The following is a 144,179-nucleotide window of genomic DNA, read 5'->3' on the forward strand; positions in this document are numbered from 1 at the left end:
GAGGAGAGAGGTATAGAGGAGAAGAAAGAAAAAAAAAAACACCCCCCCAGAGGGGGAAGAGTTAGACAGGCTCAGAGGGGAAAGTCCGACCCAGAGCTAAAGAAACGGAATGTAAAGTGAGATAGAGAAAGGGAGAGAAGAAAAAAGGACAATAAAAAAGGGTGCATCAAAAGTTTTAGTCTCAGTTCTGTATACCCTGCACACAGATCTCAGTCCACTCTCATGCCAGGGCCCCCCTGCACTCTGCTGCTTACTCTTCTGGCCCGGCCTGGGGATGTGCGGATGCGTCCATCCCTGCATCCCCCTCCGTCGGGTATCTTCTGCCAACCGGTTGCCCTATGTTCCGTTCGTTGAGGGGGCAGTTCATCCAATTTAGAATTCGGATCCGTGGGAGGCCCAGTACTTCTGTGAAGGCCGGAACATCCTCTGGAGTGCGGATGATCGCTTCAGCGTTCCCCCTTCGGGCCAGGAGGGCGAAGGGGAACAGCCTCCGGTATCTAATTCTCTCCTGCTGCAGTACTTGCGTGACCGGGCGGAGTGCTCTCCTGGATTGCAACGTTAGATGCGAGAGGTCGTTATAGAGCTCCACCATCTGGCCTTCAAATCGCCAGGCCCGCTCCGCCCGCGCCCTCAGCATGATGTCGGCCTTGAGTTGGTAATCTTGTACCCGGCAGATGATGTCTCTCGGCGGGGCGTCTGGCGGCGGGCGCGGGCGTACTGCACGGTGGGCTCTGTCCATCGCTATTCTGGCATCTGGTGGGCGCCCCAGGAGCATATTGAAAAGGCGGGTAAGCAGTGCCTGCAGATTTTCTTGTTCTGGGTGTTCCCGTATGCCCCTCATCCATATGTTCTGTCGTCTGCTCCTATTGTCTAAATCCTCGATGTGTAGCCGCATGTCATTTATTAGCGTTGCTTGTTGCTGGGAGGTGGGTGAATTTGCGCCTGTTGCGCGGGAATCTCTCTCCTCCAGGGTGCTAACTCTCTCCTCCAGAGTCACCATCTTAGCCCGGACCGTTGCAATTTCGGTTTGCAACGCGCCCTTCACCTCCTCCACCATTTTCTGCAGATCTTCCTTCTTAGGTAAGGAGGCAAAGAGCGCGTACCAGTCTGGGGTCGGAGGCCCCGACCTCTCCCCTGGGTCCGGTGTGGATCCCGCTTCCGATATAGAAGATCCTGGCGAGGCCGGCGCCATGTTAGAGTCCTCGAGGCGGGCCGCCAGGACGGCTGGTGTTTGGAGGTACGCCCTGATCGATCCCGGTAGGGTCTCTCCCTGGGTTCTAGGGGTTGAGGGTGTCATCTGGGTGCGTCTTGTGCGACCCATGGAAGCCATAAACTTGGGTTTGTAGTGGATATAGGGCGGCAAGGGACGGAGCCACAGAATTAGGCAGCCATCTCAGTCCAGCGTCAGACCACCCCCCTTCTTTTATTTTTTATGTACACCCCCTAACAAGCAAATAAGAGGGGTGAGTTACGTATACTTATTTCTTAATAGATCTATATAGCGCTACACTCAAACTAGAGGCCTGGAAGGTGGAAGCACCAACCAGACCCCGAGTTAGTTGTTTTTCCAAGCATAATTTTATGTTTGGTTACTTACGATAAAAAAGACTGTATTTACGTTTAGCTTATGTAGCGAAGTCACCTCACATTGTAGGCACAATAATGCACTGTTATTTGCTTCTCACGACACAACAGCCTACACAAGTACAGCGCAAGCAGCACACATATCACACACGCCTGTTACCTTTATAGTATTAATCATAATACCATATTACTATTGTGGCAGCATAACTAATGTACCTAACCTAGCACTGTTAAGCGTTGATTATTTCACCTTGTTCTAACGACTTCATTGCGTAGCCAAGCTTGTTATTGTTATAACTATATAAAAATGTGCAACTCATCACTGTATAACTTGAATACATCTCTGAACACGCTGTTGTGGCGTATGTCGATGCTATGTAACAACATGCACAACAAAAATAAAGAATAAAAAAAAAAAAAAAAAAAGGACAAGTCTGTTAAAAGAACACTATAGTCACCCAGACCACTTCATCTCAATGAAGTGGCCTGGGTGCAGTGTCCTTAGGAAGGAGTAGGGATAGGGACACTATAGCATTAGGAATACAGATTAGTGTAGTGTTTTTTTTTTTTTTTTATAAAGGGCAATGAAATTCTACCAGAAAAAAAAAGAAGAGAAATGCTGCTAGAGAAGGGAGATAGTGATAGGGAGAAATGGGCACACGAAGAGAGGGGATATCCCTGGGGAAAGGTGAAATAAATGAGAAAAGGAAGGGACATGGGGGGGAAGAAATTAGCTTTTGTTAATTTTGATATTTCAGCTATTTAGTAGAGACCTAATTTGGCAAACCCACATAAGGAAACCAAGTTAGAGGGCCATTTACTAAACTGCTAAAAGATCAGAATTGAGAAATTGGCTCCTTTCCTGTGTGTTATTATTACCACTATCATCATTAAATAATCTATTCCATTTTAGCAACAAATATAATGCTGTCCTGCATCCATACACAGCCATGGCAAGTGGCCCTCATGTGACCCCTACTTTAGTGAATAACCCTGTGTGAACGTAATTATGGGGCTGTATGTCTGATAAGCTCTTGTTAATATCATTATTGCGAGAGGGCTAAATAAAAACCACTATCTGAATGTATTATATAGCAATTTGTTGTAAGTCGACAACATATTTCCAAACTTGAATAAGCCAATAAGCTTTAATAAGCCAATATCCCCCTTCCCTGCCAAAGGTAAGAAGGGAGGGGGTATAAAGAATATTTTTTTAATTAAAAAAAACGAAAAAAACCCACTTGTTTTACTTTGCCCCCTCCTTCAACTACACACACACACAGCCCCCCATATACACGCTGCCCCATCACACAAACTGCACCCACATCCTCCCATGCACACACTTTCCCCACTGTACCCCCATACACACACTTCTCCCCATACACACTGTACCCCACACACACACTGCACCCCCCCACACACACACACACTTCTCCCCATACAAACACTGCACCCCCACACACTTCCCCCCCACACACTACACCCCCATACAAACACTGCACCCCCATACACACAGTGCGCACCCACACAAACACTGCACCCTCATACACACACTTCTCCAACTGCACTCCCATACAAACACTGCCCCCACTACACCGTCATACACACACTGGCCCCATACACACACAGTGCTCCCACTGCACTCCCATGCACACACTACACCCCTCACACAAACCCACACTGCCCCTCCTACACACAGTGCTCCCATTGCACACCCATACACACACTGTCCCACATGCACTGCCTCCCATGCACACACACACTGTGCACCCCTCACACACACTGCCTCCCATACCCACCCTGCATCCTTCACACACTCAGTGCCTCCCATACACACACACACACACACACATATTACTAGAGGCCCTATCCCCTACTACAGCCCCTATCCTGGCAGACCCCAGGTAAATTGTCAAACTGTTCTTAAACAGTTTGACTATTTACTCGGGGGGGGGGGGGGGGGGCACAGCACTCCTGGCACCATAACCACTGCAGAGCGCTGTAGTGGTTATTGTGCCTGGATTGTTTCTTTAAACAATCTATGAGTGCCCCTCCTGAGATAAGGCTCTGGATCCGCCGGTGCTTTCTGGTTGGTACTTGACCACGATTTGCCTTCACTATATTCATGTAACTCTTCTCCAACATTTCTCTTACTTGTTATTAAAGCTGTTTAGACCAAAACACATGCCCCCCATATTGTGTTTCTTGAGAAAGTGAGTGGTTTTCTCTCAAATTGGTGCAGATAGCCCTGAAGAAGGACAATGGAGGATACTGTAAAGGACAGTTTCATGTAAGTATATTTACTATTTATATAATAAAAACAAAACAAAAGGAAAAGGGAATATTGGGGATGTTGTCTCTCAGCCCAGGAGGTAACCAAGGACTGATGGACAACCGCACCAAGGTCACCTGTAACTATGCTCCCCTTAACAGGGAATGACCCTAACAAGACAAACTCAATAATACACAAACCAGGAGCTCCTAACAGTTAAGGAGACCTAAAGTGGGGCTAATTTAAGGTAAGGGAGTTCTAATTTTTATTGGAAATAAAGTAATAGTATAAAATATACTCGCATAAAATTAATGAAATAGATGTTAGGAAAAGCAGGGATCAAGGAGGCAGGCTATGGTACCAAAAACATATGACAGATAATGAAAAAGAAGGGGGAGGGGAATTAACTCTTACTCAGTCATAACAAGAACCCCAGATCGAACAACAAATAACTGTAATTTGGAATTCCACAAATCACAATAGAGCAGATAAGCCCCATAAACAAGACGGGGGATATAGCTTGTTCTAACTTTCACACAGATACTTATGGACTACATTTTATTTTTATATATATATATATATATTGTATTTTCATATAAAAGTGAACAGTGACAAAAGATACAAAAGACCATTAAATCATTTTAATAAAAATAAAAAAAACAACAACTATAAAACAAGGTTTTTATTTTAATCAGGCTGAGGGTGTGTAATTTGGTACCCGATCCTGTTCTCCTCTTTTCTGACAATGTGCTTGAATGATCTAATGTGTTTTTTTCGTAGAAGAAACAGATGGTACAGTACTGAATGAGCTTCTTGCATTAAATGCTGTACTAGTTGTTTGACATGAAATTGCTAGTTTATGCAGTGCAAATGAGCAGGTGGAACATATAGCCCTGGGGACTTCTGCCAAACAGGGATAGGATACTTGTTTTAGTTCCTGGAGGAGAAGATCTGAGCAGGAAGGACTGTATCCTAAACTAAACAATGAAAATAGCTAAAGAATTCGTCAAAGCAGCCTGTCAGCCATGAATCTGGGTTTACAAAGCAGAGGATTGAGTTGACATTAACCATGCAGATTGGGATCAAGCACAAGTAACTGGCTTAAGAGGTATAAGGCTATAAAAAGAGTTAGTGTTCAACAAAAGGGAGAGGAGAGAATTGTTTAACCTTTAGTGTGCTCTCACCTTTCTACTATTCAAATCTGATTAACAGTTAAGGTCTCTCAACAATGTATCTTGATTAAGTATTATTACTTAGGGGCACAAAAAAAAAAAACAGTTAATGAATGTAGGGGATTTTTGAAAGCAAGTGATAGGATGCAGAAAATGTACAGAGGATGGATAGCTTTGCTTTGGATGTCTGCTGATGAGGAGTCAATCAAGAATGATACAAGGAACCACATTTGCCAGGTCTACATTAAGGCTTGATCAATGTTCCTCTCTTACCTACACTTTGTGGATGTCGAGATGCCTGATGGTGCCCTTTGGATGGACATTGCCTAGTGGTTCCAGGATCCAGCACACCTATTTCTGGTGAGTAGCTAATACATAGTCTGCATTCATATCAGCCCATTAACACAGTCTTCCCATTGTAATGCCCAGCCTGGCTTAGAACATTCCCCATGTGTCTGGCATTCCATGCACTAGGTCAAGGGCAGTCTCTAGCTATGCGGTTTTGTAGGAGGTTAAACCCTGACCTGTGGCACCTTGCTGATTTTTTTTTTATATCTTCTTGATCCCTACTGGTGAGCCCCTTCTACTGCTGCCTTCATGGTTTACCAATAGGTTTTGTAATTTAATTGCTTATATATTATTGAAGACCAATTATTTTTTACAATATTTTTGTTACAATATTTTATCACTTTTACTTTTATTACAATGTTTTATTATTGATACAAAAAATAAAATTAGTAAAGATGTTATTGAAAACATGTGTTATATCTAAAACACATCTTGATGATACGAATAAAATGTGTAATTAAAGCATTGTTTTCCTGCAGTGTTTTACCCAGAATCTGCATCCACTTCAGTTTGGTGACTTAAACTGGTGCTGCGAAGTTACCAGTGTATCACAAACCTCATCTTCTCATCATGGCTCTGCAGATCCTGGCCACTGTACTAGAAAAGGTCACAGCTAATGGTACAGATGAAACGCATATACATCAAGGCACACAGGAGCACTGGATGTGTAACAGCTCAAATGGAGAAATGGGGATATCCTTCATTACTAATGCACGCAACAATACCAGCAGCCTGGTAGGATTGCAGGTCAACATGACCATCACCAGTGGATCTCCCGCTGGTGAAAGAGGATCTGTGGGTCTGGACATTATATTCCTGGAGATCTTAATCATAATAATGTGCATAGGAGCTGTAGCAGGTGAGTAATGTAACTTAATTTTAATGCTTTTAAACCATATGCACTGGGGCTAGGCATGTCATGTATTAAACTTACAGCTGTTTTCCTACCATAAAAAAACAAAGATTAGAGTTTTAAGGGTTAAAACGTATGTAGGGGTTTAGAAAAATACCTCTCTTTGTCTCAATAGAGTTTTTTTGTTTTGTTTTGTTTTTTACCTGAAGCTATATGAAGCAAGGTAAATTGTAAGTGTACACCTAAGAGCTTTCTGTGAATTGGCAGGTGAGCTTACACTGAAGTGGCCATTGGAGTGATATTAAAAACCTCCAGCTATTTAAACGTGCATAGGGCTGTGGGATAGTGCGCAAGTAACTATTTTCTTTGTTTTTTATATTATATATTGGAACTGGTGTGTACTATAGTCATTGCTGCCACCCAGGAGTAGTTAAGTATGAGCGCAGGACTTATTTTTATATATTTGTAGCTGTTTTCCTTCTGCTAGCTGTCTAAGAAACTGGAAGCAAAGTCAGAGAGGCAGTGTGGGTAGGAAGGGTAGAAGGAAAAAAAACGTATCTCTTATTTGTACAGATTATTAGCAGTATATGCAAAACAAATCTTGTAATATGTACTACATTTTCTTTTGACAAAATATGAGTTCCGAAGGGGCCCTTTAAAATAAAGCTATACTACTGTGCAGCAAATTACATCAGGTTTGCTTGATTTTAATCTCATTTATTATTATTTTTTACTAATAAAGAATACCGGTATTTGTATTTATAGATCTTAAACATCTCTACTTTATAAAGGGTAGACATCATAATAGGAGAACTTTTGAATATAGTATTAATATACAACTATGCAAATATACTTATGATTTATGTACATCTGGTAACATTAAAGGTGACCTCTATATAAAGGCAGATCATTGATGGGCAGTATGTCATCTGGGTTCCTGATCACTCATTTCTATAGTTAGAGTCTTACACTATCTCTTCATCAGTGGCGTACACATGACCCATGGGGCCCCGGTGCGAAAATTGATCCGTGGGCCCCCCCCCCTCGCGCTTACTCTGTGCGGGCTGGGGCAGCAACACATGGCGGCGGGCACACACACTCTCACGAACGAATGCATACACACTAGCTAACAGACACACACATTTACTGACAGAGACACACTCAGCGGCAGACATACATACACACTCACTTACAAAACATACACTCTCACTGACAAACACACACTCACTAACAGACATCAAACAGACTCACTAACACACAAACACACTCAGTAACAGACACACACAGTAACACACTCACTGACACTCACTAGCAGACACACACTCTAACACACACACACACACACACACACACACACACACACACACTAACACTCACACACACACACACACACACTAACACTCACACACACACACACACACACACACACACACACACTAACGCTCACACACACACTAACGCTCACACACACACTAACACTAACACTCACACACACACTAACACTCACACACACACACACACTAACACACACACTAACACACACACACACACACTCACTCACACACACTAACACACACTTACACATGTTTTTTTTTTTTATTTAATCCCCCCCAGCCTCCCTACCTTTTGGAGTGCTGAGGGTATTCCCTGGGGTCCAGTGGTGCTGCTGGGCTCCTAGGCGGCCGGTCAGGCTGGCCGGTGCGCGAGGGAGCACTCTCCCCTGAGTGCTTCCTCTTCAGCTCCCTCGCGCGCCGCGTAGGGATGCCGGCGCCGGAAGATGACGTCATCTTCCGGCTCCGGTATCAGTGCGGTGCGCGAGGGAGCTGAAGAGGAAGCACTCAGGGGAGAGTGCTCCCTCGCACACCGGCCAGCCTGACCGGCCGCCGGGTGTAAGCAGGGCCAGCCTCGGGGGGCCCTGAGGTGGCCGGCTCCTGGGGCCCCCAGGAGAAGAGGCTGGCCCAGTGGGTACATACAGGGTCGCAGGGGCGGCCGGGCCCCCTGGTGGGCCGGGCCCGGTCGCAGCCGCGACCCCTGCGACCCTGGTATGTACGCCACTGGCAGGGGTCGCGGCTGGTATGTACGCCACTGGTATGTACGCCACTGACACTCTAACACACACACACTAACACACGCACACACACACTAACGCTCACACACACACACTAACGCTCACACACACACTAACACACACACTAACACTCACACACACACTAACACTCACACACACGCTAACACACACACACACACACACACTCACTCACACACACTAACACACACTTACACATGTTTTTTTTATTTTATTTAATCCCCCCCAGCCTCCCTACCTTTTGGAGTGCTGAGGGTATTCCCTGGGGTCCAGTGGTGCTGCTGGGCTCCTAGGCGGCCGGTCAGGCTGGCCGGTGCGCGAGGGAGCACTCTCCCCTGAGTGCTTCCTCTTCAGCTCCCTCGCGCGCCGCGTAGGGATGCCGGCGCCGGAAGATGACGTCATCTTCCGGCTCCGGTATCAGTGCGGTGCGCGAGGGAGCTGAAGAGGAAGCACTCAGGGGAGAGTGCTCCCTCGCACACCGGCCAGCCTGACCGGCCGCCGGGTGTAAGCAGGGCCAGCCTTGGGGGGCCCTGAGGTGGCCGGCTCCTGGGGCCCCCAGGAGAAGAGGCTGGCCCAGTGGGTACATACAGGGTCGCAGGGGCGGCCGGGCCCCCTGGTGGGCCGGGCCCGGTCGCAGCCGCGACCCCTGCGACCCTGGTATGTACGCCACTGGCAGGGGTCGCGGCTGGTATGTACGCCACTGGCAGTGGCGTACATACCAGGGTCGCCGGGGTCACGGCTGCGACCGGGCCCGGCCCACCAGGGGGCCCGGCCACCCCTGCGACCCTGTATGTACCCACTGGGCCAGCCTCTTCTCCTGGGGGCCCCAGGAGCCGGCCACCTCAGGGCCCCCCGAGGCTGGCCCTGCTTACACCCGGCGGCTGGTCAGGCTGGCCGGTGCGCGAGGGAGCACTCTCCCCTGAGTGCTTCCTCTTCAGCTCCCTCGCGCACCGCACTGATACCGGAGCCGGAAGATGACGTCATCTTCCGGCGCCGGCATCCCTACGCGGCGCGCGAGGGAGCTGAAGAGGAAGCACTCAGGGGAGAGTGCTCCCTCGCGCACCGGCCAGCCTGACCGGCCGCCTAGGAGCCCAGCAGCACCACTGGACCCCAGGGAATCCCCTCAGCACTCCAAAAGGTAGGGAGGCTGGGGGGGATTAAATAAAAAAAAAACATGTGTGTGTTAGTGTGTGTGAGTGAGTGTGTGTGTGTTAGTGTGTGTGTGAGTGTTAGTGTGTGTGTGTGAAACATAGAAACATAGAATGTGACGGCAGATAAGAACCATTCGGCCCATCTAGTCTGCCCAGTTTTCTAAATACTTTCATTAGTCCCTGGCATTATCTTATAGTTAGGATAGCCTTATGCCTATCCCACGCATGCTTAAACTCCTTTACTGTGTTAACCTCTACCACTTCAGCTGGAAGGCTATTCCATGTATCCACTACCCTCTCAGTAAAGTAATACTTCCTGATATTATTTTTAAACCTTTGCCCCTCTAATTTAAGACTATGTCCTCTGGTTGTGGTAGTTTTTCTTCTTTTACATATAGTCTCCTCCTTTACTGTGTTGATTCCCTTTATGTATTTAAATGTTTCTATCATATCCCCCCTGTCTCGTCTTTCCTTCAAGCTATACATGTTAAGATCCTTTAACCTTTCCTGGTAAGTTTTATCCTGCAATCCATGAACCAGTTTAGTAGCCCTTCTTTGAACTCTCTCTAAGGTATCAATATCCTTCTGAAGATAGGGTCTCCAGCAGGGGTCAAGTCCTGGGTAAAAAAGTGCAGGAACTCACCCAAGATCCACTCCCCGCCCCCTTCCCCCCCACCCCAAAATAATGATACGCTTGTATGCAGGGGCTGAGTAAGGGCACGGGGCTGAGTAAGGGCACGGGGCTGAGGAGGGGGACAGGAGCTGAGGAAGAGGGACAGGAGCTTAGGGGGGGGAGGCATGGGCTGAGGAAGGGGACATGGGCTGAGGTAAGGGATAGGGGCTGAGGAAAGGGACAGGAACTGAGGAAAGGGACAGGAACTGAGGAAAGGGACAGGAACTGAGGAAAGGGACAGGAACTGAGGAAAGGGACAGGAACTGACTAAAGGGACAGGAACTGAGGGGCTGAGGAAGGGGGCAGGGGCTGACGAAGGGGGCAGGGGCTGACGAAGTGGGACAGGGGCTGACGAAGTGGGACAGGGGCTGACGAAGTGGGACAGGGGCTGACGAAGGGGGACAGGGGCAGACGAAGGGGGACAGGGGCAGACGAAGGGGGACAGTGGCAGACGAAGGGGGACAGGGGCTGACGAAGGGGGACAGGGGCTGACGAAGGGGGACAGGGGCTGAGGAAGGGGGACAGGGGCTGAGGAAGGGGGACGGGGCTGAGGAAGGGGGACAGGGGCTGAGGAAGGGGGACAGGGACTGCGGAAAGGGACAGGGACTGCGGAAAGGGACAGGGGCTGAGGAAGAGGGGCAGGGGCTGAGGAAGAGGGGCAGGGGCTGAGGAAGAGGGGCATGGACTGAGGAAGGGGGACAGGGGCTGATGCTCGTATGCAGGGGCTGAGTAAGAGCACTGGGCTGAGTAAGGTGGACAGGGGCTGAGGAGGGGGACAGGGACTGAGGAGGGAGACAGGGACTGAGGAGGGAGACAGGGACTGAGGAGGGAGACAGGGACTGAGGAGGGAGGGGACTGGAGGGGGACAGGGACTGAGGAGGGAGACAGGGACTGAGGAGGGAGGGGACTGAGGAAAGGGACAGGGACTGAGGAAAGGGACAGGGACTGAGGAAAGGGACAGGGACTGAGGAAGGGGGACAGGGCCTGAGGAAGGGGGACAGGGCCTGAGGAAGGGGGACAGGGCCTGAGGAAGGGGGACAGGGACTGAGGAGGGGGACAGGGACTGAGGAGGGGGGCAGGAACTGAGGAAAGGGAACAGGGCCTTAAATAAGGGGACAGGGACTCAGGAAAGGGACAGGCCTGCGGATGGGGGCAGGGACTGAGGAGGGGGACAGGGACTGAGTAAGGGGATAGGGCTTGAGGAGGGGGGCAGGGACTGGGGAAAGGGACTAAGGAGGGAGACAGGGACTGAGGAGGGAGACAGGGGCTGGGAAAAGGGACTAAGGAGGGGGGCAGGAACTGAGGAGGGGGACAGGGCCTTAAATAGGGGGACAGGGACTGAGGAGAGGGACAGGGACTGAGTAAGGGGATAGGGCTTGAGGAGGGGGGCAGGGACTGGGGAAAGGGACTAAGGAGGGAGACAGGGACTGAGGAGGGGGGACAGGGTCTTAAATAGGGGGACAGGGACTGAGGAGGGGGGCAGAAACTGAGGAGGGGGGACAGGGACTGAGGAGGGGGACAGGGACTGAGGAGGGGGACAGGGACTGAGGAAGGGGGACAGGGCCTTAAATAGGGGGACAGGGACTCAGGAAAGGGACAGGCCTGAGGAGGGGGACAGGGACTGAGGAGGGATAGGGCTTGAGGAGGGGGACAGGGACTGAGTAAGGGGATAGGGCTTGAGGAGGGGGACAGGGACTGGGGAAAGGGACTAAGGAGGGGGGCAGGGACTGAGGAGGGGGGACAGGGCCTTAAATAGGGGGGCAGGGCCTGAGGAAAGGGATAAAAAACAAACAAAAAAAAAACTAAAGTACCTTCCCCCCTCCCTGAGGCTTACCTTGGGCCAGGAGGGGTGGGACTGTATCTGGAACCTGCAGCCTGCAGTCAGTGGAGTAAGCCGGCCTCTCCTGATGATGTCAGGAGGAGGGGGTGTGGCTTCCTCTGCTCCCCAGCGGTCCTGTGAGAAGAGCAGAGAAAGTCACGCCCCCTCCTACTGACATCATCAGGAGAGGCCGGACGACTCCATTGGCTGCAGGGGGAGAGGTGAGTTTAAAAATCCGAGTCCCCAGTCAGAGGCAGGGGATTCGGATTTGTGCTCCCCCTGCTCTGGCAGCCGCTTGTGCCAGCCCTGGGTCCTGCAGGACTAGTAATGGGAACGGCGTTCCTGCTGTGGGAAAAGTGCAGGAACGCCGTTCCCACGCGTTCCTGCAGGACTCGAGCCCTGGTCTCCAGTACTGTGTACAGTACTCCAAGTGAGGTCTCACCAGTGTTCTGTACAATGGCATGAGCACTTCCCTCTTTCTACTGCTAATACCTCTCCCTATACAACCAAGCATTCTGCTAGCATTTCCTGCTGCTCTATTACATTGTCTGCCTACCTTTAAGTCATCAGAAATAATCACCCCTAAATCCCTTTCCTCAGATGTTGAGGTTAGGACTCTATCAAATATTCTGTACTCTGCCCTTGGGTTTTTACTTCCAAGATGCATTATCTTGCACTTATCCACATTAAATGTCAGTTGCCACAACTCTGACCATTTTTCTAGTTTACCTAAATCATTTTCCATTTGGCACTATGATCCCTCTCCATTCATTTACAATAAAAGCTGTAAAAAAAGGTTTTACTTACCTGCAATACAGCGCTGTCTACACGTCACAGAGGCCTTGCAAGGCCCAATCACAGGCTTCTCATAAGGATGCCTATAACTGGACCTATTGCCAGCTCAGAGTGCATGTACCCGCTGTGGGCCAGAGAGGGAAGGGAGTGGGGTGGTGGAGGGCAGGAAGGAGTGAGCGGACAGAGGGTGGGTTTGGAAAAAAAACAACTGGCTGCACAGGAGGAGGTTCAGTGTGGGAGGTAGAGGAAAGCTATCTTCCCCTAACATTTATTGCCAGTGTACAGTGCATGCTGATGACAGATATAAAATATGAACCATATTAGCCCAACGGTTGGATGTGCTGGAGGGATAAGCCTGCGTTATCATTTTAGCCTTATACATCATCCTTAGTCTCTTCCTTACAATGTAAACAGTTCACACACGCCTATGTTGTTCACAATTATTCCTTTCTGCATATGTTTTTTCTCTATCCTTTTCTCTTAATCCAGAGGAGGTCCTGAATTCCTGCAGACCCTAGTCTTCTACCTGGGCCTGCATTATTAACCCCTTCCCGACCACCGACGTATCAGGTATGTCTGACAAAAAAATGGTCCTTAAGGACCGCGGATGTGCCTGATACGTCCGTGGAAAATTTAAGCACTGCCGCTCTGATGGTATTGCAATACCATCGTGCAATACCTTTCCTTACTGCCGGGCACCCGAGTGATCGCTCCCCCCTGTACGATCACTTCCGGGTTGCTCCACGTGGTGCCCGGCAGTAAAGCAGAGCATGGGAAGCCATCGGGCAGGCTTCCGATGCTCTGCCTGTGCTGAGTGCCTTGAGGGGTTGATGTACTCAGTGAAGATTTAAAAAAATAAAAACCAATAAAAACATGAAATATACCCCCCAAAATACATGTATTAACACCCCTAAGCCATGTGGTTTCAAAGTTGGAGCTGCCTTTCTAAAGGCAGTGCATCATGGGCACTTCTGGGGGTGTCCCTAGCCTGCCTCATCATAGAGGCAGGCTAGGGTCATCCAATCAGAGCTTTCCCCTATAACACTTTTATTCTAACTATGATCCCCATTTGTCTGATCAGATCAATATTAGTAAATATTGACTCTGATCAGTGTGGTTCTCCCTCCCTCTCTTCACTTGTGTTTTAGTGAAAGAGGGAGAGACATCTGTGTTTTAGGTAGAGAGATTTAGGTAGTTTTAGGGTGGGACTTGTAAAATTGTGAGACCCAAAGACTCTTTTCAAAGCCATTAACCCCTATTTTGCCAGTGATCCCTATACAGGGAGTGCAGAATTATTAGGCAAGTTGTATTTTTGAGGATTAATTTTATTATTGAACAACAACCATGTTCTCAATGAACCCAAAAAACTCATTAATATCAAAGCTGAATATTTTTGGAAGTAGTTTTTAGTTTGTTTTTAGTTATAGCTATTTTAGGGGGATATCTGTGTGTGCAGGTGACTATTACTGTGCATAATTATTAGACAACTTAACAAAAAACAAATATATACCCATTTCAATTATTTATTTTTACCAGTGAAACCAATATAACATCTCAACATTCACAAATATACATTTCTGACATTCAAAAACAAAACAAAAACAAATCAGTGACCAATATAGCCACCTTTCTTTGCAAGGACACTCAAAAGCCTGCCATCCATGGATTCTGTCAGTGTTTTGATCTGTTCACCATCAACATTGCGTGCAGAAGCAACCACAGCCTCCCAGACACTGTTCAGAGAGGTGTACTGTTTTCCCTCCTTGTAAATTTCACATTTGATGATAGACCACAGGTTCTCAATGGGGTTCAGATCAGGTGAACAAGGAGGCCATGTCATTCGATTTTCTTCTTTTATACCCTTTTTTACCAGCCACGCTGGGGAGTACTTGGACACGTGTGGTGGAGCATTGTCCTGCATGAAAATTATGTTTTTCTTGAAGGATGCAGACTTCTTCCTGTACCACTGCTTGAAGAAGGTGTCTTCCAGAAACTGGCAGTAGGACTGGGAGTTGAGCTTGACTCCATCCTCAACCCGAAAAGGCCCCACAAGCTCATCTTTGATGATACCAGCCCAAACCAGTACTCCACCTCCACCTTGCTGGCGTCTGAGTTGGACTGGAGCTCTCTGCCCTTTACCAATCCAGCCACGGGCCCATCCATCTGGCCCATCAAGACTCACTCTCATTTCATCAGTCCATAAAACCTTAGAAAAATCAGTCTTGAGATATTTCTTGGCCCAGTCTTGACGTTTCAGCTTGTGTGTCTTGTTCAGTGGTGGTCGTCTTTCAGCCTTTCTTACCTTGGCCATGTCTCTGAGTATTGCACACCTTGTGCTTTTGGGCACTCCAGTGATGTTGCAGCTCTGAAATATGGCCAAACTGGTGGCAAGTGGCATCTTGGCAGCTGCACGCTTGACTTTTCTCAGTTCATGGGCAGTTATTTTGCGCCTTGGTTTTTCCACACGCTTCTTGCGACCCTGTTGACTATTTTGAATGAAACGCTTGATTGTTCGATGATCACGCTTCAGAAGCTTTGCAATTTTAAGAGTGCTGCATCCCTCTGCAAGATATCTCACTATTTTTGACTTTTCTGAGCCTGTCAAGTCCTTCTTTTGACCCATTTTGCCAAAGGAAAGGAAGTTGCCTAATAATTATGCACACCTGATATAGGGTGTTGATGTCATTAGACCACACCCCTTCTCATTACAGAGATGCGCATCACCTAATATGCTTAATTGGTAGTAGGCTTTCGAGCCTATACAGCTTGGAGTAAGACAACATGCATAAAGAGGATGATGTGGTCAAAATACTCATTTGCCTAATAATTCTGCACTCCCTGTAATCACTGGCTCTTGCACAGCAGCACTTTTTTGCTGTCTGTGCATTTTTTTAGGGGTTTATTATTTTACTGATTTTACAGTTTATGGAGGTGTTTCTGGGTGATGATGTATTGGGGAAAATTGTTGTCCAAACTAATTTATATGCCCATCAGTTCCGTACTTCTAAGCCTGAGTCTTTTTTGGTAAAGCATTAATAGGCCCCCATCAATGTGCCAGAATTTAGAAAATTCTGGGCATTGATCATGCTGATGGGTGGGCATCATAAAGAAGCCCTCCATCCGCTCCTACTAGAGCAGTAGCCCCATCTGCTCTACCCCCATTTATTCCTAGTGTATGTCGAGGAAGAGGGATGAAATTATTCTAAATTTCATGCACTTTAGCGACAACAGCCTGTGCCCCCTTGGGGAGCATCCCCAGTTTGACAGGCTGTATAAAATCCGCTACCCACTTTGCTGCCAGGTTTGCAGAGGCTTATACACCTGGAAGGAATATATGCGTAGATGAATCCCTGATGTAGTATAAGGGAAGGCTGGGATTCAAGCAGTATATTCCTTCCAAGCACTCCAGGTATGATGTAAAGGTGTATAAGCTCTGTGATAGCGAGACTGGGTATTCTCAGGCCTTCCGGGTGTACGAGGAAAGGATAGCCCCCTTGCCCAGAACATATGGGAACCAGTGGCAAGATTATCTGGGACCTGATATTAACCCTGATGAACAAAGTGTACCACTTGTATACAGACAATTTTTATACAAGTGTCCATTTGTGCAAGCTATTGTATTGTTTTGATAAAGTAGCTTGTGGCACAAGAAAAAAAAAAAACGTGCAGGTTTCCAAGGACAACTTACACGCACCCCGCGAAGGGGGGACACCTCAGCTCTGCGCCAAGAGGAGCTGTTGGAAGTTAGGTACAGAGACAAGAAGGCTGTGTACCAGGGCTCAAGTCCTTCAGGAACGCATGGGCACGGCGTTCCTGCACTTTTTCCAAAGCAGGAACGCCGTTCCCGCTAGTGATCCTGCAGGACTCGAGCCCTGCTACCTGTACACAGGGGCCATCACACGCTGTGTTCCCTCTCCAGCACTAACTCTTGCGAGACCTGCGGCTGTCAGAGCATTGCCACGGGTTACCATGGCAACGCTCCGCACAAGAGAGTTTCGCGAGAGTTAGAGCTGGAGAGGCAACACAGAGTGTGCTGGCCCTTGTGTGCAGCGGCTACCTCCCTTCACCGGACCACCAGGCGATCTTCCCCCTCCCTGACAAGGTAAGAAGCAGGGATGGGGGAATAAAATAAAAAAATATAAACAGATAAAGTTACAAAAAAAATGCTTATCCCACCCATCATCCAGCACACACATCATCCAGCACACACAAACACACACACACACACACACACACATCATCCAGCACACACACACACATCATCCAGCACACACACACACACACACACACATCATCCAGCACACACACACACACACACACACACACACACACACACACACACACACACACACACATCATCCAGCACACACACACACACCATCCAGCACACACACACACACACACACACACACACACACACACTTAATCCAGTACACACACACACACTTAATCCAGTACACACACACACTTAATCCAGTACACACACACACTCCCACTTAATCCAGCACACACACATCATCCAGCACACACACACACACACATCATCCAGCACACTCACACACTTCATCCAGCACACACACACATACATCATCCAGCACACACACATACATCATCCAGCACACACACACACACACACACATCATCCAGCACACACACACACACACACACACACACATCATCCAGCACACACACACACACACACTTAATCCAGCACACACACATCATCCAGCACACACACACACACATCATCCAGCACACACATCATCCACACACTTAATCCAGTACACACACACTTAATCCAGCACACACACACACTCACACTTAATCCAGCACACACACACATCATCCAGCACACACACACACACACACACACACCATCCAGCACACACACACACACACACACACACACACACACACACATCATTCAGCACACACACACACACACACATCATCCAGCACAGACACACACACATCATCCAGCACACACACACATCATCCAGCACACACACACACACTTAATCCAGCACACACATCATCCAGCACACACACGCATCATCCAGCACACACACACATCATCCAGCACACACACACACACACACTTAATCCAGCACGCACACACACACACACACATCATCCAGCACACACACACATCATCCAGCACAGACACACACACACACTTAATCCAGCACACACACACACACACACACACATCATCCAGCACACACACACACACACACACACCATCCAGCACACACACACACACACACACACTTCATCCAGCACACACACACATACTTAATCCAGTACACACACACACACTTAATCCAGTACACACACACTTAATCCAGCACACACACACTTAATCCAGCACACACACACACACACACATCATCCAGCACACACACATCATCCAGCACACTCACACACATCATCCAGCACACACACACACTTCATCCAGCACACACACACACACACTTCATCCAGCACACACACACACATCATCCAGCACACACACACACTTAATCCAGCACACACACACATCATCCAGCACACACACACACATCATCCAGCACACACATCATCCAACACACACACACACACATCATCCAGCACACACACACACACACACACACACTTAATCCAGCACACACACACACACACATCATCCAGCACACACACACACACATCATCCAGCACACACACACACACACACACACACACACACACACACTTCATCCAGCACACACACATACTTAATCCAGTACACACACACACTTAATCCAGTACACACACACTTAATCCAGCACACACACACTTAATCCAGCACACACACACACATCATCCAGCACACACACATCATCCAGCACACTCACACACATCATCCAGCACACACACACACTTCATCCAGCACACACACACACACTTCATCCAGCACACACACACACATCATCCAGCACACACACACACTTAATCCAGCACACACACACATCATCCAGCACACACACACACATCATCCAGCACACACATCATCCAACACACACACACACACACACACTCACACATCATCCAACACACACACATACATCATCCAACACACACACACACATCATCCAACACACACACATCATCCAACACACACACACACAAATAATCCAGCACACACACACACAATTCAACACACACACATCATCCAACACACACACACATCATCCAACACACACACACACACACCATCCAGCACACACACATCATCCAGCACACACACACACACACATCATCCAGCGCACACACATCATCCAGCGCACACACATCATCCAGCACACACACACACACACATCATCCAGCACACACACACACACACACACACACACACACACACACACTTCATCCAGCACACACACATACTTAATCCAGTACACACACACACTTAATCCAGTACACACACACTTAATCCAGCACACACACACTTAATCCAGCACACACACACACATCATCCAGCACACACACATCATCCAGCACACTCACACACATCATCCAGCACACACACACACTTCATCCAGCACACACACACACACACTTCATCCAGCACACACACACACATCATCCAGCACACACACACACTTAATCCAGCACACACACACATCATCCAGCACACACACACACATCATCCAGCACACACATCATCCAACACACACACACACACACTCACACATCATCCAACACACACACATACATCATCCAACACACACACACACATCATCCAACACACACACATCATCCAACACACACACACACAAATAATCCAGCACACACACACACAATTCAACACACACACATCATCCAACACACACACACATCATCCAACACACACACACACACACCATCCAGCACACACACATCATCCAGCACACACACACACACACATCATCCAGCGCACACACATCATCCAGCGCACACACATCATCCAGCACACACACACACTTCATCCAGTACACACACACACACTTAATCCAGTACACACACACTTAATCCAGCACACACACACTTAATCCAGCACACACACACATCATCCAGCACACACACACATCATCCAGCACACTCACACACTTCATCCAGCACACACACACACTTCATCCAGCACACACACATACATAATCCAGCACACACACACACTTCATCCAGCACACACACATACATAATCCAGCACACACACACACACTTCATCCAGCACACACACATCATCCAGCACACACACACACACTTCATCCAGCACACACACATCATCCAGCACACACACACACATCATCCAACACACACACACTCACACATCATCCAACACACACACACAAATAATCCAGCACACACACACACAATTCAACACACCCACATCATCCAACACACACACACATCATCCAGCACACACACATCATCCAGCACACACACACACACATCATCCAGCGCACACACACATCATCCAGCGCACACACATCATCCAGCGCACACACACACTTCATCCAGCACACACACACTTAATCCAGTACACACACACTTAATCCAGTACACACACACTTAATCCAGCACACACACACATCATCCAGCACACACACACACACACACACACACACATCATCCAGCACACTCACACACTTCATCCAGCACACACACACACTTCATCCAGCACACACACATACATAATCCAGCACACACACACACACACTTCATCCAGCACACACACTGCATTCATTATACACAATCTGCACTTACTACAAACACACTACATTCATTATACACACTCTGCACTCATTACAAACACACTACATTCACTATACACACTCTGCATTCATTATACACATTGCACTCACTACAAACACACTACATTCACTACACACACTGCATTCATTATACACACTCTGCTCTCACTACAAACACACTAAATTCACTATACACACTGCACTCACTACACACACTACATTCACTATACACACTGCATTCACTACACACACACTACATACACTGCATTCATTATACACACTGCATTCATTAAACACACTCTGCATTTACTACAAACAAACTGCATTCACTATACACACTCTGCACTCACTACAAACACACTGCATTCATTATACACACTCTGCACTCACTACAAACACACTGCATTCATTATACACACTCTGCACTCACTACAAACAAACAGCATTCATTATACACACATTGCACTTACTACACAATACATTCACCAAACACACTGCACTCACTACACACACTACATTCATTATACACATTCTGCACTCACTACAAACACACTACATTTATTATACACACTGCACTCACTACAAACACTTCATTATACACACTCTGCACTCACCACAAACACACTACATTGAGTATACACAATCTGCACTCACTACAAACAAACTGCATTCATTATACACACTCTACACTTACTACAAACACACTACATTCATTATACACACTCTACACGTACTAGAAACACACTACATTCATTATACACACACTGCACTCACAACAAACACACTACATTTATTATACACACTCTGCACTCACTACAAACACACTAAATTTATTATACACACTGCACTCACTACAAACACACTACATTCATTATACACACTGCACTCACTACAAACACACTACATTCATTATTCATACTCTGCATTCACTACAAACACACTACATTCATTATACACACCCTGTACTGCATGTATAGGAGTGTAATTTTTTTTTAAGGGGGGGGGGGAAGGGGGGGGCAGGAATCTTGGGTGAGTTCCCACACTTTTTTCCCCAGGACTTGACCCCTGATGTGTACCTTCTTACCACCATCCACACTGAGAGGACTGTGGAGGTCTCTGTACGTTGCAGAGCTGAGAGCACAAGGAAGCCAGTCTGCATCAAGTCCTATAACCGGCATATGGGTGGGGTTGATCTGGCAGATCAGCTGCTGCAGCCCTACCTAATTATACGCAAGAAAAAGGCTTGGTACAAAAAGGTTGCAATCTACTTAATGCAGATTGCAACCCACAGCGCTTTTTTGTTGTGCAAAAATGCAAACCCCGGAATGCAACTGACTTTTTTACAGTTTTAGCTTCAGATCATTTTGGGGATTTTGTACCGTGATGCACCTGCTCTCTGGGCGGTGATGGGAGAGAGCAGAGTTGGGGCTACACATTTTATTTTTAAAATCCCCCCTACTGCGGCAAAGCAGAATCCCCCCAAAAGACGCAGAGTCTGTTTTAAGAGGGGACAGAGAAAATATACCGTATATCACTGTCCTGATTGCCTTGGTCAGCCTGGACTCTGCATTGGGAACTGCTTCAAACGGTACCACACACTGGTCCATTTAAAAAAAAAAAAAAATATGTAACATTTGTCGTTCATTTTTTTTTTTGTGTGTGTTATGTTTACCCTATGGGTGTACTCAGGAGGCCTTGCAGAAAACAACCTGGAGTGCTTTCTTGCAATAACCAACAACAAGCTCTCCTAAATTACACTCAAAAAAAGAAATGTGTGTGTAAAAATGAAAAATTACCACCACACACTTTCTCCAATTTTTTGGTCTAAAACAGTTTCATCAAAGGCATCAAAGCACTCCATATACAATACCTTGGGGTCTCTATGTTTCAAATATATACACTTGCATGGCAATAAATAAAACTGGGGTACATGATAAGCCCCAAACTAAAGATAGGCCAATCAGAAGAAATACTCTCAATTTCAACTCAAAGTGTTTTCTTGCAGTAACCAACAACAGGCTCCCCTAAATCACACACGAATGTGTGTGTAAAAATGAAAATTGAAAAATTACCACCACACATTTTCTCCAATTTTTTGACTAAAATGATTGCATCAGAGGCATCAAAACACTCCATATACAATACCATGGGGTGTCAACTTTTCAAATATATGCACGCTCATGGCAAGAAAATAAATTGGGATATCTAAAAAGGCTCCCAAAAAGAAGATAGGCAAAGAAGACATGTCAAATTTGAAAAACACAGAAGTTTGGCATCCCCCCTCCCCAAACAACCCAAACCAAACAAACCTATGCATATATGGTATCACTGTACCCAGGAGATGTTGCACAAATATTGGGGTGTTCTTTGGCAGTAACACCTAACAGGATAAAAGACTCCATGCCTAAAGTAGAATGTAAAATTAGAATGTAAAAAAAGTAGTGTGTGGAAAATAACACAAAAAAAGGACTACCCAAAGGCTTGACAAAGACTGGTGGTAGAATTAGTGCATGAAAGTGTTAAAATACCACCATTTGAAAGACCCTAGGGTGTCTACTTTTCAAAAAACATATGGTTTGATGGGCGTAAATTACATTAGCCGGCTTCAAAAATGTCCCAAATGGGACATGGGTGCATGATGACCAGCTGTGAAAATTCCAAGTTGGCAAACTGGAATGCGCACCCTCCAAATAAGGTATTTTAGTCCCCAGAGAACCCTACACACCTGGGTGGTATCACTGTACTCAGGAGATGTTGCTGAACACATGATTTATTTATTTTTGGCAGTAACCCTTAACCACTGGACTGTTTTTGCCATGTTGTACGTTAAGGACCAGGGCTGTTTTAACACTTTTGTGGTGTTTGTGTTTAGCTGTAATTTTCTTCTCTCTCATTTACTGTTCCAATACAATTTATATATTGGTTTTTTTTAGGACAAGAATGGCTTTCTTTACATACCATTATTTGTATCATGTCATAAAATTTACTTTAAAAAAAAATATATGGTGAAAAATTTAAAAAACAACATGTTTTTTGACTTTTACTTTAAAAATATTTTATTTATCTACAAAAGCTAATGAAAAAACTGCTAAATAGATTCAGAATTGTGTCTTGAGTTTAAAAACACCCAGTTTTACATGCTTTTTTTTGCAAGTTATAGGGCTATACGTCCAAGTAGGAAATTGCTGATTCAAAATATATATTTTTAAAATGTATCAATAGTGACATTGAAACGCTGTTATCTGACATAAATATCTGAATCACATCCCACATGTACATATTTTTTTTAAAGTAGACAACCCAGACAATTGAATATTGGGTATGTCCAGTCTTTTTTAGTATCCACTTAGTTACAAACACTGGTCAAAGTTAGCATTTATATTTGTTTGTGTTAAAAATGCAAAACTCAATTATGAATACTAACTTTGGCCAGTGTTTGTGACTAAGTGGCTACTAAAAAAGACTGAACATATCCCATTTGCAATACCTTGGGTTGTCTTCTTTTGCAAAAAGGTATGCCATCATGGGGGTAATTCTCATTCCTAGGCTACCATACGCTCTAAAAAGGCAACATAACCAACCAGACAAATTTCAATATAAAAAAAAAAGGAAAATCAAGCCTTGTATTGAACCTTGTAACTTTCCAAAACACTATAAAACCTGTACATGGGGGGTATTGTTATTCTCAGGAGACTTTTCTGAACACAAATATTAGTGTTTCAAAACAGTAAAGCGTATCACAACAATTATATCATCAGTGAAAGTGCTGTTTGTGTGTGAAAAAAAAGGAAGCTATACATAGCTGCAACTAGATTTCTTAGAACGCAGGTTCTGAAAAACCCTCGAGTGACAGCAAAAGACCTGCCGCAAGACTTAGTGGCAACAGGCACGGAGGTTTCAGTGAACACAGTAAGGTGTGTACTAAATGCAGAAGGTTTCCATGCCAGAACTCCAAGACGTACAACACTGCAGGCAAATAAGCACAAGAAAATTCAGCTGCAATATGCTCAAAATCATATAAATAAGCCACAGGAGTTTAGTGATTATGTTCTGTGCAGCAATGAAAGAAAAATGTAACTTTTCAGCCTAATGGATCAATTGAATGTTAGGGATGTGCATGGACAAAAAATTCAGTTCATTTTGGAAATTCGTAAAAAAAGTAAAAAAATGTGTCTGCTTCGGCAATTCGGTTCAATGGCATTCCGTTCTGCACTTCTGATCTACCGAACTTCGGACATTCATAAGCATCCGAATGTGCGAATTGTATGAAACTAATTGTACATGTCTAGTAAGTGGTTGTGGTGGCAGTCCGGGAACTGGGAGCCCTATAGATGTGTAAGTAGTTGTGGTGGCATTCCTGGCACTGGGATCCCTATAGACTTTAACATTGGCAAAAGGGGCAGCTGCCCCAGGTCCAGTTACTCCTCGGGGGCCCAAGGCAACAATTGTTTTTTACTCCGCCGATGCAGCTGGGCCCTGCACTCTAAGGAGTCCCACCAGGTAGTCCATGCACTTAAGGTCACCCGTGGGCTTGTATCAGCAGGGGCCTGGTTGGGTGTCTACAACATTTCTACCATGCTGTGTATTCCAGGAAAGTTTTCAGTTTTAGTTGCATTGTTGTATCAAGAGTAAGAGTTCAAGAGTTGAAATATATTTCCCTCAAACTCTGCAGAAAAACGAACTTGAGATTCTTTGTTAAACCATGTACATATCCAAGCTATTCAAAATTAATGTTGTGTCTGTTTTTGTCTAAAAAGACTCCACGTTGGTGGGCTTGCCTGGCTCCAGACATGAAGGATCAGTTTGTAGATAGTGGAGATAATCGTTGCTAACTTTTTATGAGGCAGAAGAGGGGTTGGGAGTATACAATATTCAGCTATAGGAGGAGCTGGGGGAAGCTAAAGAGTTTTAAGAGAAGAAATCATTTCTACCCAGAAGGAATTACGTGTGCAAAAACAATGGTATAAATCTGCACGGGAATGGTTACATTTAAAATAGTTAGCTATATCTTTATGAGCCATTGCTCATGAAGATAGTTAGGGGAATAATAATAGTATCTTTAATGAGAGAAGGAAGATATTTTAACCACTAATTTATTCCTGTCTCTAATTTTTGGGACTTGACAAAGATTCACTTTGATGTTGCCAGGTCATTCATTGGTCAATGTCAAAAAGACACAGGAAAACTATGATATTCATTTTTATACCTACAGTTTTTCTACTTGTTGTGAGTAAATTTAAAATCGAGTAAAGGGAGGAAACTGAAAGTTATGAATCTGTGGGGGAGTGTATCATAGAGTCTAGGGGATTGTGCCAGTAAAGATGCTGGAACTGTATAGGCATAGTGTCACAGGTTTGGGGTGAATGGGCTCGGTATGCAGAGATTTTATACAGACACAGTCACTGAATTAAAAGGTTTTATTTTGATAACAAATAAATATAATGCAAAAGTCCCAATGCAAGTATAAATGGTAAATAAAGCAATTCCTTAACCTCTTAACCCCTTAAGACCACAGGGCGTTCTATGCCGTCCTTATGTAGTTAACCGGTCGCCGGCGTGGGAGCCCAGGGAGTCCCCCTCCTTCCTCTTCGGCCCCTCTGGGGCATTGCCAGCAGGGGGAGTGCCGGTAATGCTGTCTGAAAAAAAAGAAATGTATAAAAAAATATATATATACACATATACACATAAATACACAAACATGTCTAAGTGTATTTTAATATATATATATATATATATATGTAATTATATATCTATATTCATATCAAAGTATACGTACAATGATATTGACTATATTTATATATAATATAAAATAAAAAAACTATGTAAAAACGTTAAAAAATAAAATTAAAAAAATAATAAATCATATATACTTGTGTAATTTCGTTCTGTATTTTTAAAAAATATATATATTGATATCAAAATACATGTAGAACAAAATAATATATATATCTATATACATAAGTATATACGTATATATCACTATATATATACCTATATATAAATAAAAATAATTAAAAAAAATTATATACATATACATATATATACACACGTATTTATATAATAATTCTACGTATATATTTATGTAATCATTTTACATAATTAGGTAATTTTATTAATTACAATTTGCAGGACCTGCCTGACAACCCAGGCTGAAAGTTCAGGGAATTTAATTTGCAAGCACTATATTTAGCCCTGTAACTTTCCAAGACACCATAAAACCTGTACATGGGGGATACTGTTTTATTCGGAAGACTTTGCTGAACACAAATATTAGTGTTTCAAAACAGTAAAATGTATTACAACGACGATATCGTCAGTGGAAGTGATATTTTTTGAATTTTTTACACACAAATGGAACTTACACTGACGATATAATTGTTGTGATACGTTTTACTGAAACACTAATATTTGTGTTCTCCCGAGTATAACAGTACCCCTAATGCACAGGTTTTATAATGTTCTCAAAAGTTACAGAGTCAAATATAAGGCTTGCGTTTCAGTTTTTTCACATTGAAATTTGCCAGGTTGGTTATTTTGCCTTTGAGACCGTACGTTAGCCCAGGAATGGAAATTACCCCCATGATGGCATACCATTTGTAATAGTAGACAACCCAAGGTATTGCAAATTGGGTATGTTCAGTCTTTTTTAGTAGCCAATTAGTCACAAACACTGGCGTTCAAATTAGTTTTTTGCATTTTCAAATATTAACACTAACTTTGGCCAGTAACTAAGTGACTACTAAAAAAAGACTGGACATACCCGATTTGCAATACCTTGGGTTGTCTACTTTTGCAAATGGTATGCCAACACGGGGGTAATTCTCATTTCTGGGCTACCATATGGTGTTAAAGGCAACATAATCAATCTGGCGAATTTCAATATGAAAAAACTGAAAAAAGTAACACGCTATATTTGACCCTGTAACTTCCCAAAACATCATAAAACCTGTACATAGGGGGTATTGTTTTACACGTGAGACATCGCTGAATACAAATATGTGTATTTTATTGCAGTAAAAGCAAACAGTATTTTGACATTCACAGTTAAAATGTCACGTAGAACTAAAAAAATCTTATTTTTTTTGTCTTATCTTAAAATCTTATTTTCTCCCATTTTTTTTATATTTTATTCATATTAAATTATGTTCCATACCTAAATATTTGATGTTAAATGAAAGCCCTGTTTCCCCTGAATAAAATTATATATAATAAGTGTGGGTGCATTTAATATGAAAGAGGTGAATTACGGTTGGACAGACATATAGCGCAAATGCCTGGTTTTGTTTACGTTTTGTTTTGATCACAACTTGGACATTTGGCTGCATTGAACATAATCAGTATCAGATTTACAGTTTGTTAAGAAATGTGAATTCAAAGTTTAATTGGTATTAAAAAAACTGGTATATTAATATTAAACTTGCAAATCATATATAAATATAAGACCCAACATTTATTTTCCAAAACAAAAACAAATAATTACAGTTTAGATTGTTAAGGAACATATTCATATATATTGACATAAAATAATTTTATAAAAAAATGGCAGAGTTCGAAGTCATTATTATCCATCTTAATCCATTTCCTTTAAGTCCGTCCCATTTTTCTAATCATATCCTCGCCTCTCCAATCTAGCACTACTTTTTGAATCCCAATGAATTCCGTACCCCTAGGGTCGTGATTATGTTTAATTTTGTGCGTCCTACATAAAACAGGCCACAGGGACATTTAATCAAGTATATCACTCTTGTTGAGAGGCATGTAATAACCTGTTTAATGTGAAAAATTTCTTTTTGTGTACAGTTTTTAACCAGACGTTTATGATTCCCGGTGTTTGGGTATATCTCCATATACAATACGAGGCTTATCTGGTAGTATTTAACTAAAATGTCATCATTCCTTAAAATCTGCCAATATTTATTAAAAAAAAAATTAAGATCAGAACTTTGAAAGTTAAAATCACAAATAAAAGCTAACTGATTGTCATTTCCAGTGTCTGTATTTATTTTATATTGTAATAGTGTCTCTCTTTCCCTGGTAGTGACCTCCTGGTTTGCTTGTTGTATTAAACTGTCCTTAAACCCTTTCTCTTTTTTGGATTGTTCTTGGAATTTAGTTTTGTCTGTACAGTTTGTTTTGATATGTAAAAGCTTTGCCTTTGGGGCTTTTGTGAGCTATGGTGAATAGTGGCAACTGCTTTCTTGAATATAACTATTCACATCTACTTTCTTAAAGAATGTACTTGTTTTGAGTAGACCTTCCTCAACATAGATATTAAGATCTAAAAAGTTGACCTGAGTTTTGCTGAAATCGCAAGTAAGAATGATTCCCCAGTCATTAAGATTTAAATATGCTAAAAATGAAACTAGGGAGTTCTCATCTCCCTTCCAAATAAAAAATATGTCGTCTATGTAGCGGCAATATGTGACCAGGTTCGCATCCCACCTATGTTCCTTCAAAATAAACTCATGTTCCCACAAGGACATGAATAGGTTTGCGTAACTGGGTGCGCCTTCGAACACATGTGCGTAGCCAGAGACCAACCCCTGAAGGGAATCACGCTCCTCTACTCCATGCTGCTCACGACCACACCACACGCACCACCGCGGTACATGTCTCGCTGGGAACAAGCTACGGACCATACAATAACGGACCAACAATAGGAAAAGATACACATATGAGCACACCAGGGTACAATCAGCTCGAAAATACAGGAACTTAATTACAAAATTCTGGTCAACTGGTACAGGACCCCAGCCAGATTACACCGCATGAATAGCGAACTCCCTGACACCTGCTGGAGATGCGGAGCCGAGGAGGGAACGGACATCCACATCTGGTGGTCGTGCCCCAAAATTAGGCAGTACTGGAAGCAAATTCATTCAAAAATCAAGAACATAGCAGACCCGGAGCTGCCATTCCAACCCCTACCAATTCTACTCCACCACACCACACTTCCCATCGCTGCCTACAAACGTTCACTTACGAAACACTTACTTAATGCAGCGAAATCCCTCATCCCAACTAAATGGCGCTCGGCGGAGCCACCGACTGTGGAGCAATGGATGGAACGGGTAGAGGACATATATAGCATGGAATCCCTCACTGCATCACTGCACAGCACAGGAGACAAATGCGCTATCACCTGGTTCCCCTGGTGCACCTTTATGGCCCAAAGACAGACCGCAGCGGATGGAGGCAGACACCGCCCAGAAGAAGAGAACTAGGGAGGCATTGGACCCCAACCCTCGCGGGATGGTGATGGTTGGACAGGATCTAAACAATAACAGAGGCTACAAAAGTCTTACATCCCCCCCCACACACTTTTCTCCACCCCCCCTTTTTTTTTCTTCTTTTCTCTCTCATCTTGCCCCCCCTCTACACCCTTATTCCCACCCCCTTCCCCACTCTATCCACTCCCTCGCCCCTCCAGTCGGGGGGCAGTACACCCTGCGGGGACGGGGTGGGAGCCCGGGAGGGGGGGAGAGCCCATGGTCCCAACAGGCGCACACACAGTGAGCACAATGAGAATGGGGCACAACAGAGGGGGGCACCCGGGTGAGAAGACCCATGACAACAGACCCCTAGACCGGGAACCAAGGCGAGTACTTGTGCCGCCACCAGAGGACACGAACCCAGAATGACACACAAAGTCATGACTGACAGCTAGGACAGAAAGACGCAATCAGCTAGGTAGCCTGACCAGACCAGATATATACACAGTCAACTGCACATCGAGCCATGAGACTGATTCCCTATGCTTCCCCACTCACCACTTACTCATACCCGATGGCTACCTACGCCCGCAACATATAACAACACTCAAGTAACCTACGGCCCATGAAAACTACTTTACCAAAACTGCCGAAGTAGCGAAGACCTATCCCACACCACTAATACCTACACCATATGGAACCACCCTTAAAGGATAGCACAATTACACTCACTCACCTATACTGTTTACGATGTTAACTGAGGTTCATATTAGTAGAAGTGGAGCTACACATGTTAATATACCCAACCACTTATCAAGAGGTACCCGATATCTGACTTAACAGAACACCTACATGTATATTATTGATATGCAAGTTTTGGACTGTATACGCTTTATGGCTCAATTAAACAATACAAATTGATTGACAAAAAAAAAAGTCTCAGGGCTTCTTTATGGCAGTCATCTGTATTTAGTAGAACTATACATCCCCCCTTATCAGCCGTTTGATAATGAGGTTCTCATCTTCCTTTAGTTCTTTCAGTGCCTCTCTTTCTTTCTTAGTGAGGTTGTGTACGTATCTTCTTGAGAGTTTTATCTTTTCCAAGTCATGCATTACCATACATTCAAGCGTGACCATTTCTTGTTGCATGATTTGGGGAAAAATTGAGAATCCACCCTCAAGGTGGTATGTATAAATGTATGAATGAGTTGACAGTTGGAGTATTGGTTCTTTCTAATGGCTGCCTTCATAATAATTTCTTTAAGCACAGTTTCCTCTTAAATTTGTTGAAATCTATATAGGTACTGAATGCATCCAATATTTTGGTGGGAGTGAATTTCAGGCCTTTCTGTAGGAGGTTATTTTGGGGTATAGTTTAAGCTTTTCTTAAAAGGTTAAAGATTCCTAATTCTTTCTTTTTTAGTATCTTTCTGTATAATATTGCATATTCTATGTTTCTATTGATTATGTATGGATGTCTGGATTTACATAAGTAACAGATGGTAACTTATCAATAAGTCACAAGGCTTTCTTTGTCTGACAAGTCTGGAATGTGGATTGTTTTTTTTGTCCTTATATGGCTAGGGTTATTTTCTGACATCATTATGGTAATTTCTATATAGGATATTAAACAAAGGACCATAAGGTCTTGCTGTTTCTTGCTGCACGAGGTTGTTCTTCTTGTCCGGTTGTCTAACTATGTAGACTAACTCTCCCTTCAGGAGTCCAGCAATTAACTGTAGCATCCTTTGTTGTTTTATTATGTGTCAGTAACTGTAAGAATAAACCTGAAGAAACTGTAAGTCAGATTGCGTATTAGTATTTTTGGTTAATATAGACATATATTAACATGGCAAGCCTTTTACCCAAGAAGAAATATATATATATATAAAATATACAGATCAGTGCACTCGCTTGTTAACTAAACAGTGATTTCAAATCCTACAAAGTACTATTTAAAAACACCTCACCTAGGTAAAAAATAATGGGGGTTTGGTTACATTATATGATCATACATTGCATAAGCCTGCCAACTGCATCAAAGTACCCCATTCTTGGCAGGTCCTACTCTAGCAGCCTAATGCTTGCTCTTATGAGATTAATCCACTTACTTGGGAAATGCTTCCTTACTGGGACTCTCTGCAAGTCAAGGCTAAATAGGATCCTGGAATGAGACACCTGTGGCAGGGAGGGGTGCAAAACCCAGGGGTTGGCCTAGACCCCTACAATTATAAACAAGGTCAGGAGGGCTGCACTCACCTAAACATGCATTTATTCATGGATTTATTACAGGGTGCTACTGAGACCAAAATACAAAATATACAGATCAGTGCACTCGCTTGTTAACTAAAATTTGTGGTCGGTTAATATCGTGAGCGTGAAATATCTTGTGATTGGAATTAAGTCGGTGTGGTGTGCCGGAACCGACGTAGGTGTAGGCCTGTAAAAATGGGGCCTCTGGAAAGACTGTATAGGTAAGAGGGTGAGGTGGTTGGGGTGAACAGCGCAAGCCTTGTCAAGGTAGGAAGGGGGGAGTAGCGCTTTTATAGGAATGCTAACTTCTCCCACAAATACAGGCCTTCGGCCTTTCACTTGTAGTCGGTTAATATCGTGACCGTGAAATATCTTGTGATTGGAATTTCAGTCGGTGTGGTGTGCCGGAACCGACATAGGGGTTGGCCTGTAAAAAGGGGACAAACAAAATGCACGCAAACACACTTATAGCAACATGATTACAATATAAGATATGCTTGCCTTACCTCTTCCCCTGTTGCAGAATGTATCTGTATGAAATAGCTGATTCCAAGTGAACTTAATTTATCATGTGTGCTGGCGTCCTGCTACTGGATGTGATTGATGCGGTCCTTATTCTGAACGGATGTCTTAATTAAGAGGCAGGGTCCCAACCTGATTTAATGCATAGAGTTACTTGTAGAATCAACTTTTAAGAAGTTAGGGGATTGTCTAGTGTACGTGACTTATTTCTGTTAGAATGTTGGAGTGACATGAGGTAGTGGCCGTACCCTTTGAAGTCTTCTTGGTGAGACATAATACCTGTCTGATTAGCTTTAATCGAGAAGTTCCTAGGACTCCGGAAGCCAAAGAAGGTTTAATACAAGCAGGTATATGACCCAGTTGTGTAATTCAAATGCTGTCTAATGAGACTGACGACACCCGGAATTCCATCGCGGGGGTGTGTTATTCGTGGGGTGATAAATCGATTACGTATACCTTGAAACCCTTGTTGAGTAAGCATTTAAGGAAAAAGGAGTATAGTTTTAAAATGGCTGTCGGAAGGTGGTGCTGTATGTCTGAAAGGGAAGAGTTTGATATTGTCTGAAATAATGAAGGGGGCAAAATGCGGCAAATTAGACCCTAATTTGAATTGTACGCTTGTGGACGTTGTATTCCACTGAGAACCCTCAAAGAATGTCCACGGTGCTATTGTGTGTAATGTAGTGTAAGCGGACATGGCTATTCGTGACAACTCGTTGCCGTGTGCCAATAGCCAGGTTAGACCGGATTATAACGTTGAAATGTGGAGTTTGGGTTGGTGTTTGGCAGTTGGGTGAGGAACGAAGAATTCTTAACTAACGACGGGGCAAAAGCGGTTGTGGCCAATTTGGATTAGCCTGGAATGCATTCCTGATAGAGGAAGAGCTGAAAGTGTCAGTGTTGCGGTCACCGGCCCGCCGAGCCTCACGGCCGTGCCCGACCGGCACGGCCGCGCCGACAACACGAGCTTACCTGCTCGTCGGCGAGCCGGGAACCGCTCCTTCCATTCTTCCGGGCATCACGCCCGAATCAAACATGGCGCCGACCACGTGGTCGCGCCTAAGAGTAGCTCCGCCCCCGAGAATTATACCAACGTGTGCATGACGTCACAACGTCAACGCACACGTACGTTTTGGGGTCAGAGGTCGCCCTCTGACCAATCACAGCCTAGAGAGGGGTATTTAAACCCCTAGCTTTTCCCAGTACTTTGCCCTGTCGTGGTTTCAGTTTCCTGGTTTCCTGAGAGTGCTATTTTCGTGTTTCTGATTTCCTGGTATCCTGATCCTTGGCGTTTCCCTGGTTATTCTGATCTCTGGTTTCCCTGACTTGGCTTGTTTAATCGGTATTGAGTATTTTCTGGCTTCCTTGACCTCGGCTTTCCCTTTGACCATTCTCTGTCTCTAGCGTATTAGTCCGGCCATTCTAAGGTCCGGTTTACGCTCTATCCTGTTATTTTCCTTTTCTTACTTATGTATATGTTTACATAGTTTCTGCGTGCGGGACCACATTACTAGCCGTGACATTACGACAGGGCCATGGATCCTGCAGAACTATGCAAACATATGATCGCCTGCGAAAATAGGGTGGAGGATATGGACCACAGGTTAGACCAATTTGCCCAGGCATTTCAGACCTTGCTCCAGAGGACTGCCTATTTAGAGGTCCCTACTGTACCACCGGTGGTTCCGCCACCTGTAGTGGTTCCCGTACCACATAAACCACCGTCCATAACCCTGTCACCGCCCCCTCGTTATGGAGGTGATTCTAAGGAATTCAGAGGTTTTTTAAACCAAATTGAATACCACTTTGAGGCCTCCCCAGGTTCATTCCCAACAGATAGATCAAAAATAGGCTATCTGATGAACCAATTAACTGGAAAAGCCTTGACCTGGGCTAACCCCTTATGGGAAAGTGGTGACGCAGTAGCCCGTGATTACAGTGCCTTTCTTACAGCTTTTAAGGCTACGTTTGAACCTAAAGGCAGGGAGAAGAACGCTGCCAAAGCCCTTATGAGAATCAAGCAAGGCAGTCGTTCTGTAGCCGATTATGCCATAGAGTTCAGGACATTGGCGTCTGAGGTTGATTGGACCAATAGTGGTCTGGTGGCTGCTTTCTCTGAAGGTCTAGCTGAGAGTATACAAGATGAGACCGCAGCTAGAGACCTTCCGGTTAATCTTAATGAGTTTATTGCCTACATGATAGACATTGATAACCGGCTCAGAGAGAGAGAAAAAAAAACAAACAACGTAACAGACGTTCTAATTTGTCCATAGCTCCTCGTTTCTCTAACCCAGTGGTGAGTAGCCAAACGCCTCTTCCAGAACCTGAACCCATGCAATTGGGTAGCGCTAAACTCACTGAGGCAGAGAGACAACACAGACGTAACGAGGGGCTATGTATGTATTGTGGCAAGAAGGGACATCTAAGATCGTCATGCCCGGTTCGGCCGGAAAACTTGCACACCTAAGGCACGTACGGGGACCGACCTTAGGTGTGATGTATATGTCCCCTAAATTGACTAAGAACCGTTTCCTTGTCAAAGTAACATTGTCTTTTAACCCCTTCCCGACCGCGGACGTATCAGGTACGTCTGGCAGAAAACAGTCCATAATGACCTTGGACGTACCTGGTACGTCTGCACCTATTTTGAGCTCTGGAAGCTCTGATAGTATAGCAGTGATGTACTGCATGTGATGAGTGCCTTGAGGGGTCCTGGCACTCCGTGCATATAAAATAATATATATAAAAAAATAAATATAAAATAAAGAAAATGATCAATATTAACTCCCCCCCCCCTTTTTTTTTCGAAAGGCAGTGAATCATGGGGCTTCTGGGGGCGTCCCTAGCATGCCGCATCATAAGGGGCAGGCTGGAGTCATACAATCACAGCTTGCCCCATTAGCAATTTCATCCCAAGTGTGTTCCCCATTTCTCTGATTAGTGTGGATCTGCCTCCCTCTCTTCACTTGTGTTTTAGTGTGAGAGAGAGAGAGAGAGATCTGTGGTTTAGCTAGAGAGATTTAGGTATTTATAGGTAGGGATTTGTAAAATCTTGAGACCCAAAGGCTCTTTTCAGAGCCATTAACCCCTGTCTTGCCAGTGATCACTATAATCACTGGCTCTTGCACAGCAGATCTTTTCTGCTGTTTGTGCCTTTTTTTTAGGGGTTCATTTTTTTGTGATCTTTTTTGAGACCCAAAAGCTCTTTTCAGAACGATTAACCCCTGCCCTGCCAGTGATCACTATACAGATCACAGGCTCTTGCACAGCATCACTTATTTTGCTGTCTGTTCATTTTTTCAGGGGTTATTTTTTTTTTTTTTTTGTGACAGGTCACTAAGTAAAGCAATTGTGATCATGGCACACGGGTCACGGAAGACAACCCGCGCTGAGCAGTCATATGCCACCCTTGCGCTAGAGTCTGACGCGTCTATGTCAGACTCTGACCCTGATTTTGACCCTGCCAGGTGCTCAGATACATCATCACTCGATACAGTGTCTACTGCTAGTGATGTATCTGGTGATGTTGTATCTGTGCCTGCTAGTCCCCCTGCCAGAAGGAGACGTGCTGCTCCAGCTGGCAGAACTGCTGAGGAGTGGGTAGTGCCTCATAACCAGAGGCCAGACATCCCATCCTTTACTGCAAATCCTGGCATTAATTTGGATGTCACAGGATTTAGCCCTCAGCAGTTTATGGAGGTGTTTCTGGGCGATGATGTATTGGGGAACATTGTCGCCCAAACTAATTTATATGCCCATCAATTCCGAGCTAAAAAACCGGACTCTTTTTTGGCAAAGCAGCAATGGGCCCCCATCGATGTGCCAGAATTTAAAAGATTCTGGGCATTGACTATGCTGATGGGCATCATAAAGAAGCCCTCCATCCGCTCCTACTGGAGCAGTAGCCCCATCTGCTCTACCCCCATTTACTCCCAATGTATGTCGAGGAAGAGGTATGAAATGATTCTGCATTTCATGCACTTCAGCGACAACAGCCTGTGTCCCCCTAGGGAGCATCCCCAGTTTGACAGGCTGTATAAAATCCGCCCCCTGATTACCCACTTTGCTGCCAGGTTTGCAGAGGCTTATACACCTGGAAGGAATATATGCGTGGATGAATCCCTGATGAAGTATAAGGGAAGGCTGGGATTCAAGCAGTATGTTCCTTCCAAGCGCTCTAGGTATGGTGTAAAGATGTATAAGCTCTGTGATAGCGAGACTGGGTATACTCAGGCCTTCCGGGTGTACGAGGGAAAGGATAGCCACCTTGACCCTCCAGGTTGCCCAGAACATATGGGAACCAGTGGCAAGATTGTCTGGGACCTGATATTCCCCCTGATGAACAAAGGGTACCACTTGTATACTGACAATTTTTATACAAGTGTCCCTTTGTTCAAGCTACTGTACTGTTTTGATACAGTAGCTTGCGGCACAATTAAAAAGAACAGCACAGGTTTCCCAGGACAACTTGCACGCACCCGGCTACGGAGGGGGGAGACCTCAGCTCTGCGCCAAGAGGAGCTGTTGGCAGTTAAGTACAGAGACAAGAAGGATGTGTACCTTCTTACCACCATCCACACTGAGGGGACTGTGGAGGTCCCTGTACGTGGCAGAGCTGAGAGAACGAGGAAGCCAGTGTGCATCAAGGCCTATAACCGTCATATGGGTGGGGTTGATCTGGCAGATCAGCTGCTGCAGCCCTACCTAGTTATACGAAAGACAAGGGCCTGGTACAAAAAGGTTGCAATCTACCTAATGCAGATTGCAACCCACAACGCTTTCTTGTTGTTCAAAAAAGCAAACCCCGGGACGCAACTGAGATTTTGACAGTTTCAGCTCCAGATCATTTCGGGGATTTTGTACCGTGATGCACCTGCTCCCCGGGCGGTGATGGGAGAGAGTAGAGTTGGGGCTACACATTTTATTTTTAAAATCCCCCCTACTGCGGCAAAACAGAGTCCCCAAAAAAGATGCAGGGTCTGTTCTAAGAGGGGGCAGAGAAAAGACAGTGTATATTACTGTCCTGATTGCCCTGGGCAGCCTGGACTCTGCATTGGAGACTGTTTCAAACGATACCACACGCTGGCCCATTTTTAATTTATTTTTTGCCGTTCAGTTATTTTTTTTTGGTGTCTTTTTCTTTGGGGGGGGTTGTTACATTTACCCCGTGCATGGGGGGCATGGGTGTCCTTAGGAGGCCTCGCAGAAAACAACCCTGTAAGGGGTCCGCGGGCGGTTAGTAGGGGAGGCTGCTCGCAACTCGCAGCACTCACCCTCAGTCCATCGCCGCCCGCGGTCTCCCCTCCTCCTACCTGTCGGCGAGCGGCGTCTCCTCTCCGCCGCTCGCATCCGTCACGCCTCCCAGCGGCAGCATGTATAACGCTGCACGCTGAAAGGTCGTTGATTTATGCAAACGCCGGGGTCACGTGAGTGACCCGGCGTTAAAGCAACAGTACCACAATCACAGTGGGAGGCTTAGATATCTCCCACATGTGATTGTTAATTCTGATTGGAAGTTATCCAATCAGAATTTAACCTAGGGTATTTATACTCACCTTTCCTGTTCCTCCCTGCCCTGTTGTGGTCTTTGCTGTATAGTATTGATTCTGAACTTGTGATTTGTGGTTACGTACTCTCTGGCTTGTTAAGCTGACTTTGTGACTTTCTCCTACCCTTTGACCTCGGCTTGTTTCTCGTTATTCTGTTTTCTGGTTCCCCTGACTATTCTGTGTGTGCTTAGCCCGGCCACTCTAAGGTCCGGTACGGCACCTTTTCTGTGTGTGTGTGTGTCTGTTAGCGTGTTAGGTTCCCGGAATCGTGATAAACCCGGGGTGTGTTCCACAGTCAAAAAGCGGTGTGCGTGTCTACGTTTCAAGTATGTACCCTTTTGTGGCGATATATAAAACTGGGGTATGTGTTAAGCCCCAAGCTAAAGATAGGCCTATCAGAAGACATACTCTCAATTTCAACTCAAATGGCAAGTCATTCAATTGTTACCGTACCTTCCCCAAATCCTGGCAGACCTATGCATGGGGGGGGGCATGGGTGTCCTTAGGAGGCCTCGCAGAAAACAACCCGGGGTGTGTTCTTGCAATAAACAACAGCGGGCTCTCCTAAATCACAGTCACATAGCGGTGTGCGTGTGTAAAATTGAGGATTGAACAGTTACCTCCACACACGTTCTTCAACTTGTTTTATCTTTTTTCTGGCTAAAAAAAAGTTGCATCAAAGCACTCCACATACATGCAATACCTCGGGGTGTCTACGTTTCAAGTATGTACCCTTTTGTGGCGATATATAAAACTGGGGTATGTGTTAAGCCCCAAGCTAAAGATAGGCCTATCAGAAGACATACTCTCAATTTCAACTCAAATGGCAAGTCATTCAGTTGTTACCGTACCTTCCCCAAATCCTGGCAGACCTATGCATGGGGGGGGCATGGGTGTCCTTAGGAGGCCTCGCAGAAAACAACCCGGGGTGTGTTCTTGCAATAACCAACAGCGGGCTCTCCTAAATCACAGTCAAATAGCGGTGTGCGTGTGTAAAATTGAGGATTGAACAGTTACCTCCACACACGTTCTTCAACTTGTTTTATCTTTTTTCTGGCTAAAAAAAAGTTGCATCAAAGCACTCCACATACATGCAATACCTCGGGGTGTCTACGTTTCAAGTATGTACCCTTTTGTGGCGATATATAAAACTGGGGTATGTGTAAAGCCCCAAGCTAAAGATAGGCCTATCAGAAGACATACTCTCAATTTCAACTCAAATGGCAAGTCATTCAATTGTTACCGTACCTTCCCCAAATCCTGGCAGACCTATGCATGGGGGGGGCATGGGTGTCCTTAGGAGGCCTCGCAGAAAACAACCCGGGGTGTGTTCTTGCAATAACCAACAGCGGGCTCTCCTAAATCACAGTCAAATAGCGGTGTGCGTGTGTAAAATTGAGGATTGAACAGTTACCTCCACACACGTTCTTCAACTTGTTTTATCTTTTTTCTGGCTAAAAAAAAGTTGCATCAAAGCACTCCACATACATGCAATACCTCGGGGTGTCTACGTTTCAAGTATGTACCCTTTTGTGGCGATATATAAAATACCTCCACACACGTTCTTCAACTTGTTTTATCTTTTTTCTGGCTAAAAAAAAGTTGCATCAAAGCACTCCACATACATGCAATACCTCGGGGTGTCTACGTTTCAAGTATGTACCCTTTTGTGGCGATATATAAAACTGGGGTATGTGTTAAGCCCCAAGCTAAAGATAGGCCTATCAGAAGACATACTCTCAATTTCAACTCAAATGGCAAGTCATTCAGTTGCTACCGTACCTTCCCCAAATCCTGGCAGACCTATGCATGGGGGGGGCATGGGTGTCCTTAGGAGGCCTCGCAGAAAACAACCCGGGGTGTGTTCTTGCAATAACCAACAGAGGGCTCTCCTAAATCACAGTCAAATAGCGGTGTGCGTGTGTAAAATTGAGGATTGAACAGTTACCTCCACACACGTTCTTCAACTTGTTTTATCTTTTTTCTGGCTAAAAAAAAGTTGCATCAAAGCACTCCACATACATGCAATACCTCGGGGTGTCTACGTTTCAAGTATGTACCCTTTTGTGGCGATATATAAAACTGGGGTATGTGTTAAGCCCCAAGCTAAAGATAGGCCTATCAGAAGACATACTCTCAATTTCAACTCAAATGGCAAGTCATTCAGTTGTTACCGTACCTTCCCCAAATCCTGGCAGACCTATGCATGGGGGGGGCATGGGTGTCCTTAGGAGGCCTCGCAGAAAACAACCCGGGGTGTGTTCTTGCAATAACCAACAGAGGGCTCTCCTAAATCACAGTCAAATAGCGGTGTGCGTGTGTAAAATTGAGGATTGAACAGTTACCTCCACACACGTTCTTCAACTTGTTTTATCTTTTTTCTGGCTAAAAAAAAGTTGCATCAAAGCACTCCACATACATGCAATACCTCGGGGTGTCTACGTTTCAAGTATGTACCCTTTTGTGGCGATATATAAAACTGGGGTATGTGTTAAGCCCCAAGCTAAAGATAGGCCTATCAGAAGACATACTCTCAATTTCAACTCAAATGGCAAGTCATTCAGTTGTTACCGTACCTTCCCCAAATCCTGGCAGACCTATGCATGGGGGGGGGGGGCATGGGTGTCCTTAGGAGGCCTCGCAGAAAACAACCCGGGGTGTGTTCTTGCAATAACCAACAGCGGGCTCTCCTAAATCACAGTCAAATAGCGGTGTGCGTGTGTAAAATTTAGGATTGAACAGTTACCTCCACACACGTTCTTCAACTTGTTTTATCTTTTTTCTGGCTAAAAAAAAGTTGCATCAAAGCACTCCACATACATGCAATACCTCGGGGTGTCTACGTTTCAAGTATGTACCCTTTTGTGGCGATATATAAAACTGGGGTATGTGTTAAGCCCCAAGCTAAAGATAGGCCTATCAGAAGACATACTCTCAATTTCAACTCAAATGGCAAGTCATTCAGTTGTTACCGTACCTTCCCCAAATCCTGGCAGACCTATGCATGGGGGGGGCATGGGTGTCCTTAGGAGGCCTCGCAGAAAACAACCCGGGGTGTGTTCTTGCAATAACCAACAGCGGGCTCTCCTAAATCACAGTCAAATAGCGGTGTGCGTGTGTAAAATTGAGGATTGAACAGTTACCTCCACACACGTTCTTCAACTTGTTTTATCTTTTTTCTGGCTAAAAAAAAGTTGCATCAAAGCACTCCACATACATGCAATACCTCGGGGTGTCTACGTTTCAAGTATGTACCCTTTTGTGGCGATATATAAAACTGGGGTATGTGTAAAGCCCCAAGCTAAAGATAGGCCTATCAGAAGACATACTCTCAATTTCAACTCAAATGGCAAGTCATTCAGTTGTTACCGTACCTTCCCCAAATCCTGGCAGACCTATGCATGGGGGGGGGGCGTGGGTGTCCTTAGGAGGCCTCGCAGAAAACAACCCGGGGTGTGTTCTTGCAATAACCAACAGCGGGCTCTCCTAAATCACAGTCAAATAGCGGTGTGCGTGTGTAAAATTGAGGATTGAACAGTTACCTCCACACACGTTCTTCAACTACTGTGGGGTGTAAACTTTTCAAATATATGCACGCTCATGGCAAGAAAATACATTGGGATATCTGATAAGGCCCTCAAAACAAGATAGGCAAACAAGATATATAAAATTTGAAAAACGCATATCAGACATTTTGCTTTGCACCCCCCCAGTGAACCCGACAAACGTATGCATGAGTGTTATCGCTGTACTCGGGAGATGATGCCAAGTACATATTGTGGTGTCCTTTGGCAGTAACACCTAACAGGAGCTTAGAATCTATGCACAAAGTAGAATGTGTGAGTGAAAAATAACACCACAAAAACGTTTGACAGAGACTGGTGGTAGAATTAGTGCATGTAAAGTGTTCAAATGCCACCATGTGAAATGCCCTAGGGTGTGTACTTTTCAAAAACATACAGTTTGACTGAGGTGAATTACATTGGTCGGCTTCAGACATGTTCCAACTGGGACATGGGTGCATGATGGCCAGCTGTGTTTTTTTTTGTTTGTTTTTTTATCATATTTTACTTTTTTTATTCTAGTACATTATATGATATGATGAAAATGATGGTATCTTTAGAATGAACATTTAATAGCGAGAAAAATGGTATATAATATGTATGGGTACAGTAAATGTGTAAGAGGCAAATTACATCTAAACACAACCACTGCAGAAATGTAAAAAGAGCCCTGGTCCTTAACGGTAATACAATTGAAAAATGGCCTGATCACTAAGGGGTTACGAAGACTACTGTTCAGTGTGAGGCTATGATTGACTCTGGGGCAGCGGAGAATTTCCTAGACAAAGAATTCTCTGCAAAACATCTCCTGCTAAGACAAAAAGAGAAACCTATAGCAGTCGAGGCCATTGATGGAAGGCCTCTTACCCAGCCTTTCATCACACACGAAACTCTGCCAATCACTGTCTCAGTGGGTATTCTCCACTCTGAAGAAATGACCTTTCAAACCATATCTTCACCTACATGTCCGATAATACTCGGTTTCCCTTGGCTCCTGAAACACAATGGTGAGAGATGCAAAGGTGTTTGCTTTAAGCAAATCCCACAACCTATTGGTACCATTAATGTTCCTATTGCACCTCCCTTGACCACACAAATTCCGCCGCAGTATATGGATTTAAAGGAGGTATTTAACAAGGTCCAGTCAGAAGGGTTACCTCCTCATAGACCTTATGACTGTACTATAAACTTATTACCAGGGACTATGCCTCCCAAGGGAGGAGTTTATGCCTTGTCCCCCCAGGAAAATCTTTGTTTGGAAGAATATATAAAGGATGCTCTCAGAAAGGGTCATATCCGTAGATCCTCCTCACCAGCCGGGGCTGGGTTCTTCTTTGTCTCTAAAAAAGAAGGAGACCTTCGCCCCTGTATCGATTATAGGGGTTTGAATAGGATTACCATAAAAAATGCCTACCCTATTCCCCTTATATCAGAGCTGTTTGACAGATTGAAGGGAGCTCGAGTCTTTACTAAGCTCGATCTCCGAAGTGCATACAATCTAGTCAGGATTAAGGACGGTCACGAATGGATGACCGCATTTAACACCAGAATGGGACATTACGAATACCTGGTTATGCCGTTTGGATTATGTAACGCTCCAGCGGTATTCCAGGATTTTATTAACAATGTCCTAAGAGAGTACCTTCACATGTTCGTTCTAGTGTACCTGGACGACATTCTCATCTATTCCCCAGACCTAGAGACACATCACGAACATGTGAGAATTGTACTGAAAACCCTGTTACAGAACGGTCTTTACTGTAAACTGGAGAAATGCCAGTTTGACCAAACGGAGATACAATTCCTTGGATACGTTATATCTCCGTCTGGTTTCCAGATGGATCCCCGCAAACTGGAGGCAGTCTTACAGTGGCCATTGCCCAAGGGCCTTAAAGCTACTCAATGCTTTATAGGTTTTGCAAATTACTACCGCAAATTCATAAAGGGATTTTCCTCCGTGATTTCCCCTATAACCAATTTAACCAAAAAAGGAGCAAATTGTATATCTTGGCCCAAAGAAGCAAGAGAGGCATTTGAACGGTTAAAATCTTTATTTTCCTCAGCACCTGTCCTGACCCATCCTGATCCAACCTAGAGGTGGATGCGTCAGAGACAGGAGTTGGAGCCATTCTGTCTCAGAGAGAAAGTCCTGATACGCCTTTACATCCCTGTGGATTTTACTCTCGCAAACTCACACCTGCAGAGAAGAATTATGACATAGGGAATAGGGAACTTTTGGCCATTGTACTTGCCCTTAAGGAATGGAGGCATCTCTTGGAAGGTTCCAAAGAGCCACTTTTGATCTTTACTGATCATAAGAATTTGGCTTATATTGGGGACGCTAAGAGACTGTCCTCTCGTCAGGCTAGATGGTCATTGTTCCTCTCCCGATTCAATTTCGTAATTACGTATAGGCCTGGTACTAAAAACACCAAGGCAGATGCACTTTCTAGGCAGTTTGAGACAGAGGAAGTTCCGGAACAGGAGATATATCCTATTATACCTCCTGAATGCCTCATTGCCACTACAGTTTCCGAAGTGTCTTCTCCACTCTTCTGTGCCATAATAGCAGACCAAACTCAGGCACCTGTGGGAAAACCTCCGGACAAACTGTATGTGTCACCTCAGTTCCGAAGAAAGGTACTAGATATGTTCCATGACAACCTCACAGCGGGCCATCCTGGAGTCCATAAAACTCTTTCTGCCATCTCCAGGAGGTTTTGGTGGCCTGCTCTTAGAAACGATATCAAAGATTATGTTGGGGCATGTCAAATATGTGCCGTTTCTAAAGTTCCTCCTAGATCGCCCCCTGGACTGTTACAACCACTGCCCATACCTAGTGCTCCATGGACCCACTTAGCCATGGATTTCATTGTGGATCTACCCAGTTCAAACGGGTTTAATACAGTCCTTATGGTTATCGATAGATTCACAAAGATGGCACATTTTGTCCCACTTAAAAAATTACCATCTGCTCAAGATCTAGTTCAAATATTCTTGAGAGAGATCTTTCGGTTGCACGGTGTACCCAAAAGCATAGTATCTGACAGAGGTACCCAGTTTGTTTCTAGGTTTTGGCGTTCCTTTTGTAAACAATTGGGCATCGAACTCTCCTTTTCGTCAGCGTATCACCCTCAAACAAATGGAGCAGCAGAGAGGGCGAATCAGTCTTTAGAAGCCTATTTACGTTGCTTTATAAATGCCAAACAGTCTGGTATGAGCTCTTACCCATGGCTGAGTTCGCCAGGAACAACGCCACTCATGAATCTTCTAATCATAGTCCATTCTTTGTAAATCAGGGTTATCACCCCGCTGTTTTTCCTTCTGAATTCTCAGACACGGAAATTCCTGCTTTGAACACCCATTTAGAATCAATTCATGATACCTGGGATTCCGTCCATTCAGCTCTGCAAAAAGCTTCATTACGAGCAAAGGTCCAAGCTGACAAAAAACGGGGCGCTAATCCTGTCTATCTTCCAGGTGACAGGGTGTGGCTCTCCACAAAACATATCAAACTTAAGGTCCCGTCCATGAAATTTGCTACTCGGTACATAGGTCCCTTTCGAGTTACCCAACGTATTAATCCAGTGACCTATTCTTTGGCACTTCCGGCTCATATGAGAATTGCGAATACTTTCCATGTGTCTCTGCTCAAGCCCCTTACTTGCAATCGCTACACCAGGTTATCCACTCCTCCTCCGCCCTTGGTAGTGGGTGATCAAGAAGAATACGAAGTCCGTTCTATCATGGACTCCAAATTATCCAGAGGTGTCTTGTCCTATCTCGTTGACAGGAAGGGTTATCGTCCCGAGGAACGTTGTTGGGTTCCTGCTGACCGGGTCCATGCGCCCCGTCTTATCCGGGTCGTTTCACAACCGCTTTCCTCTTAAGCCGGGTCCATCCCGCCCGGTGCGCGGTCTTCGAGTGGGGGGTACTGTTGCGGTCACCGGCCCGCCGAGCCTCACGGCCGTGCCCGACTGGCACGGCCGCGCCGACAACACGAGCTTACCTGCTCGTCGGCGAGCCGGGAACCGCTCCTTCCGTTCTTCCGGGCATCACGCCCGAATCAAACATGGTGCCGACCACGTGGTCGCGCCTAAGAGTAGCTCCGCCCCCAAGAATTATACCAACGTGTGCGTGACGTCACGACGTCAACGCACACGCACGTTTTGGGGTCAGAGGTCGCCCTCTGACCAATCACAGCCTAGAGAGGGGTATTTAAACCCCTAGCTTTTCCCAGTACTTTGCCCTGTCGTGGTTTCAGTTTCCTGGTTTCCTGAGAGTGCTATTTTCGTGTTTCTGATTTCCTGGTATCCTGATCCTTGGCGTTTCCCTGGTTATTCTGATCTCTGGTTTCCCTGACTTGGCTTGTTTAATCGGTATTGAGTATTTTCTGGCTTCCTTGACCTCGGCTTTCCCTTTGACCATTCTCTGTCTCTAGCGTATTAGTCCGGCCATTCTAAGGTCCGGTTTACGCTCTATCCTGTTATTTTCCTTTTCTTACTTATGTATATGTTTACATAGTTTCTGCGTGCTGGACCACATTACTAGCCATGACATTCAGGCAAGCAGGACAGCCCGGGAGCTATCTTCATAATGGTCAATGAAGATGAATGACCTGTATGAAATTGAACCGCAGACTGCCATATCTGTATAACCTTTGACTGCCATGCCCTACCAGGATTCTCTATGCGAATGCGGCCGCCATATATCGGGTAATTCGACTAAGGCCGGTGTTTCGTAAAGATGGTAGTCCGAGACTCTTACCCAGCAATCCCCAATCAATAGTTTGTAGATTGCTGTAACCCAGCATTAGCGGTCGCTTCTGTACGAGAGACTGGGAATTTGGCAGATCCTGGCGGGATGAACATAGAAGCCCCAATCCCGGTTCTAACGACTCCTATCACATGACCAGGTTTGTCCTTGCCAGGGGATCTAAATCTCAATATCTCCGTCAGGCAGACCCGGTAATAATAGTAACCGTAACTGAATGATCTCACCAGAGGGATAGTGTGCATAGCGAAGTTCCAAGAACCCAGCAATGATTGCCGGTCTTCCAATTATGAGTACCCAGCTGAAGGAACCTGTTTTGTCTTCACGAATGTGCACTAGTTATCCTCTGGGAGATTTGACTGTATGGTACCTGAATTCAGTATGAACCTATGAAATCATGATGGTTTAGTAGTTTGTCTCGTGACAGAGGAGTGCCTAGAGTTTAACCGTGCTGTAGTGTACTTTATCCTTGTATGAGTGCAGTTTCTATTCCACTGTTAAGAAATCTACTAGATAATGTATCACCGTGATGCACCTAGTGATAATGAGGGGTAGCTAGTGAGCCTTTGCAAATGCATCAAATATTTCCCTGCTACTCCCACCAAAGTGAGTCTGGTAGTAAAGCAACACTTCACACACCACTTACCCCCATGAACATACCATAAGGGGGGGACGGATGACTAGCAACATGAAGGTGTTGAAGAAATCGGTCTTACTGTGCCATGTGGTTTACCCGCACTCACAATTACTTGTATCTGCTGTGACATAGTGTAGAGAGAATTATGTGGATAATATAAGAGCGTTAAGGCATTGTGGACGAATGAGCAGACAGATCAATGGTGAGGCGTTGTTTAGAAGTATTGCTGGTGGTCTACAGTATACGGTACATACCTACCTGAGGAGATTGGGACCTCTAAGGTGTCTACGGGGAGTGGCCTCAAACAAGTGTGGAACCTGTGTGTAATTATTTCCAAGCGCGGGGACAGACCTAAGTAGATTGACCACTCTTATTTCCTTGTAAATATGACATTCAACTTTTATGGGTATATGGCTTGCCGCATATGATGCATGCGTAACATAATCTGTATTTGCTAGAACTAAATTACTACAAATTAGTGGGTGGTACTCAGATAGTGAGGGGGGGTAGGAGGGGGAGATGCATGGGGCCTACCCTGTGAGTTGGCGGGAGTGTTTGTGCAAACCCTCCTGGGGATAGTTTGGAATCTAAAAAAAACTGGCGTGTATGATAATAGAGGTATGCTGAGTGCAGCAGGCCCTGTATGGCTTAGCGGTTGCGCTAGGGAGGGACGGTTCTTCTCCTGTTATTGGCTTCATGGGACATGCTGAAAAAGAAAAAAAAACACAACAACAATGAACTGATCAATAAAAACACAGTTGAGTTTATGTAGAACTGGCTGGCTAACTAGTGCTGAAGCGAAAAACTATCTACCCCGTGACATGTGAGGCCCTGCTAGTTGCCAAGCGGCTGGTGAGAGGCTCTACCTATCATTTGGGCGTGGGGCTCGAGCCACTAGCGTGGTGACCAAAAATGTGTGGCCGTGACAGGTGAGGCCCTGACTATAAACCCGATAGGTGGGTGAATGCGAGGCTGTAACTATGATTTGGGCCGAGGGGCAAAATCTCTGTGTTGAGATTGGGGAGTTGGCCTCGTGGCACCAGCTACTTTGTACAACTAAGGCCAGCTCCTAACCCTAGATAGCCAGTTCTCTGACTCTAGACGGGGACTTGATGAGGAGGTAATGTAATGTATTTAGAGACACCCAAGTTGTGGTTTGTAAAAGTACCTTGAGGTTCCTATGTCGGAGAAAGAGAGAGGAAAGAGAAAAAAAAAGAAGGGAGGGAAAGGAGGAAGAAAGAAGAGGAAAGGAGCTGTAGTTAAGGGAGAGGAGATAAAAATAAAATTGATGTTTAGCATATTGTAGATTTTAGAGACATAGCTGATAGTATAGTATCTTTAGATCCCGAGGGTGCTGAAGATTCCCAGGATAGCTACTATAGATCCCTGAAGGGATATTTAGAAAGGCGTCGTGCCATGAAAGTGTGGTAGTACCTGAAGAAAAGAGGAGGGTGAAATGAGCAAGGTTTGTTAGAATCAGGGCGATTGTTTACAGATAGTGATTTGAATGAGTGTATGACGAGTTATCGAGTGGTGCCGTGGCCTGACGAGGCAAGGTGGGAAATCAAGCTCCCGTACCCCAATACCTCATCGTAGAAATGTGTGGCCTTGTAGAGGCAGTAGAATGAAATGCGAATGAATTGTATTTGTAACTGATAGAGACAGGAGATAATCATGAACCAGTAGCTATCTAAATGGTAGAATGTTGTTCTAAACCTGAAATTAAAGTGTATTTTTAAAAGGAAAGGAAATCATTAAGGTTACCTCTAAAATATTAACCTCTTAATTAACCGTATTAGATTATGCCTTATGTAGATTGTTACTTAATGGGTTGTAGTTAAACAGAAGATAATAGGTAACATCGATGTGAAACTTTTCGTAAATGTAATTGAGATTGGCAATTGCACTGTCAAATTGATCGGTCTGAATCATCGGACAACAACATACCAATGTATTGTGGGGATATTTATGGGATGATAATAGTAAACAGTTGAGAATTGCCCACTTTTTCAATTCTCTAGATCGTTATCATGTAAGTGAAATGTATTCCATACAAATAAAATCACAATTTGTTATAAAAATAGATACAATTTATTGTGACAATTTAAATAATAATAATATGTAACATGCGTGATAATAATCAATGAATATTTAGTATAACATGAATATGCAATACAATGGCATGGCTATACACATTCAATGGCTAACACAGCAATTGTCAAGACAAGATTTATGAGGGGCTTCACAGAGAAAGAAAGTCTTTCATGCAGCACAGCGAAAGGCCATAAAACTTTGGCTAACAGTTAACTAATAACCCTTTCAATGCTGGATAGATCCTCCTAGGCATATAATACCTATTCTCATGTGATTTTAATTAAAATAACATTTAAACCAGTTCATTAATTATTTCCTGGAACCATCCAATAAGAGTAATCTACCATATTCTATAAGCCGAAATTTAATTTGCCTAAAAAGATATATCTCATCTTATTTTAGAGCAAATCAATACACCTGGATAAAAACAACGGTATGCTAACATGTGATAATATCACATTTATATATAATTACTCTTAATTCCACCTGCAGAATGGAATGTTTATAACTATATATTCTTTAGTTAACTAAGATTTCTAAATATCGAAATCTGACCGTGATTTATCCAGTCATATATCATGCTATTAGATTTTTAATGAATTTAGATTAATTAAATAAAACCAGCATAATTACCAGTTAAGTGAATGTCTGTCATAGGCCTCTCTCTGCATGCCCGAATCTGAAAGCCCAAACTCCAACTGACTCCTTTGCTTCCTCTGACCCGCTTGCTTCTTTCTCACTTAGCCTATGATCCTGATTTTTAAAGGGCCAGACTTTCTGTTCGTCATTATTTGATAAGCCAATAGGAAATTGAAGGTGGGGTCACCCTGCATATAGCAATTTAGGTATTTGGTCCATAGAGGGCAGTATCGCCTCACTAAACTTTCCTATCCAGGAAACAGTTAACTTTTCCTGATGACGATTTTGACGTAATTTGGCTTATCTATATGGCTGCAATAACTTAAGTTTACTTGTCAGTTCAAAGAGTTTCTTTGGGTTTTCTCCAGACAGTGTGTCGACAATTCTTGCTGTAATTTCTAAAATGACAGTTGTAAACAAAAATTGACCCCTAACTTACAATGGGATCTTGTTAATTTAGAAAGTAAAATTTAATTATTTAATCTTCTCTGTCACTTATGTCTGGGTTTAGAATTATTTCTATTCCATTAACATCTAGGCAGAGCGTCCATCCCCCTGTCTCATTTTATCACTTGGTTTGTTTATATAATGCATTCCTTAGTTCAGGCTAGTGTTTAGCCTGAAATCCATAATGGAGTCTGCTCTGTTCTGAGTGACTCTGGCAATATACACTTTTAATTTCTATCATAGCACAAAATGTCTGCCGATATAAATATCCTGACATAACCCCCCTTAGTGCATATCATAGCCAAGATGAATTTAGTCTATGAATAAGCACTATAGAAGTTACCAGACATATTGTGCACTCACATCATTTCTACTGACATAGGCCCGTGCGTGGAATGAACATTTTTGTATATGTTTGTACCTGTAAGAGTTTTGAACTTTACACTTAGTACAATCAACCATAATATCATTATTATCATAGCACACCCAATAACAATCTTAACATGGATGAACCAGTCAACACGAACAATAAGGTCAGTATCTAGCTCAGAGTATTTAAATGTGTCCACAGAAATGTTATCTTTTCTGATTGACATTTGGATAGTGTGGTTGGGCTTATGGTCCAGCAAGAACTTTAGATTAGGATCTAGAGGGATTTCTAGATTCTGGAAGGGATCCACCATCTCAATAGCACCTTCGATGACGTCAGTGTACACTGGGTATAGCGTAACGTCACCGATGGTGATACGAGAGTCGTGGGGTACCTTGATCAGTGAGACAGGTGCTGGTAAGGCAATTACTTTATTAGTCACCTGGTCCCTGCGAAAAACACTCATGTTTTTTAAGACACGTGCTTACCAACCATTTATCTTTTACTAAAATAGCATGTACTAACGCGTTACTGTCGGTTTTTGACATAGTTTTTGACATAGTTACTTGACATGTTTCAGAGCCATGTTTAAGGTACTCGATCCCACATAAAGCATTGGTAGAATCGTAAACAAAAGGTTTTCCATCAAATTGGAAATTATTGTCTTTGAATTTTTCACAGTCATTCAAAATGGGTATTGAATACCAACCTGGTACCCACGGTTTAAAAGCCAAAACATCTGGGGTTTGGACTTTTACGTGAATATTTTCCTACCGACATTGTAAATTGTTTTCATTTGAAAAATGTTTTTGGGAGTTACATATGGTATTGCCAATAAAAAGCAAATCTCCATACGTTCCGGGTCAATTAAGAGAGGTATAGCGCTCCCCATCTCAAATTCCAGATTTAATTGCATAGGTTCAATTGTTTCTCCATCCACATTGTCAAGAAAAGCAAGTGTGTGGAACAGTATTATGTCATGCAGAAAAAAAAGTTCATGCTTAACCCCTTAAGGACACATGACATGTGTGACATGTCATGATTCCCTTTTATTCCAGAAGCTTGGTCCTTAAGGGGTTAAATAAGTCATGACTGTGGTGCAACTCAGTGGATTTGGCAATTAACTCCGAATGCAAATTTGTTGTAACAACTGTGTCTTCCACAATAGTTAACACGTCCTGGAGAAGTGTTCTTTGCTGTTTTAATTTTTTGATCAAGCCCATCATTCCAAAAGAAAAACTTTCTAACATGTTGTTCCACTGTTCTAGGAAGTCATCTACCTCTTGATGAAAGGAAGGGTTCTTAGAAAACCGTAATCCTCTAGAGGTTATCTGTTCTTCAGTTTGAAAAGTGTGAATAATTATAAGTGAGAAGAAACCTTGCTCACCTGGTTCAGAGCAAATTAGGCCTGGCTCTGGAATAAACAGCTTGTGTGTCTCTATAAGGGGGACACTTCCCTTTTTTGGTCCAGGAAGCAGTGGAATTGGAGTAGCACAGACTTAATGTTAAAAAAAAATTAAATTTGTTAAACAAAAGTGACACACATATTGTCACGCTGCCCGCCGGGGCAACTCCTGCCAGAGAGCGGTATGGGTCCCGGTGGACGAGTATCGTTGTGGCAGCATTCCCACATCCCAAGGAACCCCCCTTTTCCCCAGGCATGCCCTGGAGCGGACTGGGAACCGGCGGGTGCATCACGTTGTGGCGGCATTCCCACGTGGTAATGGGGATGTCGCCAATTGCTTACCTCCTCCTGAGATGCCTGCTGCCCACTGACAGGCACTCCTCCCCTCACACAGCAGCCGGGTCTGTAATCATTAGAGACACCGGGCGCTGCAAGTAAGACCTTTTTAAGGTTCTTGCTTAACCCTATGAGTGCCTAACTTTGGAAACGTGTGTGTGCATCACACACATGTTCACTGTCACATGCTCCCCTGCAGCCAATCAAGGAACACCTTAGGCTATTTAAACCATTTTCCTTCATTTCTCTGTGCCCTGTCGTGGTTTCCATTCTGGTTATCTGAGAGCGCATTTCTGGTACTGTTTCTTGTGTATTTTGACTTTGGCTTTCCTATGGACATTCAGATCTCTGTATCCCTTGACCTTTGGCTTGGCTCTTGACTATTCTGACTTCTATATTCCTCGACCTTTGGCTTGCTTAATGGTTTTGTGTTTTCTGTGTTCTTGTCTTCAGCCTATCTTGTGTTTTTTCCTTTTATATGTTAATTCCGGACGTTTTAAGGCCCGGTAATACGTCTTAAGGTTTTCTTTATTTTTTACTTAAGTTGTTGGGAAGATTAGTATACCCTGACATATATAACATAAAAGATAAACAAGTCTAAAGTGTTCTAGTACTGCCGAGACGAGTTTCACCACATTCTGTGGCTTTCTGCTTCCTTCAAGTGTCCATCTTTTAAATCCTCAACCTTTTCCTTATTGGTCTCTTGGTCAGAAATTTGTCCAATCATGGATGTTCTATTTGGGAAGTGTGTATGTCACAGCTGACTTTCGTCTATACATGGAAGTACTTCACCATCAGCTGCTTTTGTTATTTATTCTATATCTCCTATTGAGCCACTACAGACAAAGACTGAAGAGGGCCTGTGTCCCCTTAGAACAGGGGAGGGCTGGCAGCCTCAGGTCTGGGGGGCAAATCCAGTCAAGTGGCCCATTGCACCCCTGAATCAGCTCACCATCCATGGCCACCTTTTCCTGGTTTTATAACGGATATTGATATTATGCTAATTAGTAGCTCTTTGCCATACCCACTCCTTCGCGGCTCCGACTTTCAATGTTGTTAGAGCGCAGGCTGAGAATCTCTAACTGAGCACCGGAACCACAAGGGATATGATCTGACTGCACCTACTGCTGGTGCGCACCAATGGACCACCAGGGAATCGTTTAATTTAATAATGCTGGTGTCCAAAACCTGTGAGCTGTGTTGGCCGCTGGGGTCCTCTGTTGTTATTGCGCCCTACATGACCCCACAGCTTGCATACCTCAAAGGCTGGCCCTGCTGACAGACACACTGGCACTCACTCTCAATAACATACACACACAAACCCTGACAAACACTCACTGACAGGCAGACACATACACACACACACACACTGACAGGCAGACACACACACACATTCACTGACAGACACTTACTTGACAGACACACTTGCTGACACACACACACACTGACAGACACCAGTGCCATCTTAACAACATTATGGGCCCCCAGGCAAAGCAGTGCACTGGGGCCCTGCCTACACAACTTACAGGAATAAAAATGTAAATTATAGATACAACGAAGATTATATTTAGAAGTACCTCCAACAAATGCAATGCATACATTCAATACATACACACAGACTGCTGAATGCAGTCACACACCGACTGCTGAATGCATACACACGACGACTGATGAATACACGCATACAGACTGACGAATAGACACACACACACACACAGACTGCTGAGTACACATAGAGAGTGCTGAATACATACACAGTCCGCTGAATACAAACATATACAAACATACACACAGACGGCTGAATACATACACAGACGGCTGAATACATACACAGATAGCTGAACACACACACAGACTGCTGAATACACACACACTGCAGTGAGGGGTGCAGTGTATGTGTTTGTGTGTAAGGGTGCGGTGTGTGTGGGGTGCTGTGTGTGTGTGGAATGCTATGTGAGTGTGGGGTTCTGTGTGTGTGTGTGGAGTGATATGTGAGTGGGGTGCTGCGTGTGTGTGTGGAGTGCTATGTGAGTGGGGTGCTGCGTGTGTGTGGAGTGCTATATGTGTGTTGGGTGCTGTGTGTGTGTTTGAGGGGTGCAGGTAGCAAATGTTTTTTTTTTTTTAATACTACTATACGTTAAATAAAATCTATATGTCCCCCCCACCCTTCTTCTTACCTTTGGTGAAAGAGGCTGGGACACAGCCAGCCCTGGTGGTCCAGTTGTGAATTCTGTACAGCCTGCAGCTTGTCTGGCTGCAGGCTGTCTCCTGTCCTCCTGCGCGCAGAATGCTGTGTGGAGCATTGCAATGGTAATGAGCTGCAACGCTCCACACAGCCTGCTTGCGGGAGGAACGATCTGCCTTACAGGTCAGCCTCTCCTGCAGCCCTGGGTCCTAGGCAGCTACCTCTCTCCCCGATTGAATTGAGATCTCCCTCACCGGCACAAGGCCAGAAAACAAGGCCACCTCTCCGTTGGCCGGCAGGGGAGATCAAAGGATCTCCCCTGTCGGCCGGGCATGCTGGGCAGCGTGGTAGGGCCCCATGTGGAAAGACGGCCCTGACAGACACACACAAACACTTCCACACACACACTTCCAGACACACACACACACTTCCAGACACACACACACTTCCAGACACACACACACACATATACTTCCACACACACACAGTTCCTGACACACACACACTTCCAGACACACACACACTTCCAGACACACACACTTCCACACACACACACACACACACACACACACTTCCAGACACACACACACACACATACACTTCCACACACACACAGTTCCTGACACACACACACTTCCAGACGCACACACACACACACACACTTCCAGACACACACACACTTCCACACACACACACACTTACACACACACAGTTCCAGACACACACACACACACACACTTCCAGACACACACACACACACACACACACACACACTTACACACACACACACACACACTTACACACACACAGTTCCAGACACACACACACACTTTAGGAGTCCTCTGGGTCCTTTCCCCGGGGTCCAGTGACTTCCATGATATTCCTGCTCCTCTCTGCTCCCTCGCGCAGTTTAGTGATGCGGGGCCGGAATTACGTCATATTCCGGCTGCCGGCATCACCAGAGAGGGCGCGCGAGGGAGCAGGAAGATCATCAGCAGAGCTCCCTCGCCGCCGCATGCCTGAACACCGGCCGGTATATTGCTGCAGAGTAGGCACCTGCCATCTGGGACAAGCAGGTGCCTACTCTGCCTTGCTACTGGGGCACCGTAAGGGGCCAGCTGGCCACCTGCTGGGCTCCATGTGACAGGCTATCAGCCTGCTCCGCGCGGCACCCCCTCCTCCTGGCGCCCAGGACCGGCCCTGCAGTGGCCATTTTTCTAATTATTTAGGGCGGCCTGGGGGGCAATTGCCTCCCTGCCCCCCGGCCCAGCCCGCCCCTGCCTTAGAACACATCTGCTCGTGAGATCTGAGCCTGTCCTTATCTGGTTCCAACCCATGTGAGTGCATATCAATTATATTTACACTCACATTGTCTTTATCTAAAATACTACACTATATTGTGTTTTCTTATTTATCTAGCAAACTGCTCTATATTCATTCCAAAATTGCTTTATTTTAATTGATGTTTTTGGAGCTCCACTACTATCACTGGTGATAACTGGTTTATACTCAGTTTCTCTACATATACAGTGTCTGTGTGTGTGTGTGTCTGTCAGTGAGTGTATCCAGAAATAAATTTACCTTATTGATCCTGGAGTGTTGCCTGTGTCCTTCTGCTTCTGTGAGTCTTCTGGTGGATTCAGCATTGTCCACCCTTGGCACAGATCACCTCCACGACAGAGAGCTGGAAATTTCAGGCGGAACCTGTGTGCAGGGATTCTTGTTTTTGTTGTAGTGAGTGAGTGTATGTCTGTCAGAGAGTGTCTGTGTGTGTCTGTCTGTCAGTGAGTGTATGCCTGTCAGTGAGTTTCTGTGTGTGTGTGTCTGCCAGTGTGTGTCAATCAGTGAGTGACATGAGGGGGCGGCAAAATGGATCTTTGCCTACGGCGGCAGAAATCCTTGCACCTGCACCTGCCCTGTTCACACCCCACAGGGTGAGTGTGGCATGGTTGGGGGGGGGGGGGGGGGGGGAGTATGACAGAATTGGAGGGGTTCATGTTATGAGTGAAAAGGGGTGAGTGTCACAGAGTGATGGAGAATGAGTGTGACAGTGCTAGAGGAGGTGAGGGTAATTGGTTAATATGGAAGAGTGATGGGAGGTAAGCATGGAATGGGTCAGTGACAGGCTTGGGGGAGTTTTTGTGAGTGTGGCTGGGTGAAGGGGGTGACAGTGTGTGTGGTGGAGGCAACAGTTACACAGACACACATGCAGGTAAACAAACACACACTGACATACATGCAGAAACACAACACATACAGATACATACACGGGCACACATGCAGATACACAAACACTTAATGATGAACAGATAACAGATACAGTGACAACACTCTTACAGATACAAACAGTGACACATATACAGATACATAGAGCAGACACTGACATACAGATATGCAGACATACAGATACACATGCAGACACACACATAGGCACACACACATATACAGACACACATGAATACATACACGCATACATAGACAAACACATATATACACACACATACACACACATACATACAAACACACACACAGACACACACAGACACACACATACATACACATACATACAGATACATCCATACAAACACACACACACACACATGCATACATACAGACACACACACATAAATACAGACACACACATACATACACACACACACACACGCACAGACACACAAACACACACACTCATACAGAGACACATACAGAAACATACACATGCAAAATGTTTTAGTCACCCTCCTGTATCCTACCTTTTAGGTGCAGAAGGGTGACTTTCCCTGGGGTTTCCACTCTGACTCCCTCCTCTCCTACCTTGCGCCACTGGGAGCTGGGAGTAAGTGACCAGTGCTGTCACTTACTCCCCACTCTGACATAATAACTGGGGGCATGGTTGAGCTGTTAAAGCGCCGCTGCACTGACCAGGGTCCCTGGAAAATCATTGTCATCACGTTACATAGCCGGCAGGCACCACGGTTGCAGGGGTCCACAGAAGGGCCACCCCTGCGACCCCAGAAGTTCTGCCACTGGTTGATACACAAGGGAGGAGTGGAATTTTGAAGGTGATGATGACCAGGGAGCTTCGAAGTGCATTTTCATCAACTGATGAAGTTACTGTGGCTAAAATAGAAGAGGAGGTTCAACATCTAGAAAGGCATGCTATAAAGTGAGCAGGAAGCAAGGTGGATGGCGTCAGGACAGCTTATGACTTTTAAATTAGGTGGGGCACCAAACTGGTCACATGTATTTGACTCTGTCTCTTAATGGATATAATCATGAATAGGAATGTGTCTATATGGCACTACCTCCAACACAAACTACATGTAATATGGAGTTTAGCCTCAAGATGCTGCCAAAGGATTACTTTTAATTTTTGTTTACAGTAAAATGCAATACAAATTGATTCCATAGGAAAAAATAAAAGAACTGTAAATTATATATCTATAAATAAAGTCATCAGAAAAAGAAAGTAGACTCTTTGAATGATATGGTGTTACATATCATGACATAACAATCATCTGTTCCTTAGCAGGTCTTAAAATTAGGTAAATACATTAGATGAACAACAACACATGGCATTTCATTGTGTCATGATTTATTTAACAAAAATAAAGCCAAAATGGAGACACACATAGTACCACATGTATATTCAAAAAGTGCAAAGAATAGGGGGTGTGCAGGGAGCAGCACCAGACGTGCTTGAGCGGAGATCTGATTGTCAACAACCCCACCTAGATAAAGGCATGGGGTGCTAACACAAGAAGTCCCGACGTCCGGATTACCCCGGTATGCCCGACATCAGGCTAACTACCTAAGATGGCGACCACCACATACATTGAGGTTGAGGCTGAGGCCTCGGGAGATAGGAGGACGTGGTGTCTACCAGAAGTCTCAGGAGGACTCTTCCCCATGCACAAAAGGGGACATTAAATGGCTGCTGCGAGATTTAAGAAAAGTGTGGAAACCCAGCCCGAAAGGGGCACCATCCAAAAGAGGCTTGATGCAGGTAAAGTGAGGGGCACAGAGAGAGACAGCCAGATGACAGAAACAAAAGGTAAAGTGGAAAATATTATCAACCAGCTTCAAAGCCTGACAAGATATTTCGCTGTTTTGGAATCTAGACACAAAAGACTGTCTGAGAGGTATTTCAGAGAGGATCGGGGGAGAGGACTTGCTACCTTATGCAAGTGGCCTCCATAGGCCTCAAAAGGAATACTGTCCCTTCGCAGGTGATGTCAGCATTCAGAGTCCAGAAGAGGCTCCCAGAAACACTATTATTGTCATCTGCTATTATGGCCCGCTCCAGAGCCCTAGGGACTGTACAACATGAGAGCTGCTTGGTGGCCTTCTATGGAGACCACCCGTTCACAGTACTTACAGTAAGGAGACAATGGGCTCCAGTTGCCAGGACACTGCGGGACCACTCTGTCAAGTACCGCTGGGGTATGGAAGGCTTCCTCATAGTCACAAAGGTTGACAATACATTCAACTTAACCTCCATGGACAACCATATCTGCAAAAGCTCGACATAGCGTCTGAGCCACACACAACCGACACATCAAATCTTAAGGGCGATTCAGGAGAAGGAACATCGAGACCCTGGATCACACAACTAGGGACTAATGTTCGCAGGTTACAGTTTAAAGCGTAAACTCTAGTCTTCCAGTGCACTCCACTACATCGCTGTCACAGTACCCTGAGGGCTGACACTGGAACCTGGCTGTTTTGTCAAACCTTTGTGATATTCGACTAGAGCAGGGGTTCCTAACCCAGTCCTGAAGTACACCCTACCAGTCTAGGATTTAGGGATTACCCTGTTGTGTCTAAAGTGTTTTTTTTTCCTTTTTCTAAAAACACCTTACACACAACTGGACGATCTTTAAATCCTGGACTGAGGGACTGAGGACTTGAGGACTGGGTTAGGAACCACTGGCCTAGATGACAGCCAGTAGTACTGTGACGAACTGAACCTCATCATGGGTTCTTGGAGGGGCTTGCTGGCCAGCCTCTTGCCTCAGGACTATGGCCCCTGGTTCAGGACTGTTAAAAGGCTCTGTTCGTGCCTTTTAAATCACCAGGTTCGGTACATGAGATGTACCAAACGGATTGTACTTTTGTACAGTTACCGAACAAACTCCCGAACAGTTGGACCATCCGTAAGTGGAGTGTGCAGCTCTTTACCCCTTAACTGCAACGTTCTAAGTGGTTAGCTGGGTGGACAACGTTCGAATGTGCGAACACGTGGCAGTGGCCATCTTTAGCTGCGAACCCATAGAGCAGTGTTTGGCTGTTGAGTGCCTTGAACTCAAATCGGACACTCGACGGCACGAACACCGCTAGAACTTCCACTTCCATTGAAGTTTGGTACAATGTGTGGGAATTGAATGGCGTTCAGTTGGAGCAAGCACCCGAATGAGGGACATAGACTGAGCGTACCCACGAGCCATTACGTTCGGTACTTTTACTGTATTTTGTACTCCCGAAAGAGACCGACCGCACAGCCTGATTTCATGGAACTCTTTTGGGCAGGAGCCTTGTGTGCTGTCGGTCAAACTATGACTTCCATGGAAATCCCGAACCCCTGAACCAATCTGGGTGATATTTGGATATGTTGGTCGCCCAGATCGGGGTTATCAGGGGATATGAATTTTGGGGGTACTTTCAGGATATTGTAAAATGTATGTTTTCTGTACCTGGAGACAATTGAGTTTAGTACAGTCCCTGACTGAATTATCTCTCAGGCACAGGGAAAGGATTATCCTGTTTTGTGTGGGAGTGTCCTGGACCTGAGAGCCAATGTAATTACAGTGTGTATTTTGTCACAGCCCCCTCTCAGGTCCAGTGGGGAATTCCCCTGGTATATGTTATGGAAAAACCCTTGCATGGGACTTGCATATAAGGCCTGTTGTGGCTGCCAATACATGAGTTTCTCTTCACCCTCAACATAGAGCCTTGTCTCATGTGGCGAGGGGACAGCTATATTCACTCTGGGGATTGCTATATCACTATACTCCCTTGGATTACAACACTTGCTCTTGTAAGAGCATCCTGCTTTACTCTCTGGATTGGGAGAGGTCTACCCACTGGAAGCTGGATCCTGCTCTTGTGTCCAGGGTGGGTGGAGGACAGCGAGACCCCAACCAAGCTGTAACTCTGGCTGCGTGGTTTACTGTGATTATGGTGTTCCAGTACGGTGCTTATGGTGCTCGCAATTACTAAGAAGCAGCGATTGGCCAGTTGGGGTGCCAGGCGGTCCATCACAAGTACTTACTGCCATATTGTATCTCCTGGGATTCTATAGTGCCATGTTCATACCTTTACTGCTCCATTTACTACAGCATCAATCTAAATGCGTGAATCGCTCCTGATAAAATGTAGAATTATAGGTTTTCTTTTGTTTTTTTTTTATTGTGCCTTATCTTATATTGACCTGAAAATATAATCAATAAACAATAAACTGAAAAAAAAAGAATTCTTAGAACAATTGTTTCTATTTAAGTGCCTTATAAAGTGCACATTCACAAAATTTCTAAAATGCTTCTTTAAGTGCATACAAACAGTGTAAACAACTACTCTCACTGCAAAAGTACAAAAAAACACTATATGCCTGTAGATTGGTTTAAGTCATTCCTTAGTGCTCATTACATGCGTGTGGAATCGCTGAAAGATGAAAAATTCAGATGCACAGATACAGCTGAATAAAAGGACATGTTATGACAGTATCCGAATTGATGCCAAAATGACTTGTACTAAGATTTGCTGAATGCTACGACAGGTACCACTACATGGTTCCACTTTAAACAATAAATCCTTTGTTAGTTTCACTATAGTAACTCAATATAGACTTTTGTTATTTTGAACAAATTTACGTAGTTTAGAATGGTACATTGGGAAATGTTACAGTGAACAACATCTATAAAAAATAGGCTCAAATTAGATTAGGAGGGCAGGACAAGGACCTTAAAATAAGGACTGTCCTGTTAAAATCAGGACAGGTGGAAAGCCTGTTGAAATCCACTAGTGTGCACACCTGGGATTATATTTCTAGGGAATAATTGTGCATTTGGCAGTCTTGCACAATAGTTGCCATCTGTCTAGAGCAGGGCTTCCCAAACTTTTACGGGCCAAGACCCACTTTTGAAAATGATCATTTTTTTTCAAGACCCACTCTCTGTTAATGCATATTTTCTAAATGAATAAGCTTGGCACACGATGGCAGCTTTAGAGGCAAAAATGTGGCACGCCAAGGCAATCCGTTTTAGAGGCATACAATTGGCACATCATGGCAATCGGTTTTAGAGGCATACAACTGTCACACCATGGAAATTAGCTTTAGAGGCATAAAATTGGCAGACCATGGCAATCATTTTAGATGCATAAAATGGCCACATCCTAGCAGCTTTAGATGTATAAAATTGTCACACTATGGCAAGCAGTTATAAAGGCATAGCATTGGCACAACATGGCAATCAGTTTTAGAGGCATAAAATTGTCACACCATGGCAATCAGTTTTAGAGGCATACAATTGGCACACAAGGGCAATCTGCTTTAGATGTATAAAATTGGCACACCATGGCAATCAGTTTTAGAGGCATTCAATTGGCACACCATGGCAATCAGCTTTACATGCATAACATTGGCACAGCATGGCAATCAGCTTTAGATGCATACAATTAGCACACCATGGCAGCTTTAGATACATAAAATTGGCACATGATTGCTATCAGTTTTAGAGGCATAAAATTGTCACACCATAGCAATCAGCTTTAGAGGCATACAATTTGCACACCAGGGCAATCATCTTGAGAGGCATATAATTGGCACACCTGGCAATCCGCTTTAGATGGATAAAATTGTCACACCATGATATTCAGTTTTAGAGGCATAAAATTGGCACATCAAGGCAATCAGTTGTAGATGCCTAAGCTTTATGGAAACCAGTTTTAGATGCCTAAACGTGGTATATCATGGATGATTTAGAGGCATCATTTTGGTATAACATGGTAGTTTTAGAGGAATAATTTTGGCTGTTCTTCTTTTCTTCATTTCTGATCTAGCTTTCCTTAAAACATAAGACAAAGTAGGAACACGTTGTCTTATGTATTTTTTCTACACGTGACTTACTTTGACACAAGGAGGAGCTTAAGTCAGCTGAACTTCCTGTGTCAAAGAAAGTTTTCCCACAATACTCACACCCTCCTCCATGTTCTCATGATGCCTAAATTAACCATTCCTGAACGTCCTGCTATGTATACTAGGGCACTGGCAAAATGATTGAATTTTGTCTGAACCGAATGTCAACAGTGTGTCCATTCGTGTTCGGACCAAATTTGTGCAATATTTTTGGTTCGGAACTTCATTCAGAGAATGAAATTTGTATACAATCCGTGCAGCAGCTGCATCTTGCAGCCGTTTAGTAGATAGCCCTCTAAATCCCCAATGGAATAGAGGCACTATCTACTAAAAAGCTATCTACTAAAAATACCAAAATTCTTCTTTTTAGCCAACTTTACTAATATTAAGTAAACATTTAAAATCTCCCTCTGGCCCCTACTTCCTGTGCCATGGCTGCTCACTGTTGTAAACAAAGACCCCCACTGCTAATGGTTGGGAGCTGAGGGGGCACCAGGTCAGGGCTGTGTTAATGGCATTATAGGCCCCTGGGCAAAGCAGTGCACTGGGTCTCTGCCTACACAACCATTCACAGGAATAAAAATTTAAGTTATCTATAAAATTTAGTTTATATTTATTGGTATCTTCATCAAATGCAAAACATACATACAATAAAGCAAGTTAACATCTGTTCGGAAATGAAACAATTTTTTCATTTCATGAAGGCACTGCCTTCAGTCAGAGCCATGGGAGGTGTGGCAAGGGCTGCATAAACAGAAACAAAGTGATTTAAGTCCTAAATGTCAGAGAATGGAGCTGTGCAGGGGCATGATCTACTAAAACTGCTTCATTAAAGGGACACTACGGTCACCAGAGCAACTAAAGCTTATTGTTATTGTGTTCATAAAGCGCAGCCCTTGCCCTCGCCAAACAGTCAAACTTTACCTCTCTCATTAGTTCATGCTCCAGCAATCACAGGTGTCACTCTTTGATACCTTTAACTCTCTTCTTCGCTCTGCTGTGGCCACCCCCCAAACTAACCTTACAGCCGATAGCTTTGCATGCTACTTTAGCTGTTCAAGATTGAACAGCTAAGGAAAGAATTCTCCCCCACTTTGCCGTTCTCTTTCTCAACCACACATAGATCATGCCTTTCCTACCCTTCAGACTTTCTCCACGGCTACTAAACAAGAGGTGGCTGCACTTCTCCTTTCCTCTCGCCCCACCACTTACCCACTCAATTCTGTCCCATCTCACCTTATCAGATCTCTCTCCCCTTGTCTTGTGCCTTCCTTAACACACATCTTCAACTGATCTCTCTCTTCTGGCGTTGCCCCGTCCTCCCCCTCTAATTATCATCCCATATTCCTGCTCCCTTTTTCCTCAAAGCTAACTTTGATAAGAGCAGTCTCAGTAGTGGAGAGGGTGGAAGCCAGATTACCTGTATGTCTCATTTCCTCAATTCCAACTCTCTCCTTGACCCTCTTCAATCTGGCTTCCACCCTCTCCACTCTACTGAGACTGCTCTTATCAAAGATATTAATGACCTAATCCCAGCTAAATCCAAAAGCCACTTTTCTAATGATAACTCCTCCCCTCGTCCTGTCTCGGTTGGAGTCCCCCAAGTCTCTGTCCTTGGTCCCCTTCTATTTTCTCTTTATTCTGCCTCTCTTGGCAAACATACCTCTTTTGGATTCCATTACCTCCTGTATGCTGATGACACCTAAATATATCTCTTCCCTGCCGTCCTGCAACGTCTTTACACTGTCTCGCTTGGCAAACGTATTACCTCATTTGGATTCCACTACCACCTGTACGCTGATGACACCCAGATTTATCTCTCCTCCCCGGACCTCTCCCCTGCCGTCCTGCAATGTGTCACTGTTTGCCTTTCTTCTATTATACAGCCAAGGAAAGCATTCTCACCGCCTTGCCCCTCTCTTTCTCAACCACACATGGATCATGCCTTTCCTACCCTTCAGGCTTTCTCTTATGGTGACATTCTGGAATGTCACTACATCTCCCAGGCTACTGAACAAGAGGTGGCTGCGCTTCTCCTTTCCTCTCACTCCACCACTTGCACGCTCGATCCTGTCCCATCTCGCCTTATCAGATCTCCCCTTGTCCTGTGCCTTCCTTAACACACATCTTCAACTGCTCTCTCTCTTCTGGCATTGTCCCTGCTGACTCGCAGCTAAATCCAAAGGCCACTACTCCATACTAATTCTTCTTGACCTCTCTGCTGCCTTTGACACCATTGATCATGCTCTCCTTCTTCAAACTCTTCAATCACTAGATCTCTGTGACTCTGTACTCTCATGGCTTTCCTCTTATCTCTCCCAATCCTCATTGAGCTTTTTGTCTTTCCTCCTCCTAATACTGATCCTCCTCTTTCGCTCTCCCTTCAAGTTAGTGGTATCCACATAAGTCCATCCTAGCAAGCGCGCTGTCTTGGTGTCCTAATTGACTCTGGCCTCACCTTTGAGTCTCACATCTAGTATGTTGCCAAATCCTGTAGATTACATCTTAAAAACAAAGCCAGCATCTGCCCCTTTCTTACGTAAGATGCTACCAAGGAGCTTGTCCATGCTCTAGTAATTTCCCGCATGGATTATTGTAATCCTCTCCTGGTCTTCCCAAAAGCCGTATTGCCCCTCTACAGTCTTTAATGAATACTGCCGCCAGACTGATTTTCCTCTCTAGTCGGTCCTTTCACACCTCACCCCTCTGTAAATCCCTACATTGGGTTCTTTTATTGTATAGGAGTCAATTCAAAGGGCTAACCCATACCTATAAAGCACTGAACGATTGTAGATCTTATATCTCTTCACAGATCCATAGGTATGCCCCTTCTCGGTCACTCTGCTCTGCCCGCGACCTTCTTCTGTCTGCTGCTCGCACCCTCACGCTTGCAGGACTTCTCGCGGGTGGCTCCCTTCCTATGTAATAGCCTGCCTAGCGCCATCAGATTCTCCCCTAGTCTTCAATCGTTTAAGAAGTACCTTAAAACCCATCTCTTTAGGAAAGCTTATGGCTGCCAGACTAACCTCTACCTCACATACCTGTCTCTTGCTCTCTCCTGAAGTGCAGCACTGTCCTGTCCTAATGTGTTTTATTCCCCACCTTCTATAGACTGTATGCTCGTTTGAGCAGGGTCCTCTTCAACCTATCATTTCCTGTAAGTTTTCTTGTAATTGTCACATTTATTGTTAAATCCCCCCTCTCATAATATTGTTAAGCACTACGGAATCTGTTAACGCTATATTAATGGCGATAATAATAATAATGTAGTTGTTCTGGTGTCTACTGTCTGTCCCTGCAGGTTTTTAATTTTCAGAGAAAATTACTGCCTAGGAACACCTCTAGCGACAGTCATCTAGATGGCCACTAGATGTAATCCCTGGGTCAGTGCTGCACAATGTGTAGACTGATATTCAGCGTCTCCACGCTATGCATGGACTTCCCCATAAAGATGCATTAATTGGAGATGCCGATTGGCTAGCGCGGCATTTTGATGTGTATGCACAATAGCCTCCCAATGCTTTCAAATGGGGCAAAGGAGCAGAGCCAGCCACGACCGGACCTGCACAGCGCTGCAAAAAAGGCGAGTATTCCTTAGGAGACTTTGGCCTTACTACACGTTCTACACAAGTGGCACCTAAAAGCACGCCCAACCACATGAAGGACTGCACTTTTACCGACCGACCAACCTGCACATGCCAACCACCTTTGTTTATCTGAATTCTTTCTCGTAGATAAGCTTGTTTTGTATCAGTCACCTCCTCAGGACCTACGTACTTATACACTTACCATATAACCTGACGTTTCTGACTACTACCATGTTTGTATAAATATTACTCCAAAAATGTGCAGTCGCTCATATATGCCTTGTATTGCGATGTAATCAGGCAACTCAAAATTCACTGATGCTGTTGGGGAATAGTGAATCTTTCTGTTATAACCATACACGACAAAAATAAAGAATTAAATAAAAAAAATTAAAAAGGCAAGTAAATCACCTTTTACACTTCTGACAGGGGAGCCTGCCACCTAAACGGCAATCTTAGAGCTATAGTTTCAGGATTACATTTTTGTATTCCTGACACGACACTGTTCCTTTAAGATAAAATTGTTTTGATCCCTATATTATCATTTTAAATTGTTCATCTTTCAAGCTATATTCAACTCTGCCATCTGGTTAGCTCTCATCATTTGCTAAGCAACTAGCACTGAGTGCCTTCATATTATTCAGCTCTATCAAGAGTAAATAGCAACAGACACACAGTAAGGAAGCTGGTAGAGGGGGATGATTCATGCATATAATTTAACAAAATGCAAACTTGTAAAATTATTATAACAGAACAAATCATAATATTATAACAGAACAACTCAATGCATTTAATTCACAAAGAAAATAACATTTAATATATGTTTTTTCATTTGTGGTGGTAGTGCTCATTTAAGATATTAGGATATAAGCTATATAGAATTGTACAAGACAATGCATGCAGTTGTAGATCTTCACTAGGCATGTGCATGGCAAAAAAATTTGGTTCGGCCTTCCGAAATTCGGAACTACGGTACTTCGACACCTCGGAACTTCGGCAACTTCGTTACTTCGGCACTTCGGACATTCGTAAGCATCCGGATGTCCGAATTGGCGAAATTCTTAAGCATCCGAAACGAATTGCACATGTCTAATCTTCACCAAAGAGTATGCATGTATCCTCATGTCTGGTAGATGAGCCCATTATCTCAACCAAACTGTCCTTCCAGATATAAGTGTTGTTATTCTCTACTAACCAAATTTAGCTTAAAATTTTCAAAACATTTATATGTGTTTGCATGGTTTTATTAATCAGCTTTTACAGTACCAGAAGAAATGAGTACATCGTCATGCAAAATTGACTCTACTTAAATAACATATATCCATATCTGGTTTAGTCGGTCACTATCTTAGCTGGCTAGCGAAATATCCTTGTAATTGTAGAGCTAGAACAACTTGAGGTCAAATGTTGTCTAGTCCTGCTACCTAACATTATAAAGGTGTATAAATACTAATTATATACCGTACTTGTGAGTATGATTATCATTGTGATCATTTTTAATACAATTTCATAGGCTGCAGTTGGTAATGTTGCACAGCTTAATAATATACTGCATAACTTTATCATTTGATCAGGTTGCAAAACGGGCTTAATTTTTAATGATCTGTTGTAGTGGTGGTACCAAGGCTCCACTTTCACTTCTATTTCTCTATTCTCTGATTTTTCCCACAACCTTGCCATATCTCCTCATCAGTGCTGATTTCGTTCATAGTTACTTAGTTATGTATAAACACAAATATGGGTAAGCACTAAGCAGTCAACAATGGGTAAATGAGGCGGCAAACATTGTAAAAAGAAGAGAATTCCCCTTTACCCCTTATACGAAGTACAGACAAAACAGGAAGAAAAACACAGGTTGTGCCAAACCACAGCAAAGTATAAGAATATAATGGGGAAAAAACAGATATTAAAACATTAGTCAGTCTTTAAATAAGATGGCCTTTATGGTCTTTATTATAGACGTTTGGCCATTACATTTTTCTGAGCTGGCCATGCTTCGACACCATGGCCATGTTTCTTTTCTGGCCCAGCCTCTTGCTTCTGATTGGACCCTTTATTTTTGATGCTTATGAATGGCTTAAATCTTTTGGTGAACCCTCTGTATTTGCTCTCGTGAAGTCTTCACTTCATGGTGACTTGGATAATGATATCTCTACCTCCTAGAGAGTGTTCTTCACTTGACTGAATGTTGTAAAGGGTTTTTTTCTTTATTATGGATAGGACTCTACGATCATCCACCACTGTTGTTTTCTGTGGATGTCAATGCCTTTTTAGATTGCAGAACTAGCCACAGCATCCTTTTTTCTCTGATTGTACTAAACTTCTGTTCGTGCTGTACATCTGATGGATTTTTTTTTTTGCATCCTAAGGATTGCATTTAAGGGACACTCCAGGCACCCAGACCACTTCTGCCCATTGAAGTTGTCTGGGTGCCAACTCCCACTACCCTTAACCCTGCAACTGTAAATATTGCAGTTTTCATAAATTGCAATATTTACATTGCAGGGTTAACTCCTCCTCTAGTGGTTGTCTACTAGACAGCCACTAGAGGGCACTTCCTGGTGTATAACACAGGTTTTCTGTGCTATAGTGTCGCTGGACGTCCTCGCGCTATATGAGGACCTCCAGCGTCACTAAAATCCCCATAGGAAAGCATTGAAAGCATGTGCATTGGGTCTCATCCGGCCGGCGACCGCGCATGTGCAATCGGTCTCCTCCCCCCGGCTGACGTCTGCGGGGGAGGAGTGTGGGCGAACCCTAAACCACTGCCGAGGGACATCGGCGGTGGTCTCAGGTAAGTCATTGAAAGGGTTTTCACCCCTTCAGCAACATGGGATGGGGGGTGGGAGGGAGAGGGGAGTGTCACTTTAAACAGTTTCCAAATGCAAATGCCACAACTGGAATCAACTGCAGGCCTTTTACCTGCTTAATTGATGAAGAAATAATGAAGGAATAGCCCACACCTGCCTATGAAACAACTCTTTACTACTTTTGGTCCCTTGAAAAGGAGGGGGTTACATATTAAAGAGCTGTAATTCCTAATCCCTTCCTCCAATTTGGATGTGAATACCCTAAGATTAAAGCTGGGAGACTGCACTTTTTATTCATTATACCTAACTTAACTTGAATTTATTTTAGTAAACAGCTGAAACAATAAAATTTGTGTCAATGTCCAACAATTTCCAGACCTAACTGTATTTGCTCTCCAGCACCACAACGACACAGCAAAAATTCAGGAGCATGTCGTCCAACAAATTCAGACTAGGAACTAGCGTTTATATCTAACAAGTTGTTCCCTGTTGTAATATTTGCATGATTTTTTGTAACTTTGTTTTTTTTTTATTCCAGGGAACATATTGGTCATTATCGTCATTACCGCTACTAAAGGTTATCATTCCATGACTTCTCTTTTTATCATCAATTTAGCAATAAGTGACTGCCTAGTAGGACTGGGTGTAATGCCCTTTGTAGCTTTGTCCCTTCTCTATGAAGACTGGAGCAAGATAAATGTAAGTCACACAGCGTTCATAGGTTTCTTTGTCAAGTAGCTTTGACTATAGGAAAATATAACATGCAATTGTTATTGAGCTATCTTGTTGTAACCAGGGCCGGACTGGGGATACAAAGCAGCCCTGGAAAAGAATCTCTGTCAGCCCCATAAGCCATTGTCCTATGTAGTGTGTGTGTGTGCGTGTTTTAATACAGGTGGTCCTCATTTTGTGACCTACCTGTTTAAGACGGCTGGCACGACCAGCTCTCTCGCGGGGTGGTAAGTGCGAGCCATCCTGGGAATTAGAGGGATTCCCTGCTCTGCTGTGTTCATCTATGTTCGGGGAAATTTCCCCAAACATAGACGAACACAACAGAGCAGGGAATTCCTCTAATATATGTTCGGGGGAAAAAACTCTTCAAAACCTTCCCTATGTCTATAAACCCTGTACATGTCCCAGGTATAACTTCACAGTGCACTAGGTTAGGGCACTCTGTCATTGTAGGTGGCACTACAATGACAGCTGGAGATCCGTCCCAGTGCAGGTATTGCCGTTTTGAAGCAGAGCTCAGTTGACTTTCCTATGACGTTTTTGTCATTATATGGTGAGAACATGGTTGTATTCACAGGAAAAAAAAAAAAAAACTTTAGTATATTGAGTTCAACACTGTTTAAAATGATTACACCAGATTATCCTAGATAGAACATTTCTTTAGGTGGGTAAAAATTTTATCACGTGATTAATCTGTATACTTCTGTTCTCTACAAGAACATTGATTATGTTCCTCATTGATGTTTACAATTCTCTTGTCCTTTACAGGAACTTTGCTTGTTTGTGGGTTATGTCTCATCTGTGTACTGCACTGCATCAATACTAAGTGTGGTGGCAGTGTCCTTGGATCGCTACTGGGCAATAGTGGACTGTATGAAATATGAAACGCCATGGTCCACTCAGCGCTCATTGTGTATTATCACGTGGATCTGGGTTCAAGCTGCAATTACCTGTTGCCCTCCCTTATTAGGATGGAGTCAGCTGGTGTATGTTCCTTCAAAGTACACATGTACCATAGACTGGGCTACCAGTACTAGCTATACCATGTTTTTTTCTACCATTTCATTTTTCATTCCCACAACTATATTTATTTACTGTTATATCAGGATAGTCATTATAGCCATAGTGCATGCAAAACAAATCAGGATTTTACAAAACCAGCTGCAAAGAAATTCACCCAGAAAGAAAACTTCTGAAGTGGAGAAGCCAACATGCTCACAGCTTATTTATATTGTCAACTGCAAACTTCTAACAGATGCACATTCATGTGACAACCAGAGTGTGTGTAGCTTTAATCCGGATTTGCTAAATCCAAAACACATAAAGAAAGACTTGTTTTCAGAAAATGATTTCTATGGAAGGGATCGTTGTGGGCGCCTTCGACTTATATTTATGGTAGCTGTGTTCCTATGTTGTTGGGTTCCTTATGTGATTATAAATATGATTCAGGCCATAGAAACCATAACCTTGCAGCAGCCCACTGCCATTTCCTCACCTGTACTTACTACTGCCTACTGGCTTACATTACTGAATTCTGATTTTAACCCATTGTTATATGCTTTACTGAGCAGACGATTTCAGAAAGCTTTAAAGGTTCTATTGAGGAAAGTTTGCAAGAAAGATTCATTATCAGATGTCCCTCATTCCTTGCAGCGTAGAAGGACAAGCTCTAACGTCACAGGAATCTCCAATATTCACTACACCAGTGACCAACAGAGTCAAGGAGAAAACTCATGTGCCTCTGCCAGTCCTGTTCCAAGCCGACATAGTAGCCAACAGGAAGAAGATTATATTCCTGGGCAGTTTCCAAATCCCCCTAGTGAACTAAATTCCTCAAATCAAGAAATACAACCTGAAACAGAGAACAGTTGCGTCCTTTTGAACCCAAGGAATCTGCAACACCAATTTTTACAAGTCCCTACTACTACATCATACCAAATCAGACTACCCACAACTCCTAGTGGCAAGAGATCAACTCTGGTTTGTGGAAATATCACTATTAAAGTCAGCTATGAGGATCATTGACTGTTTTAATACAATAAAGCCAAGAATAAACTTGAATTTCTACTTCATTTTACAAGAATTCTGCAAAAGAATAGAAGTATTGCAAAAAATTAAAGAAAAAAATAAACACATTTGCAATTTATACTGGCTAATGAAATAATTATTTAAAATAATAAAGGAATTGAGAAACATAAAGAAAAACGCAATTACTCTGCAACTCATACTGCCTTATGTCAGCTACATTCCAGCTGCTGGAATTCGGTTTTACAATGACAAGCATCTTGAAATATAAAATTGTATGTATATAATTGGTAAATAGTTTTTTATTTCTATAAATTAAAAAATAAAAACATAAGTAGAGCTTAAATACCACCTTACTTTTGCATAATACCGCAAGCATAAATAAAGTTACGCTAAACTGCAATCTCATATTTATGGTAGTATTGCTAGTTAGCCAGACGTATAAAGAGGCGCAGAGCATTTGAGTTAGCAAGGACTTTCAATGCTTTGTTTTTAGCAGGTTATCTATTATCTGTTAGAAGTAAGCTATTTTGGGCTATGATTTTGATTTAAGACTGAGAATACCGTCATTTATTGGTGGTAAGCGTAAATATATTATAGTTGTATTGTTGTATATAAATATATATATATATATATATATATATATATATATATATATATACACACACACACACACACACATTTAAATGGGAATCAATGTCACAAAAATCTGACTCAAGTTTTTAACCCCCATTTTTGCAAGTAACAGAAAATTCTGTTTTATCTATACAAAGTGTTAGTCATATCGCTAGCAATTGTATATTTTAAATTGTATTCCTATCTAGTATTGTACTTTTTAAAGACTAAAAAAATGAAACATGGAACCTAGGGTGGGTATGTATGCATTTGCTAGGCATCCAAACAAACTCAGCATTTGGATCACAGTAATGATCACACTTCTGCTGTGCTGTTCATGTTGAATAAATAATCTTTAAGTACATGTCAAATAGTTCACTGACAATATTGTAATGCTTGTGAAATAATCCTTAAAAATGTGTACTGGGTACTTGATGTTAAAAGCTGTGTTAGCTTGAATTCTATTATATAAATTATAGTATTACTGTTTCTCAATATTAGTATCTTTACTTACCAAATACATACAGGGTAGTAGTATCTGGACAGTGCTAAATATTTTGTTGCTCTGTTTCTCTGCTCCACGATATTGTATTTGAATTCAGCATCATAAACACTGATGCATGCATGTGGGAGGATAGGCTGGGTTTTCACTTTAACAACTGGACACGTTCAAAAATGAGTTAGATATTTCACTTGGCCCCTGTAGTCTAATTATCGGCCCATGGCGTTCCAACTGCTGAGACGGCACCCCCACCTGTAAAAATCATTATTTTGTATATTTACGGTTCGCCAATATTTTAAATAAAAATTAAATTACTGCCGGAAGTACTTTAAGCACTACTTCACGATTCAAGTGTTAACAGAATGAGTTAGAGCCCATCATGTTACTCTGGCAATGCTCTGACTCATTCTAATGTCTACTTCCAATATTGATGTATCTGCGTCTAAGTCTGGTACTTCTATTCTATTACAGATGCATCCGCATCTAAATCGGGAGTTAAACAACATTCCAGAAATCTGTGTCAAAATACTAGGACGCAGAACGACGCGCCAGCGACATTGCCGTGACAAGCAACAGATTCTCTAATTCCACTCCTATTCTCCTGTACTTGTAGATGCCAATGGGAATGAGATTCACCATATTATTAACTCACTGATTTCTAGAGGCAAGCTTGTGTATTTAGTTAATTGGAAGGCTTATGGTCCGGAGGAGAGATCCTGAACTGATGCGTTTGATGTCCACAGCCCCCTCCCTGTTAGGCATTGTCATAATCAGCATCATCTTAAACTTACAGGGAAAAGCACAGTCAGCGGTTCATTTGGGTTTATTAGAAAGTCCACTTCCAAATTGACTTATCTGCGTTTAAGTCTGATTATGTAGTTCCTATTCTGTTTATTCTGACATACCTATACAAAAATTAGGAGTTAACCAACATTCCAGATATCTACATAATAATACAAGGGCACTTACCAACATTGGCGTACCAGTGACATCTTGCTCTCAGCAGACAAGACACCTGTGTCAAATTCAGGCCCAAACTGTTTCAATTGAATGCAGCACCATTACCACTAGATCACACTTGCATCATTCTTGCCATCATCTATTTCAAAGTGATTTGAGCCACTATCTTTATGGTTTTTATCTTAAAGAGACACTATGGGCACCCAGATCACTTCAGCTCATTGAAGTGGTCTGGGTGCAATATCCCATGTCCCTTAACCCTACAGTGGTAATAATTGCAGTTTCTGAGAAACTGCAATAATTACCTCTCAGGGTTAACTCCACCTCTAGTGACCCTCTACCAGACATGCACTAGAGGGACTTTTGCGTGGTGAGCACATCCAGCGTCAATCAAATCCCAACAGGTGAGCATTGAAACAATGCTTTCCTGTATGGAATCCTAATGCAAGGGCGGCCGGATAACGTCCGCGGGGGAAGAGCGTGGACAGAGCTGGACTCAGCGCCGAGGGACAACAGTTCTGGATTCAGGTAAGCGACTAAAGCAGGGACGGGGGCAAGGGACGGGGGCACTATAGAATATCTTTAAGTAGCTGATGTCTTGCCTGGTGCAATGCGTATGTGCAAAGTGAACGGAATAATGATGCCAGTGCCCAGTCCCTCTAACTTCTAGATAGTGCCCTTTCATGCTCCCTAGACCCATAAAAGGATACTAACGGCACCCAGACCATGTCATCTCAATGAAGGGGTCTGGGTGCAGTGCCCCTAACATGAAAACATTTTTGTTTAGTACATATGGCAATGTTATGACTGCAGGGCTAAACATTCCTCTAGTGGCAAAGAATATGAAATAAGCAGGCCCAGACAAGAATCCCTTTTATTAATACACATCTGGGTCACAAAGTCATGCAACCCGTACAAATATGCAATGCTTTTGCCCATTACTATAAAACGTTGTACAATCTAAAAAAAAAAAAAAAAAAAAATCAGAATTCACAGTTAATACCCATGTCAACATCTATTCGCTCATATCTGTCCAAGATTGCTTTCCCAAAAATAGCGGTAAATCAGTCAGAGAAGCTTTGTTTACCTATCACTATAGAAGAAGTCCTCCAACAAATAGATAAGATGCCGAAAGAAAAAGCTCCAGGACCGGATGGCTTTACCAATATATATTCTAATATATTTAAGAAAGAATTAGCCCCAGCTCTTACCAGCTTTTATAACAGTGTTCAAACGATGGGCACTTTTCCGCCTGAGGTCCTGTCTGGCCATGTCATCACTATCCCTAAACCAGGGAAGTCCCCAACATCCTGACAAAATTTTAGACCTATATCTTTATTAAATACAGATACAAAACTTTATGCCAAGATCTTGGCAGAATGATTAAAGGTCATAATACCAACATTAATACACTCGGATCAGATAGGATTTGTGGCCGGCAGACAAGGACAAGATAACACTAGAAAGGTGTTAAATTTATATAAAATATTACAGACTACCAAGCAAGAAAGCATTATGTTATCATTAGATGCCGAAAAGGCATTCGACAGGTTAAACTGGGATTTTTTACATGAAACATTATTGGCCTACGGTTTTTAACCCAGATTTATCTCAGCAGTTGAAGCTCTTTATAATACACCAACAGCAGCAGTACTCTATTCAGGATTTAAGTCAAAGACTTTTAGCATTACTAATGGGACCCGACAGGGGTGCCCACTGTCACCTTTCCTTTACGTGCTGGCCCTAGAACCTCTGGCTATATCTATAAGAAACAATGAGAACATACATGGGGTATAAGTTGGTCACAACGAGTATAAACTCAGTCTATTCGCTGATGATATTCTTTTAACAATTACCCAACCATTTATATTACTTCCTTCATTACATAAAGAATTGCAGCATTACAGTCAACAATCATATTATAAATTAAACATGACAAAAAACTCATTGTGCATTGTGTCTCAATACAACTAAATCTACAGACGAAAGATTGAAAGGAAGTTTTTCCTATGACTAGAGAGAAGATCATTTAATATTCTTAGGTATTAGAATCACTAAAAAAGAAAAAGATCTCCTACTAGTCAACTATACGAAATTACTGAAGGAAATCGATAACCAATTAAAATCCTGGAAGAATCTGTTCTTATCTTGGGTAGAGAAAATAGCAGCACTTAAAATGTCAATATTACCTAAGATATTATACCTTTTTAGATCATTGAATTTATTACTCCCACAAAAATATATAACAGCTATGCAAGCTGCTATGGTTCGTTTTAGCTGGGGTAACAAACACCCGCGAATGCCTAAAACATTATTGATGAGAAATTTAGAAAATGGAGGAATGGGGATACCAAATGTAAAGGCATATTACCACTCTTCTATACTTATGAACGTTATCAGTGCTCATTCAACCAATTATACCCCTCAATGGGTGGCAATAGAAAATAATTATTGCGGATCACAAGATCTTTCAACACTATTATGGAAGCCTCAACAACTACGACAATTAAACTCAAATATGTTGCCCTCTACTAAACATTTAGTGAAAATCTGGGATACTTACAGAGATAAATTGTGTACAGCCAACCCATGGGTCTTAGCGACTCCAATCAGACTTTATACTTCTGCAATGGAACGTTTCCATATCAGAAATGGGAAAAAGCGGGAATCAAAGCGATCTTAGATACAGAAAAGGTCAGTATAAGAACAGATACGATGCAATCCTCTATATCGAAGTTTGAAGAGAAATGCCTATCATTAAGCCCTCCGAAAAAATCATTGTCTTTATGCTATCAAATATTAGCCAATCCAGCGGAAAATGCAGAGTGGAAATTTATGCAATATTGGCAAGAAGATCTTCAACAGAATTTTTCAATAAGGGAATGGGAATACATCTTTAACGCACATTCTGGACTAACTACTAGCACTGCGCACTTAGAAGTAACAAGGAAAATAATGTACAGCTGGTACATGGTTCCGGCCCGTTTGCATACTATCTTCCCGGACTCACCAGACAGGTGTTGGCGCTGTAACACAGATAGAGGCACTATGTTGCATGTCTGGTGGACATGTAAAGAGGTGAATATATTATGGAAGAAATTTGAAAGAATAATAAACAAACTACAAATCAGCAAATATCTCATGACCCAAAAACAATACTGCTCCGATTACTTCCAATTAATACTACTAAAATAATCAAGAAAATGATATTCCTCTTACTGAGCACAGGGTCTATATTAATTGCTAGATATTGGAAGTCCAAAGATCTACCTTCATTACAAGAAATTGAAGAAGTAATGTCGACAACAGTAGAATATGAATTATTAATGTGGAACCAAAGAAAAATAGGAAAACTGAGCCCACAAATAGCCCAAATGTGGCAAACTTACCTTGAATCTAATAATAAGAATTAGTATCTGGGTAGAAATCAGGCGATTTACTGGTTTTGGGTAATGTAATTATTTGAACATTTAATTTCTACCCTGACATTCCTACTCAACTTTCAATAGGGAAAGGGAGCAAGAAAATTTTACTTGACTTAAATTAATTAAATAGAAGATTAACGAGCACTATAGCAATTGGAAGTAAATTGAGATATCTAAAAGGAAAGGGAAAAGAAAAAAGAGGAAAGGAAATGAACAAAAACCCAAAGGATAATATAATAATATAAATATCAATATGTGTGGTTTTTTTTTTTTTTTTAGGTCTGATATGCAAATATTTTAAGATCGAAGGCAGAACATTTGTTTATTGTTGCACAATATGACAGCATCAGTACTCCTTTTTTGTTAGGACTCTACCCGGTATTTTATCAATCCATATAGATCTAAATAACTCCCATCATTTTCCAGCTCCCCCAGTTTGGAGATCTATTGCATACATTTATTAATTTTTTTCCCCCACCAGTTAAGCTATTTCAGGCATGTATCAGGTTTTTAGTGAAATGTTAATGTTACTTTTTAGTGTTAACACAATGGACCAAGGGTGTACTTAATGGCTTAATTCAGCAGTCTATGTGATATGTCAGGCTAACGCCATGATTGACCATGGATCCTGGTCAGTTCTTTATGGAGTTACACAGATTTAAAGTTTTTTTTTTTTTTTTTTTTTATGGTGTATAATAGAATTACAAATCGTCAAACTCAGGTTGAAATAAATATTTATGATATAAGATCTATAAGAGAAAAAAAGAATAGGAAAGAGAAAAACTGAGGAAGAAATAGTAGATTAGGAACTTTCTCTTCAACAGTTAAATATGTTAAAAATAAATATTTCAATTTCATTAGAAGTATAATACAAGACTATACCTCATGATGTGTACTATGATAACATTGTCTCTTTTGATAACATTGCCTCTTTTGATGTGTACTGTTAACATCTTTTTTTTTCTATGCACCTCCCCCCTTTTTTCTTTCTGTATCCCCTTTTATTTTATATGAAGAAATACAATAAAAAGTAAATTCCAAAAAAAGATGTGTGTGTCACTGTGTGCATCTGAGTATGTGTATCAAGGTCTGTGCCACTATGTGTGTGTGTGTGTATATATCTGTGTGTCAGAGACAGACACACACAAACATATACATACACCTTGACAAACACCGGCACATACAAATGCAGATACACACCTTGACACACACAAAAAACGGTGCAAATTGAAAATAAAATTATTTACCGGAGGGGGTTCACGATTTTGATACACTATGTCAAATGGTACCACAGGAAAAAATTATTGGGAACCCCTGGTGTATAGGGACCCTTAAGCGGTCAGGTGCTCAAAATAGTGAAAGAAAGCTAACCTGCCCCATCCCCCCCAGCTAATCATGCTCTTTCTAAAGAGCGTAACATTTTATTTCTATATTGTACTAACAGTTAAAAAATATTTAAACATATCAATAAACTCTATGCCAAGGAACTGATTGACAGGTACAGTAGAAGGCACCTTTCTGCTCTCCACCCATAGCAGCCAGAGCGCATGCACTATGGTAACAACATATAGCAATATGGAGTGACTAATGTCACTCTGTTCAGATGGCGGCAATGAAGCCAGAGTGTCGGCATCAAGGTGGAGCTTTGCCCTGCTTGATGAACCTTTTCTCAAGCAAAACAAATCTGTGAAAAGCGAGTGTATCACCCATCTCTCAGAAGACTGTGGAGGGGGAGCAGAGGGTCCAGTATATGTCTGACATGTTCACGTTGATATAATAAGTTCTTATTTTAGCTTAAAAATCTCACTTTCCTACTCCCACAGATGGTACACATATTTCTTCAGTTAATAATCGCGAGGAAGTGTTGAAATAAAATAAATAAAAAATAATTAGTTTTTCCAGCCAAAAACAGCCATTAATTATAGAACTTTTTTTTTTTTTTAACAATATTTCATTGAAATGAATATTGATTTATTAACATGGAAAAGTTCCTAAAAATATAATATATATTTTTTCACAATCAGTGACACTTTCCGTTTAGTTTAAGTAATGTTCTTAAGAAACACTTTGCAATTTTATGCAAGCAATATATGCCACTGTATATATTATTCTGTTATCATTACAGTAGTCATTAGAGAATTATTATAGTTATCTGCATTCATTTTCGTCCTTCGATGATAAAATCTTTAAACATGTCAGTAAACACTGAAAACAATCCATCAGTCATTTAACTGAAGAGATATATCCATGACTTAAATAATATTCAGGTTCTTCCATGTGTAAAGGTATTTTGTTTGTTTTTTTCTCTACTGAGTGAAACTCAAGATTTTTGTGTCTCTGGAGGCTGATATTCACCCATTTCAAGTTTTTCTTTGAATTTCAAATAATCTCTTCTTTTGTCAAAGTATTTTAGCTGTTTTAAAAAAAAAAAATACACAGTTTAGTAATTAAAAACAATGTTTCTATACAAAAATATTTTCAGAATACTTTGCAGGGGTCAGGAAGTCAGTTCACTTAATCATTTGTTGTGCTTCAATTTTGATGTATTGAAAACATATAAAAATAAATACATAAGAGAGGCAAAACAAAACAATTCTCTCCTGCTTTAGATGTCAATTTCATACCTATTCCTGATGAATGCCACTCAAACAGGGACTGAATTAATATCACTGATGTGGAAGAGGATTCTCACTGCACATCCAGACTCCTACCAGGAATCCAACCATTCGGAAAAGGCCAGGAAATGAACATGTCAAATGCATAAAAACTTGAAAGTCTGGAACTTGTATTCATACTTTGATACATGAATCATTCAGGGTTTCTAAACATTTTTTAAAACATTTTCTTGTTCCAGTGACAATCCCTCCCATACCCACATACCCATTGCTGTGGACAACGGCTTTCAAAACAATGTCGGAGCGCTTGGCACTTTGCATCATCATCTCTATTACTGTCCAAGCAATGCCAGTACTGGTCTCGTGCATCCCAGCATGCCTTTCTTTCCTTTGCTGTTGGAGCTGACATTTTTAATCACTAGAGAAAAAGCAACAATACATAAAAATCTTTTAACAGTTTCAGTTAGATAATCATTCTAGCTAAGTCAACAAATGCAAAACTTCCACAAAATCACACGTCAATATACTGAAACTACACTTGCAGGACCATAGCCATGTTAAAGGGATACTATAGTCACAAGAGCCCAGGGTAGTATACAAAGTATAGCAATCCCCAGTGTGAATATAGCAGTTCCCTACAAACACGAGACGAGGCTACGTATTAAGGGTTAAGCAGATCTGAGGGTTTAATGTGCCAGGCTGGCCTTTTATGCAACTTTTCCCACAAGGTTACCACCCATGTTTACTTTGTGGGGCACCGAAAAATACATTCAACAGCCAATAGTGTACATTCACAAAGTTAAACACTCCCATTAATATTCAGTAAATTCCTCCCCTCTGCTTGGGAGATAATTGAGTTAACAAAGCATCCGTTAACAGTGGTACTCAGTCGTGGTGCCAGGTGATCCGTTACAGTGTCCCTAACCCTACAGTGTTCCTTTAAAATTTAATTTGTTTGTGACAAATCCACTTTCATTGAGTCTAAACTACACCTTATTGTATTTGTTCTGGGGAGTAGAATCATTATTACATTACAGCCTAGGGATAACTGCTTCCTGGGGCAGGACTGACATTCAGTATCTCCACCCTCTGCATGGAGACACTGAACTTTCCTCATAGAGATGCACTGATTCATTATGAGGAGAATCTTATTGGCCAGGGCTATGTTTGGCTTGTGCTTGCTCTGCCCCTGATCTGCCTCCTTGACCGTCTCCACTAATCTAATGCTTTCCTATGGGAAAGCATGGCGATTGGCTTTGATCAACACTTATGATGATGCCAACTAAGAAGGAAAAAAGGGGGCAAAGCAACAGCAGACTGAAATAAATTTAAGATTTTATTATATTTAGAGCACAAGACATTTTAACACTCTAAGGTCAGGAATACATGTTTGTGTTCCTGACCCTACAGTGTTCCTTTAAAGTCAACTAATTGAATGTGGTCTGGGTGCAGTTTCCCAGTCTTTAAAACTCTGCAAAGAAAACACTGCAGTTGTTTGGAAAATGAAATGTTTACATTGTAGGGTTATATCCAGCTCTTTTGGCTGTGGAAGATCCCTGTAGGAAAGCAACTTACTCAATGCTTTCCTATAGAGAAGTTTGAATGCACGTGTGGCACTTGCCACGCATGTGTATTAAGTCCCCAATGCTCCTCTAGAAGAGCACTGGTTGGATCAGCATGAAGGAGGCCATACCTCCTTCATGACATTGCAGAAAGCAGGGAGGTGTGCAGCACAGAGGGAGTTTCAGCGCTAAATAAAACTTTTTTTTATTTTTAAATGGTAAATGAGTGAAGGGGCTATTTAGACCCAAGGACTGGGACACTATATTAAGAATATAGATTTGTATTCCTAACACTATAGTGCTGCTTTAAATATTTCCCCACTTTGGTGACTGAGGAACCCGCCCCCAAACATTTATAAACAAGTTGACCACCATAAAACTCACAAGTGGACTGAAAAAAAATCAAATTAATTGAGGAGAAAGTGTAAAGAAGCTGCCATGATTAATTAATAGATTTTATTAAAAGATATGGAGGTTTATATTATGCTTCTCTCTTTCTTTATTCCTGAGAAGCAAAGAAAGGATACTGACATATTCATAGAAAAAAACTTTAACATATACCCTCACAGGGTTAACACATAACAATACATTCATTAAGAATGCTCTCTGTATCATAAACCCCCATGCGACCAAGCCACTCACTTTCTTTGCTGCTGCCTCCTCAGCCAAGTACATTTTAATTTCTCTCTGTCAGATACCAGTTATTTTGTTGTAACGTGTCTAATTTATGTTTTCTCCATACTGTTTATCAAGTGCATTGCTCTCCCTTTGCTTGCTACTGTTAAGCATTAAGAGATTCTCTCTGCCCTGTACTTTCTCAATCCGATGGTTCCCCACACTCATGGAAATGTCTATAGACTATCCGAGATGACTTCCTACTTCACCAGACCTCCTCCTGGATCCCAGCGGGAACTCACATTCTCTAGTGTTGCAAGGACATCTCAGGTTACTGGCTTGGCTCCTTTCCAGGGCCTCAGTTTCGGTCCCAGATGTTCCAGTCAAGATGTTCCAGTTAAGATTAAATTAAGGATTACAATTAAGGATTATTATTCGGTTTAGCATAAGTACTAGATTTATTATCAGGTTTATTATTAAGTTTATGTTTGAGATTAGGTTTATAATTAATTGTAGTATTGGGATTATGTTTCAGATTAGGATTCAGATTATGGTTCAGATTAGGATTAGGGTCAGCACGGGCACCCCTTGCTGAATATAGCAAGGGAATTCCTCGGCTGACACCAGCAGGGGGAATAATTTTAACACTATTGCTAAAGGTAGGATTGAGATTTGGATTAAGGTTATAATTAGGGTTACACATGGGATTACGTTATGGGTTAGGACTGTGGTAATGGTTTATTATTAGATTGAGGGTTAGATTTAGGATTTGGTTTAGAATTAGGGCTTGGTTGGGGAGTAGAGATTTAGATTAATATTAAGATCGCTACTTTCCAAAGATATGCATATGGGGTATATTTGTACTGAGAAGATGTTGCTGAGTACAGCTAAGATAATTTTATGACAGTGGGAAACAGGATATTTAAAAAATAATCATCAGAAATACTATGTGTATGTAAAAATGCTAAAATAAAAATGAATACCACAAACTTTGAAACAAAATGGTAACAAAATGTCACTTCAATAAAGCTTATAATATTTATATGAGGGTCCCCATGTTGTCCACTTTTGTAAATGGTATGCATTGGTGGCGTTATTTAAATATATGAGCGACTAAAATGCCCCAAAATGAAACGATGACCATTCGTCAATTTGCCATTTAAAAAAACCTGTAATGGGCCGGGTATGATTTTAGCCCTGTATTTTTTCACAAAAACCTGGCTAAGGTGTACAAAGGGGGTAATTTTGTACTCAGGAAATATAGCTGAGAATAATTTCGTGATTTAATTTACAGTAACATATATCAAGATTCCAAAATTAACTACTAAAATACAACATGTGTGTATAAAAATGCAAAAATAAAACAATATGATAACATTTGAAAGTAATTGGTGCTAACATAACTGTATAATAAAGCTCAAAATATACCATATGACATAGCCCGTGGTGTCTACTTTCACAAATGGTATGCATTTAAGGAGTAATTTTAACTGTCAAACTGCTACAATGCCCTAAAATGTGATATAGACACACCAAATCCATTTATCAAAATTCTAATTGTAAAAACTGTAATGGTCAGGACTCGTTTAAGGCACTGTAGCTTCACAGGATAGTGTCAAAGACATACATTGGGGGTATTGTTTTATTCAGAAGAGTTTGCTGAGCATAATTATGGGGTTTTGATCACAGTGGCACATACCAGACTTGAAAAATGACCCCAAAAAATTTAATGTGCACGTAAAAAATGCAAAAAAAATATTTTACCACAAAGTTTGACATAAACTGGTGAAAAAAATGGCATCACGCTAAGGCACAATATATACCATATGAGATACACTGTAGTGTCTACTTTCACCAATGGTAGGTCATTGAGGGATAAATTCAACAGTTAAACTGCTACAATGCCCCAAAATGAGACTTGCTCCATCAAATTCATCTATCAAAATTATCACTGTGAAAACTGAAATGGTCAGGTCTCTTTTATGGCACTATAACTTCACAGGATAGTGGCAAGGACATAGATTGGGGGTATCATTTTACTCTGTTGATATGGCTGAAAACAATATGGGGTTTTCTACAGCAGTAGTATATATCAACTTTATGAAATACACATTAAAAATCCTTGTTTTATGTGTGTATGTTAGAAATCTGAAAAAAACACAATTTTACTACACGATTTAGCAGAGATTGGCAGCGAAATGGCTACGTAAAAAGTGTCAGAATACCCTTTGGTAAATAGCCTGTGATATGTGCTTTATATAAATATATACTTTTGTGCAGCAATTTTGCTTTCTGTGATGGCTATTAAGCTTACAAGACAAACATGCCAAATTCTAAAATTGCTCCACATTAAAAAAAGTTTTTACTCCTTGTATTTTGTGACCTGTAACTTTCAAAATAAGCTGAAATCCTAGACATATTATGTACTCTGAAAATCAGAACTACTAATTGAATATTTTTTAAATTACTTTCCTTAAGCTGCACTTATTATACACACGTTATTATTGCCTAAACTGTGAAAAAAAATAATTTATTTCATTTTTTTTTCATTTTTTGGGATTTTTTTTAATAATAAATAAGAATTTATATATGTATAGGTCACATCAGATTAAAGCCCTTTTTGTCCTTTAAAAAACGATATATAACATGTGTTGGTGTAATAAATAATAAAAATGCAAACAGAGGTTGAACACAAACAGCAAAAAATGCTTGTGTCCTTAAGGGTAAGTCCAGTTTTTGAAGCTGCGTCCTTAAGGGGGTTAATCCTAGATGAACCTGGCACCCAGACCACTTCATTGAGCTGAAGTGGTCTGGGTGCCTATAGTGGTCCTTTAAGTAAAGGCCATTAAAATTTTGGGGAGAGAGGTTCACTGCATGTATGTATAAAACACAGATTACGTGTAAACACTACAACAATGTCCTCACACCACAATGCTTCAGTCAGTCAGGCTTACTCATGTGCATGTTTGGACATCTGTTGATAAATGCTATACAAACACATGTGACAAATTTAAAAATAATTCATGTTTTCCAAAAAATAAAATAAAACACAAATCCATCCCTAACTTTTAATAGTGTATTGTGCAAAATCACACATTTGGCACTACTCATAATGAGGCTTATCAGTGATTTACCAGTTCCCCAAATTTGAACTAATATGATAAGAAATTCTACTTTAAAAAACTTTTTCAAACGCAAAAATTTACATAAAATATTTTCTGGTATTTATTATCAAACCAATTGTTCAGCTCGATTGCAGTTATTTAAATAAATACATGTTACCACTGCCGCATCACACAGATTGTGAACAATTATAGGTGTAATGTCTTTGTCCGGCGGAAAATTTAAAATTTTCCGTATTTAATTTGGTTATAGCTTCGTCGTTTATATAAAGAATACACACGCTCACCTTGAAGTAAGACTTGCGGTAGGTTTTTAACACGGTGTTGTATCAAAATCCCCTACCGGCGCAGAATATAAACGTCACATACACAGTCACGCTTTGGTCGCCATCTTACTAACTGGCAAACGAGAATGTCTGAATGTGGGTTGGCGCGTTGTTTCAATGATACAAGGAAGCTGTTTTTATTTCAGGGCTTGCTAATCGCTGGGTTCACTAAAATGTATGTTTATTAGTATTAGGGAACAACTTTGATGTTTAGTCTTTCTTTAAATCCTTTACTCACAAGTTCCCTCATAACTATGACTTTTCATATATGGTCCAAACAGGTAAATTTTGCATGACTTCCGGTAGATATTATTACGGAGAATACTTAAGGTTTACAGAATTATGCAGACTGATGGAAGCAAAGCGTAACTAGCAACCATCGCTGTGCTATCATAATGTCCTACCACGTGACAATTCCCTACTGCCGCACCGGAGGCCGAATCATCAGGATGTCGGCCAAACCTTATGGGGCAACTGTGAAGTCATTTTCAACCCCCAGCTTCTCCAAGTGTCTAATTTCCCACCCAGGCCCTCCATGTGTCTTAATCTCTCCCCCCTCCTTGCACTCATTCTCCCTCACCCATGCTCTCCATGTGTCTCATTCTCTGCTATCCACCTGTCTCAATCCCCCTCCCCATGTGCGTCATTCTTCCCCCCCTACCCCGCTCCCCATGTGTCTCATTTCCCCCTCCCCGTGTGTCTCATTCTCCCCCCTCCCATGTGTCTCATCCCCCCTCCCCATGTGTCTCATTCCCCCCTCCCCATGTGTCTCATTCCCCCCCTCCCCATGTGTCTCATTTCCCCCCCTCCCCATGTCTCATTTCCCCCCCTCCCCATGTGTCTCATTTCCCCCCTCCCCATGTGTCTCATTTCCCCCCCTCCCCATGTGTCTCATTTCCCCCCTCCCCATGTGTCTCATTTCCCCCCCCTCCCCATGTGTCTCATTTCCCCCTCCCTCCCCATGTGTCTCATTTCCCCCTCCCTCCCCATGTGTCTCATTCCCCTCCCCATGTGTCTCATTCCCCCCTCCCCATGTGTCTCATTCCCCCCTCCCTCCTCATGTGTCTCATTCCCCCCTCCCCATGTGTCTCATTCCCCCCTCCCTCCCCATGTGTCTCATTCCCCCCCTCCCTCCCCATGTGTCTCATTCCCCCCTCCCTCCCCATGTGTCTCATTCCCCCCTCCCTCCCCATGTGTCTCATTGCCTCCCTCCCCATGAGTCTCATTCCCCCCCCTCCCCATGTGTCTCATTCCCCCCCTCCCTCCCCATGTGTCTCATCCCTCCCCCTCCCTCCCCATGTGTCTCATCCCTCCCTCCCCATGTGTCTCATCCCTCCCTCCCCATGTGTCTCATCCCTCCCTCCCCATGTGTCTCATCCCTCCCCCTCCCTCCCCATGTGTCTCATCCCTCCCCATGTGTCTCATCCCCTCCCTCCCCATGTGTCTCATTCCCCCTCTCCCCAGGCTCCTCCATGTGTCTCATTGCCCCTCTCCTCAGCCCCTCCATGTGTCTCATTGCCCCTCCCCTCAGCTCCTCCATGTGTCTCATTGCCCCTCCCCTCAGCTCCTCCATGTGTCTCATTGCCCCTCTTCTCCTCCATGTGTCTCATTGCCCCTCCCCTCAGCTCCTCCATGTGCCTCATTCTCCCTCCCCCAGCACCTCCATGTGTCTCATTTTGCCCCCAGTACCTACATCCTACATGTCTCATCACCCCCCAGCTAATCCATGTGTCTCATCCCCCTCCCCTCCTGGCTGAGTGGGCAGTGGTACCCAGTCTTACAGGAAGGGCTCATTGTTCTTAGAAAGCTCTGTCAGACTGTGGGTACCCTCAGTGCTACATGCAGTGAATGGCAGGAGGAGGAGTACTGTGCTGTGCGCTCCCCTATTGCAGCTCAAGACCTTGAGAAAGGACTAGTATTTTTTTCATATTTAAACTAAAGAGGTCCTCTTGATACCGGAGAAACTGACGGAAGCCAAGCACAGAGAGATGGACACAGGTTTCTTCAGGAAGGAAGAGATTCTTTATTCGGTTCACAGATCGGGACTCAGAGGGACTAATATCACCAAAATACAACAAGTTCTGAGCCCCGGACAATAGTGCAGGCTCCTTATATCGGCACAAAACTCCTCCCATAATAAGCTCCACCCGCACATTCTCTTAACCAATCAAAACGAACAAGAACTAACTTCCTGCTTGACCGCATGGCTTGTCCAGCACAATGGAGGAGGGGAATACTATATCCGGTATTCTCGCACATGCTCCGTACACTACTGATCGTATCTTTGCCACGTGCAACCAACCGACCGATACGCCAGTATATGCACGTACACATGCCACGTGGTAATCTCGGCCTACTAAATTTATTTTTACCGAGATTCCACCACATTCCCCCCTTTGATGCCTCTGATATTTCACAATTACTGAGGCATCACTTAACCTTAGTTTGCATATACCTCAGGTTGCCATGAACCAGATCAGACTTTTTGATGATGTGAATCCCTCAACATTCCTCTTCCTGCATTGGTTCTCCCTGATTTAGAGCCTTATATTTATATATGGCCATTATCTGTGCAGCAGCCTTTCTCTCTGCTATATTTTCTATAACGCTCTGCACAGACCTAACTACTAAAGGAATAAGACATGGTAGGAGTAGACACAACATTAAAATCAGCATGACTCCGCCTACCAATGCCTTAAGCCCTCCAAACTGCTCATACCAGTTACCAAACCAACTACTTGGATTATACCCTTTCCATACCTGAGTAGGCACATGCGCTAGTTTAACCATATGGCTAGTAAGCTCAGCTATTGCTTGCCCTTCGTCATCTATTTGAAGACAGCAATTGCTCAGGTTAAACTTCCCACATACACCTCCCTCTACTGCCAATAGGTAATCCAAGGCTTATCTATTCTGGTAAACTGCTGTCCTCATCCTGGTATTATGCTTCGCTAGAAGATTGAGCGCTTGTGAGGTCTCATTAGTAATTATCTCAAACACCGCCTGTAACCTTATGATGCGGTTGAGCATATATATTGGGGTTCTATATCCGAAAGTACCATCCTCTGCCCAAGTGGCTGGCCCATAATAATCTATGATACGCTGGGGAGGCCATTCATCATCTTCCCAGGCGCCTATCTCTATGGGTCCTCTTTTCTTCCTATGATTCACATCATACACTTTAACTCCCAAAGTCTCACCTGTTTCAATAGGCAGCAAGAAGAAGGATGGTTTGAGCATACCTAACACACATGCCCCTTCCCAGTCCTGTGGTAACTCCGAATAGGCCTTCTTACCACAGATCCAGTACAAATTTGCTGGGGCTTTCCAACTAGTTGTGATGGATAAGTCAAACCATACGTCCTTTAAATTGGCATATCTTGCAAACGGGTTGGGTGGTTCTGAGACATTTGAAGCCGACCACCAAGTTGTATTCTTTGTATTGTCATCATAAGCTTTTTGCCCTAGACAAGTTAATTCTCCTACAGAAGTATTAAACATTATTCCTTTCCTTGCTATGCAAATATAACCTATGATGGAGGTTTTTAATCTCCACTCGGATTTACCTCTAACACTCATCTGATAATCGGCTTGTGAAGATATTATTTGTTCAATTGCCTCAGAACCGGACATTACCTCCTTTGCTTCCCAAGGCCATTGGTCTCCCATGTTAGTACCTCCACACACATAGCAGTTGGTCACATTAAGACTACCAGCAATACTCTCAGCTAAGTCTATAAACAGGTTTTTAGCATTATGGGGGATCTTATTATCTACACTCATCTCTTCATAAAAAGAATGGAAAACCTGATGAGTTTGGGATGCTATGGTATCGGTCTCTATCCCTATAAACAATATTGTCCCAGGATCTAAACCCGTCCCATATATCTGAAACCCAAATAAGTTACTGAACCTATCTAAGAATTGTTCAGGATTATTTAGAAGTATATGGACTGGGTTACATTCCATAGACTTACAATATGGTTTGGTAGGCAACTTAGTAACAATCATATCCTTGTCTGCTGTCTGTCCCCAAGTTGCCCACCCCACACAAGACCAATATGGGCAATAATTATATTCCTTATCTGGGCATCTCGGACTCACGTACTTGTTTTTACTACTGGGACAAATATATTTATCGTTAGACCCATACGTTCTCTCCCACTTAAGATCCCCACATACATTCCACGGCTTTCTACCACTTTCTACCACTTGATGCATGTAGGCTTTACATGCATCAAATAGCAGAACACCCGAAGTATGTACGGTTTCTAACACAGTCTTATTTATTAGGGTCCCCTGTGGATCTCCATTCCTGAGGGTCAACCAAATTGTACGGGGTTGATACTCCGGATTGAAGCACTTAGGTTCTCCTACTCCTAAATGGCATACACTATATTCTATTCCTAGGTATCTACACCTAGACACATATCCCTTACACTCATATTGTGAATGCCAAATTAGGGTCTGGGAAATATGATTACCTGTTATAGTAGTCTTAATGCAAACCTCACAGCTAGGAGTGTCGGTACCTCTACCTTCCTGAACATAAAAAGACACATAAATAAACATTATCAATAACACTTCTTTCGACGCCTTCATCCTCAGTCTTCGTCCGTGCGATGGCACCTCAGCTTCCAGGATGTAAGGGCTGCAGGGAATGGAGTTCTGCTCGTCTTCACGGGGGTCCCTTCGAGACACCCTGGCTTTTAATACGTTGGTGAGTGGTCAGGCGTTATTATGGCCGTCAAAACACTCACTTACCAATCTCTTTAAATATAATTGTAATCCAAATGTCTCCTCGTCACTCCGACTGAGTCGTGCGCTTTAACCGGATCTTGCAGGGATTCTCTGGATCTGGTGTAACTTGCCAAGAATCTACTGCTGCTGGTTTAACCCTGGAGTGATGAATCCACGGAGTCACTTCAGCCACCTTTATTGCTGTAGGGGTAGACAAAAGAACAACATACGGACCCCTCCACTTAGGCCCTGACGGTATATTATTCCACTCTTTAATCCACACTTGATCTCCTGGATGGTAACTATGAACAGGGGGATAAATATTCACAGGTAATCTATCTTGTACCCATTTCTGTACCTCCTCCATAGTTTTACCCAACTCTACAACCTGCTGCCGAGTAATTCCTTCTCCCAACTGACTCAAATCCCCCCTTAAGTTACCAAGTACGGGAGGTGGACGCCCATACATGATTTCAAAAGGTGAGAGACCCATCCTTCTGGTAGGTGTACTTCGAATATGTAACAGAGCTATAGGCAAAAGAACATTCCACTTAAGCTGAGTTTCCTGACACATCTTTGCCAACTGGTTCTTAATAGTTCTATTCATTTTCTCTACTTTACCAGAACTCTGAGGTCTATATGCCGTATGAAGCCTCCACTTAATACCAAGCATATGAGTCAGTTGTTGTAGGCACTGGTGAACAAAGGCTGGACCATTATCCGATCCTATAGAGCATGGTAGTCCATATCGGGGTATTATTTCTCGTAGCAGGAATCGCACAACTTCTCCTGCTTTCTCTGTACGAGTAGGACATGCTTCTACCCAGCCTGAATAGGTGCACACAACTACTAGTAGGTAGCGATGTCCACCGGATTTAGGCATAACTGTATAGTCAATTTGTAGATCGGACATAGGGAGTCCCCCACTATACTGAACTCCTGGTGGCTTTACTGGTCCTTGCCTTGCATTATTTTTAGCACATGTTACACATCTTCGTACAATGGCTTTAGTTAAGTTGGACAATCTTGGTATGTAGAAATGTTTTCTGAGAGATTCTTCCATACTATCTGTAGCGGAGAGCCGATCTTGCACAGCTATTCTCCACTAGAGATTCCAGTGAGGCTCAGGAACAAGGTGATGTTAAGTCCATAGGCAAGGTTTCCAGCAGGTAAAGTAATACAGCAGTATCCCCATCGCAATCCCAATAACTGGACGACACACAGTTTCAGGAGTAGACTGACAAGCTTTATTCCACAGTTCCTTATAAAGCCCTCTCCCATGCAAGGGAGGAGGTTCTAACACTTAAGACATTATCCAATCTCTAAGTAGTAACCTCCCACAGATCTCCTCCCCTCCTCTAGCATCATAATCCCCTTATTGTGTACACAGTTTTCCCCGAGTTTTGGATGTACCCTAAATACTTGGGGTACATCCACAAATCCAACATCCCCAGATAGCTCTATTCTGGGGGACCAACATACTTAAAAATTAGCCCATTCGGATGAATGGTTCGTGAGATATGGGGTTCCAAAGATTTGACCGACCGCATGGGTAAAGTATCCGAAAACAGTTCCATGCATTTTGGCCCTGCGGTCGGTCACAAACAAGGGAATGAAAACAGGCGAATTGCCTGTGTTATAGAGCCTGGAGAGGGTTTGAATGAATTCCCTTGTTTATGGGGCTCTTTCTACCGAACGGCGGGTCATTCGGTAGTTTCCATACGAATTTCTGGAAGTATGGAGGTCTCAGCGGTGTTTGCCTAGTCAAGTGTCCGATTTTAGTTCCAGACACTCGACGGCAAAACACCGCTGTTCGGTAGTTTAAGATGGCCGCCGCCACGTGTTTGTTTCCCGAATGGCGGCCACCCAGAGGACAAAGACCACACTGCACTGATTGCCAATTACCTGTTTGCAACATTGTTGCAAACGGTAATTGGAGGCACACTCATTCCTGGGTGGTCTGGTTGTTCGGTAGTTTCATTCCCTTGTTTTATTTGAATGATTCTACCGAACAACTAGAGGAATACAATTCTTTACATACATTTAACTGTCATTATACCCGGATACCATGCTTTCTATACATGTACATACACATTAAACCAGCCATATGACCAAATACACTTATTCTCATACATGTCGTGGGACAGCCCGGTACCAATCCGCTACACTGCTCCCCCTTGCCCACAAGCCGGCATACACAGTCTGATCCAACACGGATCGGCTTGGGGATGTCCGGGGGCTCACAGATCATTTCTCTAAGTCAGTTTGTCTTGACAACCCGTCAGCATTTCCATTCTGCTTACCCGGCCGGTACTGGATATTAAAGTCAAAAGGCTGTAGCGCCAAACTCCAGCGCAGCAGCCTGGCGTTGTCTCCAGCCACCCGGTTCAGCCAGACTAACGGGTTGTGATCCGTGAGCAAGGAAAAGGGCTGTCCATATAAATAGGGTTGTAGCTTCTTTAGGGCCCACACCACAGCCAGGCATTCCTTTTCGATGGCGGCGTAGCTTACTTCTCGAGGTAACAGTTTGCGACTGATGTAAGCCACTGGATGTTCCCCGCCATCGGCCCCGACTTGACTCAGTACTGCCCCCAATCCAAACATAGAAGCGTCTGTGTGAACAAGAAAACGTTTAGTTGGATTGGGAGCTGCCAAGACAGGGGCATTTATCAGTGCATTTTTCAATTGTTGGAATGCCTGCTCACACTCCGGGGTCCAGTTTACTTGGCGGGGAAGGTTCTTACGGGTCAGGTCAGTGAGGGGTTTGGCCAGGGCGCTATAATTGGGAACAAACTTCCGGTAATACCCTGCTGTCCCTAGAAACGCTAAAACCTGGGTCTTAGTCCTAGGGGTGGGCCACTGGGCTACAGCCTCTACTTTGGCGGGTTCGGGTTTTTGTTTACCGCACCCTACTCTATGTCCCAGGTATTGTACCTCAGCCATGCCGATACTACACTTGGCCGGCTTCAAGGTCAGACCTGCTTCCCTTATCCTATCTAGTACAGCTCCGATGTGAGCTAAGTGTTCCTGCCACGTATTGCTAAAAATAGCAATATCGTCCAGGTAGGCACATGTATAGTCCTGGAATCCATCTAGGAGTCGATCCACCATCCTTTGGAAGGTGGCTGGGGCGTTTTTCATCCCAAATGGCATGACCTTAAACTGGTACAAGCCAAATGGGGTGACAAAGGCCGACTTCGGGATGGCGTCTGGGGCCAGGGGGATTTGCCAATACCCTTTACACAAGTCAATAGTGGTGAGGTATTGGCCCCTGGCCATTCTGTCCAGTAACTCGTCTATCCGGGGCATCGGATAGGCGTCAGATACAGTCTTCTCGTTCAATCTCCTATAGTCCACGCAGAAGCGGGTCGTACCGTCTCGCTTTGGTACGAGGACTACAGGAGATGCCCAAGGACTGTCTGAGAGTTCAATCACCCCCAGTTGGAGCATTTCGTCGATCTCCTTACGCATGTTTGCCCGTACCGCTTCTGGAATGCGGTATGGCGTCTGGCGCATGGGTAGTTGCCCTGGGGTCTCGACCCGGTGAGTTGCCAGAGGCGTGTATCCAGGTACATTAGAGAACGTGTCGCGTTTCTCTTCCAATAGTTGCTGTACCTCGATCCGCTCCTGTGGGCTCAGCCGATCTCCCAGCGTAACCTCCCCTAAATCTCCGGACAGCTGCCCATCCCCCAGCAAATCGGGGAGGGGTAAGCTGTCAAACTCTTCCGTGTTAGGGGCACAGATGGCGGTTACCTCCTCAGTACGCTCGTGGTAGGGCTTCAGCATGTTCACATGGAGCATGCGTCGCCCCCCAGTCCCTGTGCAGGGGCCGATAATATAGGTGGTATCGCATCTTTGCTCCACCACCTTATATGGGCCCTGCCAGGCGGCCTGTAACTTATCATGTCGGACAGGTTTTAAAATTAGTACCTTCTGCCCGACCTGAAAGCTACGGTCCCTGGCTCCCCGATCATACCATGTACGCTGGCGGGTCTGGGCCTCCTGAAGGTTTTCCCGTACCGACTTGGTCAACGCTTCTAGGCGGTCCCGAAAGGCCAACACATATGGTAGGATGGGAGTGCCATCTGTGCTCCGGTCTCCCTCCCAATGCTCTCTAATAAGATCCAATGGGCCTCGGACCCTCCTTCCAAACAATAATTCAAACGGGGAGAACCCTGTGGATTCCTGCGGCACCTCCCGGTATGCAAATAGGAGGTGCGGCAGGAATCGTTCCCAGTCCTTGTGGGTCTCTGCGAAGGTTCGGAGCATCTGCTTCAAGGTACCATTGAATCGTTCGCAGAGCCCGTTCGTCTGGGGGTGGTAAGGGGCGCTGATAATAGGCTTAATGCCACAGATCCTCCAGAGGTGTTGGGTGAATTCTGCGGTAAACTTGGTACCCTGATCCGAGATAATCTCCCTGGGTAATCCCATCCGGGAGAATATCCGCATGAGGGCATCCGCGACCGTCTCAGCGTGGATGTTGGTCAGAGCCACTGCTTCTGGATACCTGGTGGCATAATCTACGACCGTTAAAATATACCGTTTTCCTGACGGGCTAACTTTATTGAGGGGGCCTATCAGATCCACCGCTATTCGGCTAAAAGGTTCCTCTATTATGGGTAAGGGGTGAAGTTTAGCCTTCCTGCGATCCCCCCTTTTTCCCACTCTCTGGCAGGTATCGCAAGTCGTGCAATATCTGCGTACTTCCTGGCTAATCCCTGGCCAGAAGAAACTCTGGGTTAGTCTGTACCTGGTGCGACTAACCCCTAGATGTCCGGATAGCGGAATATCATGCGCTATCCGGAGTAATTCAGCCCGGTACCGCTGTGGTACCACTAATTGTCTCCTCGCTATCGGGTCTAACCCCGTAATCTGTTTGGTTGTTTCCCTGTATAAAAGTTGTTTATCCCAGATAAACTTCTCTCCCTCCGCCCCGGGGGAACCCGTGCCAACCTTGTCCCTATACACCTGAAGCGTGGGGTCTGTTGCGACTTCAGCTACAAATTCATTAGGTGGAGCCCAGGGGACACATTCTAGAGGGGGGGTAGGGTTGCTTACCTGGACCTCCGGCAGTGTGTTGTGGTCCTGGGTGCGGGCCTGTTGTCGGGTGACTACAGGGTTGACCTCTCCTGTGGTGGGTGACTGGGGCTCAAAAGCAGAAGTGAGCCTCCCCAGATCGTTCCCCAATAAAACCTCCGCCGGTAAATGTGGCATCAACCCCACCTCCACTTCCCCTGCCCCCGCTCCCCAATGTAAATGTACCCTTGCTGTAGGTAGCCGGTACACTGCTCCCCCAGCTACCCGGACGGCAACAGTTTTGTTCAGTTTTGCCTGATCTGAAATCAGGTGGCTCTGTACCAAAGTGATGGTGGCTCCCGAATCTCGTAATCCCCGGACTGCTGTACCATTCAGATATACCGTCTGTCGATGGTGCCGTAAATTATCCACATTGGCCTGGACCGGATCTGCCTCGTGCAGTACCTCCCATTGTTCCACAGTAGTAATGGGGACTGCGGAACCATATGGGGTGGTGACTAGGTCCTGGTAGTGGTGGGCTGCGGCCGCCCTGGGTGGAGGTGGGCCTGGACGAATCCAGGTGGAACGGTCCCGTAGCTGTGGGCATTCCCTTTTATAATGTCCCCACTTCTGGCAGTGATGACAGGGGCCAGCGGTGGGTTGTCGGAACCGGGGCTGTGCAGCGGGTGGTGGAGGTGGTGGTAGCGGTCTCGGTGGAGCTGGGGTGTAGTTGTTTCCCCCGAATGTTTTAAAGGTTGCTTTTGGAGCTGCAGGTTTTTGTGACCTGCGTGCATCCAGGTAGTCATCCGCTTTCCTAGCCGCCTCGGTAAGGGAAGTAGGGTTTCTGTCCCTTACCCATTCCTGGACCTCATTGGTTACTCCCTCATAGAACTGCTCCATCAGCAACATTTGTATTACATCCTCCATAGAACGTGCCTTGCTAGCTTGCACCCACCCGAGCGCTGCCCCCTGTAATCGGCATGCCCACTCTGCGTGCGAGTCCTTCTCTGTTTTCTTTAGATCCCGGAACCTCCGCCGGTATGCCTCGGGTGTTATAGCATACCTGGCGAGTATAATTTCTTTCACTTTACTGTAATTCCTTATTTCGTCATTAGGTACAGTCCGATATGCCTCTGCTGCCCTCCCGGTTAACCTTCCGGCCAAAATAGGTACCCAGTCCTCTGCGTTAATTTTATGCAGTGCACACAGTCTTTCAAAGTCTTGCAGGAAAGCGTCTATATCTTCCTCTGCCTCCACATATGTTTTAAAAGCCTGGTATGGTATTTTAGGCTTACCTTCCTGTGGCACATTAATTGCAGAGCTTTGTTCTGGTGCCTGTGTCCTTAGGATGAATTCTTGTACCTCGGCCATTGTCCTGGTAACAATTTCTGTTGGGGGGTTTTCCCCATAAAAGGATAGCCTGAACTGAACCTGCCTCTGGAATTCCGATCCTTGTGGTGTTCCTCCCGGCTCCCTCTGTGCCGGAACTGAATCGCCCTCCATTCTGTACTCTGCCATGAGTTCTGTAACAAGTACTGCTTTCTTCTTATTGCTGGCTTGTATACCCCTTGCCTCTAGGAGGTCCTTTAGCGTGGAGCGTTTTAGCGCAGAAAAATCAATCTCCATCCGTACTCCATTTACGCTTGTTCCTCTGTGAGTTTGGATCCCACCGCTGCCAACCAATGTAGCGGAGAGCCGATCTTGCACAGCTATTCTCCACTAGAGATTCCAGTGAGGCTCAGGAACAAGGTGATGTTAAGTCCATAGGCAAGGTTTCCAGCAGGTAAAGTAATACAGCAGTATCCCCATCGCAATCCCAATAACTGGACGACACACAGTTTCAGGAGTAGACTGACAAGCTTTATTCCACAGTTCCTTATAAAGCCCTCTCCCATGCAAGGGAGGAGGTTCTAACACTTAAGACATTATCCAATCTCTAAGTAGTAACCTCCCACAGATCTCCTCCCCTCCTCTAGCATCATAATCCCCTTATTGTGTACACAGTTTTCCCCGAGTTTTGGATGTACCCTAAATACTTGGGGTACATCCACAAATCCAACATCCCCAGATAGCTCTATTCTGGGGGACCAACATACTTAAAAATTAGCCCATTCGGATGAATGGTTCGTGAGATATGGGGTTCCAAAGATTTGACCGACCGCATGGGTAAAGTATCCGAAAACAGTTCCATGCATTTTGGCCCTGCGGTCGGTCACAAACAAGGGAATGAAAACAGGCGAATTGCCTGTGTTATAGAGCCTGGAGAGGGTTTGAATGAATTCCCTTGTTTATGGGGCTCTTTCTACCGAACGGCGGGTCATTCGGTAGTTTCCATACGAATTTCTGGAAGTATGGAGGTCTCAGCGGTGTTTGCCTAGTCAAGTGTCCGATTTTAGTTCCAGACACTCGACGGCAAAACACCGCTGTTCGGTAGTTTAAGATGGCCGCCGCCACGTGTTTGTTTCCCGAATGGCGGCCACCCAGAGGACAAAGACCACACTGCACTGATTGCCAATTACCTGTTTGCAACATTGTTGCAAACGGTAATTGGAGGCACACTCATTCCTGGGTGGTCTGGTTGTTCGGTAGTTTCATTCCCTTGTTTTATTTGAATGATTCTACCGAACAACTAGAGGAATACAATTCTTTACATACATTTAACTGTCATTATACCCGGATACCATGCTTTCTATACATGTACATACACATTAAACCAGCCATATGACCAAATACACTTATTCTCATACATGTCGTGGGACAGCCCGGTACCAATCCGCTACACTGCTCCCCCTTGCCCACAAGCCGGCATACACAGTCTGATCCAACACGGATCGGCTTGGGGATGTCCGGGGGCTCACGGATCATTTCTCTAAGTCAGTTTGTCTTGACAACCCGTCAGCATTTCCATTCTGCTTACCCGGCCGGTACTGGATATTAAAGTCAAAAGGCTGTAGCGCCAAACTCCAGCGCAGCAGCCTGGCGTTGTCTCCAGCCACCCGGTTCAGCCAGACTAACGGGTTGTGATCCGTGAGCAAGGAAAAGGGCTGTCCATATAAATAGGGTTGTAGCTTCTTTAGGGCCCACACCACAGCCAGGCATTCCTTTTCGATGGCGGCGTAGCTTACTTCTCGAGGTAACAGTTTGCGACTGATGTAAGCCACTGGATGTTCCCCGCCATCGGCCCCGACTTGACTCAGTACTGCCCCCAATCCAAACATAGAAGCGTCTGTGTGAACAAGAAAACGTTTAGTTGGATTGGGAGCTGCCAAGACAGGGGCATTTATCAGTGCATTTTTCAATTGTTGGAATGCCTGCTCACACTCCGGGGTCCAGTTTACTTGGCGGGGAAGGTTCTTACGGGTCAGGTCAGTGAGGGGTTTGGCCAGGGCGCTATAATTGGGAACAAACTTCCGGTAATACCCTGCTGTCCCTAGAAACGCTAAAACCTGGGTCTTAGTCCTAGGGGTGGGCCACTGGGCTACAGCCTCTACTTTGGCGGGTTCGGGTTTTTGTTTACCGCACCCTACTCTATGTCCCAGGTATTGTACCTCAGCCATGCCGATACTACACTTGGCCGGCTTCAAGGTCAGACCTGCTTCCCTTATCCTATCTAGTACAGCTCCGATGTGAGCTAAGTGTTCCTGCCACGTATTGCTAAAAATAGCAATATCGTCCAGGTAGGCACATGTATAGTCCTGGAATCCATCTAGGAGTCGATCCACCATCCTTTGGAAGGTGGCTGGGGCGTTTTTCATCCCAAATGGCATGACCTTAAACTGGTACAAGCCAAATGGGGTGACAAAGGCCGACTTCGGGATGGCGTCTGGGGCCAGGGGGATTTGCCAATACCCTTTACACAAGTCAATAGTGGTGAGGTATTGGCCCCTGGCCATTCTGTCCAGTAACTCGTCTATCCGGGGCATCGGATAGGCGTCAGATACAGTCTTCTCGTTCAATCTCCTATAGTCCACGCAGAAGCGGGTCGTACCGTCTCGCTTTGGTACGAGGACTACAGGAGATGCCCAAGGACTGTCTGAGAGTTCAATCACCCCCAGTTGGAGCATTTCGTCGATCTCCTTACGCATGTTTGCCCGTACCGCTTCTGGAATGCGGTATGGCGTCTGGCGCATGGGTAGTTGCCCTGGGGTCTCGACCCGGTGAGTTGCCAGAGGCGTGTATCCAGGTACATTAGAGAACGTGTCGCGTTTCTCTTCCAATAGTTGCTGTACCTCGATCCGCTCCTGTGGGCTCAGCCGATCTCCCAGCGTAACCTCCCCTAAATCTCCGGACAGCTGCCCATCCCCCAGCAAATCGGGGAGGGGTAAGCTGTCAAACTCTTCCGTGTTAGGGGCACAGATGGCGGTTACCTCCTCAGTACGCTCGTGGTAGGGCTTCAGCATGTTCACATGGAGCATGCGTCGCCCCCCAGTCCCTGTGCAGGGGCCGATAATATAGGTGGTATCGCATCTTTGCTCCACCACCTTATATGGGCCCTGCCAGGCGGCCTGTAACTTATCATGTCGGACAGGTTTTAAAATTAGTACCTTCTGCCCGACCTGAAAGCTACGGTCCCTGGCTCCCCGATCATACCATGTACGCTGGCGGGTCTGGGCCTCCTGAAGGTTTTCCCGTACCGACTTGGTCAACGCTTCTAGGCGGTCCCGAAAGGCCAACACATATGGTAGGATGGGAGTGCCATCTGTGCTCCGGTCTCCCTCCCAATGCTCTCTAATAAGATCCAATGGGCCTCGGACCCTCCTTCCAAACAATAATTCAAACGGGGAGAACCCTGTGGATTCCTGCGGCACCTCCCGGTATGCAAATAGGAGGTGCGGCAGGAATCGTTCCCAGTCCTTGTGGGTCTCTGCGAAGGTTCGGAGCATCTGCTTCAAGGTACCATTGAATCGTTCGCAGAGCCCGTTCGTCTGGGGGTGGTAAGGGGCGCTGATAATAGGCTTAATGCCACAGATCCTCCAGAGGTGTTGGGTGAATTCTGCGGTAAACTTGGTACCCTGATCCGAGATAATCTCCCTGGGTAATCCCATCCGGGAGAATATCCGCATGAGGGCATCCGCGACCGTCTCAGCGTGGATGTTGGTCAGAGCCACTGCTTCTGGATACCTGGTGGCATAATCTACGACCGTTAAAATATACCGTTTTCCTGACGGGCTAACTTTATTGAGGGGGCCTATCAGATCCACCGCTATTCGGCTAAAAGGTTCCTCTATTATGGGTAAGGGGTGAAGTTTAGCCTTCCTGCGATCCCCCCTTTTTCCCACTCTCTGGCAGGTATCGCAAGTCGTGCAATATCTGCGTACTTCCTGGCTAATCCCTGGCCAGAAGAAACTCTGGGTTAGTCTGTACCTGGTGCGACTAACCCCTAGATGTCCGGATAGCGGAATATCATGCGCTATCCGGAGTAATTCAGCCCGGTACCGCTGTGGTACCACTAATTGTCTCCTCGCTATCGGGTCTAACCCCGTAATCTGTTTGGTTGTTTCCCTGTATAAAAGTTGTTTATCCCAGATAAACTTCTCTCCCTCCGCCCCGGGGGAACCCGTGCCAACCTTGTCCCTATACACCTGAAGCGTGGGGTCTGTTGCGACTTCAGCTACAAATTCATTAGGTGGAGCCCAGGGGACACATTCTAGAGGGGGGGTAGGGTTGCTTACCTGGACCTCCGGCAGTGTGTTGTGGTCCTGGGTGCGGGCCTGTTGTCGGGTGACTACAGGGTTGACCTCTCCTGTGGTGGGTGACTGGGGCTCAAAAGCAGAAGTGAGCCTCCCCAGATCGTTCCCCAATAAAACCTCCGCCGGTAAATGTGGCATCAACCCCACCTCCACTTCCCCTGCCCCCGCTCCCCAATGTAAATGTACCCTTGCTGTAGGTAGCCGGTACACTGCTCCCCCAGCTACCCGGACGGCAACAGTTTTGTTCAGTTTTGCCTGATCTGAAATCAGGTGGCTCTGTACCAAAGTGATGGTGGCTCCCGAATCTCGTAATCCCCGGACTGCTGTACCATTCAGATATACCGTCTGTCGATGGTGCCGTAAATTATCCACATTGGCCTGGACCGGATCTGCCTCGTGCAGTACCTCCCATTGTTCCACAGTAGTAATGGGGACTGCGGAACCATATGGGGTGGTGACTAGGTCCTGGTAGTGGTGGGCTGCGGCCGCCCTGGGTGGAGGTGGGCCTGGACGAATCCAGGTGGAACGGTCCCGTAGCTGTGGGCATTCCCTTTTATAATGTCCCCACTTCTGGCAGTGATGACAGGGGCCAGCGGTGGGTTGTCGGAACCGGGGCTGTGCAGCGGGTGGTGGAGGTGGTGGTAGCGGTCTCGGTGGAGCTGGGGTGTAGTTGTTTCCCCCGAATGTTTTAAAGGTTGCTTTTGGAGCTGCAGGTTTTTGTGACCTGCGTGCATCCAGGTAGTCATCCGCTTTCCTAGCCGCCTCGGTAAGGGAAGTAGGGTTTCTGTCCCTTACCCATTCCTGGACCTCATTGGTTACTCCCTCATAGAACTGCTCCATCAGCAACATTTGTATTACATCCTCCATAGAACGTGCCTTGCTAGCTTGCACCCACCCGAGCGCTGCCCCCTGTAATCGGCATGCCCACTCTGCGTGCGAGTCCTTCTCTGTTTTCTTTAGATCCCGGAACCTCCGCCGGTATGCCTCGGGTGTTATAGCATACCTGGCGAGTATAATTTCTTTCACTTTACTGTAATTCCTTATTTCGTCATTAGGTACAGTCCGATATGCCTCTGCTGCCCTCCCGGTTAACCTTCCGGCCAAAATAGGTACCCAGTCCTCTGCGTTAATTTTATGCAGTGCACACAGTCTTTCAAAGTCTTGCAGGAAAGCGTCTATATCTTCCTCTGCCTCCACATATGTTTTAAAAGCCTGGTATGGTATTTTAGGCTTACCTTCCTGTGGCACATTAATTGCAGAGCTTTGTTCTGGTGCCTGTGTCCTTAGGATGAATTCTTGTACCTCGGCCATTGTCCTGGTAACAATTTCTGTTGGGGGGTTTTCCCCATAAAAGGATAGCCTGAACTGAACCTGCCTCTGGAATTCCGATCCTTGTGGTGTTCCTCCCGGCTCCCTCTGTGCCGGAACTGAATCGCCCTCCATTCTGTACTCTGCCATGAGTTCTGTAACAAGTACTGCTTTCTTCTTATTGCTGGCTTGTATACCCCTTGCCTCTAGGAGGTCCTTTAGCGTGGAGCGTTTTAGCGCAGAAAAATCAATCTCCATCCGTACTCCATTTACGCTTGTTCCTCTGTGAGTTTGGATCCCACCGCTGCCAACCAATGTAGCGGAGAGCCGATCTTGCACAGCTATTCTCCACTAGAGATTCCAGTGAGGCTCAGGAACAAGGTGATGTTAAGTCCATAGGCAAGGTTTCCAGCAGGTAAAGTAATACAGCAGTATCCCCATCGCAATCCCAATAACTGGACGACACACAGTTTCAGGAGTAGACTGACAAGCTTTATTCCACAGTTCCTTATAAAGCCCTCTCCCATGCAAGGGAGGAGGTTCTAACACTTAAGACATTATCCAATCTCTAAGTAGTAACCTCCCACAGATCTCCTCCCCTCCTCTAGCATCATAATCCCCTTATTGTGTACACAGTTTTCCCCGAGTTTTGGATGTACCCTAAATACTTGGGGTACATCCACAAATCCAACATCCCCAGATAGCTCTATTCTGGGGGACCAACATACTTAAAAATTAGCCCATTCGGATGAATGGTTCGTGAGATATGGGGTTCCAAAGATTTGACCGACCGCATGGGTAAAGTATCCGAAAACAGTTCCATGCATTTTGGCCCTGCGGTCGGTCACAAACAAGGGAATGAAAACAGGCGAATTGCCTGTGTTATAGAGCCTGGAGAGGGTTTGAATGAATTCCCTTGTTTATGGGGCTCTTTCTACCGAACGGCGGGTCATTCGGTAGTTTCCATACGAATTTCTGGAAGTATGGAGGTCTCAGCGGTGTTTGCCTAGTCAAGTGTCCGATTTTAGTTCCAGACACTCGACGGCAAAACACCGCTGTTCGGTAGTTTAAGATGGCCGCCGCCACGTGTTTGTTTCCCGAATGGCGGCCACCCAGAGGACAAAGACCACACTGCACTGATTGCCAATTACCTGTTTGCAACATTGTTGCAAACGGTAATTGGAGGCACACTCATTCCTGGGTGGTCTGGTTGTTCGGTAGTTTCATTCCCTTGTTTTATTTGAATGATTCTACCGAACAACTAGAGGAATACAATTCTTTACATACATTTAACTGTCATTATACCCGGATACCATGCTTTCTATACATGTACATACACATTAAACCAGCCATATGACCAAATACACTTATTCTCATACATGTCGTGGGACAGCCCGGTACCAATCCGCTACACTATCTCTTCCAGAATGTGTCCCGTTGTGATAGTTTTGGACAATTTCTACCGCTAGTGATGCTGGAATAACTATTCTCCCATCTTCTAACTGATACCATTTGTTCTCCAGGTACTTTCCAGGTTCAGTCTTTAACCACTCTTCTTCTTGAGCTGTATAAACTGGAGTCCATTGAGACAGTGGAGTCGGTATAAGAGCAGCTATATGTTCCACATATTCCTGTCTTCCTGATTCAGCGGCACGCTTAGCTGCATTATCTGCCATCCGATTTCCTTTGGTTACATCACCATCTCCTCTCAGATGCGCTCGACAATGTATAATCCCAACTTCTTTCGGTTCCCATACTGCTTCCAATAGTTGTAATATTTCAGCTGCGTACTTGATTTCTTTACCCTCTGAATTCAATAGTCCTCTTTCTTTATACAAAGCTCCGTGGGCATGAGTGGTTAAAAACGCATACTTGGAGTCCGTGTAGATGTTCACTCTTAAACCTTCAGCCAATTGTAACGCTCGTGTTAGTGCTATCAATTCTGCCTTCTGTGCTGATGTTCCTTTTGACAGTGGCCGAGCTTCTATCACCTTGTCTATCGTTGTTACTGCATATCCTGCATAGCAAATCCCTTCTTTCACATAACTACTACCGTCTGTATAATATTGAACATCAGGGTTCTGGATGGGGAAATCACGAAGATCTGGTCGACTTGAAAATACTTCATCCATCACCTCCAAACAATCGTGTTGACTTTCAGTAGGTTGCGGCAGAAGGGTAGCTGGATTTAAGGTATTGACAGTCTCTAAATGCACTCTTGGGTTTTCACACAACATTGCTTGATACTTAGTCATGCGGCTGTTACTGAACCAATGATTGCCTTTGTAATCTAGCAACGTCTGTACTGCGTGCGGGACTCGCACATAGAGTTCTTGACCCAGAGTGAGTTTGTCGGCTTCAGTTACCAGCAGGGCGGCTGCAGCTATGGCTCTTAGACAAGGTGGAAGACCACTGGCCACTGCATCCAGTTGTTTAGACATATAGGCAACAGGTCTTTGCCATGATCCCAAGTACTGTGTTAATACTCCCACAGCCATTCTTCTTTGCTCGTGTACATACAGGTAGAATGGACGTGTGTGATCAGGTAGACCTAATGCTGGGGCACTCATCAAAGCCTTCTTCACATCTTCAAATGCCTTTTGCTGTTCTGGGGTCCATAGGAAGGGATCGTGTTCTGTACCCTTTATAGCTGCATACAGAGGTTTCGCCAATATCGCATAACTGGGAATCCATATCCTACAGAAGCCTGCTGCCCCCAAGAACTCTCACACTTGTCTTCTATTCTTGGGTATTGGTATTTGGCATACAGCTTCTTTTCTCTCTGGCCCCATTATTCTTTGACCTTCAGAGATATGGAATCCCAGATACTTGACAGTTGGCTGACACAACTGAGACTTCTTCCTGGACACCTTGTATCCTGCCTTCCAGAGAATGTGTAGTAGATCATGTGTTGCTTGCTGACATATTTCTCTTGTAACTGCGGCTATCAACAAATCATCTACATATTGTAATAGTACACACTCTCCTGGGATGGACTTGAAATCCAGTAAGTCTTGACTTAAAGCTGAACCAAATAGGGTAGGTGAATTTTTAAACCCTTGGGGCAGTCTTGTCCAAGTCATCTGGCGTTTCGAGCCCGTTACAGCATCTTCCCATTGGAATGCGAAGATACACTGGCTTTCTGCAGCAATTCGGAGGCAAAAGAAGGCATCTTTGAGATCTAAGACAGTGAAATAGGTAGCCCCGCCCGGAATTAAAGGAAGCAGGTTATACGGATTGGGCACAACTGGGTGTATACTTACAACCGCATCATTGACTGCTCTCAAGTCCTGCACAGGGCGATACTCATCTGTACCGGGCTTTTGAACAGGCAGCAATGGGGTGTTCCAGGGGGAAGTACAGAATTTTAGGATACCATACCGTATGAACTTATCCAGATACGATTGGATATTCTTCTTGGCCTTCTGCGGCATATGATATTGCCGTAGGCTCACTGGATAAAGCCCAAGTTTTAGTTCAATTCGAATGGGTGGAATATTGCGGGCAAGTCCTGGTGGGTTGTTCTCTGCCCAAACTCCTGGTATATTGAATAAGGATTCATCACTCTTAGGGTTTTGGCTAGTCAACGCTGTATAAAGTCGCCACTCTTCTTCCTTTGGTACTAATAGTGTCATAATACCTGAAGGTCCATTAAACTTTAAAGATGTTGTTCCATTTGGCAGGAACGTTATCTGCGCTTGTAGTTTTGATAGCAAATCACGTCCTAGCAATTGGACTGGACATTCAGGCATGTAAAGTAATTGATGTTTTACTATGTGGCCTCCCAATGTACATAGTTGACTTTTAAGAACCGGTTTTGCAGCACTCCTTCCAGTTGCTCCTATTACGGTGATAGTTCTTCCAGATGGAGGAGAAACTAGGTCGGTCACCACGAATGTTCAGCACCAGTATCAATCATGAATGCACTCCTTTTTTCCCCCTATTGATACTTCGACCATAGGCTCCGCTCGGCCAAGGGGGATGGAGCCCGGTCGGTATCAATAGTCCTCCATGACCGTGTCAGCCAATCCTACAAAGTCCCTATCTTCTCTATCGCGGGATCTCTGCGCTGCGGGATAATATCTATCCTCCCTAACACTTCCTCTATTGTTACCATTACTCCGGGACCTCCTCTACCTCTCGCTCTGCCTCTATAATTTCCATATCCTGCCCTGGGTCGGTCTCTCTCATACTGTTCCCTTTGTGGACACTCACTTCTCCAATGCCCTTCTTCTCTACAGTATGCGCACTGATTCCTACTCAGGGGTTCCCTATTCCACTTGCTATCGCCCTTATCCATTCCCCTTCTGTCTACGCCTGCGATCGCTACCGCTAGCATATCCGCCTTTTTACGCATCTTGCGCTCTTCCTCTTTCTTAGTCTCCATTTCCCTGTTCATATAAACTTTATTAGCTACCTCCATTAGTTGGGTTATAGACATCCCTACAAACCCTTCTAGCTTTTGTAGCTTGCGCTTAATATCTCCGTAGGCTTGGCTGACAAAGGCAGAGTTAACCATTCGGGAATTCTCAGGGGCCTCCGGATTAAAGGGGTTATACAAGCGGTATGCCTCCAATAATCGGTCATAAAAGACACTGAGCGATTCATCACTTTTCTGTAACACCTCAGCCGTCTTAGACATATTAATAGCTTTCTTTCCTCCAGCTTTCATGCCAGCAATTATAGCGTTTCTATAGGCTTTTAAATGAATCATGTCTGTGCCATTGGCATTCCACTCTGGATCAGTGTTCGGATAATGGGCTGCGGCCCATGCTGCTGGGTTAGCTTGATTTAATGTACGGGCTTCTTCTTCCAGCGCTTTAATGGCCGCTTGGTTTATCCTAGTCCTTTCCTCGTTATTAAATAATGTCATTAATAATTGCTGGCAAACAGCCCAAGTAGGATTATGCGTCTGGACTATTGAGGTGAACAGGTCGGTTATGGCTTGAGGTTTGTCGGTGTACGAGGAATTATAGGTTTTTAAATTGAAGAGATCGGTAGTCGTAAACGGGACGTATATAAAGACTGGGTCAGAGTATTGTAGTTGGCCTTCATCATTAAGGTGTGCTGAGCTAAACGAAGTGGCATTTGATAATGTCGGGGCTTGAGAGTACCGGTCAGTTGTCGGGTTAGTATGGGGCTTCGTTGAGGTGCGTCGGTTAGGGGTACCAGTCGAGGGGTAGTAAGGCATGGGGATGGGGAAGCTTTATTGTGGGGAAGATCGGTGAATAAAATATTCCGGGCCGGGCTAGGGGGAGCCTGACCGGAAGCTTGATATGGCGCCAAATCAGGATATGTGGGGTTAACGGGGGTTGGTACCGGAAGGGGAGGTTTTGTAACAAGGGGGATGGACTCTGAACTAGAGGAGGAAGTAGATGGGGACAACGGGGAAAGGGGTGTAGTGCTTCCTGTATCACTTCCCCTTCCTCTTCCTGTGGAGGAGGAGTAAGGGGGAGGCATAGGGATCTCGGACTCAGGGGGCGTGTCCAAAATGGGCGTAATCATGCCCTAGTGGACAAACGAGTCCTGGCCACCATGAGGCGACATTGCTCCTCGTGGCATACTCGGATCCATCTTGGCGAGTCATTTACGGCCTGCCTCCAACAATCAATGTATGAAAACTGGCCGTAAAGTTCAGGCCTACCTGATACAGCCATGTGTACACGCTGTACCAGATTAGGATCTAAACTGCCACGTGGCGGCCATGCGGCAACCAAAGTAGGCCATTCCCTAGTACATAATGTTATCAAGCGTGCTGGAGACATTTTTACCCCAAAATCACATTTTGTAAATCCCTTTTTAAAATTCTTTAACATGCATCCTAAGGGATCCAAAATCGTCGAATATGACACGCCCATACTTAACAATGGAGCGTCGTTTCCAACGAATACTATACACACACTCTATCAACGGTCACACCCGTTCCCTCGGCAACAGCACCACGTGGTACAGTTACTAAGTGAAACGCATACAACAAAAACACTCAGGGAATTCCCGTACGCACACAGCTGTTACATCAGTCACTAAGTAATAGATACTATGCCCTTTGGCGAAACTATACAGTCACCCACGCTATAATTCCCTATATTTGAATTACCCGTCTATAACACACCCTAGTAACATCGTCTTTACAAACAGTAGTTACAGTACGGTTAGCATAGGTCAAAGTACAATTTAAGGTCACAGTACAATTAGTAGTGGTTATGGTGTTAGACATGCAATATAGACGACAATTATTAGTACTTATATACAGTGTCAGTAATTATACATGATTATGGTACCGTGCGCTATAATACAGTTACACACTATTCACACTCTCGCTAGACGGCAGAGCTCACGCTATCTAACAAGATATACACGCTACTAAAACAATCTTTAACACATATACAATCCCAACTAATCTATTGGCCAGTACCTTGATGGACTACCTAAAACTATCTACATCCGTTTTGGTTAGCCACACTGCCCAAGCACCACATATAGCGAACTAGAGGGCGGAATTTACAACAGCACCCTCTTAGTCTATCTACTCTATCAAAAGTCTAGTGGGTTCCAAATTTACACGCCTTCCCACTTAGCCAAGATAGGTTGAGAGCTAGCGAACCGAATTTACACAGGCGCTGCTTAGTCTCCCGGTCCCTCCGACCTAGCGAACAAAATGTACACCCTAGAACGCTAGTCTAGACAAGACACCGGTGTCCGGCTAGGGCTATTTACACAGGACCCCGCCTGACTCCATACCAAATTAAACGGGCTTACTAAAGAGCGTTTAATTGAGCGGTGCGCCTTCGCTCCTTCCCTCCACTGGAGGGGGCCAATTCCATACACAATTCAAACCCCTTATGGGCCTACTGCACAATCGGTATCCAATCCAAACCCCTAGTGGGTCCGCCGTCTAAAACAGCGGTCGTCTTACCTCCTCGTTCCTGAACCTGAGTTCACACTCATCGACGGGGACACCCCAGCACTTACTACGTAGAGGCCGATGATCTCCTGGACAACAGACCAGTGGCGCCGAGACGAAGGGAGGTCCACGCAGAAGTTCAGGGGTGCAGCCGTAGAGAACGTGGGCAAAGATAGACCGTCTCACGCCTCTGCTTCTCAGCTACCGTTGAACGATGAGCTTCCCGGCCAATGCACCAAATGATACCGGAGAAACTGACAGAAGCCAAGCACAGAGAGATGGACACAGGTTTCTTCAGGAAGGAAGAGATTCTTTATTCGGTTTACCGATCGGGACTCAGAGGAACTAATGTCACCAAAATACAACAAGTTCTGAGCCCTGGACAATAGTGCAGGCTCCTTATATAGGCACATAACTCCTCCCATAATAAGCTCCACCCGCACATTCTCTTAACCAATCAAAACGAACAAGAACTAACTTCCTGCTTGACCGCATGGCTTGTCCAGCACAATGGAGGAGGGGAATACTATATCCGGTATTCTCGCACATGCTCTGTACACTACTGATCGTATCTTCGCCACGTGCAACCAACCGACCGATACGCCAGTATATGCACGTACACATGCCACGTGGTAATCTCGGCCTGCTAAATTTATTTTTACCGAGATTCCACCACACTCTTAGTGCCCACTTTCTTGGCATTTTTTGGTTATATATTGGTTCCATTGTGGTTAAGCACTGTAAAATTTGGATATTATTGATTTAAGGTACTAGCTGCATTTTGGACATTTTTCTTTGATGTATATTTATGTTCACCAGGCCTTTTCCAGCCTCAATACCTTTATGTTTGCGCTCAGGGTATTAAGGCACTCATTGGGCATGCTTTGTTTAATAATTATATAGCTAGGTGTCGCAACTGATGGTCTAAATGTATGTCATGCTGAAACTTGGGCCTTTACATGTGGTTAGCATTTATGGTACTGCCTGTTAATATTATGTCTTATTTTACTTTCTGTCACTATTTGCATTGTTTTAAGCCATTTCTGGGCTTTGTCTGTTCTATGGTGATTCGGCCATATACCTGGCTCTCATCTAGGTAACCATACTAAATTGCATGCGGTCTACTCAAACATTCCCCATTTAAAGGCTAACAAAACAAGTATGGAAAATTTTTTTACAACTTTTCATGCAAAATATATATTTTTTTAATAAATATATGCACACTCTAAATACAGTGGGTAGACGGCTCCAATGAAGTGTGCAAGTAATTTAGAGCTCGCCTTTGGCTCTATGTATAATACTCAGTAATGGATATGGTGGGCAATCTTCATGTAAGGTGAAATGATGAAGTCTCCACGAGAGATGCAGGACATCACACATATACTATTATATTAGGCCCTCACTTGGCTTTCCATATCATATGCTTGATACGGCCCTCCGTGGGCAACCCACTATGACCACCATTTTAGGATATTTACATGTTGTCATCAGTGGTACCATGTTATTCAAATAGGACCGACTAGAGAGGAAAATAAGTCTGGCGGCAGCATTCATTACAGACTGTAGTGGGGCAGTACGGCTTTTGGGAAGACCAATTAGAAGAGGGTTACAATAATCCATGCGGGAAATTACTAGAGCATGGTAAAGCTCCTTGGTAGCATCTTGCGTTAAAAAGGGGCGGATGCGTACTATGTTTTTAAGATGGAATCTACAGGATTTGCCAACATACTGGATGTGAGGCTCAGAGGTGAGGCCAGAATCAAGTATGATGCCAAGAAAGCGCGCTTGCAAGGATGGAATTATGTGGATACCACTTACTTGAAGAAAGAGGAGGATCAGTATTAGGAGGAGGAAAGACAAGGAGCTCAGTTTTAGAGAGATTGAGTTTCAGAAAGTGGGAGGACATCCAGTCAGAGTTGGAAGAAAGGCAAGCAGTGACACGTTGCAGAACGGCAGGGGAGTTCTGGTGGAGGAGAGGTAAAGTTGGTTATATACATGATATGGCGCTGGATCGATGCTCTGTCCCCTCCGACCTCTGGCGGTGATAGGACATGTGCGGCAAATGCCGTGCGCGAGTTAGACCTCTTCATAGGAAAGCATTGAATCAATCTTCCACCCATGAAAAAATCGGACGTTTTATTTCCTAATGCAGAGCGTGAGGGTGTCCAGCATCAGATACCGGATCAAAGGCCGGTTAGTATGCAAGGAGGCACTAAAGGCATACTTAGTGCTGCAATGTAAACATTGTAATAAATAAAACTGCAATAAATAAAAGAATACAGTTGTAAGTGAATTTACCTCCTGAATGGGGGGTAACCCCTAGTGAATGAATTCACTAATAATAAGACATGCTAATCTGAAGTGTCAGAATTAGGACATGATATATTGTATTAGTTGGAGGCCTAAGGGCTAAACTAAGATACAGGGAATGTTTAACATTGCAGCAGTAAGTGCAAAAGGGACACTACACACAGACCACTTCAATGAGCTGAAGTTGTCTGGGTGCCTAGAGTGTCCCTTTAATTTTAGAAGTGGGTTTTGTAGACAAGGGCAGGTCTGTCCTTTTAGGAAACTTACCAATAGCAATTCATTGAACTATAATGTAATTTGGAAGATCTATGTATCATATATAAAGACATTTGTACAACTTTGTTTATTGTAGTTTAACCCCTTAAGGTCGGAGACAATTGAAGATTATACTAGCTTTAGTGTACTAATAATCTTAATTTTAGTAATGACAGGAGGCGAATATTTGCATATCTTTCTTTACTGAAAACTCCAGCAGCATAGAAACAGTAACAACCAATCAGAGAAAAGATATGGTGCCCATAAAAGGCCCTGTCTATGACATCACTTCCTCTTTCTTTGAAGCGAAACGATAAATAGCAACAATAAACACAGTCATATTACGTCAACAGTTCCACAACATATTAGAATAATCAACTCCAGTAGTTCCGTGATGTAGAGTTATGGAAGGTGAGTCTTTGTCTTGATGAGAAGACGTTCACGCTGTAAGAAAAAGAAAAAAGGTGAAAGGACTCTGGCGTGGTAACTTGTCCGCATACGATAAACATTAAGAATCTGATATACCAATGGATACTAGAATGAGTAACATATCAATATATATTAATTCTAAAGCAATGATATTTAAGAATCTGTAAACACAACATAATTTAAGGTACATGTCTAATTATTCAACCTATACAAGTCTCTCAAGCCACATATCTAAGTAGCAAACATACAACCATAACGTACTTACCTTCCTGAACATAGAGGGCATATTCTGTTCAACACGAGAAACATGGGAGGGATCCTATAGGGTGGTAAATATTCGCCTCCTGTCATTACTAAAATTAAGATTATTAGTACACTAAAGCTAGTATAATCTTCAATTTTACCACATGACAGGAGGCTTCATATTTGCATTTTTAAAGCTTAGAATTGACCAGTGTGAAGGAAGTATGAGATGTTTGCCGAAATAGAGCGTTCTAAATGTACCCTCTCGCGCTCAAACCGTGCATCGTATAATGTCGGTTAGGGAAGCGTCGGTCGAAAAGGACTTGTGGGGCCACCGCTCCCTTGACCGAGTGGGTTCCGAAACAAAGGTTCGACGCCCGCTAGATGCAATAGCCAGCGGATCCATCTGGCCAGTGTAGCGGTAGACACCTCTCCATGAGGTTCCACATAAGAAGTCAGGAGTAGACCCGTCGCATGAATACGAAGGGGGAATGATTTCGGTATACCCCATTAGCGTTCCGACCACACCTAGTTTGGTGTCTGACACCAAGTATGGGTATGACACTGAAGATGAACTGGACTTAGTTCGTCTCGATATGGTAAAGGTAATCCCGTCTGGTGGGATAAAGAAAAAAAACATCCATATCGAAAGCCCTAACGTCCGTCACCCGTCTAAATAAGACGAGGCATAACAAGAGGGCTAGTTTGGCTGAAAGTTGTTTCAGTGACAAACAAGGATTGTCCTGCTATTCCCCCAAGGAATCCCAGCACCACATCCACCTGCCAGAGGTGTGAATACTTGGGTGCCGGGTCTCGATAATTCGGCACCCCGTAGTAGTCGACAAACCAGTGGATCTTGACCTACAGGTCCGCCCTGTACCGGAACGTGCGCCACCGATATGGTGGATCCGATCACGTTGAGGGATCGATATGACCGCCCCAACGAGACCAGGTGTGACAGATAGATAAGGATCGGTGGGGCAGGTGCGGTAAAGGGATCGGAATCCCTTTCCACCCACCAAACACTCCAGGCCGATCAGGCACAAATATAGCATTTCCTGGTGCCGGGAGCCTGAGTCCCATCAGAGGTCTTAGTTGGTGCAATAGGTCGTGGACATTTCAGGCGGCCCTGAAATCGTCCAGTCCACTAGTGCCAGTTGTCCTTCCATGACAAATGAGTGGGCTTCCCCTTGAGGTCCCGTCAAAAGTAGAGGGAAGGTAGGGAGAGGTAGAGGGTCTCCGCGAGACGCCCCCAGGCGATCCGGGAACCGCGGTTGGCATTGTCCGAGGGGTGTCATGAGCAGGAGCGATATCCTGTGTGTGCGTGTGTATCGAGGCACCCTTGCCATTGTGGAGAGCGGTTGGGTCCGTTTGTATGGGTTCATCCACCACTACGCATCCGGAGGAAGAGTCAAAGATCGATTTGCCGATCCAAGTTTGCAAGTGAAGTAGTCACCATCGGAATTCCGTCCTCACTTCTGCCGACAGTGGGATCCAGTGGTCGCATGAGTGATCGGCGTGTACGTATTTAGTCAGCAGTCGTTGCATGGCCCTGTAGTGTAGTGGGCCAGGGAATATCGATTGTACGGAGGAGGAGAGGAGGAGAGGAATCCCACAATCCAGTGAGTATTCTGAGAGGAATCGTATCCAACCTTAGAGCGTGTCCGATATCCATCCGTATATGGGTGATCTTGTTGTGGACCGACGCGGAACGTAGTTCTCCAAGCCGATGTCGAAACCGAGGAACTGACCCGACACAGATGGGGGAGTCGATTTGTCTGCGTACTACCAAAAAACCCGCGGGTCCAGAACGTGAACGTCAAATTTGACCGCAAACGTAGCCTGGATTCGCAAAGGGTCAGCAAGTCTTCCAGGTACACGAGACATCGCACGTCCAAATTCGCGGATGAGAGCACTCACCAGCTTCAGTAGCTTTGTGGGTACCACGGAGTCGTACACTGCTGTGTTAGTCCTCATCACTGGGATCGGAGGAAAACTAGGTAGTTTAGGGTAGCGGATATTGACAAGAATGTGTCCTCGGGGTCCAGATGTGTAAACCAGTCGTTATCGTTCAGGAGGTCTAGTAGAAGGTTGATTTTCTCTATCCTGAAGCGTTTGTATACCGCGTGATACCCTTGGTGATAGGTTGACTCGCTAGTAGATGAAGCGGTTGGTGGTTCGGTTCCGCTACCGACCAGTCCTCCCAAAAACACCTTTCCCCGAAGGGGTGTGGAGGATTTGCTTCAGCGAGGTTTGGGCTAAAGTTAGTGTGGTGGGTAAGTTCCCGCCGTCAAATAGTAGGATTTGCGCTTCTGGGCCGAATACTAGTCGTTCTCACGTTCCCCTTCCTCAGATGGCGAGTTGTCTTCGTGTGAGTGATCTAGTATGTCCAACTGCGTGGTGGATAGTAGTCTTCTTAGTCGGAAGAATGTGGTGGACAGGGTCGCGGATCCCCAGTGTTCCGTCTACTTGGTCTGTTTGATGGGCGACTTGCCTTAGACCTTAGTGGCAGGGGGGTTGGAGCCCTTCCCTTGCCGTTTTGACATGAAAGGTCGTGGGGTTGGGATTCGAACCCACGCCTCCAGAGAGACCGGAGCCTATATCCAGCGCCTTAGACCGCTCGGCCACGCTACCTTGCTGCTGAGGTCTTCAGCAAGCAGTTTGGGGCAGAGCTCATAACAAGAAAACCTTCTCCACTGAGGCCGCTACTGCGTCGTTTATCAGTGCCTGGAAGTCCTAGGGGGTTGAGAGTGTTCTCCATGACCCGTTCTCGTCCCGTTGGGAAATAGTGGTAGTCAGTGGGAGTTGTGTTTGAGGGTCAGCACGTAGGGGTGCTAGACTTCTGGTAGCACTGGGGGTCACCCAGGTAAAGCGGCTTGAATTGCCTGCATCAGATTGTGTGAGTGTATGAAATACTCATGTCAAGTGTAGAGGGGTCACCTCCATTAGTTTAATCCGGCTATTGGGAGCTGTGGCGTAGGCGCGATAGAAACGGTAGTGCTGGTCCGGTTAACCGGGTTCATCATAAATGCACGCCCGAGCTGTATGCACGGATGTAACTATACAGGCTTATTATAGAAGCACGTGGGACCTGTCTCCGTAAGGTCTGCAGCCGCAGGGCCCACGTGTATTCGACTGGGGTCATCCCAGGTGGTGTGCCATGGTAACCCAGAGGACACCCACCTTATACTTGTTGGCACCTTACAAGTATTGCATGCATGTCTGGGGGTCACCCCAGGTGGTGTGCCATGAAAATTTACTCAGAGGACACCCACGTTCAATATGTACGCCAGGTACAGTAACTGTACAGATATGTATCCCTGTGAAGGGTACTCCGCAATACACTGAGTTCACTCATGATCCTGCCTGCAAATCGTATCATCCATATATGTATGCAGTAATCAGTGATAAAGTTGAGGCATAGGACTTCCTGTATTCCATCGGGGTTCACCCCGGGTGGCGTGCCGTGGTAATCCAGAGGACACCCACATCAACGTAATGGTCTATGAATGACCTTGCATGCATATCTGGGGGGTCACCCCAGATGGTGTGCCATGAAAAATACCCAGAGGGCATCCACATCAACGTAATGGTCTATGAGTGACCTTGCATGCATATCTGGGGGGTCACCCCAGGTGGTGTGCCATGAAAAATACCCAGAGGACACCCACATCAATGTAATGGTTTATGAATGACCTTGCATGCATATCTGGGGGGTCACCCCAGGTGGTGTGCCATGAAAAAATACCCAGAGGACACCCACATCAGCTTGCTCCCTTGGGTACAGTAATATAATATGACCCTGTGTAGGGTAACTAATATGATCTTCCCTTTGGAGGGTATAGTATGGCCAAATCCTCTGAGGGGTGATGTAATATTTCATATTGCCCTGCAGGGACCCTTTAAGTAGTATGCTCAGTATAAGGGCAGATAATGAACCAATGATAGTTTACATCCATTCATAAGTCATAACTAGTTAGAATTATGCCAATAATTAAGTTTATTTTAATTACTATAAGAACTAAAAACAAACATACAAACATACAGAGAATATTTTAAGGTGCTTAAAAAAGGCAATATGTTTATGAGCCACAATAAAAAGGTATACAGTATGTTCTCTAAAGCCTCATACTCAGTGGCGTACACACACTCCATGGGGCCCCGGTGCAAAACCGATCCGTGCCCCCCCCCTACTGTGAACCTCTCCTCCCCGACTGTGGGCCCCTCCCCCCGTCACATACATACATACACAAATGCAGACACATACATACAGACACACACATATACACATACAGAGACACAGACACACATACATACACAGACATACATACAGATACACACATACAGAGACACACACAGACACACAATCATACACACATACAGAGACACGGACACAAACATACATACAGATACACACACACAAACATACAGATACAAAGACACAGACATACATACACACAGAGACACAGACACACATACATACACACACAGAGAGACACAGACATACATATGGATACACACACACACACACACACACACACACACACACACACAGAGACACAGACATACATACACACATATACATACACAGACACAGACATACACACATACACAGACATACATACACACATATAGAGACACAGACATACACACATACAGAGACACATACATACACACATACACACACACAAAGACAGACATACACACATACAGAGACACAGACATACACACATACAGAGACACATACATACACACATACACATACACAGACATACATACACACACACACACACACAAAGACAGACATACACACATACAGAGACACAGACACACATACACACATACAAAGACGTACATACACACATACAGAGACACAGACATACATACACACATACATAGACACAGACACACATATACATACACAGACATACATACACACATATACATACACAGACACAGACATACACACATACATAGACACAGACATACATACACAGACATACATTTACACATACAGAGACACAGACATACACACATACAGAGACACAGACATAAATACACACAGACACAGACATACACACATACAGAGACACAGACATACATACACAGACATACATACACACATACAGAGACACAGACACACATACAGAGACACAAAATGTTTCCTACCATGTGTGGGTCCAGTGGTGGCTCAGCCTGATGGGAGTCAGAGTTCCTACTCTGACTCCCTCCTCCTTTCTGTTTCCTCCCGCGCGGGCTCTCAGTATGCTGGGAGGAGTGACGTGCGGTCACTTCCTCCCAGCATGTGATGATCTCATCACAGGGGGCCCGGTTGAGCACTTAAAGCGCCCAGCGCAGACCGGGCCCCCTTACAATCCATGTCCATCGGGTGGCCCTGACAGCATGGGCCACCCGATGGACCCCTTGAGATGCGGCCCCGGCGGTTTGCCGCACGGGCCGGGGCCGCAAAGTGTGGCAGCTGCTACCCGGTCGCGGGAGGCCGCAGGGCGGCCGGGCCCCCTGGAGTGCCGGGCCCGGTCGCAGCTGCGACCCCTGCGACCGCGGTACGTACGCCACTGCTCATACTGCCTGCTTGTTCACCCTGCTCTGCAAGGGTTATTTACTCAGTGTAATCCAACTGCCAGAGATAGATGCAGTTAGGGGAGAAAAAATGCCCTTAGGGCAATCCCCCAAGTTCGCTGCGGCGGTCGGGTGATTCCCAGACCGCCGTGTGTGAAGGTAGGGCGGCCGTCGCGGGGCTCGCGAGCCGCGAGATCCAAGATGGCCGCCAGCCACGTGAACAAGAACTACCCGCTCGCGGCCGTGAGCGGGCCGGAAAAACGCGGCAAAAAAGGAGAACTCAACCCCGGCTACCCCCCACCCGTCCTCACCCAGCCCCCTGTATGTAACGAGTGCAGGTCCGCGCGGCGAACGCGGCACGGACAGCCGTGACGCCCGTGGACCGCCGGGCCGAAATATATAAGCACAATAAATCAATAAAGATAACAAATCCGACGAGGCAGGGGAACTGAATAAGGGAAGGAAAAAGGGACAGGTTATAGGTAGTCAGGGTGAGAAAAACAGCAAAGACAGCCCCGGCTACCCTCCACCCGTTCCCACACAGTCCCCAGTAGTGTCCGCAGGGCAGGTCCTCGCGGCGAGCGCGGCACGGATTGCAGCCGCGACGCCCGCGGACCGCCAGAAACAGAAACAGGGATTAAAGGCAAACACTACCAAATAAATGCAGGAGGCACACAGAGAATGGGGGAGCAGGGAGACAGGCTAGGCAGCCAGGGGAATACAAAGTACAAGGAAATTGAAATATCAAGTACAATGATGATAGTAAAGTACAAACAAATAAGAATATTAGAGAGGTAAAAAATACTCTGACCTGTTTGAGGCTGGAGCAGCAAAGAAAGAGGAAGTGATGTCATAGACAGGGCCTTTTATGGGCACCATATCTTTTCTCTGATTGGTTGTTACTGTTTCTATGCTGCTGGAGTTTTCAGTAAAGAAAGATATGCAAATATGAAGCCTCATGTCATGTGGTAAAATTGTACAAGTTCTGATCCATACAAAACCTGGAATTTGAGCTGTATGTGTGTTCAACCGTAACTTACTTCTTTAATATTAAGAGCACCCACACTTGCATATAATTTTGATCAGAAGAAATAGGGCTTTCATTTCACATCAAATATTTATATATGGAACACAATTTAATATGACTATAGTCTAAAAAAAAGTGAGAAATTTAAGAAATTTTATTTTGTTAGATCTGCATGGCATTTCACATCCAGGGCCGCCATCAGGGCATGACAACCGAAACGGTTGTCATGGGCCCGGCGGTCCTGGGGGGCCCGGACTGCTCAGGTCGTCCGGGCCCCACATTCAGTGGGAACATACCGGGTCGCAGGGGGCCCTGCGACCCCGGTATGTTCCCACTGGGCCGGCATCTTCTCCTGGGGGTCCCAGCAGCCGGTCACCTCAGGGCCCCCCAGAGGCTGGCCCTGCTGACACCCGGCGCCGGCGGGCGCGCGAGGGAGCACTCTCCTCTGAGTGCTTCCTCTTCAGCTCCCTCGCGCACCGTACTGATGCCGGAGCTGGAAGATGACGTCATCTTCCGACTCCGGCATCAGTACGCGGCGCGCGAGGGAGCTGAAGAGGAAGCACTCAGAGGAGAGTGCTCCCTCGCGCGCCCGCCGGGTCACCGGGCGTCAGGAAATTTGAGTGGGTGGGGGTGGCGGGGGGGAATTTGAATGAGTGGGGGGGGAGAGGGAAGGCAGGAAATTTGAGGGAGGGGGGAGGGAGGAAATATGAATGAGTGGGGGGGAGAGGGAGGGAAGGGAGGAAATTTGAGGGGGTGGGGGAATTTGAATGAGTGGGGGGGAGGGAAGGCAGGAAATTTGAGGGAGGGAGGAAATATGAATGAGTGGGGGGGAGAGGGAGGGAAGGGAGGAAATTTGAGTGGGTGGGGGTGGGGGAATTTGAATGAGTGGGGAGAGGGAAGGCAGGAAATTTGAGGGAGGGGGGAGGGAGGAAATATGAATGAGTGGGGGGGGGGAGGGAGGAAATATGAATGAGTGGGGGGGAGAGGAGGAAATTTGAGGGAGTGGGGGGGGGAGAGGGAGGAAATTTGAATGAGTGGGGGGAGAGGGAGGGAAGGGAGGAAATTTGAGGAGTGGTGGGGGAGAGGGAGGAAATTTGGGGGGGAGAGGAAGGGAGGAAATTTGAGGGAGGGGGGGAGGGAGGAAATATGAATGAGTGGGGGGGAGAGGGAGGGAAGGGAGGAAATTTGAGTGGGTGGGGTGGGGGGGGATTTGAATGAGTGGGGGGGAGAGGGAAGGCAGGAAATTTGAGGGAGGGGGGGAGGGAGGAAATATGAATGAGGGGGGGAGGGAGTAAATATGAATGAGGGGGGGGGAGAGGGAGGGAAGGGAGGAAATTTGAGGGAGTGGGGGGGAGAGGGAGGAAATTTGAATGAGTGGGGGGAGAGGGAGGGAAGGGAGGACATTTGAGGAGTGGGGGGAGAGGGAGGAAATTTGGGGGGGAGAGGAAGGGAGGAAATTTGATGGGGGGAGAGGAAGGAAATTTGGGGGGGAGAGGAAGGAAATTTGAGGGAGGGGAGGGAGAGGTAGGAATTTGAGGGGGGAGAGGAAGGGAGGAAATTTGAGGGAGGGGGGAGAGGAAGGGAGGAAATTTGAGGGAGGGGGGAGAGGAAGGGAGGAAATTTGAGGGAGGGGGGAGAGGAAATTTGAGGGAGGGGGAGAGGAAGGGAGGAAATTTGAGGGAGGCGGAGAGGAAGGGAGGAAATTTGAGGGAGGGGGAGAGGAAGGGAGGACATTTGAGGGGGGAGAGGAAGGGAGGACATTTGAGGGGGGGAGAGGAAGGGAGGAAATTTGAGGGGGGAGGAAGGAAATTTGAGGGAGGGGGGAGAGGAAGGAAATTTGAGGGAGGGGGGAGAGGAAGGAAATTTGAGGGGGGGAGAGGAAGGAAATTTGAGGGAGGGGGGAGAGGAAGGAAATTTGAGGGAGGGGGAGAGGAAGGAAATTTGAGGGGGGAGGGAGGAAGGTAGAACATGAAGGTGGACCCTGGGACCCAGACCTTGAGCTGTGTAAAGGGCCCTCAAAAAATGGAGCTGCTTCTCCCAGAACATTGATTTTTGTGACCACAGTTACAAACCGCCTCCAGAGAGCCTGTTCTACACCAGACCAGTGGAGCCAGACGGCAGCTGAAGCCCATCATCATCCTCATCTGGTTGTAAGTAGGCAATCTAGTATATTATTCGTGGCACTAATCTTTAATTTACCTCACATTAAAGGGACACTATAGTCCCCAGAACCACTGCAGCTTAATGTAGTGGTTCTGGTGTCTATAGCCTGTCCCTGCAGGCCTTTTATTGTAAACACGGCGGCACTGCAGCACTGTTAGTTAACATGGCAGATCATATGGGTGGGGCACTGTGATGTCACATGGGGGGATGGCAAAAATCCTTGCACCGGCCCTGCAGACACTGCATCCCTGTGGGCGGACTCGGGGGGGAGGGGGACTCGGGTGCAGGCGCCGGGGGGCCCAGACCTTGAGCTGTGTCAGGGGCCCCAAAATTTCTGATGGCAGCCCTGTTCACATCAAATATGTATGTATGGGACACAATTTAATATGAATATAATCTAAGAAAGTGTGAGAAATGGGTCTCCATAGAACAGCACTGGCTGCAAAACCAAGACTTTAATACAGTGATGTGGCTGTCCCCCCACCAAAGAGGAGACGCTTCTAAAGCGCTTCTAGACACTTTGGCAACACTAAAAATCTGGGATGTCTCCCGCAAGCTCCTGTGCAGCTTCCAGGTGTGGAGTATCTTATGTACACACCCTCCTGGACAAGGCAAACTAGCCATGCTTGTCCAATTAAAACATAGCCATACACTCCCAAACACCGCGCACCATTCTTGGCCTCCACTTGTCATCCTGGTGGAAAACCCACATACCACGCCTCACGTCCCAGGCGAGTACTGCCCTGACAGCCTGTGTAAAGTTTATTACAGCAGAGAAACCGGTGAAAAGGCCCATATCTACCATATACGCGCTGCTACTTCCCTGACGTGTAATTAAGTCCCTCACTTGTATACACTCCTGGGAGAAGGACCTTGGCCAGACGCTGTCCGAACAGGCCTGGCTAGCCTCGGCAAACGCAACCAGAGGGTTAACATTCTGTATCTCCCACCTGGAGATAACTCATAAACTTTTTTACCGCTGGTACATGGTCCCTACACGTTTAGCCACTATGGACCCATCGATTTCCAGCACTTGCTGGCGGTGCAAGAGACTGGTTCGTTCCTCCATACTTGGTGGAACTGTTCGAAACTCCAACCATATTCGAGTGCAGTCATCTCATTAATACACCAACACACCTCCTGTCACGATACTGAACTCCCCAACCTCTTTACTCCTACTTATGTTCGACACCAACTACCCTAAACTAATAAAATACTTAATATTCCACATACATGTGGCGGCCCAATAGTTTATTGCAAAAAACTGGCTATAGCAAACTAATGCATTGATCCAAGTTGGGAAATATGAATCCAATATATCACAGGTTGGAGACATGAGGTATGGGAAAGTTGGGCGCTAAAACACCCGACTTGAATGTCAGTCTACCAGGGATAACACACACCGCACCTAAACATAGGGACGCCTGTCACGGGTGGCGGTCCGATGCCCAGGACCCAGACACTGTCCGGGTGGCGGAGCGAGGACCGGGACCCAGTATGCCTGATGTTGTTGGGAGTCTACAGCGTGGAAGTGGATTATCAGGACCTGGTGCAGGGTAACCACACGCCCCCTGGTGTTGAGCACCAGCGTTTGTGCGGCAACATACCAAAACCCTGATGCAGCTACAGCGGATCCCAGGAACTTGAAGCTAGGAAATAAGCATACCTCCCAGGAGCTGATTATGGAGGCTCTGCAGCAAGAATGTATCCAGTACAGAAACAAGCAAAGACTAGGACAGACACCAAACAAGAAAAGAAGACAAAACTAGTAGAACCCAGAACCAGAGAAGGATAGAAAGCTAAACCCAGAACATGTACATAATACATAAGGGAACCATTGACTAAACAGGGGCAAGACAGGACTGTACGTGGACTGGGATTACCAAATAAAACAAGACAAGATATAATAGGAAAAACAAGAGAAGACATAACTAAGCACTATATATGAACAGTATGGGGATTTAGTTATATTATATGATCATACATTGCATAAGCCTGCCACAACGCCAATGTACCCCATATTCGGAAGGTCCTACACTGCCTAATGTTCGTTAAAAGAACCATACTAAACCACAATAGCACTTACCTGCAAGAAAGGGCAGAGACTTGAAACACTGCTGCAGGTCCAGACTGAAACAAAAGGAAAATGGAAAACGGGTGTGACAACATAAAACAAACATATAAATTAATCCGGGAGACTGGGAATTCCAGGGACGGAATAATGGAATGAACCCAGAAAACCCAGCTTAAGGAAAACCAGACATAGAATAGAAAACCAAAAAACTAAACAAGAATTGTAAAAAGAGTACTGGATACCAGAAGCCATCACCAGACTGATCCGCAGAACAAGGCCTGATGTGACAACGCCACCGCAACGCAATGACCTCATGGCCAGTGACCCATCCCAAGGTATACCTCGGTACGGGCGGAAACCATAGGCCATAAACCCCCGCAGTCACATAACACTGATGGGCCCAAACCCCCATTATAAATAGCATGCTGGATGCAACACCCCCCCCTTTTTTTCACTCTCCACCTTCACTTTCCGCTCCCTCTCACGTTACCTGCCTGCACATTCCAGTACCTACATGAGGGCATTCTATAACACAATGACCCTCCCACAAGACAACACAGGCAGGCAGACACCACCTCGGTCCTCAGTCAACAAGGACAAATACATGTGGTCACTTCAACCCAAATGTGTAATGTATGATGACGATGTGTGCCACTGTATGTGATGTTAAACTATTTTCTTTTTGACCCCCTCTTTCTTCCTTTCTGTATCCCCCACCTGTTTTTACGACAAAATAAAAATTGTCAAATTGAAAAAAAAGTGTGAGAAATTAAGAAATGTTATTTTGTTAGTTTTAGTTTTTACTTCAATGTTTTTTACTGCAGTCACAAACCCTGGCCATATTTGTTTTTTGCATTTTTCACAAAAAAACACTGCCCTTTCACTGATATTATCATCATTATATCGTTTACTACTATAAACCACTTATATTCATGTTCAGCAATGTCTCATGAGTACAACAGTAGCACCCCCATGTATAGATGGTTATGGTATTTTGGAAAGTTACAGGGTCATACATAATGCTTGCCCATTTCAGTTTTTACACATTGAAGTTGCCAGATTGGTTATGCTGCCTTTGAAACCATATGGCAGCCCATATGAGCATTGCCCTGCCACACAGTCAATGTACCCCATTCTTGGCAGGTCCTACACTAGCTGCCTAATGCTTTCTCTTATGTAGGACCTGCCAAGAATGGGGTACATTGACGGTGTGGCAGGTTTATGCAATATATGATCATATAATGTAACTAAACCCCCATTATTTTTTGCCTAGGTGAGGTGTTTTTAAGGAAAACTATTACAATCTCTAAGAATTGAAATCATTGTTTAGTGAATAAGCGAGTGCGCTGGATTCTGCAATTCGTCAGTAGCAGGATTGCCACGTAAGGACAGTATGAGAATTACCCTCCCAAGCCCTTTGTGTGTCTTTTACTCCCAGTAGCTCCTTTGTGTGTTTCTTTCTCCTCTTTTACCCTGCAGCCTCCCGCTTACTCCTCCCGTCCCTCTTCTTTCTCACTTCCTGGTGTGCCTTCCCTGCTTGACTACCTTTTGTCGCATGGCAGTGAGGACTGTGGTAGAGGATCTTCTGTATTCTTTACCTGGTCTTACAGGAAGCTGTTCATTGCTCCCAGTGAGCAGCTACCTGTCAGACTGGATAGAGGATAAAGATCAACGCTACACGGCGTGAATGGCAGGAGGGGGAGCGCTGCGTCGTCTCCTCCTGCCAGTCACACAGATATTGCACCCCTTTGGCCTGTGTACCCTAAGATGGCTGCCTGTGCTATCTTATGGTATTCCATTTTGAAGAAGCCCTGTAAGGTCTTAAAGATTTGTTGGTCACTTTACTTGTGCCAATCATCTTTTTATACACTTTATACTGTTTTTACTTTTTACCTGGCATTTTATCATCCTGGACTCCAAGTAATCCTAGGCGGGAATCATACCACTAACGCTATCAAGGAGCAGTTGGTCTGCTCCTCTCTTGTGAGTACCATTTTATATATATTTTTATATACCATTGTTTTCCAAGTGAGCACTATTGGTTGTCTCCTTTTACTCTTCTCTTTTGAGTGTTGAACATACCCCTGATGAAGGAAGTCTATCCCATATCCCATAAGCGAGGATTGTACCGCTGTACGCTCTTCGTACTAGAGCAAGCTATAGCTCTAATATATGTGAGTTTATTACCAACTTTTTATTATTTGCTATATTAGACTTGACATATTACACTATTTGGTTCTCTATTTGTTTTATCTTTTCATATGAGTGGATCTGCCCAGGCAAGGACAGCGAGGACATTGTTCCTGACCAAGTACCTTATAGACTATCTGGTCTTAATAAGATCATTCCAGTTAAGACTCTTTTTATTGGACTACCTTTTATTTTGATTACTGTATGTTATAATGTCTCTCTGGTGCAGCCCTTATCTCCCTTTTTTGATCTTATGGTTGTGCCTGCCCTGCCCTGCCCACACCCCACTCTCACCATGAAATAAAAATGTCCTACTTAGTACACTTGAAATATTGGTAGGTATGCACTATAAATCTTTTGCCTGGATGTTTAGCCCTTTACAAACCTGTTTAACAAAAACAATGGTTCTGGAATCATAACAACCCCTGCCCAAAATAATTATGTGAATATGTATTATTGAATTTATGTAAACATTTTGGGGCTAGCAAGATCATAAACAATAAACCCATTATAAAGGGTTAGAAGGACCCGCTGTAGGGGCCTCTGCCCCCCTGTCACACCTCTCCAACAAACTCCCTAGTGGAGTTCTTCTAGGCACAACAATCTTTACAATAGTCTACCATGACTGGCACTGCAGCTCCATCATTCACCGCTCTTACCCGTTTGTGGCCCTCTATAGCTGTAAAGAATCCACCCCCTTTTTGTCCTAGCTAGGTTAGGGAGTTATCCATGGTTCTAATAAATCCTGTATATTCAGCCAAAAGACTATTAGGTATGAAGAAGACTAGAGTTGAGCGAACCAGAACTGTAAAGTTTGGGTTCGTACCGAACATTACGTTTTTTTTTTTACCCCGAACCTGGACATTTCAGTAACAGTTCAGGTTCGAGTTTGGTGTTCGGCGATTTCGTGTGCCCTTAGAAGCCATCACAGCTATGCCTACTAATGGCATGGCTGTGATTGGCCAGTGCAGCATGTGAGCTATCTACCAAAAGGCTGAAAGACCTAAATTGGTCTTTCAGCCACATTTACTAATACTAAGTAAAGATTACGTAGTATTAGTAAATTCAGCCCCTACCCGCTATACCGCGAGTAGGGGCATGTCTAGTAAACAGTGAGCAGCCAGCTCAGGGGTGGGGGCCGGGGGGAAGACAGTAGGTGTCCCCCCTCATTGTTATGTAGGGCCCCCACCTGCCGTGCAGGGGTGAGGGCCGGGGGGAGAACAGTAGGTCCCCCCCACATTCTTATTTATGGCCCCCAACCACCGCTCAGGGGTGGGGGCCGGGGGGGGGGGGAGGACAGTAGGTCCCCCCTCATTCTTATTTAGGGCCCCCACCCACCGCTTAGGGGTGGGGGCTGGGGGGAGGACAGTAGGTCCCCCCTCATTCTTATTTAGGGCCCCCACCCACTGCTCGGGGGTGGGGGCCGGGGGGAGGACAGTAGTTCCCCCCTCAATGTTATGTAGAGCCCCCACCCGCCACCCAGGGGTGGGAGCCAGAGGGGAGGACAGTAGGTCCCCCCTCATTCTTATTTAGGGCCCCCACCCACTGCTCGGGGGTGGGGGCCGGGGGGAGGACAGTAGTTCCCCCCTCAATGTTATGTAGAGCCCCCACCCGCCACCCAGGGGTGGGAGCCAGAGGGAAGGACAGTAGGTCCCCCCTCAATCTTATTTAGGGCCTCCACCCACCGCTTAGGGGTGGGGGCTGGGGGGAGGACAGTAGGTCCCCCCTCATTGTTATGTAGGGTCCCCATCGGCTGCACAGTGGTGGGGGCCAGGGGGGAGGACAGTAGGTCCCCCCCTCAATCTTATTTAGGGCCCCCACCCACAGCTCAGGGGTGGGGGCTGGGGGGGAGGACAGTAGGTCCCCACCTGCCGCGCAGGGGTGGGGGCCATTTTAGAGCCCAAACGTTCGGGTCCCCATTGACTTCAATGGGGTTCGGGGATAAGTTCGAGTCCCGTTCGGCTGAACCCGGCGAACCCGAACATCCAGGTGTCCGCTCAACTCTAAAGAGGACCGCATACTACAGGTGGTCCTCATTTAGCAACCTAACTGTTTTACGACGGCTCACACTTACACCTTACGTGAATAATTCCCTGCTCTGGTGCGCATGTCTATGTTCAGGGAAACTTCCACGAACATAGACGAACCTACAAGAGCAGGGAATCCCTCTAATCTATGTTTGGGGAAATTTTCCAGAGCATAGATTAGAGGGATTCCCTGCTGGTGTGTTCGTCTATGTTCGGGAAAGATGTGTTACCATAATAGAATCATGGATTAGAAAAACATCTGGAAAAGAAACTCTGCCATCCATTAAATCCATAAAATTTTAATTCAACGTTTTTGTTTTTTATGACCCCATAGATATTTAAAAAAATGTATTATATTTTTCCCGTAAGATCTTCCTAGAAACTCTCGGAGGAATTGTCCGCATTAAATATACAAGTTTCGATATTACATGGTCTTTGATTACATAGATTCTGCCCATCCAGGAAATATTCAGTGGTTTCCATTTTATTAAAGACATTTTATTTCTAGAAGAAGAGGGGAGTAGTTTTTCAAGATGATTTTGTTCCATGTAAATCCTAGGTTAATACCTAAATATTTTAAAGTTTACGAAGCCAAGTTGAATCCATGTTTTTCTTTGCTCCAGATTGATTTGAATGTATAGCATATGATTCACTCATTTATTTTATAGTTAGACATTATACTAACTTCTCTTATACATTCCAGTGTTGTTGGTATTGAATCCTAAAGGTTAGCAAGAGTGAAGATTACATCATCCGCATTAAGCGAGATTTTGTTTGGTTGATTACCTATACTTATTCCCACAATCTCTTTTGATTGCCTGATTATTATGGAGAGGGTTTCCATTGATAGACCGTAAAGAATGGGGGCAAGTGGACAGCCTTGTCTCGTCTTATTTATTCTAAAAAAATAAATAAAAAAATCTAACTCTATTGGGCCAGCAAACCCGAAGGCTTTTAGGGCCTCCAACAGGTAAAGCCAGCTAACCCTGTCGAAAGCATTTTCCGTGTCAGGAGCAACAAATACTACTGCATTTATGCCACTGTTTACTGCTTGTATCAGATTAATCATTTTACGTATATTGTCACTCCCAGACCTGTTGATAACAAAGCCTGTTGATAACAAAGCCTTCTTCATTCTTTCTGCTAAAATCTTTGAAAATTGTTTAATGTCAGTGTTTATAAGAGTTTATAACAGTGATCTGGAGTATTTCTGAAAGGAAATCTGTCTGCATATCCTGTTGACTAGTTTAAAGAGTGTCCAAGAGCTCAAAGATTATATTTTTTTATAAAAGAGTGCTGTATAGCCATCGGGCCTGAAGCTTTCCCTGATTTTAGATTTTAAATACACCTAGAAATTGTAGAATTCAATTCTACAAGCGCTATTTTACCAAATTTTGGTAGTTTAAGCTTGTTTAAAAATGTTGTTAAGGTTGTAGTGGGGAAATGTGTGGTAGATTAAACAGAGATTTATAAAAGTCTCCAAAGGCTTTACTTATAGCTTTAAGAGATATTTGCATCTTACTTCCTTGGGTTATTTTCCTAATGGGTGTTCAGATTGCCTTAAATTTATGTTTATTAGAAAATGGTTTACCCACCCTATTATCTTCATACTACCAGTGTTGATTACATTTTAAATTTGCATTTGAAGCCTTATGTTCTAATCTTTGTTTAATCTCTAATTGAAGATTCCTTATTTGAGTTGTTGTTTCTGGATAAAATTTCTGTTTATTTTCATTTTCTAGTAGTGCCAGGTAAATGTTTAAATCTTTGAGAGGTTTTACAGTGAACTTCTTATTTCTACTCCACATTTTGATCAAGTCTTTGACTCTTCAACTCTTGAATGCAATCCATTATCATTCAAATCTAGAAATTCACGTACTTGACCTTCTACAATTCTCTTCCGATCTCAATAAATACTCATTTAATCTCCAGGATGTTCTGTTTCCCACATCTGGATCCTCTCCTGTCTCCAAGGTTATTGGAGTGTGATCCGACCAGGTAATAATATCGATCTTAGAATTAAAACAGTAACGTAAATTGGCAGAATCAGTAATAAAGAGACCTATCTTGAGTATACTTTGTGAACCTTGGGAAAAAAAAAAGGAGAAATCTCTATCTCTAGGATGCTGGACCCTCCAAATGTCACTTAAGTTGTTATCAACCAGAACATCCTGAAAATATCTGCTTATTCTTTTCCCTTCTTGTGAATACTCATCAGAGGCCTTATGATATGTTTTATCCTATTTGACACCTGTTATGTATATATATTCTGCTATTAGACGTTTCCCATTCTGAATTTTAGAGACCTTCGAGAATAATTTCTGAAACAATCGGTATGAATAGATATATGTTTACTAGTGTATATAGACTTTCGTTTATCTTGCATATTATGATTAAATACCTGCGTTTTTGCTTTAGGATCCATTCAAATTTCAAACGAGCTGACAACAATATCGCTACTCCCCTCTTCTTTTTGTTTTGTAAACAGGACCTAAAGGTCAATGGAAATTTATTAAATTTCCACCTATGGGTAGCTACTCCTTTCCAGTCGGCCTTCTGGATAAAACAAATGTCTACGTTTTCTTTTAAGAGAGTTTCATTGAGAAATCTTAATGTTCAAAAAAGATCCATGATGCTATATGTTCTATTTTGCTCCCAATGGGGGCCAAGTCATCCCCCCAACTCATACTCAAAACACACATTCATTCTAAATCCTATCATTCCATTCATCTCACAGTCCTAGTCTAAGACTAGGCTAGTCCCTAGCAATAGAGACATTTCTAAGCCACTACGCTAGGGTATAATTGCTGGACCGGGCAAGGGCGATAGTGGAAGCACTTTTGTTTCCATTTTATCTAAGGTCCAAATATTTTTTTTGGGGGGGGGGAAGGATATTTAAAAAGTAAAATTGATGGAGAAAGTTAACTCAATTGTAAAACTCCTCAGTGAGTAAATCTATAGTTAGGAATAAAATTGAATAAATACAATATTATTATAGAAGGAAACCAGATACGACATGTAAATTATTAGTATTATATTCAGATAATATTTCTTGCAAAAGTTTCTAAAAAACTATTGTTAGAAGATTTAAGATTAAATTTAGAAAAACATTTAGGATGCTTCATTAAAACACACTTAATGGCCCGGCACGCAGCTCGCCCTTTCAAGATGGCGGCTGCACTCCCACCTCGTGGCACTGAACCCACACTGCCCGGGAGAAAATACTCTGTCAGTGTCCAGCAGACCTTCAAGAAACTGGACAAGATATTCGCCCGCTTCTGGGCCTCTCTAGAGGAGAGACATTCAATAAGGGTATCTCCGCTCCCAGCGGCAAAAGGGTGAGACGGAGAGAGTGGAGGAGGGTGGGCCTACTCAGGGCCTCAACCTTAAACATGTACGTGCACCTCCGACAACCAGAACCCCTAGACCACCGGTCAAAAGGGGCAAGACCCTGCAACCTCGTTCACGCCACCAGCGAGGAATCCGCAGGCAGCGGCATCACCGCACCACGACCTCCTGTCCCCCTCCATGCTGGAAGGACAACCTCAGCCAGGTCAGTAACACAGCGAAACGGGCATGCTTGCCGACACCAGGCTGGAGAGAAGCTCTGCACTGCACCTTCCCTGCTACGTTGTTACTGGACTCTTACACCCAACACGAGCAGATAGACACCGCAGGCATCGGACTTCTGGCAGTCCAACATGCTCCAGGCGATAACTGATTGGTTTTATCCTTAATTGCCTCTTATGCTTTTACTGTTCTCATAAATTACTCCATGAGACATATTAATATAATTTCTCCTGCCAAAAAACTAAAACGTGCGGTTTATTTCTCGTTTGTCTATGTTCAGTTATGCATTGCCCTGATAGGCACGCTGGCTCTGCTAGTTTAGCATGTCCAATATATATACGATATACTTTTATGTTGTCTGGATTAAGGGCATTCCTCTGTCATTAACTCCTGTAATTCTTGCCTGCTTTGCAGCATTTTTACTTAGGGGCAACCACAGTAGGAGTTTTAGCTCGATTTTATATATCTAGCCTGATGTGCAGCAACCTATTCATATCACCTGTATGGCAGTCCTGGCAGGTCAGCATAGATTGTAAATTTCTGTTAGCTTACTTACTATAAAAATGGGGCAATGCTATATGGTGTGGAATCCCCACATCATATGTGTTCATCCCTGCCACCTTACAGTCACACTCACCTATGGCTATGCTGTGCACTTAATCCTGTACCTAAGCTTGTTAATGTTAGAATATATACATGTCCTAATGTTTAGATGAATGAACCTGGCTTGTGGTTTATAAAACACCCCTCTTGTCTGACATACTCTACCAATAGGACAGTTTTAATTTTGATCAAACAAATCAGATAAGCATACCTAACCTATCTCTGATACACTCTGTTTACTAATCTTGTTTTACAAAAATGTGCAAAGTACTTATGTACTCATATGTTGAACACTGTTTGCACCAGCTATTGTGGCGGCGCAAATATGCCTGTATACCATATGCACAAATAAAATAAAGAATAAAAAAAAAAAAAAAAAAAATACACTTAATGATTAGAAAAGGATCTACACGTGAGTATAAGGGAAAGGGATATCTAAGATTGTCTATGAAAAAAGTTTGTATTATAGTTTAGAATCAAATATAACTTTTTATTAGAATCATACGTGTGATAAAAACCCATTATATATGTAAGGGCACTGAATTCTATTCAAAACAGTTTGCCCTCTCAGTGTTTCATATAGTGATAATCTAAATCATGGGATCACAATTCCCCCTCTCTCCGCCTTCATGTGTCCTTGCTTTTTCTTTTAATTTCTTTCTTTCCATTTCTTTTACATTGGAAGGTTTCCTACTTTTTGATATTACTTTTATTAGTTTTGTTCTTATAATTCAATATCTTATTTCAAACAATCAGTCTCCCCTTTTATAATAACACTTCCTTTGTTACATAATCAGTCAGAATATCTTAGGATAACTAACCAAAACTAACCAAAAACTTTGGAACCCACAAGATATGAACAAAGAACTAGTGGCCTTTTACAACGCCCTATACAACTTAAAAACCGACACGACTCTATATCAGCCAACCACTGCGGAAATCGAAGAGTATTTGAAGCAAATACCGTTACCGACCCTGACACCTAAACAAAAAGACATCTTATCCGCACAAATCACGACGGAAGAGATAGCAACTGCTATCTCCCGACTACCCACTGGGAAGTCCCCAGGGCCGGATGGCCTAACGAATTATTACTATAAAACCTTCGTAACTACACTCATCCCGCACATACAACAAGCTTTCCAACACATAATCACAACGGGAACAATGCCAAAAGAAATGCTTATAGCCCATGTAGCCACTTTACCCAAACCAGGAAAAATCCCAGACAAAGGTCAAAACCTACGCCCCATATCACAGGCTAGGCCCAATGCTCCCCACAATAGTACACGAAGATCAGGTAGGATTCGTAAAAGGGAGACAGGGCACGGATGGCACCAGAAAAATATTAGACCTCATATATCACCTACAAAAACAGAAACAAGGAGGTCTCTTCCTATCATTAGATGGCGAAAAGGCCTTTGATCGGTTAAACTGGGACTTCCTCCGACCCACGCTAGAGAAATTTGGATTCCCCACTGAATTCATAAATACCCTGCTGGCACTCTACAGCAACCCCACTGCAAGAATCACCAATGCGGGGTTCCTGTCTGACCCGTTCAACATCACGAATGGAACCAGACAGGGATGCCCTCTTTCCCCCCTTTTATATGTCTTAGCACTCGAACCCCTCACGACACTCATTAGACAACAACCTTTAATTGCGGGAATCAAAACACACACTAGGGAACATAAACTCACACTGTTTGCGGACGATGTACTAATGACACTCCAAACCCTGGACGAATCCCTGCCGCACTTTCACTCCATATTGGACAATTACAGTAAAATGTCCTACTACAAATTGAACATATCCAAAACACAAGCCCTAAGCAGGGGATTACCCCAGGAGACAGCGCACAGACTAAAACATACATACCACTATGACTGGAGAAATGACCACATCACTTTCCTAGGCATACGCTTCACCAAATCACAGTCCACGCTGTTCAGTGCTAACTATGGCAAATTAAGTATAGATATAAAACAACAATTACAAGACTGGAAGTCATCCTTCATATCATGGTCAGGCCGCATAGCGGCAGTTAAGATGATAATACTCCCCAAACTATTATACCTCTTCAGATCTCTAATGATCCACGTTCCCTCCATCTATTTCACCACATTACAACGCTGGGTGACCAGATTCGTATGGAATGATAAAAGGGCGCAAGTAGCCCTAAAAATTATGCACATGCCATTGAGAAAAGGGGGCATGAACATGCCAAATTTTAAACAATACTACCATGCTGCAATACTTGGCAGTATAGTCCAGGCGAGACCGGGGGCGCTTGAGCCTCAATGGAAACTCTTAGAAGCAGAATGGGCTGGGAATGCTAGCACTGATAATTTAGTGTGGCTTCCATCACAAGATAGACCGCAAACTCCAAACTGCCTCCCAACCACTGCGCTGTCCCTAAAAATTTGGGAAAAACACAGAGCCACTCTTACAAACGGTTCATTAATATCTACAGTTATACCACTTAAAACACTTAAGCTTCTTATCACAGATTTCAACTATAGAATTTGGGAAAGACACGGTATACACCTCCTGCACCAGCTGCTTGATAATCAGAGTTTAAAAACTTTTAACACACTAACAGAAACCCATGGCTTACCGACAACGGCACATTACTCATATCGCCAAATAGCCTCGTGGTTCCACATACAATGTCAGAAGAAAACAATAGTTCTCGAGAAACAACAACTATGTACGCAGGAACCAAACCACCCGTAAAAACCATATCCTCTATCTACACAGCTCTACCTGCGAAACAAGCACTGAACGAACATAGCTTCACTAAAGCATGGGAAAAAGAGATTCACAAAACATTCACAGAACACGAATGGGAACGTATGTTCCTAACCCCCAAAAATTTCTCCCTCTGTTCGAAACATATAGAGCTAGCCAAGAAACTCCTGTACAGGTGGTATTTAACGCCAGTTAGACTGCACAAGTATAACCCCAAGATCCCACAAATTTGCTGGAGATGTAAACAGGGCATAGGAACAATGGCACACATATGGTGGACGTGTCCGGTCCTGAAACAGTACTGGGAAGACATAGCAGCACTTATTAAAAACTGCACGGGGAAAACCCTGCCCCATAGACTGGAACACTACGTTCTCTTTGATATTCCAGAATCGATACCTAAACCAGATAGATATCTCATGTTCCATATAAATATAGTGGCCTTGGGGGCTCTAGCAAGGAGCTGGCTCTCGCAAACAATACCCCCCATCCCCATGTGTAAAAACCTCATAAGTCAATCTGGCTGCTTTGAAATCATAATGAGGCGACAAAACATTCCTCCCAACAAAAAGCACAAGCACTACAGAAGATACTGGGAAATAGCCTGGGACAAATGGGACAGGCACAACGAGACGTGCCAAGACACGGATTGCCCTATGGGCATATCCGCGAACACAACATCACTGCACAGAGGCCTCGCTCCTACACAAAATTTACAGGACTTGAGGTAGCTGTGTCACACACTTAAGTTAACGACTAGATTCTTTACAACTAGTCTCAGCTGCACCACACTACGCTATATTGCATAGATGAACACTGCTCATATTGGCATGGTAAACTGTTTGTATCGTTACCTTCACAATGATATGATAAACTATGCCACCACTTGACCCAAATGAAACTGTAATAAATGTGTAATGTATTCATGCAATTAACAGAAGCGATTCTGTAATGTCTATAATGTACATGCAACCCCCCTTTTTCCCCTTTCCTCCCCTTTTCTTCTTTCTGTACCCCTATACTTTTGAAAAATGACAAAACAATAAAAATTGTCAAATTATATAAAAAAAAAAACCTGGTCAAATTCACCAATCTTTATCGGTATATACATTCCAATTCCAAGTGTTTAATGTTATATGTTCAGCAAGCTTCTTAAAAAATTAGGGCAAAGAAGAATCCTTTCAGGACACCAACTTCCACCACATTCAAGTAAATTATTGGATAAGTGGCAAGCAGATGCGCTTTCGTCAAGAGATTCAGTATTTCTTTTTTTACAGAAAATACCTCACTTTCATAGGTTAAGTATGATAGAAAATCAAACCTCAATGATCTAATTAAGATTTTATGAACCTGTATTTCTTTAAGAGACTATATTTTTATCAAATGAAGAAAATTAAGTATGCTTTAACCACAATATATAACAATGTAATCTCTGGAGGTTTTGTCATAAATGCATGTATCAAGATATGATATAAAAGAGTGAATAATTGTGTGAAAAACAAGATATTTAAAGTGATTAAATTACTTGGCTTAAGTAAGATTTTGTTTGTAAAAAGATCTCCCCTTCTCTCTCAGCCAAGACACCAAGGTCTGTCTAGTGCTTCACTCTTTTCGAGATTCACCTACTATGGTGAGTATCGGCTCCACTCCACCAATTAATAGTCTCCGTCTGCTATAAGTAGCGCTACCTTCTCGACTGTACATCAGTAGCCTCTTACTGCCCTGTCGAATCTCTTGGAGGTATGCCAGGTTCCATGAGGTCTTCGGACCATGTTTCCCCTTTCAGCGTCCCTTCCCGTTCACACGCAATCACGCTCCACGTCATCACCCGTCACCCTTTTGAATGAGATATTAACTGAATAGATTTTTTTCCATATATCATTTTTATTAGAAAATTTTATCAATGCATATAAAATCAAAACTGTAACAGTTTCATATAACAGAGTAAACAATTGCTATACGACAATTTACAACTATTTTTCCTAGATTGACAACAAAGTTTTACTTAAACGTATTATGCTGTTGTCCTCCGGTAATTGTAGCCTTATTAGCTTCATTAAAACATAAGAATACCATAGAAAGATAACATAGAGGGAGGGGAATACAGAAAGGAAAAAAGGGGATAGGTGGAGGGTTAGGTTCACATTGATATTGCTTATGCAACAGTTCTTGTGACACATACCCTGGCCTTAGAACCCTAGAGCCTGGCCGGACATTCAAGTCACACAAAAGTGGTGCCCTATAAACTATTTATTCCTATCAGTTTCCTCATTGTTAGCGTTGCTGTCCTGTGCCTTTCCAATATTTGTGGTGCAGCATTCCCAATCTCTCACATACCTACTTACACAACCCTGTGTTTTGCTAACCATTCTCTCGTAAATACGTATCGTATGCAACCTCTGTATGAGAATATCTAACGAGGGAATCGTCATGCTCTTCCAGTGGAACGCCAAGTTTATCTTAGCTACCGTGAGAATGATGAGCAATACTTTGTGGTTGGGGTGGTGTATCAGCCCGGGGATGATATGCAGAAGGTAGCTGGTTGGGTTCTTTGGTATTCTATAGAGTGTGGTATCAGAGATAAATTTCCCCACCCGGTCCCAGTATTCTTCCACGGCCGGCCAATCCCAAAATGTGTGTAGCATAGTTCCTATCTGTGTTTTGCATAATGTAAAAGGCCAATAGAGGAATCATATATTCCCAGATGGCTAAGTGTGTGGTTTAAAATAAACTTCTAATGCTGGATTTCATTACCATCAACAATAATCTTAATTTCATTCCTTACCCTCAACTTGCCAGGTTTATTTAAGTGACCTTTAAATAATGTCTAGCACTAATACTTTCTCTAACCCTAACCCTAGCTTTATCATGAAAATTGAACCCTAGCCTGATCAGCCATACTTGTAGAACTCAAGGTAAGTAATTGCGGTGAAGGTAAATCACAACACATTTTCTTAACCCTATAACTGCCTAGGTTAACCCTTTAAGACCGGAGGGCGTATAATTATGCCCTATTTTGAGCGGCTCTAAACGCCGCCGGGCGTAATTGTACGCCCTGCGGTCTTTTCTTACTTACCCGGGGAGCCCCCCGCGGCACGTCCTTCCTCCTGGGGGCCCCCCTGGCCATGTGAGAGTGAGGGTAGTCCCCCTGCTGGCTGGAAATAAAATACAATTAATTAAATCGGTGTAAAAAAATAATAATTATATACTTAGATCATATATATATATATATATATATATACACACACACATATACATACACACACATACACTGTCTAGGTGTATTTTACTATTAATATATATATAATTATATATATATATATATATATATATTAATATCAAATTACACGTAGACTGATACTGATTAAATATGTATATAATTATTGTTATATATATATTTATATATAATCTAAAAAAATATGTAAATACGTAAAAAAATAAAATTTAAAAAAATAATCTAAAAATATATAGATGTGTGTTATTTCGTTCTAACTGTATTGTGATATTAATATATATATATATATTTATATCAAAATACACGTAGAACGAAATAATATATATATCTATATACATAAATATATACGTATATATCACTATATATATACCTATATATAAATAAAAATATTTTAAAAAAATTATATATATATACACATATATTTTCACATTAAAATTCGCCAGATTGCTAACGTTGCCTTTGTGACCCTATGGTAGCCCAAGAATGAAAATTACCCCTATGATGGCATACCATTTTCAATAGTAGACAACCTAAGGTATTGCAAATGGGGTATGTCCAGTCTTTTTTAGTAGCCACTTAGTCACAAACACTGGCCAAAATTGGCGTTTTTTGCATTTTTCACACACAAACAAATACTAACGCTAACTTTGTGAACAAATGGCTACTAAAAAAGACTGGACATACCCCATTTGCAATACCTTGGGTTGTCTACTATTGCAAATGGTATGCCATTATGGGTGTAAATTTATTTCCTGGGCTACTATACAGTCTCAAAGGCAAAGTAACCAATCTGGCGAATTTCAATTTCAAATGTAACACGCTATATTTGACCCTGTAACTTCCCAAAACACCATAAAACCTGTACATAGGGGGTACTGTTTTACACGTGAGACTTTGCTGAATACAAATATGTGTATTTTATTGCAGTAAAAGCAAACAATATTATGACATTGCCAGTTAAAATGTCATGTAGAACTAAAAAAATAACAATTTCTTATTTTCTCCTATTTTATTCATATTAAATTATGTTTCATAGCTAAATATTTGATATTAAATGAAAGCCCTGTTTCCCCTGAATAAAATTATATATAAAAAAGGGGGGGGGGTGCATTTAATATGAAAGAAGTGAATTACGGTTGGACAGACATATAGCGCAAATGCCAGGTTTTGTTTACGTTTTGTTCTGTTCACAACGTGTACATTTGGCTCAGTCCTTAACCCCTTAAGGACGCAGGACGGTTCAGGACCGTCATCGGCATTTTTCCATTGCCGAACGTTGACGGTCCTGAACCGTCCTAACTTTAAGATTTACTTACCCGATCGCCGTCGTTCCCGCTCCTGTTGTGGGGAGACTGCCTGCAGCCCAGACAGTCTCCCCATGGCAGATTAGGACCCCTGTGGCCATGTGATCGCTCAACAGGGCGACCACATGGTCACAATAGGTGTCCATGTGTCTGCCTGCAGGGGGACTGTCTGTGCTGACAGGCAGTTTCCCTGCCAGTGTAAAATCAGAAAAAAAAATAAAGTTAAAGTTAATAAAAAAAAAAAAAAATTATATATGTGTATATATATATGACATATAGACATATATTATACCTATATAATATATGTCTATATATCATATATATATATAATGTCATACTTAGTGTATTTTTATATTAATATGTACATATATTAATATAAAAATACACTTATAATTAAATTACACACGTATATATATATATAATATATATAATAACTATATATATTGTATATATATATATTATTATAAAATACAAATAATAAGTAATTTAAATTAAATTAAACATGTGAAAATAATAATACAAATTTAAAAAAAATTATATATCTATACGAAATTTTATTCTAACTGTATTTTGATATTATAGAAAAGAAAGAGACTGAAAAAAGGGATTACAGACTGTAATCCCTTTTTTCAGTCTCTTTCTTTTCTATATTACACTCCGTGGGTTATGCCCTTATACCCTGCAACCTCACCAACTCTAGTGTAGGATCTTATTTATTTATTTATTTATTTATTTTCTTCCACTGGATGTTGTGTCTTCTCTCTTGCGTATTTTGATATTAATATATATATATATATATATTTATATGAAAATACACTTAGAATGAAATTGTATATATATCTATGTATATATAAATAAATAAAAAGAATACGAACTATTCATATGTCCATATACAAAATTACATAAATAATTATATAAATATACACGTAGACTTCAAATATATAAATATGCATATATATTTAAATTCTACGTGCATATTTATGTAATATTTTTACATAATTAAGTTATTTTATTGATTGCAATTTAAGGGACCTGCCTGCCAAAGCAGGCCGAAAGTCCAGAGAATTTAATTTGCTATCACTGTATTTTACCCTGTAACGTTCTACGACACCCTAAAACCTGTACATGGGGGGTACTGTTTTACTCGGGAGAATTCGCTGAACACAAATATTAGTGATTCAAAACAGTAAAACATATCACAGCGATGATATTGTCAGTGAAAGTGACTTTTTTTTGCATTTTTCTCACACAAACAGCACTTTTACTGATGATATAATTGTTGTGATACATTTTCCAGTTTTGAAACACTAATATTTGTGTTCAGCAAAGTCTCCTGAGTATAACAGTACCCCCCATGTACAGGTTTTATAGCGTTTTTGAAAGTTACAGGGTCAAATATATGGGTCAAATATTTTTACATTGAAAATGGCCAGGTTGGTTACGTTGCCTTTGAGAGCGTATGGTAGCCCAGGAATGAGAATTACCCCCATGATGGCATACCATTTGAAAAAGAAGACAACCCAAGGTATTGCAAATGGGGTATGTCCAGTCTTTTTTAGTAACCACTTAGTCACAAACACTGGCCAAAATTAGCGTTCAATTTAGTTTTTTACTTTTTTCACACACAAACAAATATGAACGCTAACTTTGGCCAGTGTTTGCGACTAAGTGGCTACTAAAAAAGTCTGGACATACCCCATATTGAATACCCTGGGTTGTCTACTTTAAAAAAAATATGTACATGTGGGGTGTTATTCAGCGATTTATGACAGATAATAGTGTTACAATGTCACTATTGATACATTTTAAAAATGTATGTTTTGAAACCGCAATATCCTACTTGTACTTATAGCCCTATAACATGCAAAAAAATAGCAAAAAGCATGTAAACACTGGGTATTTTTAAACTCAGGACAATTTTTTTTTATCTATTTAGCAGTTTTTTTCATTCGCTTTTCTAGATGAGTAAAAGATTTTTCACATAAAAGTCAAAAAACATGTATTTTTTTCAATTTTTCATCATATTTTTTCATTTTTTTAAAATTTAATTACATGAGATTATATAAATAATGGTATGTAAAGAAAGCCCCTTTTGTCCTGAAAAAAACAATATATAATTTGTATGGGAACAGTAAATGAGAGAGCGGAAAATTACAGCTAAACACAAACACCACAAAAGTGTCAAAAAGATGCCTGGTCGCAAATGTACAACATCGCAAAAACAGTCCGGTCCTTAAGGGGTTAAGGGGTTAAAATAAAGTCTACAGCATTTTTGTTGTTTTTATTTCATACCTTACTTTTACATAGCCTTAGCTTCAAACCTGGCAATGAACAGTGACCTTGCTATTGCCTCTTTTGTGAGTTTTTCCTTTACTCTAGAATTAACCACTAACCCTAAAACTTGCTTTAACTTAGCCTTTTCTCTATTCTTATCATTGAATAAAGATATTGAATAGATCAATGTAAAAGGCCAGTAGAGGAACTCTATATTACCAGATGGTTAAGAGTGTGGTTCAAAGTAAGCTTCTAATGGTGGATTTCATTACCTTTAAAAGGAACACTGTAGTCACCAAAACAACTTTAGTTTCATAAAGAAGTTTGGTGTATAGATCATGCTCAATTCTCTGTCATTTAGGAGTAATTCGCTTTGTTTATGCAGCCCTAGACACACCTCCCTGCATGTGATTTACACAGCCTGTTATCTCACTTTCTTTACTGCAAATTCTGTTTGATTAAGAATTTCAAATCTGGTGCTCTGTTAATAGCTTACTGGTCCATGCAGGAGCCTCCTGTATATAATTAAAGTTCAATTTACAAGAAGAAGATAAAAACTTTTAAAATAAGGTGCATCTGATAGAAAATGAAACCATGTTGTTAATGTATGGCTGCATAAAAAAATGATTTAACTCCTAAATGGCAGAGAATTGAACAGTGAGACTGCAGGCGCATGATCTATACACCAAAATTGCTTCATTAGGCTAAATTTGTTTGATGATTATAATGTATCTTTAACAATAATCTTAATTTCATCCTTCACCCTCAACTTTGCACTGACAGGTTTATTAAAATGATCATTAAATTATGTCTAGCACTAATACTTGCTCTAACCCTAACCGTAGCTCTATCCTAAAAACTGAACCTAGTCTGACCATAGCCATACTAGTAAATCTCAAGTTGTCATTACTTTGAAGGTAAATCAAAATGAACACATTTTCTTACAGCCTAGTTTAAAATAAAGTCATATGTAGCGCAATCTGGCATTTGCGCTACATATCTGTCCAACCGTAATTCACCTCTTTCATATTAAATGCACCCACCCTTATTATATATAATTTTATTCAGGGGAAACAGGGCTTTCATTTAAATATTTAGCTACGAAACATAATTTAATATGAAAAAAATGGGAGCAAATAAGAAATGTTGTAATTTTTTTAGTTCTACATGACATTTTAACTGTCAATGTCATAATACTGTTTGCTTTTACTGCAATAAAATACACATATTTGTATTCAGCAAAGTCTCCCGTGTAAAACAGTACCTATGTACAGGTTTTATGGTCTTTTGGGAAGTTACAGGGTCACATATAGCACATTACAGTTGAAATTGAAATTCACCACATTGGTTTCATTGCCTTTGAGACTGTATAGTAGCCCAGGAATTAAATTTACCCCCATAATGGCATACCATTTGCAATAGTAGACAACCCAAGGTATTGCAAATAGGGTATGTCCATTCTTTTTTAGTAGCCATTTGGTCACAAACACTGGCCAAAGTTAGCGTTAGTATTTTTTTGTATGTGAAAAATTAAAAAAACGCCAATTTTGGCCAGTGTTTGTGACTAAGTGGCTACGAAAAAAGACTGGACATACCCCATTTGAAATACCTTGGGTTGTCTACTATTGCAAATGGTATGCCATCATAGGGGTAATTTTCATTCTTGGGCTACCATGGGGTCTCAAAGGCAACGTAACCAATCTGGCGAATTTTAATGTGAAAAAAATGAAACACAAGCCTTATATTTGACGCTGTAACTATTGAAAACACCATAAAACCTGTACATGAGGGGTACTGTTGTACTTGGGAGACTTCGCTGAGTCTCCCGAGTACACGCTTCGCATATTTGTGTTTCAAAACAGTAAAAAGTATCACAGCAATAATATTGTCCGTGTAATTGCTGTTTGTGCGTGAAAAATGCAAAAAACATCACTTTTACTGGCGATATCATCGTTGTAATACATTTTATTGTTTTGAAACACTAATATTTGTGTTCCGCGAAGTCTCCCGAGTAAAACAGTACCCCCCATGTGCAGGTTTTATGGTGTCTTGGAAAGTTATAGGGTTAAATATAGTGCTAGCAAATTAAATTCCCTATACTTTCAGCCTGGGTTGTCAGACAGGTCCCGCTAATTGTAATTAATTAAGATACCTAATTATGTAAAAATATTACATAAATATGTATGTAGAATTAATATATGCGTGTGTATATATATATATATATATATATATATATATATACTTTTAAAAATATTTTTATTTATATATAGGTGTGTGTGTGTATATATATATATATATATAGTGATATATACGTACATATTTATGTATATAGATATATATACTATTTAGTTCTACGTGTATTTTGATATAAATATATATATATTATCACAATACAGTTAGAACGAAATAACACACATCTATATATTTTTTAAATATTTATTTTTAATTATATTTTTAATTTAATTTTTTCAGGTATTTACATTTTTTTTAATTATATATAAATATATACATAACAATAATTATATATATATATATATATACATATATATAATCAGTATCAGTCTACGTGTAATTTGATATTAAAATATATATATATATAATTATATATATATTAATAGTAAAATACACCTAGACAGTGTATGTGTGTGTATGTATATGTATGCATATGTATGGATATATTTTTTTTACACTTATTTTTTACTTTATTTTATTTTATTTCCAGCCAGCAGGGGGACTAACTGTTATTACAGTCAGTCCCCCTGCTGACAATGCAGCAGCCAGCTAACCTGGCCATGTGATTGTGAGGTCCTCGCCGGAGGAGGAAGGATGTGCCGCGGGGGACTCCCTGGGAACCCAGGTGAGTCCCCCCCCCAACCGCGATCGCCGGCGTGGGATCGCCGGCGTGGGATCGCCGGCGACCGGGTGAGTTTTGCACCCCTCCCTGTCACAGGTGCCTCATTCAAGGG

General features: G+C 43.8%; 2 protein-coding genes across 2 annotated transcripts; one reads left to right on the forward strand and one right to left on the reverse strand.

The window, feature by feature from the left end:
• Positions 1-5,332: 5,332 nt before the first annotated feature.
• Positions 5,333-71,808, forward strand: LOC134585777 (5-hydroxytryptamine receptor 1D-like). The gene is made up of 4 exons (XM_063441240.1): positions 5,333-5,388; positions 5,856-6,235; positions 69,559-69,719; positions 70,521-71,808. The coding sequence occupies exons 2-4, from the start codon at positions 5,947-5,949 to the stop codon at positions 71,775-71,777; spliced, it is 1,707 nt and encodes a 568-aa protein (XP_063297310.1). The 5' UTR covers positions 5,333-5,388; positions 5,856-5,946; the 3' UTR covers positions 71,778-71,808.
• A 7,532-nt stretch (positions 71,809-79,340) lies between these two features.
• On the reverse strand, positions 79,341-85,590 carry LOC134585778 (cytochrome c oxidase assembly factor 6 homolog). Its single transcript, XM_063441242.1, has 3 exons — positions 85,481-85,590; positions 80,160-80,312; positions 79,341-79,692 (listed from the first exon to the last, which is right to left on the reverse strand). The coding sequence occupies exons 2-3, from the start codon at positions 80,301-80,303 to the stop codon at positions 79,600-79,602; spliced, it is 237 nt and encodes a 78-aa protein (XP_063297312.1). The 5' UTR covers positions 80,304-80,312; positions 85,481-85,590; the 3' UTR covers positions 79,341-79,599.
• Positions 85,591-144,179: the final 58,589 nt, after the last annotated feature.

The sequence above is a fragment of the Pelobates fuscus genome, chromosome 2 (assembly GCF_036172605.1).
Source record: "Pelobates fuscus isolate aPelFus1 chromosome 2, aPelFus1.pri, whole genome shotgun sequence".
NCBI lineage: Eukaryota > Metazoa > Chordata > Amphibia > Anura > Pelobatidae > Pelobates > Pelobates fuscus.

Excerpts from the sequence above, each read along its gene's own strand:
- LOC134585778 (XM_063441242.1), bottom strand. The coding sequence starts at position 80,303 with ATGTCAGCTCCAACAGCAAAGGAAAGAAAGGCATGCTGGGATGCACGA. Across the intron at positions 79,693-80,159 it reads GCCGTTGTCCACAGCAATGG|CTAAAATACTTTGACAAAAG; the intron begins GTATGTGGGTAT and ends TTTTTAAAACAG.
- LOC134585777 (XM_063441240.1), top strand. The coding sequence starts at position 5,947 with ATGGCTCTGCAGATCCTGGCCACTGTACTAGAAAAGGTCACAGCTAAT. Across the intron at positions 6,236-69,558 it reads GTGCATAGGAGCTGTAGCAG|GGAACATATTGGTCATTATC; the intron begins GTGAGTAATGTA and ends TTTTTATTCCAG. Across the intron at positions 69,720-70,520 it reads AAGACTGGAGCAAGATAAAT|GAACTTTGCTTGTTTGTGGG; the intron begins GTAAGTCACACA and ends TGTCCTTTACAG.